The sequence below is a fragment of the Pezoporus flaviventris genome, unplaced genomic scaffold (assembly GCF_033815535.1).
Source record: "Pezoporus flaviventris isolate CSIRO_AGI_PZ_B2104156 unplaced genomic scaffold, CSIRO_AGI_Pfla_v1 ptg000021l, whole genome shotgun sequence".
In the NCBI taxonomy this organism is placed as follows: Eukaryota; Metazoa; Chordata; class Aves; order Psittaciformes; family Psittacidae; genus Pezoporus; species Pezoporus flaviventris.
The window spans coordinates 12,137,927-12,261,517 of record NW_026892569.1 but is presented as its reverse complement, the minus strand read 5'-3'; the positions used below and the strand labels follow the sequence as shown (position 1 = coordinate 12,261,517).

General features: G+C 44.8%; 5 protein-coding genes across 8 annotated transcripts in view; 3 read left to right on the top strand and 2 right to left on the bottom strand.

Moving 5' to 3' along the window:
- Positions 1–5,150: 5,150 nt before the first annotated feature.
- Positions 5,151–50,127, bottom strand: LOC133270649 (netrin-4-like). The gene is made up of 10 exons (XM_061456084.1): positions 48,654–50,127; positions 41,625–42,166; positions 30,188–30,451; positions 19,186–19,312; positions 18,483–18,671; positions 11,298–11,511; positions 10,579–10,715; positions 9,272–9,340; positions 8,027–8,197; positions 5,151–7,387 (listed from the first exon to the last, which is right to left on the bottom strand). The coding sequence occupies exons 1-10, from the start codon at positions 48,718–48,720 to the stop codon at positions 7,251–7,253; spliced, it is 1,917 nt and encodes a 638-aa protein (XP_061312068.1). The 5' UTR covers positions 48,721–50,127; the 3' UTR covers positions 5,151–7,250.
- Positions 50,128–51,893: 1,766 nt separating this feature from the next.
- On the top strand, positions 51,894–87,683 carry UROC1 (urocanate hydratase 1). Its single transcript, XM_061456082.1, has 20 exons — positions 51,894–52,178; positions 58,488–58,618; positions 61,042–61,135; positions 62,194–62,253; positions 64,503–64,631; positions 65,291–65,352; positions 66,360–66,426; positions 67,014–67,157; positions 70,396–70,484; positions 71,019–71,081; positions 71,709–71,888; positions 72,201–72,298; positions 73,082–73,154; positions 73,998–74,119; positions 76,330–76,400; positions 77,343–77,441; positions 78,587–78,686; positions 81,244–81,325; positions 86,112–86,211; positions 87,466–87,683. The coding sequence occupies exons 1-20, from the start codon at positions 52,053–52,055 to the stop codon at positions 87,604–87,606; spliced, it is 2,031 nt and encodes a 676-aa protein (XP_061312066.1). The 5' UTR covers positions 51,894–52,052; the 3' UTR covers positions 87,607–87,683.
- Positions 87,684–89,784: 2,101 nt separating this feature from the next.
- On the top strand, positions 89,785–99,182 carry ZXDC (ZXD family zinc finger C). 3 transcript variants are annotated; one of them, XM_061456079.1, is made up of 10 exons: positions 89,786–90,953; positions 91,688–91,840; positions 92,336–92,414; positions 92,528–92,658; positions 93,294–93,464; positions 94,313–94,998; positions 95,498–95,582; positions 97,179–97,348; positions 97,950–98,051; positions 99,066–99,182. In XM_061456079.1, the coding sequence occupies exons 1-10, from the start codon at positions 89,876–89,878 to the stop codon at positions 99,150–99,152; spliced, it is 2,742 nt and encodes a 913-aa protein (XP_061312063.1). In that variant the 5' UTR covers positions 89,786–89,875; the 3' UTR covers positions 99,153–99,182. The 3 variants fall into 3 exon arrangements, with proteins under 3 accessions (XP_061312064.1, XP_061312063.1, XP_061312062.1); XM_061456078.1 differs by having other exon boundaries at positions 89,787–90,953; positions 97,176–97,348; XM_061456080.1 differs by lacking the exon at positions 97,950–98,051 and having other exon boundaries at positions 89,785–90,953; positions 97,176–97,348.
- Positions 99,183–101,774: 2,592 nt separating this feature from the next.
- CFAP100 (cilia and flagella associated protein 100) lies at positions 101,775–112,851 on the bottom strand. The gene is made up of 15 exons (XM_061456211.1): positions 112,683–112,851; positions 112,205–112,296; positions 111,904–112,010; positions 110,405–110,597; positions 109,735–109,802; positions 108,871–109,034; positions 108,198–108,281; positions 107,504–107,679; positions 107,275–107,425; positions 106,378–106,426; positions 105,889–106,040; positions 104,942–105,077; positions 104,301–104,503; positions 102,776–102,869; positions 101,775–101,946 (listed from the first exon to the last, which is right to left on the bottom strand). Exons 1-15 carry the CDS (start codon positions 112,742–112,744, stop codon positions 101,833–101,835), a joined length of 1,845 nt encoding a protein of 614 aa, XP_061312195.1. The 5' UTR covers positions 112,745–112,851; the 3' UTR covers positions 101,775–101,832.
- An 8,739-nt stretch (positions 112,852–121,590) lies between these two features.
- The window catches only part of KLF15 (KLF transcription factor 15), a 24,621-nt gene continuing 22,620 nt past the window's right edge, over positions 121,591–123,591 (top strand). The window contains exons 1-2 of one of the 2 annotated variants that reach the window (XM_061456075.1): positions 121,591–121,710; positions 121,927–122,043. The gene's annotated coding sequence lies outside the window, so the exon portion shown is untranslated. Of the gene's footprint in view, positions 121,711–121,857; positions 122,044–123,591 lie in introns of those variants that run through there. The other variant, XM_061456077.1, reaches the window with a different exon arrangement.

Sequence of the window (123,591 nt, the reverse complement as noted above, 5' to 3'; positions counted from 1 at the left end):
ACTCTTCTGCATTGTAAGCAGGCTTTGAATCAGTTTGTGGGTTGTGAAACACGGTTGCTTCAGCTTGTCAGGTTTTCATTCTTGTTCCATTCTTTTCTCCCCAGCCTGGGTCAGGAAGGCATGAAAAATAGAATTTTCAGGACCTGTAGACTGGATCATGAACCAGCACTACAGAGGGCCTGAAAAGCAATTAAAATACTTGAAAATTACTTTAAAGGTGTAAATAACTGAATGATAATTCGCTATAGTTTAATACTTGTGGGTAAGGGAATGCTACCTTGTTCTTTCCTAATAAAATGTAGGCTGTGAGAATTGTATTACGGAACAAATCAGCTTCACTAACTTCACTGCATGCTGGCTGGTTGGTTTGGTTGTTTTTTTTCTCTTTCATGTGCTGCTTAACTTAACCAAAGCATAGAGTTGTAATGACAATAATGCAGGCCAATAAGTCTAGTAATGTTTGAACACTTGCCTGTCTCTGGGCAGCAGTCTTGGGTGCTCAGCAACATTGCTTCCATATAATATTTTGGTATCTTGCTTGCACAAGTTATTTCAGTGTTAGTGATGATGTTTCTGAATATTTGAGGGGAATTCCTGTTACAGTGTGTTTGAGCTGTTCATATCTCAGTGCAGCTGCTGGAGCCTCAAAAAAACCTGTAGGAAATTAAGTGGCTGACAGCTACTCAGATCCAAGTACATGGAGAACAGGTACTCTCAGCACCTCTATGCTTTTAAGAGAGAAAAGTGTGACAGAGCTTCTCAGTGTGACCCTTTCAGGTGTTGGAAGGCAAATGCCAAGTTAACCTGAGTAAATGAGCACAAAAGTAGCAGAGATAAGAGATAAACCTTGGCACTCAGGCAATTGGACCATGAAAACAGAATCTTAAGCAATCAGATAAACACTGGGCACCAAATAAAAACACATCACTTGCACCCAAGCTTTTGGCTGTTCAAATGGAAATGGTGTTTGTGAAGGGATGCTCTGTTCTAAGAACTGTTTGCCTCCTACTTTTTCCTGCTGTGCTTTTCTTTCCCACGTTGCCTCCTATGCTCTGCAGCTTTGGGATTTAGCCTCTATTTCTAGCATCTGTAGGAAACAAAATGCAAGAATCCTGGTCACCAGTAGCTCAGAACCTGACCCTAATACTGCCAGAGAGACCCTGGTGCATATAATGTAACATATTTGAAGGTGTGTTTAGGATGGAGTTGCTTCTTTCTGATTCTGCTGAAGGTCACCTGTTGGGTAAATAGGGAATATGTGTAAGGGCTTTACCTCAGAAATTGCAAACCAGTAAGTACCGTGTTTGAGGTGTTAGAAAGGAAGTCCCCTTTAGGCTCCTAAAACACTGCCTTGTTCAGTATTACTTGGAAAACCGAAGTATTGCAAGTTTTAATCAAGTCTTCAGTTGTTGGACTTGCTGCAACTCTGGAGTTGATGCAGCGGTGAAAGAAGCTCTGGTTTTGACAGCTGGGTAGGACTGTCCTCACCTGGCTAGAATCCCTGTGTGATGCAGGCCACAAATTCATCTGTGCTTCTAATAACTTCTTTGTTAGGATGGAGTTGCTCCTGCAGTCAACTCAAACTTGACTCTGCGGAGCATGTGTTGCGTCTTCTGATGCAGGTAAACATTGCCTATAAAACTTGTTTCTTTTAACGTAAAATATATGTGAAAATATAGTTAACTACTGAAAGTGGTTAAAATTAGATGAAGTTACATTTCAGAATGTGTTTAAAAGTTACTGATTTCTGCTTTTCTCTGCAGTACAGCCTACCTGCATTTCAAAGACCTAACCTGTGCTTAGTAACTTTCCTAGAGATAGGACCTTGCTTCAGGTGTGAGAATGACCTTTTATTTTTCCTTCTTCCCTGCAGCAGGAATGATGTACACAACAGTGTCTGGAGGGTGATGCTTATCTTGCAGTTCATTCTCAGGATCATTAGATCTGGGGATCTGGCAGGGCTATGTTGGAAACAAGATCTATATCCTCTGCAGTCCTCACTGAGCACTTCCTTGTTAAACCTCAGTGATGTTGCCAGTTCATCTGAGGCACTTATCTGATCACACGTCAATGAATCTCTTTGAGGAGAGTTGTTACCTCAATAGGTAGAGCCTATTTTCTTATTCCTAGGCAAGAGAAAAAAGGACATTATTTGCTTCTTGGACTCTTGTTTTACTTCTCATTAAAATTCTAGTTGGTGTGGGACAGTGTAGAGAAGCTACCAGCACTTTGTCATTTATTCTCAGCCAGCTCTAGTCACTGGACATGACTTCATTTGATTGCACAGCACCAGCCTGCAGTTGTTTTTCAACTCCTTTTAACCCCTCTAGAACTGATGTTCTGGTAGTGACGCTGAGAACTTGAGAGAGTGGTGACTGCATAGGGTAGGATGATGAGAACTCTAGTTCAGGACATAGGGGATCATTAGATGAGCATGGGAGAAGCAGCAGGATGCATCTCTCAAATACAGTGAATTCCATGTTCTTGGCATAAGCTATAGCCAGCAGCCAGGGCCTGACTGGAGGGGTGATCTCTAAACCAAGAGGAAATATTGTTGTTCTTGAGGGGCTTTTTCCAAATAGCTTATTACTCGTGGGTGTTGCCGTATGTGTGAGCAGAGAGCTCGTGAGCTGTCACAGCCAGAACAAAGAGCACAGGAAGCTCTGAGGTGATTGCACATTGCAGATTAACCCAGATGTGGCACAGTGCTGCGCAGGGTTCGTGGACACAGGGTTTGTTGTATGGGGTGTGATTTATTTGTTGATTGTTTCTGGATGTGGCAAGTTCCTCATCCCTCCTAAGGAGGTGAAAGCATCTCCTCCTAATGTGCTCGTTCCCTTTGTAGGGTGCTCTATGGGAGAGGAGCTGTATGATTTCTACATCTGTGGTTTCTAACCTTTTCCTTACTGTTACGAGAGTGTTGCTTCTTCTCTTTTGTTCCCTTCTCAGTTCTAGCCTTACTGCCTTTTCCCCTAGAGTCAGTCACATCAGAGTACGGAGACTGACATGAGCACACTTCTATCTACCTAAGTCCTGAGCATTTATACGTAGGGCATCTTCTGCCTGCTTGTCACACGTTCCTATTTTCATGACACAATTCTTGCATCACCTCTGTGTAAAGGAGTAGTTTTAGGACCTGTTAAGTGCTTTTTAGACCTCATTAGGTCTCAAATCAGTAAAACTTCAGGTTTATATTTCTTATGGGACTTAAGCACCTACATGTAAGACTGCAGGACTGGGTTTTGATCAGTTACTGAATTAACATGCCAGCTACATCAATTAAACATGTATCCTGGTTGCCTTATTAGCTAAATGCTTTTCTCCGTTTGCCTGACGGTGCTAACACCGTTGAAGCAAAAACCTGCTGTTTGGAATGTTGGTGGTTTAGTAACTTAAAAAGAATTAATGTGTATGTGATTTGAGTGGTTTAAAAGCTTAAAGATAGATCCCAAACATCACATCAGGATAAGTGTCTGAGTATTTTTAATGGAAGTTTCAAGTACAGAAAAAGTGCTACAACACATAACAACAGGGGCCTGGGGATGAGCATCTTGTGAGTTACCTCGATTAGAGAAAGCTTACATCAAGCAGCATGGAGAAACTGAGCCACATGGTAAATGCTGCAGAGAAAACTTCCTCTTCATATCAGGGAGCCACGCTCAGAAGAGCAGTGCACAAAGGTTGTGTGTAAGTATGTTTTCCTCCTTAGCTGCTTGCCAAGAGCAGAGCTGGAGAAGCATTCATGGATGCACGTGCTCCAGAGAGCTGCTTTGACCTCCAGCACTCCTGGATTTGCTGCTATCTGTGGAAAGTTACACATGCTTCTGCTTCAATCACCAGTGCTATTACAAATTATCCACAGCTTTTCAAACTCCTTTTTATTTGTGGATAAAGGCTTTTATTTCATCCTTATGCAGAATTGGCTACTGTTTGGTATGTGATTGCTACCGCTTGTGAGGCACCTTGTCTATTTGGATGCTATAGGCATGTTCATGTGTCCAATTTAAAGACAGGTCTCACTTTAGATGTACTCAAAGAAGAGGTTCAGCCACTTCTGTATTGGGCAGATACATCCTTCTCTCCATGTTAGTATTCTCTGCATTATTGTACCACCCAAGACACACGGTCACAATGGGGATCACAAGGTGTATGATGTTGTACTCAGGCCTACAAAACAATTTGGGGTTTGGTACAGGAATACTGTATTGTCTATGGCAGTTCTTTTAATTAGCTATGCATAGACTTGTTTGCTTGTCCTGAGGAATACATAACAGCTTCTACTAGGAAGACAGTTCTCACCTTGCACTGTCTCATGCTCATCTTTATTTCAGGTACCAGTACTCAAGATAATAACTTCTTTCCTTCCCAAAGTCTCATGGTGATGAATTTCAACTTTCCCATCTCTTCTTTAATCAATAGCTCTTGTAGCTTGATCTAGGCAGTTAATTTCTGTTCAGATACTTACTTTCAGCCAGGCTACCTGGATTATAGCACTGCAGAACAAACAGATTGCACATGGTGGCTGGAACTTTTATTCTTTCATTTGCCTTCTCTGTGAACTCAGAGAAGATGATGTGAACCTGATCAGCAGAAACAATGATATTGATAAACCAACTTGCTCTGTTGGCTTATCCAAATGTGCTTTCATTTCTCACTTTTGAATTAAATTCCATGTTTATGGAATACCCACGACTCTGTAGAGCAAAACCATTCAACACCAGCTAAGTAGCTGGAACAAGATGTGCTGTGTTTCTGACTAATGGAGTGAAGGTGACTGAGCTATACAGGTACCAGCAAGTAAATTAGAGATTCAAAATAATGGGAAATTAGGAGAAAAAATTAGCTGGATTTCTTATCTCTAAAGCATGTGTATGCATCACCTACTGCCATGATACCTGAAATGTGTGATATATTGGCAACTATCTTCTTTGCATCCAGCAGTGCTTGCAGTTGGTAGTCACTGATCACTGTGTTACAGAAGGCCCCAAAAGAACACACCAGGGTATCAATATCTTGTTCCCAACAGCATTTCCCCTAGCAGGAGCTAGAAATGCTTGTAAATTACCATGTAAAAAATAACTTTTCACCCACATTAAGGATCTGTGCAGATGTTTGCCCTCCCCACAAAATCACCAAGCTGGCACAAAGAGTGGAATATGGGAGTTTGCTTTAATGTGGTACTGACTATAAACCAAAATGGAATATGAGCATCATTAAATAAGATCCCCTGCAGATAGAATGGCCTCTGTTGAAAAGCGTGTTCCTTAGCTTCATTCTAAACCTACACTTAGTTTTTATTTATTCTTGGAGGCCCTTTAGAACAGACTGTAAATTCACGTACACATCTTTATTGAGATTTGAAAGAGAACTGCTCAGTCTTTGTGGCGAGATGATTTCTGGAGACATTAAAGGAAGCAGTTGCTACGCTCTTACCTTCTGTAAGCTGACACTGCAAATTAAACCAAATTCCTTGGTTAAAAAGTGGTTTATTGCATTAATTTAATGGCTTCTGGAGATGCCACAGTGTTGGATACCACTTGAGGTAACAACAAATAAATAATGAAGTGAAAGAGGGAAAGTCATGGCAATGGAGGAGGGGAGAAGTCGGAGGAAAGGGGGAGGCAGAAACACTGTTTATGCACTGCTGGGGAAAAAGTAGGGTGTTTATTCTGTAAGTATCTGCCTGTCATCCATTCCCAAATGAGCTGAGGGGTTTCTGCTGTTCAACCAGTCTGAAAACAGCAACAAATGGCAGGAAAGCAGCTGGTGATAAAGAGAACAAACCAATGGCCTATGCTGTCAACTGGGACCGCAATCATTCTGCATTAGTATTAGCTTTCTTTAGGTACTCCATGTGCCAGTCAGACAGTGCTGGATGAAGATAGCAGATACCTCCTGAGAGTGTTATAGACATGGAGTAGGAATAGCAGAAGTAGCTGGTGTACATGCTGCTTCTCTGGAACCCCCTTCAAAGAATAGACTGACTCACAGTTTCTGCTTTATTTGAAGAGGGAATGTGCTCCAATCAGCTTCATTTATCGTGAGTCCTTCAACAGGGAATGCAGGTCTTAAACTACACTTACCTCAAAACACTGTGTTAGGGAATGATTCAAGATGCTACCTCTTCGTGACTATAGGGTAAAATCGAGTTAGAAAGGATGCTCTTGCAGAACAGAACTATTTTTACCTAGAGTGCAGATGTTATCACTCCTGTGCTTCTGCAGAGGGAAAAATAATCCTCAGGTACAATGGGAAGCCAAGCTTCGGTATCTTAATCCGATATAAAGCAGAATGAAAGCACTAAGTGCAATCAAATGCCAGTGGTCTCGAGCACAGTTTGAACAGGCAGGATGCTCTCACAGAGCTCCCTCCTTTGATGCACAGTCCAGTTACCTCCTCCTGCTTCAGCCTTGCAGCTTTTGTAGTGTCACAATCCCAACATTAGAGCAGCTGCTATTTCCTCACGTGTTTTGGCTCTTTCCTAGTATTAAGGCTTTTCACTGTGAAACCTTAATGGTGTTACAAACTAAAGCACTACAGCAAAGAGCAAAATGACTTCGGAGAGTAAGGGTTGGATTTGGAATCAAGTTTGAGCCAAGTTTAGTTTCTGCAGCAGCCCTAAGCATTGATGATAGCAGTATACATCTATGCAGGCCCTTGTCCCAAGAGAAATCATGTGTTAGTGTGTTCCTGTTCAGCAATGGGATAATATTGCCTCCTGGGAAACAACCTGTTCTATTGGCATAATTGCAGTCTGGTGTTACAGCAATCTGAGCTCTCTATTATTTGATGTGCTGTTTAATATCATTCCACTGGTAAAGCTGAAAGAAACTGCTGCCTTGTAAGTGGTTACTTACAAGGAAAACTACACCCAAGAGCTGAACGCATTGTGTAAGCAGCTTATACACATTAACACCAGACTCTGACCTGAAGTATGGTAATACTAATCCATATCTTTAGTTTTGCCTTGTGAAATGATTCTCCAGATATGTGGAACCAGGCTTAAATTAGGAACTGACTTCTAGCCTATGTACGATGCTGTAGTTAATGTTGTATGATTAGGCTGTGCCTTTGTGGGAAAAGGAGTCACATCCCAAGTTTCCTATGTGTGTGAAAGGAGAAAAGATGGCAAGTCTGCTTCCATCACCTCAGCTAGGAGCATCCTGAATGGAAACGCATGAGCTAACTACACCTTTCACTGCAGTGTTACTAAGAGGCAAAGTTCAGCTCCGCAACTCCTGAAGCAGAAATTATTTGCATCCAGTTCGGAGAATATCTGATACTTGTTTTCCCAAATGTGCTTTCCAGGGTTTCACCAGGCTGTTCATGTTCACAAGGAGTTTGCTGGTCCTAGAGTCCTCCTGGCCTGCTATGAGATAGTCAGTACCTAGTTGAAAAAGATGAAAAGGGAGAAAAAACTTCAGTCAATACTAAATAGAAGAAAACAGAACTAAATACAGAATTACTCCATTTCATAAGGATCTGGCCTCTTTTTTGAGGCCCTACTACCTACATCTTACAGTTATAACCTAAGAAGTCTGGCTCACTGTTTTCACATATAATACAGAATATATAATACATCTGTTCAAATGGAATTTTGCTACTCATCATACCTGTACAAGCCAAGAGTAATACTACTGAAGCACATGGAGTTACAGTGGCTTAAAACAAAGGCCAGACAGATCAGACTCAAACCTGGGCATCTGTACATGGAGGTGTTGAATCTGTAAATGATACAGGCCACTGGAACTATGTCAATGTGTAGTTGTAACTCCTGAGCATAAATCATCTGACAACACTGAGCCTGTGTGGACAGGAGTCAGTACTGACAATATGCACATCAAAGTGTGCATGCACATGAGATGGCACATACATAACCTGGATGAAGCGGGCTAAGCTGTTATTGCAAGAAGGGCAGCAATAGGGAAGGTTGAATTGAGGAATGTAGCCATAGCTCATGCTCGCAATGAATTACCACCACAGTTTAGAAGGGATGGAAATTAGCTGGTAAGCATTTTGTCCTTACCAGGGTTGAGAATGGGACATGTACATCCCCTGTTGGTCCAGGATTCTGGGTAAATGCTTCTGTTGCTCCGAGCGATTTTCACTTTGCCTGATTTCAGGACCTTCTTCACCTTCACAACAACTTCTGCGTGGGTCCCTTTGTCATGAGCCGAAAGGATTCTTGCTTTTATCACTGCCAGAAAACATACCAAGATAGAGACCAACAATAAATTCTGGTTTATGCTGCTAAAAGGTGGAACATTAACACCTTGAAAGAAGACATGAAAAAATCACTGCAGCTGCATTGCAGTGCTTGTCCACTTCAGTCATGGTTCTTCTAAATAGAGTTGTAGCAGAAAAGCTAGATTTTTCTGTTGAAGTAGTTAACTGATCCTTTCAGTATGTTATTCAGCAACTACTTTTTAATGGGCTGATGTCAAACACTTGGAAATCATAGAAAAACCCTTGTATGTGCACATAGGAAGGGTGCAAAAAGCAGATCAGCAGGTAACAGCCTGCTTTTAAGTGCACTGATTCCAGGCTTTATATTTTGCAGTTAGGAACCTTCTGCTGGGCTTTAACACTGGCCTCTCAAAAACTTCATCCTGTGGGAAGGGACTGTCTGCTCTGCAGGAAGGAAGTCAGGAAGCTTCCCATCAGGCTGCTTGCATGTCACATGGCTGCAATTCCATACAACAAACCCGGAAAAGCATTCTTGTTTTGTGGCCCAGCATCTGGTTGCTGTGATAAATTTCTGTGCCTTTAATTTAAGAGGATCCCATAGCTTTTGGCAGGGTAATCTCATCTAGATTAACCCCACAAGTGGGCTGCACTGTGTCATGGCAAAAACACATCAAACCTTTGGATGCTAGAGCTTTCCTTTCTTGCTTCATGTGATGGCATGAACTAGGTGATCATAAAACACACTCTTAAATACATTCTTGGTAAACAAGCATGGCCATTTGAACCTGCATAACCAGTGCAAAACCAATGGTGGTTTAGATAGAAGGTTTTTATCATTCATTCTTGATGTCGAGTTCCAATTCTAGCACTGCTGCTGCTGTGGAGAGGGAAGGTGACTGGGTGGAAAGGAGCCTGGTTCAGTTCTGATCAGAAGTCGGACATGTCAAAAAAGGTAGAAGAAATCCTACCTCTTATTTCCTGCCTTAGCCCCTTCTCTCATTTTTCATAGCTATCAGCTAATAACATGCATAGGGAGAACACAGTGAAATTATCATGCCTTGAGGACATGTTACTACTCACTTACCATAAGCGTATTTCATTTGGCAGAAGTCAGAGACGCTTCCAAGCACCTTTTCTTTACAAACACACTTTTCTAGCAGTGGGACCATGGAATGCAGAGGGTTGAGGAAGAGCCAGGACATGAGAGAGAAAAGCAAATGGTACTCAGTTAGAAAGTTATATGGATATAGCTCCTATAGCCTGGATGGACATTAAAACTACTCTTGAGAGTGAGCTCAGTTGTTCGCAAGTTGGTTTCCTGTTAGATGATGCAATGATTGTTCTGGAATCTGATAGGTACTGTTGAGCAAAATGCGGCCCTCATGGGGTCTACTGTACAGTTAATAAACTGATACTAATAAAGAGATCTGTAAGAATCAGATCCAGTTGTAAAACAGAGGTATACCCCAAGGGTGGTGCATTTCAATGGTGGCTAGCATCATCTTTTTACAAATAGCATTTGAAGTTCAGCAGCAAAAAGAGAGTATTTTTCCACACAACCTTACTCGTGACTTACCAGTTTCCAAACCCAAAGCTGAATAGTAAAGTTGGGTTGGAAAATAGCAGTGTTGCAGCCCAGAAAGCCAACTGTATCCCGAGCTGCATCAAAAGGAGCGTGACCAGCAGGGCGAAGGAGGTGATCCTGCCCCTCTGCTCTTGTGAGACCTCACCTGGAGCATTGTGTGCAGTTCTGGTGTCCTCAACATAAAAAGGACATGGAACTGTTGGAACAAGTCCAGAGAAGGGCCACGAGGATGATCAGGGACTGGAGCACCTCCCGTATGAAGACAGGCTGAGAAAGTTGGGGCTGTTCAGCCTGGAGAAGAGAAGGCTGCGTGGAGACCTCAGAGCAGCCTTCCAGTATCTGAAGGGGGGCTATAGGGATGCTGGGGAGGGACTCTTCATTAGGGACTGTAGTGGTAGGACAAGGGGTAACGGGTTCAAACTTAAACAGGGGAAGTTTAGATTGGATATAAGGAAGAAGTTCTTTACTGTAAGGGTGGTGAGGCACTGGAATGGGTTGCCCAGGGAGGTTGTGAATTCTCCATCCCTGGCAGTGTTGAAGGCCAGGTTGGACAGAGCCTTGGGTGCCATGGTTTAGTGTGAGGTGTCCCTGCCCATGGCAAGGGGGGTGGAACTGGACGATCTTAAGGTCCTTTCCAACCCTAACTATTCTATGATTCTGTGATAACCTCCATAGTTCAGATTATCAAATGTTGTCAGATGGGGACAGACAAGCTAGAGGCGAGTGGAGGAATTTAAGTCAGGATGGAAAGGAGAAAGAACTAGCACTGAGTGAAGTTACTAAAGGTTCTGGACTCTGGGCTGTACCTGGATGCCTCAGCGCCGAAAACCCCTGCTCATGGTCATTCCATCTCCACTCCTCTTCGCTCTCATTGGCCGGTGTTTGCACCAGGTCAGGGATTCGGCCCCCGATGGGGATGTTAAAGAATGGCTCATTGTCATAGCTGGGGGGACACATAAACCAGAAGACATGATTAGGTCACAGGATGGATAAGAAGCCCCTGTTTGCTGCACGTGGCTGTATTCAAACAGATGAGCTTGCTTTCTTCATGTTGAGAGTGCAAATGAGAGCAAGACTTCATGCCATACAGAGATATCACAGATCTAGCAGGTTATTTAGGCCTTACCACTGCTGGCTGAGCGTTTTTAAAAGTATGTATTATGCCTGTTTAGCTTCTGTTTGCTTGTTTTTACTGAATTAAGTAACTCAATGTTAGTGACTTAGTCATTAGGAACTGAGGATACTTGCAGGGCCCATAAAACTGCAGTCAGTCTAAAACCATTATAGCTTAAAGCCATGTATTTCCGTGGAGCTGCCTGTTATTACTGCAAGAAGTCATCATTTCAAGATTGCTTTGGATAATATGAAGGACTTAAAAGTGCCAAATGGAATCTAAGAAACCTTTTGTGATTTACAGCCCTTTTCAAATGATTGTACCCCCTCCATTGCTGCGGTGTTTCAGCTAATCTTTGTTTCACTTCACAGAACCCCATCTCAACATGAACCCAAAGAAGGGCTTCTTTACCCATCGAAGCAGTTCCCGGTGTGCTGGTCGCAGTCTCTGGCGCAGTCACAAGGGCGGCAGCCGTGTTCTCCAAAGCCCCAGTAGCCCATGAGGCACCTATCGCACTTGGGACCCGCCACTCCTGGCTTGCAGTAGCAGAATCCTGTTTTGGGGTGGCATCGCCAGCTCCTGTTGAAGGTTGCGTTGGCTGAACCCATCGGCTGGCAAGCACAGGCTGTGGAGACAGGGTGAGAGTTGACTGAGATTGCATGCCATGGGGACATCTTTGCAAGGCTGATAAACTCATGCCTTCTTCCTTATCATAGATAGAGTTGGAAAGGACCTTAAAGTTCATCCAGTCCCAAACTCTTGCCACGGGCAGGGACCCCTTCCACTAGAGCAGCTTGCTCCAAGCCCCTGTGTCCAACCTGGCCTTGAACACTGCCAGGGATGGGGCAGCCACAGCTTCTCTGGGCACCCTGTGCCAGCGCCTCAGCACCCTCACAGGGAAGAGCTTCTGCCTAAGAGCTCATCTCAGTCTCCCCTCTGGCAGGTTAAAGCCATTCCCCTCATCCTGTCCCTACAGGCCTTTAGCAAAAGCCCTCCTCCAGCTTTGTTGTTGGCCCCCATTAGATATTGAAGACTGTTATAAGGTCTCCCCTGAGCCTTCTCCTCAGTCAGAACTGTAAACATTGCATTGTCAGCCTACATTTGCATTGTATTTTTCTTTCTAACTCATTAAGCACAGCAAAACAAGTACCACAGGGACCCATTTATGTGCAAAGATCACTTCTTCCCTACTGCACAAACCTTGACCATCCAGGGTTTTAAAGGAGGAGCAAGAAGCCTCCCCTGTGTGTTTGTTCTTAAAGGGGTTTGCAAGTGATTCACTTTCAGTGTTTTACAGAAAGATTCAGAAGCATGGATGAGGTAAAGAATGACAGCTGTTGCCTTTTCTGTGAACAGAGAGGTCACAAAACTGCTGTTTAGAGTATAACATTATCTATCCATACATACAGCCATCACCACTGGCTCCTAATTTAGGATTCATTTTTAATGAGGGAACCATAAATCCAAATACATGCATTTAAAATATATTTTCTAATACAGAAAAAAAGTTAATTTGATTAAAATAAGAACTGAGCTGAACTCCAGCCATTAGATTTCAGGTCCTTTCTGTATTAACAGAGCATCATGCCCTAGCTTTTGCACTGCTTCATCCATCTGGATGAGGGCAGAAAGAAAAATCTTGTGGCTAAGACCTGCTTTGACAGAGCTTTTCAGTTAAATGTTGGGCACCCAAAGTGTTTGAATAGCTTGAAACAGAGGCCAGCCTTTTGGATGCTTATCTGAACCAAACATGAGCTCCAAAGCTTTTCAAGTTTGACCATCATTGCTTCTAATCAAACTACTTTTCTTCATGAGCTCACAGATAAGAGACCAAATGAACACTGATTCCACACACATCATTTTCCAAAGGGAAGGGGCAAGTGTATGACTAATAAAAGCATTAAGTGTAGCAGGGACAGATTCATCTGCAAACTCACAGTTGATGCTCAGGAAAACACCCTTTGAAAATAGCACAAGAAAAAGGGTGAGCAGTTTTGTTTCAAGGGCATTTCTCTGATGATCTGCTTCCTACACAGGCATTTTTTCATCATGCCCTGTGCTCTTTATGCCAATATGTTTAATACTATTAGTACACTCTGCTGTAGACAGCTCTCAGCCCCTTGTTTTCAAGGGACACTGCCGCAATAGCCTAAGGGCAGAAAACAAGCGTGCTGTCATGGGCAATGTACTCTGCACAATGAGCTGCTTGGCGGATGGCAGTAGCTCGCCTGTTTGCCACAGAGCAGCCTTCACTTTGGGAGCAAACCCAGGCACTTTGCTCTCCCTTCTGGAGGGCAGGTGAGGGTAAAGTGCTCGCTAACACTGACAGTTTCAAAGGCAAGTTGCTGCTTAACTTGAACTCTTTTTTGCCCACGTTTTTGCAGGGCTGACTGTGTCACCCTAAAAGGCAAGACAGCAAGGCATCCAAAACCATGGATGTCATATATTTGGGAGTAAGGAGGGACAATGTTTCCTATACTGCGTATCAGTCTGAGCCACAAGAAGAGGTTGCCAACATCTGGGTTGGCTTGAATCCAGGTTTGTTTTCACTGTAATATCTCTATATGTAGGATTTGTCTGTGGAGTTTTCACCTTAAATGTCTTCTATTTCTGCATCTTCTGGGTCTGCCTTTATTCCCATCTTATTTCTGGTTTTCAGGTTTCATCAGTTAAGGGCACAGAACAGATAGGCAAATCAGCAGCATCATTGGGCTACCTATCACCAACGGAGACTACACCCTGATTCAGGAAGATGAGAACTTCTCCCATTCTATTCCTAAGGGAATAAAAAACACCTTGCAGGACAGTGACTGACAGCATTGGCAGAAGCTGAGGAGGAGGTAGGAATAAAAAAGCCTTTCTATTAATTATGGAGCTACAGTTCAAGAAAACTAATGCTCCTGAATGAACAATGGGGCATATTCCCCAGTTAGAAACTGGGACAGCCCCTGGTAGATCAGAGAGCAAGCTGAATCAATAAACGCACACCACTTCCAGATGAGTTATACAAGTGGCTTGCAAACGCTTTGCCCAGTCTGTGTTTGTTTAGCATTTCAGCTCGGGTGTGTACATTGTCTGGCTTCCAGAGCATTAGAGCCAAAATCCCAGTTGCGCAGCTAAGGTAACTCCCAAAATAAGAGCCCACATGTCACATGCTGAAGGGGCAGCTGCTGCTGACTGGGTTTTATCTGTTTAACAGTATCAGATTTGCAGATAAACCTCACAAAGAAGCACAAAAGGAAGTCTCCAAAACCTCACTCCTTTACATTTCCCAATATTTGACAATGCAGCATCTTTCCTTGCTGATTTTTGCTGCTTTACTCTTGGCAAACCCTAGGTTTTCTTTCCATCTGCCTCCCTAGCTAACAAAACACCAGCCAACACGACAATGGCCTTGTTTGTCAAAGGCATCATCAATTATGTTAGGGACGGTGTGCAGACAGTTCTGGCTCAGAGCTGGCTGGTTTATTTGGGTTCTTCCCTTGACAGCAGCGCAATGAACAATTTCATCATTGTACTTTAACGCTGGCCATCAGGCACGAAGCATCACAAAGCATCCTCTTGCCTTTTAGTCTCACTCCTACACTAATTTTGTTTGGTCAGAAACTACTGTAGAAAAGGAGACAAGGAATAACAAAAAATGAATAATTCATACAGCAGCTTCCACTCAAGTCCCCAGTAAAACTGTCTGCCCTCAGCACAGCTGTCTTCCCCCTGTCAGTAGACACAGATGTTAAATATAATATGGGTTAACACAGTATGGTTCAAACCTATAGGAAAATAGCAAGTGCTCCAAGTAATTCAATGGACTTCAAGGTTTCTGTCTGATAATACTGTAGAAGATATAGCTAGAAGTAGACTATTTTATGAGGAACAGGCAAAATGATAAACCAAGCCTTTTGAATGTGAAATATATACACATGCATCTTTGGAGCATATGACCAAACCCAGGCAGTCTGTAAAGCATGTCAGATGTGGGGATTGACTCAGCCAATGTTGTTTCTTAACTGAAGGAAATAAGATAGACAGCTGTGTGTGTGGCCAGGGCTGATTAAGGACGACTTTGAACCAAGACGTGATCAGGCCTTTGTGATACTACAATTAGAAGTTCAACCTCGCCTGCTCAGGAGTAAAAGGATGAGAAGCAGAGCTTTCCACAGGGGGTGTGTGCATCTGGGGGCATTTTAATTTGCAACCCTTGTGCTTAGAGTAAAGCTTGTTTTCCTGGAGACCCTTTTTAACGGCTCTACATGCCTGCATTGCTTTTTTAAGCTAAGCAAAGGGTGAGTACAAAAGATGGTGCCATTTCAGAAGGATCCTTTAAGCCTCCAAATAAGCCACAGGAAAGAGCCAAGGAAAGGCAGCTTTTCTAGCCATTGGTTAGGAAATGATTAGGCTTCAGAGTCAAAGCTCTCATACAAGTCTGTATCCAAACTACTTAATCCTGTGTTGTCACCCCCAATAACAGGCCTTGCTCTGGGGCTCTGATGCTCTCCTTTTAATACAGATCTAACCAGTGTCAAACCAAGGCTCTGCACACAACCGGGCTCATTCAGTCCCCTAGGACCAGGGGAAGCAAAGGACCAGAGGCAAGCTACCTCTGCAGACAAAAGTGAATAGCAGATTCACTCTTATGTCAAATTTCAACACGTGTATTTTCTTTCCCCCTCTCCCAAGGGAATGTCTTTGGAGAGTGAGCAAAGGGTGGTTTGGATAGAGCCAGGACATCCAATTGTTATACAACCCTCTTTTCCTAGCAGTGATTAAGAGAGAATGCTGTTCATTACGATGACTAATGCTTAAAGACTCTATCTGGGCCTGGGCAGTGCCCTGTTAACTTTCTGTGAGCCCGAGGGGGATGTCACAGCTGAACCTGGACTTCGCTCTGGATGGCAGAGCACTCTTCAAGCGTGCTTTCTCAAAGGGATTAGCACAGCATTTCATTCAGCTTTTCCATCACATTGCCTTTCTCAGCTCAGCATCTACTGTACACAAGGGTCAAGTTTTGATCTCCCATTGAGGGCTTTATTTCCCCCTCTGAGTTCAGAATAGGAAGCTGAGGACCAGGTTGCTCTCAACATAATCAGCCATTCAGTCTGCTGTTTGCAGTTTATTACTGCTTTTCACCACTTACCCAGTGGGTGGTTTTCATTTGGTGTTGTTAGCCTGGCACTGTTAGCGTGGTTTTCTCAAAGAGAGAGGATGCCTTGGAATTACTACATGTAAACCCTCACAAACACGCTAATCCACAAGTGGCAGCTCTTCTATGTGTGATCAGTTGGCTGAGGTATGAGAAAAATGAACCTGCAACCAAAAGGACGGAGAAGAGGGTCTCTATCTTGCATCCTGTGAGAGGCTTAATATCAGCTCTAAGCATAAGAAGCTGATGATGGACCTGGAGGCGAAATCTTCCCTCTATCAAGCCAAGTCTTCTAACCAAATCAATTCTGCCTGTCTCTGTTGGTGTTTCTGGTTTTGCTGACACTGATAACCAAAGCGGTGAAACAATCCCTCTAAACTCCCTGCAGCAGTGCATGATAATGTGAGGTGATTACTGCCTGCAAACTACATAGGGAAGTCTTTGGGGATCAGTTCTTTCATGATACAGAGCATTACCCTATTAATTTAATTAGTCAAACATTGTGGGAATTCTCCTTCTCACCTGAAATAAAACAGGAAAGGTACAGCCTAACCACCCACCTGTCCCAGGTTTCTCTGTACATATATCTGCAGTGTGCCTTCTATTTCCACACAGGTACAAGCATCTTTCACACATCAGTCTGCTGCAATAGCTGAGGCTTTCTAGAGTGAACTGCCAATACCCTTGTATTACAATACAGCAAGCATCCTCACATGCCATTACATGCTGAATCAAGCCCATTAGATTCATCTCAATCAACAGAAACTCTAGTGCAGGCTCATGGTCCAGAATGCTCTTAAATCGAGGAGGAGAAACAGGTATCCTCTAAAGGGCAATGCAGCTCATCTAAGGCATCTACCATAGACTGCTAAAGGTCCCACTGTTTCTCCACTGATTGTACAGCTAGAAAAGACCACCACTTTCAGGTGGCTAAAGCAGGATGGCAGCTATCTGGACCAGAGCATGCAAGTCAGAGTGGGAACAATTGCATTTGGGGAACTTCTTCTGGCAGCAGCATGTTCCCAGGTGACAAGAACATTATTGTGCTGGACTGGCGCAGCAGGAATAAAGCTCTTTCAACAAGGTACATCTCTGAACAGTTTCTTTTGCAGAGTATTGGCAGGGGGTACCGAGAAGCCTGTAACCAGAGCAGACAAAAGAGGCAGAGGTAGAGTCAAGGTCTGATTTCACCCAGGCAGGCTGTTCTAGGGTTTCCACACAGATAGCCTGGCTTCCAGACAGTGTTTTTCCTCTTTGATGCTCTCCAGCACTCCTTGACTTCAGTGTTAATCTAATATTACACAACATGTTGGTTACTACGCCATCACCTGCTGTTAAATACAAGACTGCAAACACAGATTCTTCCAGGTGCTGTGAGACTGAAAACTAGTCTTCTGGCACAATAATTTACACCCATTACAACATTTCCCTGTAGTGAATCTGCTCAGAGTAGAAACAGGATTAGAAATGGGCCACAGAACACAGTTGTAGGGAGAGGAGTGTTTGTATCCTGAGTGTTTAAGAGGTATCTTGATGAAGAGCAGAGGGTCAGGAAAGCTTCAAAAGCACATGATGCCAGTGGGTATGAGAATAGGTGATGGAGGATGAAGTTCTCTGTGCTGACAAATGATGTTTGAGCTGTAGGGAAGGAAAGCTACCCAAAGGGAGAAATTAAATGATTTGTATTGGAAATAGCAACCTCCCAAATAGATACCATATGGAATCAGATGTGTGAAGCCTGACGGGATACTCAGGAAATGTTTGCAGTAAGTAAGGGATATTTGGGTGGTGTTCCAGACTGCCTGGGTGCAAACTACCTTGATCCAGAGGTTGTACACCCTCTGTGTACAACCATTAGTGCCTCTCCACTTCAGTTACTTCCACAGACATCCTGCTGAGGTGTTAATGAGTTAATTCATTTGGGCAGAGCACCCCATAATACCCCAAATTACCTCTGTAGAATCCAGAGGTAAGTCTGGGTGAGCCCTCATCTGTTTGTTCCCAGGTGGATATGCATGGCCCCGTGTTTCTAACCCCTCCTGCAGCCAGTCTTATAGGTATTTGTGCACACAGATGTTGCACAATCAAATGGAATTTACCAGCAGCTTATACATAAGCACACAGTCTCAGGAGATGCAGAAAGAGCTAACCAACATGTGCATGTACCTTTCCCCAGGATGCAATGCGTCTGGATGTAGTTCTAATGTAATTGCATTGCAGTGTAGTTGCAGTACAACTGCAGCAGTTATCACAAAAGAAATACGTGATACCAGGGGGAGAAATAGACACAGAAACCCAAGAAGTTATCTTTTGATCAGAAAACTGGAATTTAGGTAAGGATTACAAAGCAAAGGCAGCAATACTCATAAGCTACTTCTATAGGAGTTACTGATTTCTTTCTTTTAATGTTTTTTCCACCATTCATGTGTCTTCACCACACATAACAAGTCACTTACGTTTGCAGACCTCTGCAGAGGACATGGGCTTCCCTCTGTCGCGGTAATAGCCCGGTTTGCACCTTTGGCACCGATGTCCCTCTGTGTTGTGCTTGCAGTTGTCACAGACCCCACCACTGCGCTTCCCCGAGGCCAGCCACACACTCAGGTCAAAGTGGCAGCTGTCAGCATGGTTGTGACAGCGACACTCTGGGGGGAAACAGGAGGATGTACTTCAGGCTGATGTGATAGACACAGCAATACCATTCAAACAGGAGCATTTTCCTATTGTGAATCATGGAGGAAATACTGGAATGTAACGTACTTCACCTGCCTGCAATCCTTGCTTTTCCTAAACACTAGGAAGTGGGATACAGAGCAACAGTCCCAGCAGGGTCTGAGAAGCTGGGTTGTTGTGAGCTGTGTGGTGTTCTTACAGTGAGACTAATCTGTGGTATTATAAGCCCTGCAAAAAACCCTGGAATGCTAAAACACGAACAGATGTAGCTGCATGAAGAACAGACTTCTGCCTTGTAAATTCCACTTCCCAATAGCCCCAGTGGGTCAGGTGCAGTAAAACAACATTCAGGCTGAAGTTTTCCATCAATGACCAGCACTTATACCATTTCTATAATAGCAACTTTAGTGTAAAAGGCAGAACTCTGTTAGGCAGCTTTGCCTGCTCATCCTGAAAACCTGGATCAGTAAACTCCTTCCCACTTACTTCTGCATTCATTCGGTGCCCCTGTTTTGCCATCTCCTGGCTTCCAAGGCTGATCGTTGTATAGTGGTGCACATTTCTCACAGTGGTCTCCTGCAGTGTTGTGTCTACACACACACTTCCCATGGACCTGGCAGGGGAAAGAGAGCACAGTCACAAAAACACCCGAGCAGAACAAACCCAGTAAAATTCTGGGCTGTGTAACCAAGAGCACAGTGATTCATAGAATAGTTAGGGTTAGAAAGGACCTTAAGATCATCCAGTTCCAACCCCCCTGCCATGGGCAGGGACACCTCACACTAAACCATGGCACCCAAGGCTCTGTCCAACCTGGCCTTCAACACCACCAGGGATGGAGCATTCACAACCCATTCCAGTGCCTCACCACCCTTACAGTAAAGAACTTCTTCCTTATATCCAATCTAAACTTCCCCTGTTTAAGTTTGAACCCATTACCCCTTGTCCTGTCACTCCAGTCCCTAATGAAGAGTCCTTCCCCAACACCCCTATAGCTCCCCTTCAGATACTGGAAGGCTGCTATGAGGTCTCCACGCAGCCTTCTCTTCTCCAGGCTGAACAGCCCCAACTTTCTCAGCCTGTCTTCATACAGGAGGTGCTCCAGGCCCCTGATCATCCTCGTGGCCTCCTCTGGACTTGTTCCAACAGTTCCATGTCCTTTTTATGTTGAGGACACCAGAACTGCACACAATACTCCAAGTGAGGTCTCATGAGAGCAGAGTAGAGGGGCAGGATCACCGCCTTCGCCCTGCTGGTCACGCTCCTTTTGATGCGGCCCAGGATACAGTTGGCTTTCTGGACTGCAAGCACACACTGCTGGCTCATGTTAAGTTTCTCATTGACCAACACCCCCAATACTGTAATACCAAGCCACATCCAATAAGTGCTTTACAGGAGGGTATTTATGTTGGGGGGTTGTATTTTATTTCTTTGATTAAGAGATAGGAGCTCAGTATCTGTTTGCAATGCCTCAGAGAAAGGGTTTCCTGGAGAAATTGAGGAAATATGCAGCATAAGGAGAGGAAAAAAAGGAAGGGTGGTACCATAGGCCATGTTCTGCGCTCATCACAAGAGAAGTTGCCAATCAGTGGTATTTCACCTGCAAGGAGGTACTTGTTCTACAGCAGGAACTTCATGGATCCCTCTGCCTCATGTGCTGCAGAGGATTCCAAGCTCAGCACCCTCTGCCCTAGCTCTGGCCTGCTGCACATTACACAGAAAGCAGAGGCTGAAATTTCATTTTGACTGAATGGAATCCTCTAATCTCACCATCAATGTGCATTGCATTTCTCCATAGCCTTTCCTGAAAGACAGACTCCCCATTTACAGTTTCCCCTCTCCCACTGTGGCAGGTAGCTTGGGATCAAGACACAGTCAAAAGAGCAGTTGCATGGATGCTCTCCCCTGCCCCCAGGCTCATCTCCCTGCAGCAGTTCCCTCTCCGCTCCCCTGGTTCCTAATCCTCCCAGACCAGATATGTCACACAGCTCGCACAGGGGCCAGCCTGCAGCTGAGGCCACCATCCCTCCACAGCCAGCTGGCAGCTCTCAGCTCTGCTGCAGCACAGAGCCGTTGGCTGCCTCCTCACGGAACACTGAGCACAGGCTTCAGGGTAGGCATTTGTCAGAGCTCAGCATTGCTGAGCCTCAGGAGGATACAGCGTGTAGCACGTTGTGTGGTGCCTCTCCAGGCCTTGGTACAAGAGGGTCATCCACATCCAAAGTGCTAAATAGGATGGCAAATTAGAGATAAACCCAAAAACACTAACAAGGAGAAGAATAAGTACTTCTCCCTGCTTGGTCTTCGCTCTTCAGGCTTTTAAGTTCCCTCCTGTAGACCCAGTGACTGCTTTTCAGAAGCCATAGAACAGAGAGAAGGGCCAGGAGTCGGAAGAGATAAAGTGAGCCTCACCCAGGTCCATAGCTTTCATGTCCCCAAACTTCAGACTCTACTTGAACTTTACAGCTCATTCCAAAATGGATCACAACCAAAGTCTCAGATCCTGTTGATTCTTAGGACTAAAGTGTACTTCAGTGGAAGATTTGCAAGTTGGTTCACTGGTCTTTTAGAGATAGACACCCAAACTGTGCATTCACCGTGTTAAGAACACATGAAAGAAATGGAATTGTACAGTTGGGAAACGGCAGCATTAAACCATGCAGTCTCAATTTAGCTTTCATGCCATGATCAAATATTCATTATTCCACAGGAGCCCGTGCTTACAGTGCAGAGCACAGATGGTGTGAATGCTCAGGATCAGTTATTCAGAAAGCAAACAGGAAAAGTCAGTGAGAAAAGAAGAGTCCAGCCAGTAAATGCCTTAGTTTGTTACCACTGGTTTCTTGCAAACTGTAGTTTGTGGAGGCTATCTAGTAATGGCATGTTGTGAGGCATAAAGGAGGCTTCCTGCCTGTGATCCCTGCTATTGAACAGTATCCCAGATACATGTGGAAGGATGACTGGCTTAGACAAAAGGATTGAAAAGCCAAGCAGCCAGCAGATAGGAGAGCTCTGAGCAGGCAGACATCAGTAGTGGAGCAGGAACTTTAGAAAGTGTTTGGTCTGAGGACTTACCTTTGCCTTATTCTTAAACCTGTGCAAAAGAAGGGAATTGGGTATTGGGGCAAAGGGAAAGGATAATGGAAGAGAAAGCACATCTGTAGATTGGTATCTCGGACAGCATTCATAGGTGAAGACAGCTAAGGAGAAGAGTGCAACATGATATGATAATAAAATACAGAACAGAGATGGGGATGAGAAGAGAGCAAGCAGTTCAAGTAGAACACACACAAGAAAGTGATTCATGGAGGTAAGCAGCCATTGCAGAAAGACTGGTTAATGCAACAGAAAGTGAGCTTTGGAAGAGACCTGTTACACTTGAGCATGAGGTGAAATAAGGATAGGTGAGGTGGCTGCAAGTTGTAAGACAAACTGTTCTGTTAGAGAGGAAGAGATAGGAGAGGCAGCCAGAGACTGAAGTTCAGGGAGGAACAAGAATGAAATATAGGAAGCTGTCAGATAAAGTAGGAAATGGGATATCTGCTTAGGGAAGGGAGAATGTGAGAGTCGTCCTGGACACCAACACAAAGACAGCAGGCATGTCCCTGACTTGCTATTAACTGCTGGAGTCCACATCTCTCACAAAAATGGGGCCAAATCCCAAGAGGATTATGCTCTCTACCAAATGTAAGACCTCAAGATGAGCTGGAGCTCATTGGAACACAAAGCCGATCTTTGATAGAGAAATAAAATACAGAAGTACAGATTCAGGGGAGTAACACTGATAGCTTTCTATGCCTTGGAAAGCAGAGGCAGCCCCAGAACAGCAAGGGATGTACCAGGGTAATTCAGGAGCAGCAAGAGACAGGCCCAGAAACAGACTCACAGCATGGTTTAAAAGTTCACCCAGGAAGCAGAACAAGAAACAAGCTACAACACATGCAAAGGGGTCCACCAGGAGCAAAGCTACCTACAGCATAGGCCCAAGGTCCATCCAGGAGGCAGAGGCAGGAATGCAGACCATCACATCTACAGCAGAGCTCAAACAGGGAGTGATAGCCCAGGGCTGAGCTTAAATAGAGCCCCTGGCCAATGGACAGAGAGGATGGGTAAGAGACCCAGGTGGGGCTGGTCAGGGCTGTTACAGTCCTTTTAGTGCCTTCAGGACCCTGATAATAGTACTTTGATTGCCACTGGATTAATGTCATTGGAAGCGTTAGGATGTCTGATTCCTAGGAGGCATCTGAGGGATAAACACTTCAGCTTTCTAGATTTGCAGCTAGCAATCCAGGTGAAGGAGCTTGAAAGCAAAGGGTGAGGAATAGAGGCTTGCATAAGATCCATGCCATCAGCTACAAAACCCAGTGTTCTGCTAAAGGCTGATTGGTTTATGACACTGATTTATATAAATACATGTATTGGTACAGCAGGAGATTGAGATGTGGGAGACTTCTGGTTTACATCTCCCATATTTCACTTTATCCTCAGTGTTCAATATGTGATGCTACATCACTCAACAGACACTGATCCTTAGCTACAAAGGTATTTAGGCCTATAGCAATATTTAGGTACAGCAACTATGTTCTCAGGCTGTAGTTTCATCATGTAAAGTCTTTGGGGCGATCTTGATTTGAGACATTTCTGCTTTTCTTAATATTTTCTATGCTATCACCTGCATCATGCCCTGAGTCATATGTGAGCTGGGCTGTGAAGCTAAACCATGTTAAAACAAAAGCTAAAACTGCTTTTTTTTATCCTTGGCAAGAGTATCTTTAATCTGGATTAGCTCCCTCATCTGCCTCACAGTACAGTCATGCTGTTACAAGTCGGGTATTGCTGCCAAAGGCTGTGATTTGTACATCTACCACCTGAGCAGCTTTGAATCGGGACATAAAAGAGGTTATAGGGATATTAATGCCAGGAGGATCAGTTCCAATGACATAGCTTGACCTGCTGTACTAAGCCATGAATTTCACCCAGTGGTTCCTTCATAGAGCTCAGTAACTTGTGGTTTATTTATGGCAAATAGCATAGAACCATATTCATGCTTTCATGCAGTGGGTCCAAGAAGTGACATGATACTTGTTCACCTTTGACTGCACAGAGTTGCTTCACCTGAATCCTGGTTTGAAGCTAAGAGAGGCAGTGGAAGCTTTTCCATCTGCTTGCCCTGCAATGTGGTTAGTGTTTTAAGCTTTATTCAGCTCTGTACAATACCTGACACCTCGTGCTTTCCCTCTGCCCAGGTAGTTTCTTTCACCTTTGGTCCTTTCAGTACATGTTGTGGTTGTTGCTCTTTCTCCTGGCTTATTCTCAGTCTGGTTTAGGGCTTTTTTTCCTAATGAATGAAGGGCACATTTGGAAGCCTTCCAGAGCAGAGCAACTGTTGCTGATTCAGAGAAAATGTTTGTCTTTGGGCTCTGGATTCACTTTGTGATATTGCCAGAGAAATTTGGGATACGGCAGTTGGCAGTGACATCAGAGGCTGGTCCCATACCTGCTTTTAGTAAAACCACTCTTTCTGGGTCATTTTGAGTGCTTAAATACAAAGCAGTGCCTGCTGGTTCTCTTAGGGTTCACATGGTCTCTCTGAATGCAGAGCTGTACCCATGCACATTTATAATCAATCCTTCCACATCAGGTTCTGAAGAGACCACATTTGACTTTGAAGAGGCCAAGTTCAATTTTTCCGTTAACTTTTCCATATTCACAAGGACCTAAAAGGATGGGAGGCTTGGGAGCAAGTCCCAGGTTACAGTGCCTGCTATGGGTAGATTAACAGTTGGAATTCCTGCTCTAATCAGGAGTAGAAAAGAAGCCATTCTTTTCCTATATAAGTTACTGGTTTCTGGGGTAAGGTCTAAGAAGTGAATGTGTCTAAAACCACGTACACATATGGGTGTTTTCTGAGGGACCTGAATTTCTGGCTCCTACTTGGTCACTTTGGTAAATGAAGTTTGAGGGAACTTGGCAAGGATGAGTGGAGCTGGGACACTTGTGGCAAGGCCACCTGAGCCCATACAGGTTTTGGTCTCCATAGCAGTGAGTGAATGGGCTGCTGCTGGTTCCAAAATCACTAAATAGGTGACAGTGAAGGAAAAGCAGTGATAGTGTTTAGCTGAACATTAACATTGGCACCACTAAAACCTTTTTGAACAGTAACAAAAGAACAGGATAAATAGACTGGAAGAGGTATAAAATCCGTGCTTCATGTGAGCGGCTGTAACTCAGCCTGTAACCGTGTCAAGGCACAGCGCCATCCTCGGTCTGAATTCACCTCCATCAGCCTTTACACACGTACCTGCCTATGCCTTAGCTCACATTTTTTCTGCTTCCTTGTTTTCTATCTGAACGCTAGCTTGATTTTTATCCACTTTTGGGCTAAGCTCTTATTTTTACCTACAGTGCCAATAACTCCATTATCAAACTGCATACAAGTAACTGCTGTCCCCCTTAAATACAGCCCCCGAGTTACAGCAGGAACTGACTCTTAGTGTCTTAAGAATGAAGGAAGCACAAAGGGGAGCGAGGGTCAATATTTAACAGGTAAATGCCTGAATCACAGCATAATGAGCAAATCTCACTTAAAATCTCCTTGGCACAAGTGAGTTTGGTCTTGTTCAAGGTTTTGTTCCTGATGCCACTGAACTACCTTTGCTGTAGAAAGACCCAGATTTAGTTTTCAGGGCAGAAACTCTAGGTTCTGATATAGAAACAAGGATCTGGGGGGTTACAGGGCAGGCATTATGGGTTACCACACTGTGGACATGACCTGTTCATTCAACAGGCAAATAATACTGTCGTTTACTTTGTAGTAAGTCTGGCTAACCCCAGCAACTGCCTCAGGTTCTACTGGTTAATCCACAGTGGCTCGCGGGGGGGGGGGATTGAAAATCCACTCCCAAAGTGGGCCTATGGGCTCTTCTCTGTTTTTTTGCCTCCATATGGATTGAGCTTGGCAGCGCTCATCGCTCCCATTCAAGTGAAATTATGTTGAGTAATGGAATAGATGAAGCCAAGGGAAAAATGGGGTTTTGCAACTTCTCTGCAGATGGCTGCAGCCTGGGGAGCGTGGAGGGGCAGAGCTGGAAAAGGGTCAGGACCAGCCAAATTTATAAGGAATTTATAAGGAATAAGGAAGGAAAAGGCAAGAAAGTCCATGATTTAGTAGAAAACTTGTGCACGGCAAGGGAAGGATTCTAAATGCCCGAAGGCTCCAAAGCCAATATGGAATTTCTTTATAATCCTGTGCAAAATTGCTTCGTATTTTGTATGTACCAAAGCATTAAAATGCAAACTCCAGGTGCCCACAAGGTACAACCCTGGAAAGACTTGCTTAAATTCCTGGAAGATTTATTGAGGATGCTTGAATTGGCTGAAAAGCCTTGAAAAGCCTTGGTAACAGACTGAAAGCTTTTGTTCTAGTAGCACATAGGTGAGCTGAGGACAGAAGCAACATAGCAATCTGTTCAGTCCCAAGGGAGCTTAAAGCAGAAGGACTTGATGTATGAGGCCAAACCCAGCATCCCCTATGACTATCACATCACAGCAACTTCCTAGTGTTGGTGGCTGTGTCAAATTCAACTCAGACACAGAACAGTATTCACTGCATGGAGCTTAAATGAAAGAACCTCAGAAACAGGCTGCGCTATGGGACATCAGAGAGGTATTGGTAGCAAGGGGTGCCTGATAGCTATGAGGTGAATCAATTACTTCTCTTAGACACACAGAGACTCTTGTAGCTTTCGTATGAAACACAGTCCTTAAAAGAACTAGAAGGCTTAATTTACCAACCCTAAAATATATTTACAAGTGTTTCCAATCAAATGTGTCTACTGGAAAGGTTATTATTGTTCTTTCACAGAGATGAAAGTAGCAAAGAACATTGCTTAAGTGATTAAACCAACAAAAACTGGTATTAAGGAGAGCCGTTAAGCAATAAAATCCAGATACATTGAAATAGCTCCCCCAGAGCCATTGCTTTTAAGAAAAGCTGTTTAAAGGTTAATAATGTCAGATAGGAAATTGTTTGCTACCACATCCCACGGAATAAGAGGCAGTTTCCTACAAGTAAGATGAGTCTCTGCATGGGTGGATCTACACCAAGCCCTGGTTCAGGAAAGCTTTTAGGCATGTGTTTAAATACCACTCCTCAATAGGCATGTTTTTCTGATTTGGACTTCAGTCGTAAAGCCAATTCCACAACAATACTAAAATGTAGGGAGAACTTGTTGCCTTTATAATTGCTGAATTCCTGCCGAGTGAACCACGACATGGATCGTACCATCAAAACTGTGGTTATGCGCTAAACCATAGAGACTCAAAGCATCACGTTGGTGGCATGAATGCCAGATGCTCTGGCTGCAAACCACAGGCTCCTGGTGGAGATATAGAGAACCTGCATAGATATCGAGCACACTGATGGATTTCAGAAGAGGGTAGGAGTGCAATGGAAAAGCAGGGGATGGGCACTACTAAATCACCCTGGAATGGTCCCTGGGACCACTTTAGACCTAACATTACCTGAACCTTACCTGAATGTCAATTCAGAGGTGGAGGAACTACTGCTTACAAGTGTCCTGCTGTTCCAGCTGGAATGGCTGGAATGCAAAGTGCTGATTCTGCAGGGAGGGGAGGACAATCCAGCTGACTTCACTGTCATTTTGAGTCACAGTTCTGAAGCACATCTCACCCTAGGAAACTAGGAACTCACTGCAACTGTCCATAAAAGTTAAAGAGAGCCATTTCATGATGTTCCCCATCAGCTTCTTTGTCATCTCTGAACACAAAGATCTGAAGCTTCCTCACTGACCTGCATGTTCCTGCAAGGATTCCTGTGACATACTTTGATCCACTATGGGTAGAAAAAGTGTCAGCAACACCACTGTCTTCATGTAGTTCATATAATTCTTGACTATTTTTGCTTCATAATTTGTATCATTTTATAGAATCATAGAACAATTAGGGTTGGAAAGGACCTTAAGATCATCAAGTTCCACCCCCCCTGCCATGAGCAGGGACACCTCACACTAAACCATGGCACCCAAGGCTCTGTCCAACCTGGCCTTGAACACTGCCAGGTATGGAGCATTCATAGCTTCCCTGGGCAACCCATTCCAGTGCCTCACCACCCTTACATAAAGAACTTCTTCCTTATATCCAATCTAAACTTCCCCTGTTTAAGTTTGAACCCATTACCCCTTGTCCTATCACTCCAGTCCCTAATGAAGGGTCCCTCCTCAGCATCCTTATAGCCCCCCTTCAGATACTGGAAGGCTGCTATGAGGTCTCCATGCAGCCTTCTCTTCTCCAGGCTGAACAGCCCCAACTTTCTCAGCCTCTCCCCATACAGGAGGTGCTCCAGTCCCCTGATCATCCTCGTGGCCTCCTCTTGTATGTTTTCAGATCATTATAGGAAGAGCTTGAAATCCTTATTGAGTTTTAATTCTGGGGGAAGTATCAGCACAGGGATCTGTTTCTAGAATTTACTCTGACATGATCTTTACGTATTTAACATTCATGGCACTACTGACATAGTTGATGCGCACAGAGTAATGTTTTCTTAAACAAAACCTCCTCTTTAAGTTGCCAGCTACAAGAGAGCAGCTCCTGCATCTCTGAGTGCCGGACATCACACAAACTGGCACAGCCTGGATCAGATAATGTGGAAACTGAGCTGGGAATTATCAGCAGAACTGCACAAGGTATCTGAAGAGGAGGTAACATTTGCGAGGGATACGACAGCCAAGTCACCTACAAAACTCCTGTGGAAAACCAAGCTTTACCTTATGTAATCTCCATTTTGCCAAACAAGGAATTGACTTAGGGCCAGATCCTGCGCCCTTTGAAGTAAGTGGAAAACTTTCCATTTGCTTCAGTGGGGAGGATCAGACCCACAGGGAGTCAAGTTTGTGCCTGTAAACAGGATAAAGAAGCAAAAGAAACATCCGAGGCCACTTGTAAGAGTTTCCTGGCAGGGTAGGTACCAATAACTACCAAGTAAAAAGCCCCTAATGCTTTACACAAACCCATTTTAATCCACATTTGCTTTCTTCTGTCATTACTTGCTTCTCATGGACCAGAAAGAGGATTGTGAAATGTCTGGCAAACAGCAAGGACTTTGGTCTGAATTTTGGGTTGTGTCCATGGGGTGCTTTCTGCTTTGTAACCTCTGCTCTGGAAGCACCCCTTGATGCACCTAAAAAGTGTCATCAAAGCAGATGGCAGACCTGAGAGCTCTTACTTCATTGGAGCTTAATAAAGAAATAACTCACTATAGAATAACACATAACAGGAAGGCTTTTCTCACTTTTCTCATTGCTGCACTGAATCTCTGCTTAGGCAAAGACTTGCTGATAGATGGGCCTTGCATACGATGTGATGCATCCACCCTCTTGCCTCCTGGGACATGAGTCACTCATGAAGTGCAATTCATCACAACTATTTCACCCTCTGCCCCATGAAGTCATTTGTGGCACAGAAGGATTCTATTCCCTTGTGACTGGTGGGGGGAAAAAAACAGTCATAGTTTACAATGGTTATGCCAGTAATATACACAATATTGTGTTTTCCTCCTCTGAGGGACAGTGTTTGTTCTTCTCCCAGCTGCATTCATTTAACATGTTATTCAGCTATTTGGTTTCACTATGTGTATATTTTACAGTTTGCAGCAGGGAGAATGAACTCTTTAAACAGCTTTTCTCCCCACAGTTATGTAATAAATGAGTCTGTATTTGTATGTATAGTTAACTGAATCTGATCATATCATCTAGTGCTAGAATGCTGTAGCTGAATCAGATTTATACCGCAGATGGAACTGATGCAGAAATGACCTTGCAAGCATTGTGAGACTCATACAGTCCTAATTATCTTCCAGTATCTACCTCTGAACCTAGAAAAGTTGAAAGGAAGACAACGAATACACATTCCAAAGGAGAATAAACCAAAATGTCAGGGGTACCATATATACAGAAATCAGCTGAGGTTGCATTTCTGGAGTCTATTGCATCACTGTGCACCAGCAACTAAAGTTCTAAGGGTTATTTTGGTTTTCAAAACCCATCACAGAGACAGACAGATTTATGGAACCAGTGGAGCTATTGACTAGTTTAAAGTGGCTGTCATGTATGTATGAAGATAGGCTGAGAAAGCTGGGGCTGTTCAGCCTGGGGAAGAAAAGGCTGCATGGAGACCTCGGAGCAGCCTTCCAGGATCTGAAGGGGGGCTATAGGGATACTGGGGAGGGACTCTTCATTAGGGACTGTAGTGATAGGACAAGGGGTAACGGGTTCAAACTTAAACAGGGGAAGTTTAGATTGGATATAAGGAAGAAGTTCTTTACTGTGAGGGTGGTGAGGCACCAGGGAGGTGTCCCAGGGAGGATTTAGACAGGCTTAGGAAGGCTTGGACAGCATCACACACAAATGTAGGCTGAGAGAGCACAAGCAGTGTTTGTGCTAACACTAGTAAGTGAATGTCTAGAACTCACCATGTTCTCCATGACCCCCGTCCTGTTGGCAAGCTCACATTCCTCTGCATGCCCATTGCAGAAGCAGCTTCCCCGGATGATCAGGTCATAAATAGCATAGTGGGCAAATCTCTGGGGTTTCTCCACCAATCCCAAGCTGTGGCAGGGACATTCCTGTCTTTTCAACAGAAGGAGGCGGAGGTTGGTGAGTTTCAGGAGATCTTGAGCCTCAGGACTGTAGGGGTCTTCAATCTTGTTAGCCGGACTTAAGGCACGATAGATCACCTGGAAGACAGAAGATACACATCCAAGAATAGATGTAGGACGCTGCATACGCAGCAAACATCCTAAGGTGATGCTCAGTAATAGTCCCTATTTAGAAGACTCTGCATAAGCCATTGGGGACTGTGACTGATCCCAGAACATCACAGCAAGTGATTGTCTACCTGCTTTCACTCCTGTGAGATAGGAAGTGCCTGTCTCACAGGAGTGAGATAACTAAGGAGTTTTATCTAAGTGAGATAAGGAGTTTAAGCATCTCTCCGTGGGTTACTGAGCCCAGTCACTTCTTGCTGTTCAGCGACTAGAGAGCTGGTTGCATTCATACACAGGATTAGATGTCCCCTATCGTGTCCATTCTGACTCCAAATTGAGAGCTATTTTCTCCTTTGGTTGAGTTTAAACACCACAGCAGAGGGGCTTGGCCTCAGGGTTCTTTGGCCTTGCTTTAGAAGTGGTGACAGTGCCTGTCTGACTGACTCCAGAAGTGGAGTGAAAGCTTTTTTGTTTCCATAGGGATTCCCTCTTTCTCTCCCTGTGTTTTCCTTTTCCTTTCTTTCTAGTGAACTGACCAGGATTCTTGCAGCATATAAAATACTTGTGCTCCTTTTTGCTTGCAGGAGCCAGAAAAGAGCTTGTGGGACATGTCTGGAAGAGTGTTCTGTTGTGTGTTGATGGCACATAGGGAGATAAACCCCCTTAAACGAACAGAATCAGCTGCCAGGCTTCACTCAGAACTATACCAGGCGTACACCAGGCAGTACCACAGCAAAGCAGTGGTACATATCCCACCTGCCCACTGCATTTTCTGCTTGGTTTCTTCTTTTTCCTTGTAACCCCCTTCTCTTACACTGTCAGCTACTTACAAAGCTGCAAACAGGCCTGTTGGTGAGACCAGAGGTGCCTGTGTTTCCCTGTTTGGCAGAGCTGTGGGCAGATTGCCCTGGCTGTGCAATGCAGGTGCCTACATTCCCCTGAGCAATGAAGCCGTGACAAAACAGCCCTGGCCTTTCCACCTCAATGTCTACATTCCCCCAGTCAATGGAACCATGAGCAAATGGCCCATTCTGCTTTGCCCAGGTGCCCAGCATTCCTTTTACTGATGGATTCACGGGACAAAGCCCCAGTCTCCCCTTCCCAGTTCTCCAGGTCTCATCTTTCTAGTGGAAACCAGTTTTATGAACCCTGTTTCCTTCTTCCCAGTCCTCTGTGGACCACACAGAGGTGGAGGGACTTCCCAGAGTCCTGAGGACCTGGTGTGTACAGACACACACATCTTCCTAATTGTGGTCCATTAATCAAAGACCAAGGCAGTGAACTGGATAGAATTGTTCTGCAGAGCTCAGACATCTCAAAGCAGGATTAAAAACTAACTACTGGGATTATAATGGTTAAAAAATCCTTGTGAAACTGTTTTAAATTAGTATAAAACAGAGAAACCAAGGGTAAAGCAGTCTGTTAGGTCACTGGGCTGTAGAAGTTTTATTGTCATACTTAGCTTTCTTGTCCATGGCTTCTCAATACATGTGCTTAGTAAAAATGGTATCTCCTTTCAGGATAGCTCCCTGGAGGATACCTACAGCCCACTGGCTCGAGAGCATAAATGCAAGAGGTACTTTGCTGCAGGACAAGACATCTGACCAAAGGCAATCAATATGTCCTTAGCTTCTGCAAGATCTGCACTGCTCCTGCAGTGACCTCCTCAAACAAGGCTGAGCAAGAGGCTTAATGTCTCTATGGATCTCCTCACAGGAGACAGGAAGGGTGAATGAGGTGAAGAGGCTGGGCCTGTCAGAAAGAAAGGACTAGATAATGGCCAAAGAGTTTCTTTTTACTCTTTCTGGCATTATACTTCTTGATTACAATAGTCTTCCATTGTGCTCTGTTAGCTGAGGAGGACATCTTGTGTATTGTATTGTACTACAAGAAACCTATTTAGTGCACAGTATGGTGAGTTAAAAGAGATAGATTCATGTTCTGGGATCTCCAGTCAATTATCCATCCTCCCCATGCTTTAATGGCATCTATATCGCACCAAGTTCTTTAGGCAGAAGAGCAGCTGTTGGGTGCTCTTCTCTCAGCAGAGAGCCATTTGCTTACATGAAGCTGGATCGGGTTTTGTTTCTTTGCTTGAAGGCTTGGAAGAAGGTCAGGTTCCCTGTGGGTTCATTGTCTTGCAAATATTTTCATTGCTGGCCTTGCATCTCTTGAGGAGAGTTGCTTTGGCATTTTCTATATCCCCTTAGAGCTCCAGATGTTATTTGTGAGTAGAGATGTTAATAACTCGGATGTCCCATAGGGAATGTGGCATCCTTTTAAGAATAAAACCAGTATTCTGTTCCAGTTGAGGTACAGGAGTTTGTATGATTAATTCATGACACATTTCCATCTGGAATAAGCTCAGTGGTGAGATTGGATTTGCTTGTCCTTCTCTCTCCCAAGGCAAGACTTGTTAAGTGTTACAGATCTGATTTGGGTGACATAACACCAGTGGAGTCTTTTGGGAGTGGCGTTTCTATGTTCTTGGATTCAACAGCCGCTAAGGAATTAACCTTCCTTAACTTTGTAATGATCAAAGATATTGAGGATTTACTTAAACAAAGACATTTTATATCAGCAGAGACAAAGCAGGTATGTTGTGCCAATACCAGTGGGTTTAGGTGAGCTGCATTTTGACCACAGGTATCACAGCTTTATTTCCTATCTAAATCAGTTTAGCATTATTTCGTATGGGCATAAAACTGGGAAATGGAATTTCCCTCTCTCTTTGTTTCTGGAGGACATGTTCTCCTTGAAATATTGGTGGTTAAAACCCTTGAGCACAAGGAAGAGTATAATGTAATCACCATCTCTTCGCTCAGTTTTAATACTGGTTTCTTCTCACATTAAAGTGCCAACCATCAGATCTTCCTTAATATATGTGTTCCCTACTGGCAGGAACAATATGTCACAATCCATAAGTTGTATTTATTAGTCTACTGTGTGAACTGATCCAAGTAATTGTAGAGTGGGAGGAATGTTTAAACCAAACCTGATATCTCATCTTACATGCCTTGAATTATTTTTCCATAAATGCATAATTTACCTAAAAAACCAACCCAAACCAAACCATGAAACTTCATTTCTGTACTAAAAAGCCATGATTCTATTTTAAATGAATGTATTTGGGGTTATGGTTCCCTAAGAATATGTGAATCCTAAATTAGGAGACAGATTGGTGGTGGTTGTATGGATGGGTTGATGATTTTGTATGGTACAGGGGAGAATTTCATTTCTGTAAAAGAGGAAGAGATGTCACTGGGAGCAAAACACTGAGTTGGGAATGCAACTATGTGGTCAAATCCAAATTGTTCCTTGTTGTTTATGTTTCTGAAGCCTATGGAGCAGATTCCTTCTGTACAGACTGATGTTTGACTTTTGCAGAAAGGCAGAAATAGGATTCATTTTTCATTTCCCAGACATAACCATCCAAATGTACAGTTTTCCATTATATTCATGTAAAAGACATGAAGAGACTGCAATGAATAAAAAAGTGCTTTCTCAATGAAGGTACAAGCTCTCAAAAGAGCTTCCCATGATGTTGACTGTAAAGCTATTTCTCATCTGATGAAATCTCCATCCGCTGTCAAGCTCTGTTCTTTCTTTGCTGTAACAGACTGCTCTGAATGTCCCAGTCCTTTCTCTAAACATCAGAGTGCAGCTTTCATACAAGTAGCACGTGCACAGAGCAGAGAAATGATGCTGACCAGGTCTTCTAAAGGACACCTTAGAAACCTTTCTGCTTCACTTGAATTGGGTGGAAGTGGAAAGTGTTCCGCACCTCTATAGTCTCACCCCTTTGTGGAAATACACCCTAGATCCTGAGTTCCCCTTATAATCAGGAGCTGCCACCGGAGCTAAACGCTGAGTAGGACATTCACGCTTATCTGCATATCTGCTATCAAGCGCATATTTGTCATTCTCATCTTCAAAAGTCAATCAGCTCGCCTCAAAAAGATGGGCACTGCCCTGTCCTCTCCTGACCTTTCTGAGAGCAAGGAAGTCTGGAGAACGCTGCCAGCGTGCAGAGCTGAAAAGGTTGCCAGTGTTAGAGGCCTGGTTTTGCTGTACACAACTTGGCACAGCTTCACATGGGGTGATGTTTTATCGCCAATCAAGAGAGCATCTTCATTCCGGAGACAAGGTCTCAGACTTTTGGTTTCTTGCCATCTGCTTTGCTTCACCGTTCCTGATGCAGATAATTCTGTTTTCTTAACCTGATCTTCCAGCCAGTATGAGTCAGAAAAGATGTGGACACAGCAAAGGTTCCCCCTTGCAAGCTCATAGCCTAAGGTCAAAGAATCTGAGTCATAACTGGCGGGCAGTGCCAATGTATGGCCTACTACAAAAGAAGATCCTGTGCAGAACAAGCATTTGATATTACAAACCATCCTTAAGCTATGCTGATCGTGTTGCACACAATCAGGTTAACGAGGTCAGAAATGTCTGTGTGCTTATTCTAGGCCCAACAGAAGGAAGCTGCAATAAAAACTCTCATCAGCCCTAAATCCGCTTCATTAAGAGATTTTCATGTGAGTTGATTTTGTTCTTCAAAGAATAGTCAACAATTGTCTCAGATTTTTTCCTGCCCAGTGGCAAATATCCTCTGGTTTATTTGATGGAGCCCCTTGGCTAAAACTAATTCTTCTATCTTGTGGTACAGTAGTCTTCACTAAGTAGTCTTCTTCCTGTTTGGAAATACTGTTGGAGCACAAAGAAAGTCTAGCTATTCCCTTAGCTATTAGAAGGCCCATTCTGATGGCTCATGGAATAGTGGTTTTTAGTCAGGATCCTCTGCTTTTCTGTCCTCCCAGAGAATAAAACTTAGAACCCAGTATAGAGTATGATCGCTTCTTAATGAAATATTTGTGCATTTGATTATTTAAATTGACCTGGGTAGACTCAGCTACTACCAAGACAGTGGCATCTTGAATTCATTCTTTTTCCCAAAACAGAGAGGGTCAATATCCCTTCAATTTGCATTTGCTTTGAGGTTATTCCAGTAATCCAGTCAGTGTGGCATTAATATTAGTATTTAGGCATTGCTACCGATATGATGATGGGGAAAGACAGGCAGACAAATCTGAAGAGCCATGCAGTCTTTTTCTCTTCCTCAAAGTGTATTCTCTAGGTTCAGCCTATCCATAGATGTAAATGTCTAGATCTATGTAAAAAGGCAAGGTTGCATGGAGAAGCAGTATCTTCTATCAAGTCAGGGAGTGTAATTGGAGTACTGACTATTGGGTACAAAACCCTTCAGCTTGTAGTCTGTGTATAGAGAATGGACAAAATTCCTTTCATTCTACATAGCTCCCACTCACAAAGTGCAGTGTCCTTTGTCACTATGAGGAATTATACTTGCTCTGTAATGGCAAAGGGTGGCACGAGGAGTTCTGTGATGCAGACAGCCCGGCTGGGAGCTGGACTGAGCACGAGGAGACTCATTTCACTCCATCTGCTGAATTGTCAGGGAAAGGTAAAACAACCCATCACTGTCAGTGTCAACCAATGTCAGCCAAGCTGTGTTCTCATGGGAAACCATCCGTTTCTTGTAAGTGGAGCCACTTGTCTCTCTAGGTCTTGTCTGAAATCTCACACATGAGCAGACTTCACTATGTGTATAGGCTCACCATGACAGTGATGTGTGGACAAGTGTGGAGCAAACAGTTCTGTATTCTTTTGCCCGGAGTTTGACAATTACAGCAATGAATCTCTAAGATTTATGGCATTTTAGACAAGAACTTTTTCACAGCTGGGACTTTGAATAAGTAATGGCTGCAGCTCCACTGAGGTTTGATATAACAGGGTGAGAAGAAACACTTGATATCTGCTGCCTTCTATGTTCAGGAAATACAGAAGCAATGCTCAAAATCCAAATGGCTCTGAAACGGCCCATCACAAACCAGGTCAAAGTAGGACACTTGGTGCCCCCTTGAAGTTCTTTTGCCAGGGATGGGAATGCTGCACTAGTGTCAGTTCACATTCCCTTCAGAGACAAATCCTTGAGCCTCTTAATTCTTCCTCCAGGGAAGCAGGGCCTGGCAGTGCTGTCTGCTTGTTTACACTGCTGGTGTTAACTGCTTCCTCTCAACTTGCCTCTGCATTCTGTCTCCTCTACAGTTCAAGTTAGAGCAAACGCTGAACAGACGGCCCTAGTCATAACATTCGGGCACTTACCTTCACTAGTGACTAATCCCTCCTGGAATCCCTCCCGTCTGGCACTCGGAATAACCCGAGTATCATACAACTTAGAGAAGCCAGTCCTGATGACTGTTGGACAAATCACTGCAGTGCAAGACCCTGCCCTTGCATTTTAGCTACTAGGAATTCACCCTTGTGATGTGCTGAGCATGTTCCTTTTCAGTGACCCCATTGCCGTATGAGATCAGACCTTGAAGAAGCCACTGAAGCCTAATGGTGACCTCTTGAATTATTGATGTTGCCACTTAATGAGGTATGTGTGTGTGTGTGCGGGGGATCCTCCTTTGTTTATCAGAAGGTTTGGCATGGATACAGGAAAAGAGGAGCCTGAGAAAAGAGCAAAAAATGTAGGTCCTTGGAACAGGATCACATACACTCCACAGAGCCCTGGCCCTGGCCTGGTTTGGTGTCTGTGTGCAGTGGCCCCTCGCTGCCAGAACTTGCTCAAGGAGTCCTTGTAGACAGAGAAAGGCAGCAGATGTCTTCAGGGCCAGTGCAGAGGAAGAGGCCTTCCATAGGGTTGACTGTGGCTTCTGTCTGAGCAACTTGGTGGCTCCTGAAGCAGACAGAAGTGCATCCATCCCATCACAACACTTCTTGATCTGGCATTCACAGAGAGTATTTCGAAGAGTGATTAAAAGTCTTTTAGCTACAAAGCGAGTCCACTCATCTCTGACAAAAGGCACTGCTGGGGACTTCTGTCCCTAAAGAGGTCACCACAGGATACAAAACGGAGGATGAGCAGGTCTTCTGTGCAAGGCACACTTAACATGTTACCATAGAAACCAGTTCCTTAATTCAGGCATACACAATTCTTCCAGCCCCCAGTGAATTCCAGTAATGGGTTTATTATATCACACTTCAATGGTGTCATCTGTCACGCAGACACTCACATAAATGAACCAGCCTTTGATTCAAAACTCCCTTCCAGTAGCCAGACCCAGTAGGGAAAGGGTCTCCTCTTGGGTCTGGTGGTTATAAGCAGGTCAGTGTGCTACCCTACTTTGCATGCTAATGTCTTCCTTCCATGCAAACATCTTCTTCAGTGGAGGAGAACATTTGTTTTCATTTCCTGATATTCCAGTTTATTAAACACATGCTCCTAATCTCTCAGATCCTTGCCTGCATGTGCTGTCAGGATGCAGGTTGAAACATTTTGCTCCCAGTTTCCCCCATATGATGCTTAAGCTGTAAGTCACACTAATGTCTGATGCAATGTTGTTGTCATTTCTCCTTTTGTTTGGGCCAGAGGCTTGATTTGCATTCGCTGATCTGAAGGCTCATTTTAGGCTCCTTAAGTATATAGCATAGTTGTTTTAGATCAGAAAGCCAGATGGACAAGTAGGTAAGAAAGTTCTGCGTTGATGCCTATAGATGCACTTACAGTAGATTAACAGATCTTAAAAAGGTGGGGTTGGTTTGAGTTCCTGATGTTATGTTGAAGGTTGGTGTACTGAAGATGATGAGCATAGGATCTCTCTCATGAAGACAGGTTGAGAGAGATGGGCTTGTTCAGCCTGGAGAAGAGAAGGCTCCAGGGGGGAATCTAGGATCTCAGAAAGATTTTAGCTGCAGAAGTACTCTGGATCTCAGCAGGAGTAAGGGATTTAGTAAGTGCTGGAGTAAAAGAAGACTGAAATAGAGACATGAGGAAGTTATCTCCTTGCATTTCTACAGGACTTGTTCCCCAATGCATGACACCTTCTGTCTTAACTGTACCTTATCTGGATGGAATGGAGATGTGTGACCCTGTCAGAGGTGAAAGAGAAGGGATAATCTACAAGGGATATATACCTTAACTTAGTGATACATTATGTTCTGTTGTGACGTTTTCACACCACTCACCCAGATGTCTTTTGCTTCCATTCTAGTCTCCTAAAAATTCCTTTTCTGCCAAGTTTTCCATCATGATCCCAGAAAAAGCCTCTTTCAGTGGTCTCGGAGGACCACCAGCATGTGCTGCCTCAGGAAGATGCATCTGAGTTTATAGCTGCATGTAAGCTGCTGCAACGCTATCACCTTCTCCTTTCACACCTACATTCTCACTTCTGGAAGCCAGTTCCCCTGAAATCTTGTTTCATGATGTGTCCAACATGGGTTTTAAACCAAAGTGTTCTTAGTAACCATCTCTTTTTTGATTCCTTTTGTGCCCTGTTAAAAGGAATTTGTGCCACTTCTCTAAATGAATAGGACAATGCTCAAGAAAAACCTGAGTGGCATTGAGTGGAAATTGCTCCAGCCCCCTCAGCAGAGAATACTGGCACTTATCTCAGGGCATTAATGACCATTTAATTTGGAATGGGTTTGGTCATTTCAGAAATGCTGTGAGCTTGTGATGTGACCTCCTCAGCAATCCAGGGCTCAGCCAGGATCAGTAATTGGGTAGGTTGGAGTGGAGATGGGAAAGAATCATAGAATAGTTAGGGTTGGAAAGGACCTTAAGATCATCCATTTCCAACCCCCCTGCTATGGGCAGGGACACCTCACACTAAACCATGGCACCCAAGGCTCTGTCCAACCTGGCCTTGAACACCACCACGGATGGAGCATTCACAGCTTCCCTGGGCAACCCAGAAGCAGAGAACACTGCAGAAAGTAATGGTGGAGATTCATTCAGCTTCCTTCCAAGTCAGTTGTTAGTCAGTGCTTGAAGGGATGCTCTGGGGCATTTGTGACATCTCCAAAATAAGGTGGAAAGTGACAGTTCTGAGATACATGAGCAAAGCTCCTGTGAGACTTGTAGTGACAGTAGCAGTGTCAGGCAAACCTGATCAGGTACCACTTTAAATAACTATGCTCTGCCTTCATTTATTTTCATTCACAAAAGGATCTGCTGTGTCCCATTGCTGACCTGAAAAGCCCAATGCCTTTGCACCCTTACCATAGTGGCATGTTATGGATTCATTAAGAGGCCTCTGTAAAGTCTATCCAGAACTTCAGAATGCTTTTGGGTTGATGTGCTGTGGAAACAATATTTGTCTTGTTCTCTGTTAAGCTGCTTCCTGTGTGCTCTCTCTGGAAGAAATGACCTCTATGTATTCAATTCATGTAACATTTGATGAAAGTATTTGGGATCTGCAAGGGTGACCTGTAAATATGTGACTGTTCTTACTAGTGTTTTCTAACATCTACTACCTCGGTGTTGATTGATTTAAGCATACACATATTCATTGCGCAGTAGCTGCTGCCCAAGTTGACAGAATCATTTTGACACTTGTTATCACAAAGGCTTGTGTTGAATGAATGTTTTATTATTTGATTTTCTGCCATGCACTTCTCAGATTTGTTGTAGCAGCAGCACATGGTCTTGATGATATTCCCCAAGGTAAAGTAAGCACAAAAGCCAACATAGCGCAGGGCAAAAGGGGATACTGTACTAGAGAAGAGAGAGTTGTTTTGTATGTAAGGCCAAGGCATTTGCCTCAGACTTCGTGTTCTGTTCCTTACTCAAGCAGAATTGTCCTGCTTCACCTTTCTGTGCTCTTCTTCCCTATCTGTGAAACAGCAACAGGACCCTGTGATGGTGCTGGAGATAGTTAAATGGATCTTGCAAAGTACTTCATGTTTTAGATTGGAAGGCACACAAGAGTGGGAATTGTATTAGTTCCCTCGATTCTGTATTGATGTGGCAAACTGTAATCTCTCTGCAGAAGACATTTGGATATATGTGGCTAAATGTATCATAACTGACCAGCAGAATTGCTACTCCAGGAACAAGGCAGTTCAGTAGTCTGATCTGCTCCAGATTTCTAGTACGTAGAGATGGTTCCTGGCCTGTTGCACAAAGAGGAGCTCACTCCTCAGTGCTGTTTCCCTGTGTCAGGTATAGTACACTAGTTTATTTCTCAAGTGCATTTGGAAGTGCGCTGCTGAAGCCCCTGTGGGTTTTGAAGTCCATCTGGATCATTCATCTCACACCTGAGCTTAGTGTGCAGCAAAGTATTACTGCCAAACCTGCATGATCACTTCCAGACAGGGAGACCAAGAGGGTTGGGACTTCTCTGAGGAAGAGAGAGGGAAGTGAAAGGACTTCAGCTTCTGTTGTGGTTATAGGAATCTCCCATAATCTCCTTTTGTGCCTTTATGTCTGCTCTTTTCCCACTGAAATAGTGAAACCTGGCTGCTCACTTCCACTTCCTGTTCCTGGATCCTTTGGCTTAATACAGAGTGGTCGCCCCCAGCAAGAAATTTGCACTAAATTTAGGGGAAGGATGCATTTAAAAGTCAGTCAATCATCCAGAACTTTTTAGATGGAGAAGAAAAGGAGTGACCATGTAGGTGTTAGTGAGTTTGTCCTATGATCTTCAAATATTTGCTACTGTACCTTCTTGAAAGTCTGTTTTATTTGTATTAAACATCCAAATGCCATAACTTTGTCTGTGGCCACACTCAGAGAGTTGTGGTCAATGGCTCAGTGTCCCAGTGGAAGCCCATGACAAGCCGTGCTCCTCAGGGGTTGGTATTGGAACCGGTGCTGTTCAGCTTGGTCTAGTTCAGGATGTCCCTGCTCATTGCAGGTGGGTTGGACTAGATGACCTTTGAAGGTCCCTTCCAGCCCAAACTATTCTATGATCCTATGATTCTATGACCATGCAGCTCATGTCATCCTAAAGCAGGAAAACAGTTTGGATAGATCAGACTCTATGTGTATTTCCCTACATCTATTTGGTTGGAATTCTAGCTCAGTTCCTGGCATCTGCAATGTAAAATTCGGCAGTGTGCAACTCCCATAAAAGAAATTCCTTATAGCGTTTCTATTAATTTTCATTGATATATAATTCTTCTTCTTACCCTTCATTTTCTAACACAAAGCTTTTGGGGATGGGTGACCTTTCTTCATTTATATGCATGGCATCTCTTTGAGTACATGCTCTCTGATTTTCAGCCAGTCATTAGCTGTTTGACATTAAACTCAGTCCAAACCTCAGTTACTACTTACCTCTCCTCTGGTGCAGGGCATTGCATCTGAATACCTGGATGTGCACATGGAGCCCTCCTCAATCAGATCATCCTGGAGTCCAAAAGTCGCTGTACAGTTGACAGAGAAATACTTGTAGGGCCTCCAAGTCTGCCCATAGTCCTGGGATCTTTCCAACACCATTGCAGCTGGGCGAGGTGACTTGAACACAGCAATGACATGGGTCAGGTAGAATTCTGTTTCAAAGTCCAGTCTGATTTCTTCCCTGTGTACCCCTTGGGCAGACTGCCACCAGGAGATGGGGTTTGCAAAGAAATCATCCGTCATGTCAGCAGGGAGATGGGAGTTATCAGGCTGGTTGGCATTGCACTTGGTGCAGCGAGGCTGCCCACAGCCATGGGTGACCTGATGGAGGAGATTCTGGTCTGGGTAGAAGCAGTAGAGCTCTGTGCTGTTCTGGCCACACGTGGTGAGGGTGACCGGTGTCCTCCCTGTTGCCAGGTTTCCCACTGGAGGGTTGCAGGACCGACCATTGCAGCGGAAGGCTCGGGGCCTGGTGGGGTCTGAAACACAAGGCAAAGAAACACAGCAAGGAGAGTTTCTCACACAGTTCTCAGGCTGTAACATAGGTGACCATACAAATGACTGGCATCTTCGTTTGGGGAGTGATGTACTTCTAAGGAGAGCTACTTCATCTTTTCACACAAAGTTGGGAGGGAATTTCTTAGTAAATCTAGTCCTTGGATTTGATCCTAACTCAGAAACTGAGGTCTTTAGAAAATTCATGCTCATGGTGCTTCGCTTTGATACGTCTGTTGAAAATGCAGTTGTGTCCATCTAAATTTGATGGCTAAACATGAATTTAATGTTTAACCACAGAAATCTTGTGTTTTCTTACTTTCACTCCTGTAAAGCTCTCTAACAAGTCTATATACAAGTCCAGAGGAGAGCCACGAGGATGATCAGGGGACTGGAGCACCTCCTGTATGAAGACAGGCTGAGAAAGTTGGGGCTGTTCAGCCTGGAGAAGAGAAGGCTGCGTAGAGACCTCAGAGCAGCCTTCCAGTATCTGAAGGGGGCCTATAGGGATGCTGAGGAGGGACTCTTCATTAGGGACTGGAGTGACAGGACAAGGGGTAATGGGTTAAAACTTAAACAGGGAAAGTTTAGATTGAATATAAGGAGGAAGTTCTTTACTGTAAGGGTGGTGAGGCACTGTATTGGGCTGCCCAGGGAAGCTGTGAATGCTCCATCCCTGGCGGTGTTGAAGGCCGGGTTGGACAGAGCCTTGGGTGCCATGGTTTAGTGTGAGGTGTTCCTGCCCATGGCAGGGGGTTGGAACTGGATGATCTTAAGGTCCTTTCCAACCCTAACTATTCTAGGATTCTATGATTCTAACTGAGGCTGAATCTATTCAATGCATTTATTTTCATTGTTACCAGAAAGCAAAGTCAAACTGTTCTACACATTGTAGATACATTAAAGAAAGAGACTATTGCTGGCCAGCTCATTATGGACACTAATTACACATACAAACACAGAAAGAATGCATGTATTTCTGTAGTGACTCATTACTGGCATAATTTTGAAAGGAAGTTGAGTTTCTGCTGCTCCTATTGAGATCAGCTGGAGTTGTTAATGCTTAGAAGAGTTTAAAACCAAGTCTCTTGTTCAAATACCTTGACATGGACAGAAAGTGACAATATTGTTTGTCAAATTTCCAAAGAGTGGCAAATTTGGGGGTATCTTCCATGTGTACAGCTGCTTCTGAATTAAAAAGGACAGGAATAACTACAAAGTCTTAATACTGTTTGGAAATCAATAGTGTCTTTAACTGGCATTAAAGAGCATTCCAAAACCTTACCATGCTGGTGAAAACTGCGTTTCTAATGACGTACGACGTCCTCTTTGCAACTTAAGAGTCTAGAAGGAGTTAAAGAGTGACCTTGCAAGGTCATAAATCTAATCCAAGGGGTCACAAGTCAGATGGCTGGATGGAAGTCCTACAGGAAATGACCCTTCCAATGAAACCTAGGATGACCGTAAACCCTGGGTAATCCAGGAGCAGTTCAGAGGTCGGCTATTAGTTCAACAGTCTAGGTCAACATTTCAGATCCCTCCTTGGTTTTTATTCAGCCTTTCCCCAAGCAAAATAGGTTTTAAGGTGAAGTTATGTCAAAGAAAAAAAAGACTCTAATTCAGCCCTATAAAAATACTCAAATTGTAAATGTAGTTGGTTGAAACTGATGTCCCTCTTTCCAAAGGGAATGTTTAAGGTGAAAACTAGTGTGTAACATGCAAGGTTTTGCCTCTGAGTTGTTTCTGTCCTTAGTTCCTTCATGGCATTTCTGCCCAGGCCATAAGAGAAAGGTCAGACATGGGTATTGGTTTGGAAAACACCTCGTGCATTTTGCTTCCCAGGATTAGGATGCAAAACAAAGTTGCTGTATGTCTATTGGATCCTATTGATCAAGGGAGTATACTGTCTTAGCTTACCTGGAGCATAAGGTAGTCTTAAGCCTCAGATAGCAAGAAATCAGATCATCCAAAAATGCCCTTGACTACTCTTAGGAGCAGGTGGAAGCCACCTTCAAAGGAACTTGGACTTAGTGTGTGTGCCTTGCAGACACTAAGCAGCAGCCGCAAGGAAAGAGAAGGTGTCTGGAGACACAGTAGTAGTGGTTTCCTGCTGGTGGAGGTTGTCTTCCACCAGTGGTTGGAATGGGCTGGCCAAGATGTTTTCTAGTATCCCAGTGAAGTCCTAGGTGACTGGAAGACTGCAGCAGTGCCTGAATTACATGTGCTCCTATAGTCCTCGCATCAGAGGAATGAAAGCTGCTCCTCCTCAGTCCCACCACTGCCTGTGCCAGCACAGTGATGGATTTTCATGACACAGGATTTGCTGCAGAAGTCAGCTGGAGAGGAAAGGAGATTGGGATGTTTGGCTCTATCAGTTCTGTTCTTGGCTCCCCAGCTTCAACTCAGCAGGTGGTAATGGAGATCCTCCAGCCAGCCCTCACACCATCCTCACTGCTTAATGACCATTTCAATGTATTATCTTTCTCATTATGAACTTCTTACTCCATCCGAGCCTGGTACAGGTACAGGGGAACACCAGGAGCTGCAGAGATTTTATCTGGGAGGTTCCTTGCAATTTCTCTGAGGCTTTTTGTCCTGAGAAAGGACTCAGGTTTTCAGGTCAGCAAAACCACAATGAGCCTTGAGAATGTCTTTGCAAGTGGCATTTAGGTTCGTGTTCATGTTCGTGTCCAAGCTGTTTGGTAAAAGTTACTGGAAATAAGGAAATCACAGAAATTTCTGTGTTTAAAGTAGATTGGATTTTAGCTGATATTGCTCAGTGCTGCAGAAAGATGTCATCTTTGCCTCCAGACAATTTAATGGGACTGATCTTATAACTGAACTTGGAACAAGCATTAGCTCAAAGAGTCAGGTTGCTTAGTTTTGATTAAGAATGCATTCATATTGCAAGTGCTATTGGATTATGGATAAATATAACATATAATTAAAAGGAAGTCCATCTCTGCTGATGCATCACACTACTGAAGCTTTTCTGAAGGAAATGGGATGCAGCAGTTCTGAATTCAAGGACTTACGTAGGGGAAGCTTTGCAGACAAGGATGTCAAAGTAAAAAAGGAAACTTATTAAAGGGAATGGCTGCTTTTGATATTTCTCATAAATGGGCTATTATTCTGGTATCGAGTTTTTCAGCTGGTTTGTCTGAACCTGGAAAGGGAGAAAACCATGGTTGTTCTCTTGCATAAGAGTCACAAGAAGGTTGATTTCCTCCGCCAGCTAATGCAGCAATATCAATAAACAGTTCCTGTCTGAACTGCTGTGTCATTAGCAAAATGGGAGAAGAACAAAGTGCAAATGAGCAGGAGGGAGTTGGAAGACAAAATCTGCAGTCGATTAAAAGCTTTGTGTTTAAAGAAATCAATTGGCAGGACATTGCTTGGCCACAGGGATGCTGCAGCCTGTCCATCACTCACCGATTCTGGGGAAACAACATGAAATGTGGAATCTGGACAGTGAGGAAAGACTGCTGCAGGACAGAAACAGCAGCAGGAGAACAAACAACTCACCCCAAGTGCCAGGAGGACTCACTGAATAATTCATAAAGAACTAAACACTTCGATTGTGCATGGGCACTACATGTTATTATGGAGTTGATGAGTTTTTACTCCATAGAGGATGGGTTTGCTCAATAGAGAATGGTTTTACTCCATAGAGTTTGGCTACGGTATGATTAATTTATTTGCCTGTTTTCTGGCTCCTCAGAGCTGTGCCATAAAGTGACAGGTCAATGGCACATGCCCAGCACGTGTTGTAACAACAGCATTACCCAATGGTTAGGGAATCCTACAGCTGAAGGGAGGTCACACTACTGATATTCCTGAGATGCCATCTCAAACAGACATCTCTTACTCACCTTGGAATGGAACGGAACATTGTAGACATGAATTAAAAACAGGTTCTGGGGGTTTTTAGGACTTTTTTTCACCCTCCATTGGACACTTGACATTAGAAAGGTCATATGGTCACTCAAAGCCTGCGGAGGTGACTGGAGAGCTGCCTTTTGTGAGTGATTTTAATTGGAATTTCTATTTCTTTTCGTATCAAATTTATGACTGTGTGTGTCCAAGTCTCCTATGGTGAGACAGGAGAGTGAATTTCACAGTTCTGTGCAACATGTGAACACTAAAACCTTTGTGTATCTTCTGCTATGGTTTTGATGGAGCACTTTGTGCATGTTATGTCCAACCTGGATTTCTCTTGTTCTGTATCAGTTTAGCTTTTTCCTTAATAACCAAAAACTTCAGATGTTCTTTTGAAGCCAAGCACCCTGGGGACAGGAGTGGCACGAGTTTTTATTAGTCAGACCTAGAACTTCACCCCTTAATGCTGTTACAACAGAAGTGCCATGCAGCCCTTTGTTATCTGGGGCCAACATGCAATAAGTTTGGCAAGTCTTCATCCATTTATGAGTAGCCTGATGTATTTCTGCACTAAAATAGCCGTAATAACTGGAGCTACAGAGCCAGCCTTCATAAATACCCCAGAGGTGAAGTTCTGAATATGCTACAAACCCAATCTGCTTCCATGGCCCAGGGCATGGACAGAATAAGACCCCAGGTCTGGGCTCTCATCCACTGTGTCCAGTTGCAGTTTGCCTGCCACATCCTTTCTGGAGTAACAATGGGCTTCAACACCTACAACTTCATTTACAGAGGAGCTGAATAACCTGAGCCCAGAGGAAACCTTTCTTAACAACTGTCCCAATATGCAAGAGACCACTGCAGAGGGAGGGGAGCAGCGCTAGGGAAAGATCACCCAAGTGTCACATCTCACAATATAAAACCTAAGTGACTCCTCCAGCCTAACCACTAAGGGGTTTTATTTTCCTTTGGCATTCCAGTTAAAGATGCAAGCAGCCAATCTTAACAATCCAGACTGACTTCTCTGCACAGAGACAGCAGAAGGCGAATATTGTGCTCCCCACAAATATTATACTTCATGTATTCCCCACACAGCTGCCCCATCAATATGTTTTGCTTTTGATCAGGAGGGATCAACTATAGGGCTGAAAAATGAGTTTACTGTATGGGCTAATAATATAGGTACGAAACACACCTCACTGTACATGTCTTTGCTCAGGAAAAGGCTGAGACTTCCAAATCGTTTTCCATAGATGGGCACTGTCCAGACTAACCATAGTCTGAGCAGTACTGACCCTGCCTGTAAGAGGACCTACAGAGGTTCAAGGTTAATTCAAGATTTTAATACTGCTTCAATAATAATAATAATAATAGTAATAATAATAATAGAATAGAATGAGCAGGTAACCCTTGTGTTTTCACAGGTTGACGGCTTGTAAAACCTTTTGACCCAGCAGCATATATTCATTTGAAGTGACATTGAATCCTTAACATCATCACCTTCAGTATCCAATTATGTTGCTGTTATTCCCTATGTCCCACACTGTTACACTCAGAGCATGTTTAGCTCCATGCAGAACTCCCACCCTCCCCTCAAATTCACTTCCCAAGCAGTCAGCTGCAGGCTGCATCTCCTTGCAGATTCATTTTCACCTTTGAATTGGCTGCAGAGCAGATTTAGGCTGGTTTGTAAGAGGCTGCCTTCTGCAACAGCATCAGCAGCTTCACCGCCAGCTCCCCAACCTTCCTGTGCTGTGTGTCAACAGATGTATCCTACAGGGAGAGTCCCAGACTGGGAAAACAGGGAATGCCCAAGATGAGACACTGAAAGGACTAAGGTACATGTCCTCCCTCCACTCATTCCCTGGCATGTTGTGATAGACAGGCTTTTTCCCAACTGAGTCATGGGATAATGTGACAGGATTATAAATGTATGAAAATACCTTAAATCCATCCCTTAAACAGCACAGGTAGTGTGGGGAATGGACTCAGTCCTAATCCGTTTTTAATCTAATGCTAATTTAATCTTGTCCACTGCATGTTAACTATGAAATCAGGGAATACACTGAATGAATGGGCTGGCTTGGATAAACAGTAATTCCTAAACAGTGTCTCTGACTTTTAATGATGCACAACGGAGTTAACAGAGAATAATTCCGATTCCTCCAGTGCTGCTGTCCAAGGATGTTGTTGGTTCACCCTTGTCCTGCCTAGGAAGGCAATGTTTCATCCTCAAAACATGTACCCAGCACATCTCAATCCATCTCCCTCTCTCTCTTTTTCTGTTACTTTCATTCACAAAAATAACACTTTTTTCTTGTAAGGATGTATGAAACTGTACATCCTAAGCCTTTGGGAAGAGACTGAGCTATAAAGCTGTGTATTGCAAGGGGTAAGAAGCATATATATATATATATATATATATATATACACATATATATATACTGACCAACCCAGATTCCTTGTAAAAATCCAACCTAAAGATGTTAACATCATTTCTTTTAGCCAACAGCTCTGATTTCTATTCCCCTTCCCTTCACTCAACTTAGGATAAATTGTTTCAGAATGGCAATATTGATGTATTTCACTTACCTGCTTCCCCATGGCCAGATATAACATATTCCAAGAACACAATCAGCATGATGCCTTGATGCTGCATGGCTGTCAGCAGAATAGCTGTCCTCAGTGAAGCAAAAGAGAGCTGCAATAACCTACAGGTTTGGTGCTTGCATGGCTTTTCTGTGCTTGCTTGCTTTCTCTCTGCTCACCTTCCCCTCAGTGCAGGGGTCAAGGCTGCTGCCTCATTCTTCTTGGTCTTGTTTGGGTCCAGAGCTGTTTGTTGTGTGTGTGTGTAGGGGGGGGGGGGGGTCCTCAGGACTCAGATGCCTTCTGGGTGTCACCCATTCATTGCTTCCAATAAATAAGGATTCTGGGTGTCTTCACCCCTCTCCATGCAGCGGGCTGGGGACGTTCACATCCCTGAGCGCCTCAGCGAGCTCCGTTCCGTCCGGTCCTTGGCGAGTGGATGGATGCTATTTGGAAACTTTCATTTCTGCTCCTTGCTTTCGGAGGAGCTTGGTTTTGGTTCTGGCTCTGGCTCTGCCTCGGCTCCCCTTGGCGACCTTCCCCAGCGGCTGATGGTGGCGCTGGGGTCCGGGCAGCGCGTCCTTAGCAGGGTATCCCCGGACCTTCTCTCCCTTTGCTCCCTGCAGCGGAGGATCATAGAAGAGAGGAGTTGGCTTTTCTCCCTGAGGGATGATGAGAAGCAAGTGCTTTCTTGGCTCTTCTCTCTCTTGTCTTGTGTTTTGGTTTGGTTTATCTTGTATCACTTCCCTCCTGCCTCCGCTGTCACGGAAGCCACTTCTCCCCCACCTCCAAGGGATTTGCTTCACACAGCGAGCGCCAGGGAGTCGAAAACGCAGCCAAGGGCAGCCCGCCGGGGCCGGGGCCAGTGCCCGGGAGGTCCCGGCTGCCGCTGCCGCCGGAGTGCGGCTCTCCCCAGCCTTGGGGGCTGCGGAGGGCACAAGGGCAGGGGAGGAGATGCGATGCCCAGCGCCAGGAGAGAGGGGAGAAAGGGAAGAGGGGGGACGCTGGGGAATCCTTCCTCCCTCCTGCTCCAGCAGCGCTTGGGCTGGGGGTCCTTCCTCCCGACGGTGCCTGGTTATCTTCAAGTTTTGGCCGTGCCTCCCTTCAGCTTTTAGCGCATCTCTCAGTCCTAACTGGGCAGCTCTCCTCTCTGGTCCTGTCTGGCTGCAGAGGGGATTATTCTAACATGTGATCTTCTTCCTGCTCTTTATATGTGCTTGGGGGGGGCGGGGGGGGGTATCGGGAGGAGGAGGAGGATGGGTCGGTTCCGCACCTCCTCGTCGGCTGCTCTGGTCCTTGCCGTGCTCAGATGCAGGCGTCGTGTTCCAGACGCATCTTCCTCTCCAGGAGCCGGTGTCTGTCCCTCTGCCTGTGCCTGTGTGTGCAGGGCGGGGGCACCGCGCTGCCCGCCCGGCCGGTGCCCGCTGTCCCTGCAGCACCCTCTGCCCGCCCGCCCGGAGCACGACACCCGCCCTGCTCCGGGCACTGCCCGGAGCATCCCCCTTCAGGTACCAAAAGGCAGCCCCGGTGCATGGGGAGAGCAGGGGGGATGTCTTTAGGGTTCATAGGTGCACAAAGGAGCACACGAGCAGGGTTTCTTTCCATCATCACAGACCTGAGCTGGGACAAATCTGGCAGTGAGGGGACCTGGGGCTTTCCAGAGAAGCCGGGGTGTCTGCTGGAGCATCATCACTGGCACACCAAACACCGGGCATGTCCCTGGAGTTGGATGTACTCGGGAGGCTCCAGCATGCAGCAAACGGGGTGAAAGTGCTCAGCCCCAGAAATCATTTATTTCAGTGAGCTCCTACACCCCCCTCCAGCTTCATTCTCTCTATCTTCACTTTTCACACCGTTCAATTCTGGGTGTCACAGAAGGAAGCAGGTCTGATGGGAGTGGAGAGGCAAACAAGGTTATTCTTGTGCTCGTGTGTGTGCAGGGATTTGGAGGACGTGGGTCATAAAGAATAATGACATTTATTTCCCTTTGGGGTGGAAATGTTCACATAAGGCAGGGTTATTTAGCTCAGTTTTGGGGCAGATTTTCTGACTTTACCTTCCTTTTGTATGTTTTTAATGCGAAAGCCCACCAGAAATTCTTTAAATATGAAGAATTCTTCTCCCTCTCCTTTTTGTCTTTGCCTTTTGTTTGAAAGCAGCTAAATCAGTGTATAAACACCAACCAAAACTCTCCTGCCATGAATGACAGGTAGCATCCTTCAGAGGTTTGCGTCTGCTGCACACTCAGCTCCCCTGGGATGCTCCTAGTTCTTTCAACCCCAGCATCTTCAGTGGGAGCTGGGGATGTGCAGCATGTCCCAGAGCTGAAGGCGATGTGACATTAATGAGATGCTGTCATTTAATAACTGAGCTTTGTTGTCACCGCTTGTTGATCGCTGCCTTTGTGGGGAAATGCAGTGGGGTTTTATTCCCAGGTTTTAGGCTCATTCCTAAGTGAAGTGTCTCTCCCAGTCAATTTCACCAGGCTTAAACTGTGGCACTTGAGAGAGTCGCCTGGCCAAGAGCTGTAGTTCCATGGATGTAATAAAGTTCAAGAAGCTCCTGTGTTATTAAACAGCTCAAGATGGACAGCAGAATTCACGTTGCACTGTAAGTGGGAAATCAAAGTGAAGGATATTCAGTTAGTTGTGATGTCTCAGTGGCAGTACCCTATGGCTTTCTAGTTGTTGTTGACTGTAGGATATAAAAGTAACTTAGACCTGAGAACCTGAATTTGTCCTCCCAATTATTGCCTGCATTGAGAAAACCACTAGTTCCAATGGGTGCATTTCCAGTTTAATAAAGTCCATTTGTGCCTAGAAGCTAAGAGGAGCTAACACCTAAGGGCTGTCAATGATAACTGCTGTTATTTAGAAGATGAGCTGGTGACATCTGAGGAACAGCCCATACCTAGAGGTGTCAAACATGGGATGCCCATCTCAGCTGAACAGTGTGCATGAACAGTGATGTGATCAATAGTTAGTTAGTTCCTAAAGCATGGAAATGTAAATGCCCGATCCTTGAGGTCTCAGGCAAGGTTCCTGCTCCAGACCAGGACTCTCACTAGGACACTGGGGCAATGAGACGATTTGGAAGGTGGCTGAGTTTGCTCTAGTGGCTTAGTGACAAAGCACCCAGGGACTCAGCAGCAAAACTGTGAATCATTCATTTTGGGGGAGGAGGGAAGAGCCAATGGCATGGAGCGGAGGGGAGAGGAGGGTCACCTCTGCCACCTGCCCCTGTGCTTCAAGAGCTGTTTGCAGAAGCCAAAGGACAGGCTGTCCTCTTCTGATCACCTGGAGTGGAGGGATCTGCATCCCTTAACATCCTGCTTGCCTGCACCTTCCTATTCCTTGCACCTCTTCTGTTTGCCTTGCCTTTCCTCCTTGTATTTCCTCAGCAGCCATGAGCAGCCTGAAGGAAATCTGTCGTGGCCTTCCTCTATACCCTTTGCCTGAAAACAGAGGTCGGAGGAAAGGAATACCCCATGCGCCTGTGAGAACCCCTAATCTCACTTCTCAGGAGAAAAAGGTAACATGGGCTTTCACTGGGCCTCACTTCAGATAAATGCAGCTCAGAGCAACGGATCTGATTGCCTCAAATGCTATTCTGAGCCTGGGCTTCGTGGGAAATATGTTTCCTTGGTATTATAATTCCAGTGGGTAATGGGATGAAGTACTGGAAGCTCTTCTGCTTGCTTGCTTTCTTCCTCCCCAAGAGATAACCAGGTTGGACGGGGCTTGGAGCAACTTGCTCTAGTGGAAGGTGTCCTTGCCCATGGCAGGGGGTTGGAACTGGATGAGCTTTAAGGTCCCTTCCAACCCAAACCATTCTATGTTTCCATGATTCTATGGTATGAGGGAGATTTGCTGCACAACAGCTTCCATGCCTTTAAATGGCTAAACAAGAGGCACTAGATTTCAACAATGTCAATCCAGCGTTGTTCTAGAAGATGAAATTATGAGTGCTGTTGCAAAACCACTTCATATGTATGGGAGTGAAAGTTATCTGAATAAAAGATCCAAAGATACTTTATTTTATCCAGTAGCCCGAGAATCCTGGAATTTAGGGAAGTTTGTAGGGAGCTGAGTTAATTATTTGTCCTTAGTTGTGTAATTCTTTTCCAGCCTCTTTTTGTTTGAATAGCCTACGCACACACTAAAGTAATCATTGCATTATTCCAGGCTAGAGATTTAGAACATAATCAGCAGCAGAACATAATGGTCAATGGGTGGAGATACATAGGAATCTGTGGGAGAGAGGATAAGGTGGGATCCTTAGTTTGAAAGTCTGTGCTTCATCACATGTAGCATCACTTGGAGTGTGACATTCTGGTCAGAGCAACAGAAGTTCCTTCCCCCTAACAAGCTGCACACAACTCCTTTGCCTTCGTGGGAGTTCCCCACTGGCATCAGCTGCCAAATTCCTTCAAAGTCCACTTCCACAAGCTGAGGAGAGCCTAGGAAAAGGGTGGAAAGAGGATCAGCTGGTTGATATCTAAAGAGGATTTACGTCAGTATCAGGAGCATTCATGGCTGAAGCATCCTGTCTGTGCCTGAGACAGCTCACACACATGGAACTGTGGCTACCAAGTGTGCAGAAGAAGGCTGTGGTGATGGCTCTGAAGATAAAGCAGCGGGGAGTGAGCTCCATGGCACGTCAGAACATTGCCAAACATCTCCATTTTATTCCTTGCCTTTGCTAAATCATTTTTCCCCTGCTGTAGCATGGAGGAGTCAGTGTTGCAGGACAGGGGATGATATCTCTCCAAAGGATGCCAAGCCTTACTCTTTACCTGGGGAGAGAAACGTAATGACAAAAGTCCTCAATCCTTGTACAGAAACTGGAATAGTTTTCTGCCTCCTTTAAGTGCTGCAGGACAGCAATAGGCTGATTTTCTGGCCCCAATCTACTGTCTAACATCCTATCCTCATCTCTCCCTATTACCTACCACATGTGATAAGAAGTTATGCTAGCTGGGTTTTTATTAGACTGTTAGAGATTTAAAAGCTTCCTTTCTGCTTTTACTCTGAATCCTCCACCTTAAACTCTTGACAGAGTCAGAGGCTCAGCTGGTATTTATTTGATATCTGAAAGGTCAAATCTCTCTTTTTAAGAGCTGTTCTGCGCTTAGAAAGCATGTAGACAGAAAGGTTGTCTGACTGTGAGCTGGTTTTTAAGTCTTGAGACAGGCTTCCAGATTTTGTTGACAGCGTGTAATGCTGAGCATATTGTGAGGCTTATCTGTATGTGTGACACTGTTTTCTGACTGAAGTACTCAGAACTCTGACAGAAATGAAGTTAATGATAATGAATCTACTGACTTCCTCAGGATTTGTCCCTCTTTTCACATGCCTTCAATCCAGTTTTACAATAACAACCCTTAGGACTGCCAATGCTTTATTTTCTTGGACCTCCTTTTGTGGTTATAATAGAAACCCTGGGAGATTTATAAAGCTCTGTGTGCTTTGGGGCTTGCTGAAGAAGTATATAATTCTTCCTATCATACCAACTTCAATCTTTTTGGATAAATCAAACCATTTCTCAGAACTGATTCTCTTTCTGTGTTTCCTGAGTTCTCTTCTTTGTCTATAGACTGGAACACCTGCATCCTCCCTCTTTCCCTCCACAGCTCTTCTGTTTCTCAGCATCTGTATCTTACTGTAAATACACTACAAAGAAACTGCCCTTAAAATCGTATGCATGGAGTGTCCTTTGCAGAACAAGGATGCTGCATCCTCAGTAATCAATGATATTCAATTGAACGTGCCCTTCTTAGTGTTGCTCAGCATCAGAAAACAGTGGCACACCTTCATCCACACAGTGATTCCCTTATGTATCTTAGAGCTACATTATGCTGCAGTCTTCCTGCTGCCCCAGCATCATCATCGTCACCTGTGTATGTCACAGGGCCCTAAGGTCAGTCATGGGCCTTGATGGCCTTGATGAGCCTCACCTGAAATCTCCACCCATGCCCTCTGTGAACAGGTTTAAGGGCTCTATTTAAGCTCAGGCCTGGGCTCTCACTCCTACTCGTGGTGGAAATGTGTCTGTCTGTAGTTCTGTCACTGGAGTATCTCTGTACCCAGCCATGGACCACATTGATCTGGTCTCTACCTGTGAGCTGTCCTGCCAGGCTTTGAGCACTGTCTCTCTGTGGTGACCATCACCAGACCTAGTCCCGACTTGCACTTCTACCTTGGCCGCCTACCCGCACATCACCATGATCTTGCCTGATGACTTGGACTCTTGGTGGCTGCCATCCCTGGGTTGCCCAGCTCATCTCTGCAGGTACTGTGAGGCTGGACCCTGGCTGGTGAGGTGTCTGTGCTGCTGGGTCTGTTATTCTGCTTGCTCCCTTTTTCCTTCAGGAACAACTGGACTTTGCTTCATGACATCCTAGTGCGAAGAGCTGCAACCAGAGCCTATGAAGTCACATAGCACCTGAAGTGCTTCAATGTTCTGGAAAAGCAGCCAGACACTTGACCTTAATGGTTGCTTTACACATCCCAAAATAAGGCTGCTTTTAAGTTTCTATGTGGATTGGGAAGGCCAATTTGTTGGCTCCTGTTTTGGAACATCTGGATGATAAAGAACTCGGGAAGCTTTTTCACAGCCCGCAAAGTATTTATAGTAATGGTCAGTCAGACATCGCTATGTTTACTTCCTGAGCTGACCTAAACTGGGACCTATCAGGAAGAATAATACATGAAACAACAATCTTGCTTTTACAGTTGCTGCTTACAGAATAGTGCCACCAAATACTCTGGGCCTGGATATCATCAGGCAGAAGATGATGGGTGGGAGACAAGCAACCTCCCCGGGGTAAGAGCGGCAGAACTAAGAATGAGGCTGTTGTAGAGTTCAGCTATTTGCTTTGTCTCCTCATGCTTACCTTTTCCCTTTGAGCCTGCAAATCTCAGTGTTTGAGTCTCTTGGGATTCTTCAGTTGGAAGTCCTGATGATGCTGTTATAAAATGGAAATGAATGGTATTCCTTCTGAAGAGGCCCTGGCTCCTCAGTGAACACCAATTAGGGAGGAGGCTGGTATGCTTGATTCCTCGAGAGACTCACCCAACAAAGATATTTACAGCTGATTGATTGGAGCAGGATTTCATGGGTTCTGTTGACATTGACAGGTCTGAATCTTGATTGAATAGCAGCAGGATCATGTTTTACTCTGTCAATGCTAGTGAGTACACAAAAAGACGCCCTAATAGTGACTAGAGCTTAAGCATGAGTCAAAGAGTAGATCCAGCTGGCACATCTAAGAAGAAGACTTTGCATGTAATGCTTGCACTGCACTGGATAGGTTAGAATACTGTTTTATATGGAGCTGTAATGAAATGTAAGAAATGATGACCTTGTATTGCCTGTCCACAAAAGCAGTGATCAGCCTGTTTGAATTTGCTCCTTGAGTGCCTTTCTTAGGTTATTCAGTTTGACTCCATAATGAATATGCAAGATTCTTCCTGATGCACATGGCAATTGCCCTTTCATAAAGCAGCCAGGCTCTATCTAAGCAATTTTCAGTGCCCAGCTCTCCTATTGAGAGGTTGTTTCAGAGCCTCTTATATTTAAATTAGTCTAATTTCAGGACTACATTTATAGGTAATTCACAGCTATTTATTCCTCTTCAGCATTTTCCTGATGCTCCTTCCTGCTTTGACACTTATCCTGCAGTGAGACAGCAATCAAATGTCACCTTTGTTCAGTTCAGCTAAACAAGCTGCAGTCTTGGTCCTCTTTTACAGGATCCCTATTGTCTGCCCAACCAAGGTGCCCTTCGCACCCTTCATGTCACATCCAAGTTCATGTTTCATTAATGTTTGCATCGTCAAAATTCAAGCTTCTGCTGGTGCGTAGCACTAATAGCATAGAGGCTCAGGCTGAGAAAATTCATTTGGAAACCCAAACAGATTTTACTTGCTTGTATTTTTAGGGCAAAGAAGAATATTTGCCCATTAGTTTCATTATAACTACAAATGTATCGATCAAAGCCTGCGTGATCTTTGCTGGGCTGGAAGCAAAACATTTATCCTGGTAGCTCTCATATGCAGCCAAAATGCCAAATTCAGCAATGTTTTCCCTCTTGGCTGTGTTGTTGTAAGGGGTGTGGGTGGTTTTATTCGTGCTTTAGGAACTCCTTAGATTGCGAACTCACTGTGGTTGTTTGCCTCTGAGATTGACTTTGAAAATCCCCATGTATTTTGTCATGATGTGGATATAGCTGGGAGTTTTGTGTTCATTAATAACATGCCCTTGAAAAGTGACTGCTTATCTAACTGGAGAAGAGTAAGGTGGTGGTTGAAATGGTGTTTGTATTTGATCAGCTGGTAAATAGGGTTTTCCCCCTTGTCATTCCCTGCATGGAAGGGCAAATGTAATTTGGAGGGGTTTTACAGGTCAGGTCTCAGCTGGTGCACATCAGTATAGCTTCACTGATGTGAAAGGGTCTGACCCAGACCTGTTCAGCAGCAAGTGTGCCAACAAAACCCTCTTTTAGTATGAGGCATTTTGAGACTTAAATATTGTTCTTTCAGTTGCTCTAAGGTGTGTGAGACCAGCATGCTCAAATGAAGGAGCTGGAGAGCTCTAACTGTATGAACCAGCCCATAGTCATGTTGAATTAGGAGTTGTATTACTGAGCTGAGGGCTTTAGAGAGCTTTTCAGAACTTCTTACCAAGATAAATGTTGATGATACCTGGACTGGATGGTTCTTGATGCCTTTGTTTAGATACCTGTGCTACAGCCAACCCCTTCACTTCATCCCAAAAGCACTTGTTCCATAACTCTTTGAAATGCCACCAAAATGTATCACAAACATGGGGTATCCTTGCTATAACAGCCCTCTCCAAAACTATGTTTTCCTGATGGTTTTATAGACTGTTATTGGATTTGAAAGCAAGCGTGATCCCTTTCTACCCTTTCTACAGCTATTAAATCAGCCTAATAAAGATGTGGAATTCCATATGACTTGTAGATCTCAACTAAAAGTCATTTGGATAGTATCACCACTTGTCAGGGAACTTATGAAGTCTTTTAGCATCTTTGCATGAAATTGGCTTTTCAAAGATTACAGGATCTTTATTCTCATTATGGTTTTAATCAAATGGGACATGGAATACAGATACATGACTGTTACTAAAGATAGTGATTTATTTATGGCTTCTTTCATCCAAAAGGACATACTGTACTTTGCAAACCATGGGTAATGTCTTTGAAGACAACAGAGTGTCAGCCACGTAGCATCATCTGCAGAATTTAATTCAGTGCCTATTAATCATGTAAGCTAATTTGGAAGTGATACATGTAGCATCAGTAACATAATGTATTGCAGAGGGTGGGGGTTTATGTAGTGAATCTTTAATAAGACTTAGCCCAAGAACATCTTCATCTGGGAGTATGTCACATAACTCAGGGCTGAGTTCCCTCTTTTGAAGGTCTTCAGTGTCTGTAGGAGTTCAGAGTCCCAGTCTAAGGAATTCTGAATGCTTTCCTTGGTAGTTCAGTGCCCCCTAGCACTGTGAGAGGGAAGACATCCATGTCTGACACTGGGATTGAGCACTATTGAGCAGATCAAGGTCTCTCCATGCAGATTTGGGATGGGGAGGGTTACATGTGTTCAGGAATTGAATCTACAAGGGAAGATGCAGGTAGAAAAACTTCAATAGGAAAGCAGGAATGGAGCTCCTCTGGTGTAAGCTTGGCCTTTAAAATCATCTCATCCTTGTGATAGCTTAGGCAAGCTTCCAGTTGAGTCTGGCTAAGGTTCAGGGCCACCTTCTTACCTCCATTTCTCTTTTCCCTCGTTTTTTGTCTCTGGGTGTTTTTGGCAGCTGGCTTTGCGCAATGCCTTGCGTTATTTCCCACCTGAAATACAAAAGAAGCTGGCCCTGGAATTTGCTGAGGAGCTCCGGCTGTATGGCCACATCTATATGTACAGGTTCTTCCCAGAGATCGAGATGAGGTAAGGACTGGATAACTCGCACTGTATTTGGCTGATAACCACCTTTCACCTGTGGAACTGCCCTTTAGATAGTGGCATTGCTGTGTCCTAACTTACCTCTTGTAGAACTCATGTCATAACATACCAATGAAGTGCTTCATCTGAATAAATCGGATGCTCCGTGTATCATTAGATACAGTGGTTTCATTTCCAGTGAGGGATACTGCATGTTTTGGGGTGCTCTTCTGTAAAGCTGTGTAACACTTATCCTTCATCCTCCCACTTTCATCCTCATGAATCCCATGGCACTAGTAGGTAGACAGTGTGCACCTTTCTGGATAGGCTGGGCCAGGACTAGGACAGTCTCACTGCTAGAAAGCTCAGCACCACTCAATGGAAAGGTTTGTGCAAGGTTGTGTGCTTGATAATGCTGGCTTTATCATACACAGAGATCCCAGATGCTCTGCCCCATGGCAGGTCTTAGTTTCTAAAGGCCAGTCATTATGCAGAGACCTCTGATTGCAACCTGGACAGAAAACTTGAGGTGCTGCAAGTCAAGTCTCAGCTGAACCAAGAGGTAAGACCAGATGAGTGAATGGGGTCGGGCCTGCTGTGAGTGGCTGGTTGTTTCCCAGTCTGACAAAGAAGGTTTTCTGGGCTTAATAGGAAGACAGTACATCTTTCCATCATTGGAACCTGTATCTGACCCTGGTTTGTAATGTGCTGTGCCTGTTGATCTTGGAGCATCACTTCATTCTGGGGCTGATGGGGCTAATGTTTGTGAAGCAGAACAGTTTCAGAGAGGGCTGCCAGGGGCTAGCTGCGTTTTTCAGACTGATGGATTCCTTTTTGCATCCAGCAGGCGCCTGGTTAATGTCTACACAGGAATCTGAATAAAGCAAGGGACCAGAAAGCACTCTGATTTCCACAGACATCTGTGCTGCCCATACTAGCCTGGGGTCAGCTGCTGTAGAATTCAGCTAAGGGGAAGACAACTGGAAGACTTTTTGAAAGATATTGCAGAGCTGGACTTCAGAGGACCCTAGTCCTGACCAGGGCACCTTCCAAGTAGGCTTCATGAGGCAGTCCACCAGCTGGTTTCCATCACTGGCATCAGTGACTATTTAATAGCTTCATTTCACTGATCACTCTATTAGATTCTTACAGTCTCAGATTAAGACAAAGTGTTTTGTTCTCTGTAGCCTAGTAGTTTTTGTTGTGTCCCAGGGAGCAGAGTCCAACTTGGTTCTGTTCCATTTAACAGCCATGTTCCCATACCAGCACACTCAACTGATATCTAAACTTTGGGCATCTTATGCTCTGAGCAACATTATGTGGAAATCCCTTCTCTTGATGCATTGGTATCATTCCATAGAAATCCTGTTGTTTTATCACATCAAGCTAAGAAAAGCAGCAAATGCTAATAAAGTACTATGGAAAAACTCCAATGCATTCCCTGCTGATTTGGCAAAGACTACAAGGCATTTGGTTTAGTATCCTGATGTACAAAGCAAGGATAAAGTGCATCCGATCATGGGGGGAGCCTGTTTACTAAATGTGTAGAATATATATTTCAGAACCTTTCTAGCATAGCTGTCTTCCCTGTACAAACCAAGTGTCCAGCTGCTGAAGATTGATGGCCCAATAAAAGGGAGATCATTTAGAAACCATGTTAAATGATCCTGTCTGCCTTTAGGAATTCCAGCATCTCTAATGGTGGTGCTGCTTACAGAAAGGAAAGAGCAAAACTCTTCAATGGTTATACTGCCTTTTAGTATTGTGCCTTAGGGGCTGCAGCATAGTTGTACTGGGACCTAGGCAAACACAGCAAAGGAATTGTCCCTGCCCTTAAGGGTGACAGTATAAATCTAGGATAGAGGTTTTAGAGCAGTTTGTTATGGCAGATGGTGCAGGAGAAGATAGCAGTGAGATGATTGCGGCAGTTGGCATTGAACCACGCTACTGGTAGGAAACCTGACTCAGGATACCTTTGTGAGGGTTTCCTCTATCTCACCTCTCCACTGCCTGCATGAAATACATCTTATTCAATAAAAAGGCCTGTTTTTCTCCAAACTGTTTCAGGTTTTGAGAGCTGCTTTGGGACTGAAATTCAAGCTGAGTGTCTTAGATAGGATCTTAAATAACAAGAGCTGCTGAGCCTGAAGGCAGCTTCCACTGATGCTGTTTTCCTTGGTGTGGCAGGATGTAGCTGCTTGGCCTGGTAACGGCATTAGAGAGGCCAGTTCCAGCCTCCCCAGAATAATCCAGTTTAAAGCAATGAGAGCTCTTGGCCACCATATGTGCCAGTTGTGATTAACTGATTCAGTAAATAAGCTGAATGCAGGTATTTTCTTTGCTTGTTTAACCTGACTCACTGTGGGGTCTGTGGTTGTGGTCGCCCTCATGAATCAGTGTCTCTCCTTAATTTTTGCCTCCTGTTTCAGAGCGTACCCCATAGGAGAATACCCTTGCAAGACCAAATCAGCTGCTGCCATTATGTTGATGATCATGAATAATCTGGATCCCTCAGTGGCTCAGGTAAGGTACAGTGAAAATAAACTGGATTCATAGGGCAGCAGATCTGCAAGTGACTGTTATGTGCTCTCATATAAAACCTGAACAATTTAGGCATATAGGATGCCATTAATCCTTGTGCAGGTGATTCTTCTTCCATGGACTGAATAGGATTTTAGTTGTTCCTGGGTGTTTTGTTAGTTCTGTGCCCCAAGGTCCATGCCAGCCCCTGTACATGGAGAGCTGGCTGCTGTGTGTTAACTAGGCACGTAAAGTGTGGTACCTAATGGGTGATGTGCTAGAACGTCCATTTCTGTGAGTCTGCAAGGGGCTAAAGCTGCTTCTATACTTGTGGTTGTGTGTTGATTCCTGGGCTTTGGAATCTTTTGTATTAAGTTCTTTAGTTTCCTGTTGTGTGCAGTTCTGAATCCTACACAGGGGGTCCTGGTCCTAACACAGACCTCTTGGGCATCCTACACCACCAGTAAGGCTCACTCCAGCTTCCACTATAGATGGGAGCTTCGTTGCTACCTGTAGCAAGTAGAGCTCAGCTCTTAGTACATTGCTGCTACTCCAAATTACATTGAAAAATCGGTGCTGATGCTCTCTGCTTTGAAAGCTCATCCCTCAAGCACAGATTGACTGGAGGATTACAGGACCAGAGGACATCTTTCCAAGCACTACCCAATGTAATGCACAGAGGCATGCAACTACGCCCCTCTGCCCTGCTGCTCATAGACTCTTCCAGCTGTAAATGCCAGTGGCAACCAATCTATAAGCTCACTCTGTCCCTCTAAAGGAGCATACTGGGATGTCTGATATGGAAATGGCAACCAAGGAACCACGTTGTAGCATTCCGCAGCCAAAATACCACCGTAACAATAACAAACGCCTCATTTTGAAAAGGAATTTTCTTTCTTTTCCTTAGATAATCACTTTAATAATAATATTTTCTGATTTCAGGAATTTAGAGTTGCTATAATAAGCCCTAGAAAAGATTTATTACTGAGATTAGAAAATCAGCTTGGAGACACAGCAAAATGCTCCAGAAAAGTGCTTGCCTTATAAATTGTCTTTTCCAGTTTCCTCAGGAGCTTGTCACTTACGGAGGGAACGGGCAGGTCTTCAGCAACTGGGCCCAGGTAGGACGTTGCTGCTTGTGCAGCTCATTTCATGAAGCCAGTTTCACCCTCCCCCATGCACATTCTGCTTAGGCAGTTCGTGATAATTCTTGGCAGTCGTTGTCTCAAAACACTCCAAAACATCCTGTCTGGATAGAGGAATGCTCCCTTATGAACTGCATAGACAGGGAGAGCTTTATTTAGTAAGGAGAGCACAGACAGCCCAACAGAAATACTAACCATACTACCATAAACAGACCAAGCTGTGTACAATGATGTAAAGACCAGCTCTTTCTCTGATGTATTTGTATGTGCCTGTGTATTTAACACAGATAAATTTGGAGTCAAAATGAATTCTGTGTAATAAAAAAGTGTATCTTTTGCTTATTTCTGGTGCTTTTGGGGTACTTCTCACAGCAAGTAATGGAATTAAAAGGCTTTGATTTAGGAAAATGCAACCCTGAGTCATGCTTCAGTTTCCTGACCTGATAAATGGGAGTTAAATGGAAGTCTTGGGCAGTTTTTGAGGCAAAACCATTCTGAGTTGTTAAAAGAATGGTACCATGGCAATACACATCATTTCTTCATCCTGTGTATTGATTAGTAAATGCCAGTTAACTGATGCCTGTTAACTACTTGAGTTTTACAGCATTTCTCGCCTGAGCAGTGCCAGCAGTTTATATAGCAGCCTTTATTGGACTGACATCCCCTATGCAGATGCTGGGCTACAAGGTGAAGTAGCAACACTGCCCAAGTCTGAAATACTCTTTTCCCTTGCTCTCATCCAAGCCAGAGCCATGACCTGCAGTTGTTTTGCAGCAGAACAAACAAAACCTTTTTGTTTTTGCTTACTTAGAGTAGCAATCACATGAATGATTCAGTTATGACAGAACATTTTGTTCTGTTTGTGGCTTGAAAACATCCTTTTTTTTGCAAATCATTGCAAAATTCCTAATGAAAAGGTTGAGATTGGTTTCTATCGCCTGTTTATATCCTCCAGGCCTCCCTTCTGAATAACTCTGAAGGAATGAACCAAGCCCAGAGTTAACTTTACAAGCCTGCAACAAGAACTGTTCTTTAAGCTAGGAAAGGCTTTTGCTTCCTCCTTACTTGTTGCGCCTTTCAATGCGAAATGATTGCTCTTATAGCTTCTAGTTGTATTACAGTGTGTTCCCAGCCTGCCAAAGAATGGGCAGTTCAGCTGGTTACCTGTCCTGCCATAGGACCAGACTTTGAGTATTCAATGTATTTCATGAAACAAAACCATCTATAAAGCAAGAGAGTAAATCTGGTAACTCCTTCCTGTTCACCTGAACTTGCTCTTTGGGGTTAGAAGGGACTGGCTTCAAATCTGTACTGATTTAAATTGGAGCAAAGGCACAACCACAGAGGTTAAGTGCCCATGACAAGTGGTTCTGTTTGTTTGTCACTGATACTGCTGTCTCTTTCATCAGCAGTTCCTTCATTAACTCAAAACTTTGTGTCCCCTCATAAGACTCTGGTTTCAAGCTGCCATTCCAGTATTACATGGGAAAGCTCCTCTCAGGCCAACCTGTCCCATCCTAAAAGTCCTGTGGAATATAATGGGCTCTGTGACCACAATGGATGTGAATTAATTCTATAGGCAGCTTAGATGATCAAACCCTACTTTTTGGCATACATCAAGAGTAACTATTGAATTATGCAGAGCTGAGATGCATTTATGTGTACACTCATGAGTGCCCCAAGGACTTTCTTTGCTCTCCATCATGAAAGCTGATTTGTTTTTCTTTAGAAGAAAAAATGATTTCTTGTTTTAGTACACATTGTAGTATCTATTTGTTGAAAACACGAGAAGCACTAGAAGGTGCTGAATTACCCATTTCAGGTTAGGCTTAACAATATGCATGGGTATTTTAATCACCTATAAGGAAAACGTTGCAGCTTGGCTTTGGAAAGATAGCCAGTAAAGTGCCAGATCCAAATGGTTAACCTCAGGATAAAATTAGAATAGCTTTAAAAATGAAGGATTTCTGGGGTTTATACAGGAGAAATGATTCTGGAGCTCATTCAGACTTCTGCTTGCTGGTGATTTATGTTTCCTGCTGAGTGGTATCTCTTAATGCAGTTCATTAAAAAGCAAGAATGTGTTGAGAGCTCTGGCTGTTATTCCATATGTGAATGCACCTCATTATCTCTATATCTGTCTTCATAATCAAAGTTTAGCAGCTTCACAAAGAAACATGAATGTAAGATGCAGATTCCCTCACTTTCCTCACCTTCCCTTCCAGTTCTGGTTGGTAATGCACTATTTGTCAGAGATGACTGAAGAGCAAACACTAGTGATGTACAGCGGGCATCCTTTGGGACTCTTTCCCAGCCATCGCTATGGTCCTCGATTAATCATTACTAATGGCATGGTAGGTATTAGCATCTTGTTTTCTCTTTGTCCTCCTCTTCTGTTGAGTTTAAGTGTTGGAATTAAAATGTTATTTATGCTACCTGAGCTTACACACAGGAGAATCTGGGGTCCAAATTCTGCAGCATTTATTCCAGTAGTTGTTCTCACCTCATGTGTGCTGATCTGCAGTGATGGAGGGAACAATTCTCTCCTTATTGGACAACTCCTGTTCTGACTGAGCCCAAACTATACATGTTCTTGACCAAAACACTTCAGCTAGGCTCAGTTTGGAAGATTTAAAAGCCTTCAGTAGGCAAACAGACGATTCTTAATCAGGTGCTCAGGTATCTGGACTGCTTTGCTTGAAAGCCAAGCTGGACAAGTGAATATGATGTTCTTTGCCAGTCTTCTGGGCTATTCAATATCTATCTCCCTGCAGGCTAGTTTTGTGGCTACAGAACGGCTTTGCTTGAATTTGCATGACAGTCACAGTGCCAGAAAGACCAGACATCTTGTTTTCTAGTAGTAGAATACATAGAATAACCCACCTGAATTACTTCTCCTGTTTTCAGTGTCTTTCTATGTGCGTGACCATAGCCAAAGAAATGTAAGCTGTTAAAAATACCTGCTTAAATCTCTAATTTGCTAATGTGGGTTTTCTTTTGACTGTTTTCTTAGGTCATTCCCAACTATTCCTCCAGAGATGAATATGAGAAGTTGTTTGCTTTGGGGGTAACAATGTAAGAAGATATCTCACTATTCAAATAGATCAAATCCTTAACTAAAATGTAATTCAGGCATCAAGCAGTGGCTGCTTAAAATTTCTAATGCAGTTGGATTTCAACAGGGCATAAAGCCCTGATGCTGCAAAGCATTAATGCTCTCTTAAGTGAAATTACATAGGAGTTCGAGTTATCTTCAGCCATGTTTATAAGGCTGTAATTGAGGTCTGCTGGAAATAAGCCTTAGCTTTATGTGTGAGACTTGGCTGAATTACAGCCTGAAGCCTTCATCATACCCTTCTTGTAGCACTGGCTAGTTCCACTTTGCAGTGGTTGTCTTGCAGTCTACAGAAGAGACAAGTTCTGAAACATTCCTTCACACTGAGAGAAAGCTTTGAAGTAGAAAGTTAGGTCTTATATATATATATATGCATATAATTATTATTACCCCCTTTTTTACTGCTGATCTAGCTGATGAGCACATGATTATTATTCTGTTGTGTACCATAGGGAGAATAAATTAAAACCACTAGAGAGCTGCATGTGTACAGATAAGGAAGCTGGAAGAAAACAAAGGATGCAAATAGAGAATATTCATTGCCACTTTCCTGAGAATTTCATAGCAATGTGGGCAATTGTTTTGGGCTAACGACCTCAAAAGTGGCTATGTGACTCGCTGAATGCCACTGAAAACCAGTGGCATAAAGATGCCAACAAGGTGAAAAGGAGTATCCTTGTCTTCTAGCCACTATGCTAAATGCCAAGTCAAGTTTACACACAGTTTTTTGATCCAGGAGTTTTGAACTCAATTTAAGGAGTTAAATGCTCCTCCAAAACCACATTAATGCTAATCAAGAAACTCAATTACATTGCAATTTGATACTGGCAGTTATTTAACAACAAATCAAGGCAGAGATGGGTTGTTTTGTTTTTTTTTTTGTTACAATGGAAAGATATGTAGGCATGTACAGAATTCATTCCAGCCTTAGTACATGTGGTGTGACTGTGTTCATTACTATTGCCAGGTACGGTCAGATGACTGCAGGGAGCTACTGCTACATTGGGCCTCAGGGAATAGTCCATGGCACTGTGGTAAGAAGCTGGGGAAAGGTCTATTTGTGAATCCTTTTTTGAGGAGGGTGCCTCCAGCAGTGGCTGCTGACTGGCGTGGGTTGGATTGGATTGCTGTAAGGCAATGTTCTGTCTGCCAAAGAAACTCTCATTGCCTGTTCCTTGAAAACTGAGTGTCCTATCACTCAGTCCATGGCATGTTATCCAGCATGCAGACGTGAAGGAATCAAGGTCTCAATCTGTGCTCATATCTAGCGACAGCAAGTGATGTATGAATTGACCAAACATGTTAGAGGAAAAACATTTCTTAGCTTATTTTCTTAGCTATTTTCCTTAGCTGTTTTCTGCAGTGGTCCTAAATATGTCTCTATTCCCCAGGAGCAGCATATTGGGAATCACTGGTTATCCTATTCTATTTCATCGTGAGGGAAATAAACATAATCAGGATAGACCATACCATCACTTTAACATGCTCCCTTCCAAAAAGATTAATAGTCCAAATGACCCCTGATTTTCAAACTGTATTTCCAAAAGGGACAGAAGATCCTTACATTTCAGGGACTGCAGGAAAATAGCTCCTGGTAATGGCTGTGTTGTGTTGTGTGCAGCTCACAGTGCTCAACGCCGGCCGTCGCTACTTGAAGGCAGAAGACCTGTCTGGAAAAGTGTTTGTTACTTCGGGTCTCGGAGGGATGAGTGGGGCACAAGCAAAGGCTGCCGTCATTGCTGGGTGTGTGGGGATCATTGCAGAGGTGAGAGTGATGCTTCCTTCATTCTGTCTTCTCTACATGTGCTGAATCAGAACCCTCATACTCCTGATCTGTCACATTCCTGAAGTAATCCTGACAGCCAAACTCGATGAAATTTACTCTTTTCATAGATCTGTCTCTCCTTTGCAGAGCATTTTTTGCTCTATATTTGTTCACAGACTGCAGGGATATGGACTATAACTTCTTGTGATTGCTTCACGAATAATGCAGGATGAGGTTGTCATTCTCAGTGCTTGAGCTACCTTCATTTCATGTCATTTCCACAGGCAGTTCCCAGTCTCTGTTAAAAGGTGTTAGTTACATTGCAATTAACCTTTAATGCCTCCTGCACCATTATCAGGTGCAATGGGGAGTACCTGTTAAAAGTGTTGGTATGATTCACTCATCAAGGCTGGGACAATGAAGTTCTTGGTGTTGCGATTCTTTGAAGGCAATGGGATTTTGTAAAACTGAGAATTTTAAGGCTGGCTTCAGTATGAAGATGGTGAGGTTTAATTACAAGCACTTATGAGAATCACAGTTTGTAGACAGTGAAGGTAAGTGCTGCTAAAGGGAAGTGGTGATGGGAAGTTCTGCAAGTACCATGTTCCCTAAAGCTCACCTACAATATATGTTCTTTTTAGAGTCTTTTGTCCTAATGTAATGTTTCTCTGTTCCAAATATATTAAATATGAGTTATTTCCTCATATAAATAAAGGGAATCTAGTCATGATCTGTAATTCAGACTGCTCGTGTCCAAGCAATTGGAATAGTGTATGATAGGATCCACTGGATTCACAGATATCTTTAAGTATCATATATAATGCAGAACATGAGCCTATAAGCTTTGAGTGAAATACATTTTTGTATTAAAAAGTAACATTAGGTTCTAATAACCGGCATTTTTCAGCTATTCTGCTGATCACAGGGCTCTGTTCTCACATATCAGATGGAGGGATGGACTACAGAAACACTGCAACAATCTGTAACAGGCTATAAGTAACCTGGAGAGGGGCTTTGGACAAAGGCCTGTAGGGTCAAGGGGACGGCTTTAACCTGTCAGAAGGTAGACTGAGATTAGGTTTCATCTGTTTTGCAATGATGGTGTAAGTGTTGTTAGCACAGGAGCTTGGTGGGTATTTGAGATCTCATCAGGTGCTCTCTGCAGATTAAATCCAATGAATTTATTATTGGGCAAATGATTATTGAATAAATTATCTTTATTCAGATTTCCACTCTGTCATCATGAGCTTTCAAATGCTGGAATACAAAGGGAAGATTCCAGTGAATGCTATTCTCAGCAGCCCTTTGTCCTTTTCATCTCTGTGGCTGCAGATGATTTTGTTCAGGAGGCTGAATATTGCCTGGTTTTTATCTCCTGTGAGATGATCCTTGTCGGAAATGAGCCTCAGGAGCACATCTGGATAGCTACATACATGTACATATTATTTATTTAAGGAACTATTTATGCAAATGGCATTGCTGAATTGTGCAAGAGATGTCATTTTTGTCAGCCAGGGCTTCCGAAGCTCAGACAGAAGGGATTAATGGGGCAAGTCTTTTACCTCTCCTGTTTGACATGAAGCAGATTGTTATTTATGAAATAATTGTGTAGAGGGCTAGCCATCTCCTCTGAGCTGCACGGAGCTCTTTAGTCTCACACTGGAGGTGGCATCAGCTCATCATCTTTGTGCAGTCTTTAAACATGCTGAGGTTTAAAGACTGATCAAAAATGAGCAGGTTTTGCAAGTGTGGTTTAATGCAAGCTAGTTTTCTCGAGTCTGTGAAAGGCTTAGGCTGTCAGGACTGGAGTAAAGCATGTAGGATGTGCTAACAGATTTAAATAGATCTGCTCTGTTATACTGAGATTTAAATGAACCCCATTCCTGTAATTCATACAGACCATTTAATATCTTTCCTCTTGTGCTGATTTAAATAACTCCCAAAGGAGCTGTCCCCCACAGCACCTGACTTCAGTGAGTAATTCCATTGGCAGTGACACTGATATTATCATAATTGGGCTTTTGGAAGGAGTCTTTATTGCTGATGTGGGAAATGCTGGAAGGTTTCTCATGCTAAGAATAATTAGGAAAGAAAAGGTTTCCTGGTGTTCAGGCGCCTCCTGAATACAGAACTTAATTAATTTACATCTAAATACTTTGTTAATGAGAAATAATAGAATGAAAACGACTGGGGTGGATTATAGAGAAGTAAAAATGCTTTAGTGAAATACTAGAAGATACTCAGGTTATATGCCTTATGCACACAGACTTCTGGGGTGTTCAAATCCATTGCTACCATAGGAAATCAGCTTCAATTCATTTTTCTACTTGGTTTATGCCGCTGAGACCTCGTGATATATGTATTAATGATGTGCAAGCTTGTACACTGAACCATTAATATGGAATCTGTGCCAAAGCCTCCCCAGCTTGTCTATCCATTTATATTTTTATCCAGCTGTCTCTTATGCATATACACACTGACACACAGAAGCTGAGCTCAGAAGAGAGCACAGGTTTGGGACTGAGCTTGTTTGGAGCTTCCAAGTTCAAGGGAATTAAAGATGTAGTTTTGTTTCGATCCATTCCATGTTTTCAGAGGCATTAGCCAGCTGGGCCAAGAAAACACTTTCCTCTTTCCCATATTTGGTGGAGATTTTCAACCAGCAGTCAAAGAACAAAAGTGAGGGTCGATTTTATTCAGCAAAGCATCGCTTCATGCCAAGCAGTCAGGCAGAAACGTCTGTCTCTGAGCTGATCAAAGGAAATATTTCCTCATTTAAACAGAAATTTTACTTTCATAGAAAATAGCCAGATTTGAAAAATAAATTGGAAACATTTTGGCTTTTGGTTTATTTGATTGTTTGGTTTTTGTTTGTTTGTTTTTCCAGTATAATAATGAAAAGACAGAATAAGAAGAATTAAAATTAGTGGGAAAATGCTACTTCTTATACAATTTTAATGATAATTTTTGGTTCGTGGAATACTTTAGGAAGTGATGTATTGAAGTTTGTTGGGGTTTTTTCTCGCTTCAAGCCTGGAGTAAAACATAAGGAGTAAAAAAGGAAAACCCTGAGGTAAAAAATAAGTGTTTGACCAATGACTCTGTATTCTTAAGGCCAAGGCAGGGCAATTCCGTTTACCCATTTGCTGCTCTTTGTTGCAGACTGGTTGAAAAACTAAAGGTAAAAGTGTCTGGATGGTGCAAGCAGGAGCTTTAAGATCTCTGCTGTTTCCCTTAGGTTGATGAAGCTGCGCTTTTGAAGCGTCACAAGCAGGGATGGCTGATGGAAATCTCTAACAACCTGGACCACTGCATCGCTCGCCTTAGGTATGACTTGTACCTTAAGTCAGTGCGTTCATCTCTGTTTCCTAATCCTCACTTGACATGCTTCTGCATTGTGCTATTTTAGTGTGTATATAAAGGGGATGAGGGACACCAGGTCTGTTTGTGAATGTGAATCCTTCCTTCCAGATAGCAGCAATCATTAGTGACTACTGATGCTTACTGCAAGCTACTACTGATGCTTCATATCATTTTTATATGTTAAATGTGTCATTTGGTTTCATGTCACTTATATATGTTTAATGTGTCTTTGTTCAGCTTCATATAACTTATTTATGTTAAATAACATCAGTTTCATGAATATGCATAGAGCAATTACAAATCATGCTACACTTGAAGCATCACTTCAGCTTTCTGAAATCAGTGATTAACAATTACATAAGGGTAGAAAGATCTCTTGCTTAGATGGGTGTTGAAAACTACGTACAGACTTCTTTGCTAGGTTTGACTGTGATTTGTACATTGCAAGATGGAATTATGAAGTCATTTTCTTCAATCAATCTTTTAAATCTATTCTAGAGATGCAAGAAAGAATAAAACTGCCCTTAGTTTGGGTTACCATGGGAACGTGGTAGATCTATGGTAAGTAGTATATATGGCTAATAGATATATTAATGCTCTGGTTTGTTAGTCAACCTGGAATTAATTCCCAAATTTGGATGAGGCATTAAGCTTGGTGCTGAGTTCATTACTCTAGATGCTCATGAAGAACTATATTGCCAAAAGAGGGGTCTTCACACTTGTGTTTCAATTTCCAGTTGCTTCCCATGCTCCTTTCCTTATGGAACAATGAATTTCTTAAGGGAAGAAATCCCTAAGATATTTCCTTGGATGAAGAAAGAATTTATCCCTTTCCTTCTAACATTTTGCTGGCTGGATAACAAGAAAATGGCTTTAACTTCAGTGAAGAATAGAAATGCTGAGGTATTGAGTGACTAAAAATAATCAGATGATGGGTGGAAATTCCTTGTCCAATGGTAAATCTTGCTCTCATACCGTATACCAAGGATTGAGACTGGTTTGTCATACTGGTATCTGACTCATCTGCCAGCATTCCTGATGTGCATCATCATTTCCCAGCTCCTTACTGCTAAAACAAAGACTTAACCTGCCAAGGGCATACCTTTATAAACAACCTCTTGGGATGGAAGAAGTTCACCTGAATGAGGAGCTAGAATGTGAACACTGTTTGAACACTCTCTTCCCCAGGGAGAGGCTGGTGCATGAGTTGGACACAACAGGAGAGCTGCTGGTTGATCTGGGATCTGACCAGACTTCATGTCATAACCCATTCAATGGGGGGTACTATCCAGTACAGCTTGGCTTTGAGGAAGCAAAGCAGCTCCTGTCCACCAACCCAGGGAAGTTCCGGACCCTGGTACAAGAGAGGTAAATCCTTTGGTCATACCTGGTTTTAACTTTTAAGTTCAGCTGCTCTACAAGTGAGCACATCTTTGTCTTAACAAGGAGTTTCTGTTCTTTGATATTTCAGTAGAAATCTGGGGTAGAGCTACAGTACTGATACAGCTCAACTGTGTTCATACACAGCTATCACTCAGTCTGGCAGGCATCCCTTACCCACCATTTATGAAGTAGTTTTAATGTGTAAGAGCTACCCCTGATTTAGAAGTTTGCAGGTGAAATACATATTCTTTTTTGATATATTAACAATATCAAGAATAAATGTCTTCTTTATTTCAGTCTGAAGAGACAAGTGGCTGCTATTAACAGACTAGCTGATAAGGGCATGTTTTTTTGGGATTATGGCAATGCTTTTCTCTTGGAAGCTCAAAGAGCTGGTGAGTAGATCTGGAGTTGGTAGGTGGAAATAAGGACAATCCTGCATGCATCTTCCCAGCTATAGATAGGGTTGGCCACTGCATTATGCAAACTCTTTAGAATCCTAGAATAGTTAGGGTTGGAAAGGACCTTAAGATCATCCAGTTTCAACCCCCCTGCCATGGGCAGGGACACCTCACACTAAACCATGGCACCCAAGTCTCTGTCCAGCCTGGCCTTCAACACCGCCAGGGATGGAGCATTCACAACTTCCCTGGGCAACCCATTCCAGTGCCTCACCACCCTTACAGTAAAGAACTTCCTCCTTATATCCAATCTAAACTTCCACTGTTTAAGTTTGAGCCCATTACCCCTTGTCCTGCCACTACAGTCCCTAATGAAGAGTCCCTCCCCAGCATCCTCATAGCAGCCTTCCAGTATCTGAAGGGGGCCTGTGAGGTCTCCACGCAGCTTTCTCTTCTCCAAGCTGAACAGCCCCAACTTCCTCAGCCTATCTTTATACGGGAGGTGCTCCAGTCCCCTGATCATCCTCATGGCCTCCTCTGGACTTGTTCCAACAGTTCCATGTCCTTTTTATGTTGAGAACACCAGAACTGCACACAATACTCCAAGTAAGGTCTCACAAGAGCAGAGTAGTATCTCTTTAGTATCTTTCTCTCATTCTGAGATGTATGACCACCTCTGTGGATGAGATAAAGCCTTCACAGGAACCCAGGTGCAGTCTGCTTTTACATCTTGTAGTTTTTCTTCCCCAAATCACTGACTATTAAATTCTTTCATAGGTGCTGATGTTGAGAAAAGAGGAGCCAATAAAACAGAATTCCGCTACCCTTCCTACGTCCAGCACATCATGGGGTATGTTGGGGAGAACTTGGAATGAAGCACTCGAGTCCTTTGTGACCTCCCCTGTGTAGGGGAGAGTATTAGAGATAGCACTTAGTGCAGGTCTTACAATGTACTATAAATGATGAGAAGGAGTCAGTAGGAGGAAATTCATCTCACAGGTATTATGTCGGGGTTAGTCCTATTTTTCTCCACTCTGGAGTAATGCCCAGCATGGTTTAGGAAGCTGTCCTCTTGGCTGTAAGCATCATACTTGCATCATACTTGCATCATACTTACATCATGCTCATGTTTTCTATCGCCTTCCTTAGAGTTACACTTTGGCCTCCGACTCACGCTTAACTTGCCTGTACCATGTGAATCAGAGCTTGAACACAGAGTAAAGCAGCAATCAGATCTCTCCTGGAACTGAACTGAAGCGTGTCTTACTGTTGTGTGTAAACAATGTGGACAGCAAATGAGTCTGGACTCAGGCACTTGTTCAGAACCTGCACTTGTCTGAGAGTGAAGATGCACTCAGCCTGGGTTTAGCACAAAAAGACCAGGCAGCAGGGAGAGTATGTCTGATGAAACAGAAGAAAACTTGCACTTCATCTGATGATGCACTAGTTTGACTGAACTGCCCAATATTCCTATCAAAAACCTGGTGTATTTGATACCCCAGTCGATGGCTGTGTGGAACAGCACTGCTTAATTTCTCAATTAATGGTCCTTGATGCTTCTGTTTAGATTAGTTCATTGAAAATGTTTCAAATTCTTCCGTCTCTAGCTAATGAAAGAAAAGCACTGCTAGCAGCCAGCATAAATAAGGAAAGAATTTCAGCTATCTCTTAATGAAGCGTGTTCTCTTCCCAGGGACATTTTTTCCCTGGGATTTGGGCCATTCCGCTGGGTTTGTACCTCAGGTGACCCACAGGATCTTGCTACCACTGACTCCATCGCCATGTCTGTGCTGGAGGAGTCTATACGTCAGGGAGGTAAGATTCCATCCCATGCCTCAACACTGGGGGCTCTTCTGGAGTGAAAAGGAAACTGAGAGTTGTGAAATGTGTGTGTGCTTTTGGCTAAAACCATAAAGAGGGGTCTCTTGCCTGTTCCACATGGGCAGCAAATCTTGCTGTTCTCTTAACTCCCGTAAGGAGTGTAACCTTACACTCCTCAACACTAAGTAGAGAGGTTATTGATCCCAAAGCTATAGTTGCAATTTGGGCTAAGAGCCTGTCTTCTCCTTTCTTAAGGGTCTTCCTGCACTTTGTCACCTTGAAACTTCAAGGCAAACAGCATCTTTCATCAACAGGTCTCCAAGGGGTTTTTCTAAAGGAGTCAAATTTCTTTGCCCTGTCTCACAGGTGAATGAGGTGTGGGAATCCAGGGAGGGATTTAAGATGCTGGTGAACAGATGAGTGGCAGGAGACCAGGTTTCCTGGGTGTGGTGCTCCATCCAGTGTCACTTATCTGTGATTACAATTTTGAGGGCTTTCTTTTGTCAGTTGCTAATAACGTGACAGCCATTTCTACGCACTGGTGGAACCAATCTGGAGTATCTGCATGGCTCTGTGTGTTACTGTAGTATCTAGGGATAACATTTTCTCACTCTTCCATACGCCTGAAAGTGGGCTGTTACTGCTATCCCCTGCTTTTGAACGGAAACTGAGACAAAGCTCATTTTGTGTCAGCAAACATGAATCCTGCTGTGTTGAGACATGTCCTTGTAGCCAGTGGCTTCTTCCTGGATGCGTTCTCTAGAAGTAACAGACAGAAAGATCTGTTCTCTAAGTCTGTGCACTGTGAAGTATAAAACATGATATAGCTCTCTGAGATAGCTTATAAAAGTGAAAAAGGAACTCGTTATTTGTTCCTCTAGAGTAACTCCTGTAAACTCTCATTAAATAGCTATAATAACCCAAGTGAATCTTACCCATTGCCTTCTAGAAGATGCTTCCTTAAAGCTCATGAATGGCAGCACAATCCCACTAAAACAGCACTAACAGATGTTTCATCTCACTTCCTCCAAAGCTATGAGCTGACATGTTAATTCTTATTGCAGAGTTTAGCAGCTATCACTTGGAAACAAGCCCTAAAGCACTGACAGGGCTTTTTAGGGTCATTAAAACTCTGTATGGAGGCCTGCCTCTGCAGGAATGAGCATATTTTACATCTCCCTTTTAACAGTGTGTTTAGCTCAAATTAAATATGAGCATCTTGCCTTTCCTCTTCCGTGTTTCTAGTTTTACTACATACCTAGTGACATATTGCCTAGTGGGAAGATAGTCTAAACATCCTTCTCAGTTACCAGGGACAACTTCAAGATGGGATGGCACAGATGTAAATGAGGAGAAGGTGGAGTATATAAAATCATTATATATAATTCTCTTTGAAAACGTATATCATAGAAACCCAGACTGGTTTGGGTTGGAAGGGACCTTAAAGCTCATCCAGTTCCAGCCCCTTGTCATGGGCAGGGACGCCTTCTACTAGACCAGGTTCCTCTGAGCCCCATCCAACCTGGCCTATATATATCTAAACAAGTTATAGGGTGGATTTACATGTAAAGTAGCTACTCCATAATAAGTCTTTCTGTGCAGTTTGTGCTCCATAATAATGAGAGTCAACATACCTCAGTTTGTAGCATAAAAGACCTTGGATTTATCTTGGGATAAAAGCATTCACGTGGGTCACTTAGTACAGAGCAAGTGCTGTGCTATAAATCTCTATCCCAGCACTGGTATAACTTATCCTCAAGCATGTATTGCCAGCTGCTGCTGGGAATTTCTGCTGGCTGACTCAAAGGAGTTATTTACTACCTGATGCCTGTAGTACCCAATGTCATGGAGTTTGCTAAAGCTTCTAATTTAGCAAAGGCTCAGAAACGGATTGGCATTTAGTAGGCAGCAGGCCAGGTGAACAGGAATGAACATGTAACCCATATTCCAAGGTTTAGTTTGCTAAAGATCTGAATGGGGTTTATTGTTCCAGCTGTCTCCTGGCTGACATCTCGTACCTATCTCCAAATGTATGGTACCAGTTACTGCATCAAGTGCACAGAAGATTTTATGCAGCACTTCCTATATGCGTGCTTGTATATGAGAGTAGAATGTGACTTCCTAGTGCTGTCAGATGAGTTAAATTAAACTTACAGCATATTGCATTTGTTTTTAAAACCTCTTTTCTTGCTTTCCCTGGCAAGTGAGCACATCTGTGAAGCAGCAGTACCATGACAACATCCGCTGGATTCGGGAAGCTGGCAGGCACAATTTGGTAAGTGCACAACTTCCTTCACTGCATGTGTCCTGGTCCAGAATGCTGGAGTGAAAAGCAGGAATGGGCATGAATGAAATTCCTGCCTGTATCTCCCAGAGCTGATAACTGAAACCTCTTTCCAAAGTAGGGGTTTTAGGGTGAGCTGAAGCAGTTCTTTCCCTTCACTTCCTCATCTGGAAATGTTCCAAAAGCTCAGCAATATCTAGTCTTATGTCTGGAGTGAAACACATCAATGATTCACTCTCCATCTCATTTGTAACTAACTTTCTTTCAGAGAGCTATTCACAGTGTCCCTCTTGGCATTGCTTTGGCTTTTCTTCTTCATGCCTGTAATTCTAGGTACGCTTTACAAAACAGGTGATGAGGCCAAAGATCTGCCATGCTTTTGTATAGTGGGAAGCAGGATGCCAGTGAAGCATCCTGTGTTTTTCTTTTAGGACAGGTTCTCACTGTGAAGCTAACAGATAACACTGTAGGGCTCATGTGCTCTCCTTATCTGGAAGCCAGATTGGTCCGTGGGGTAAAAGCTGGAGAGAGGAGCATAGTTGTGCAGGGCAGATGTTCTTTGCTATTCTTTGTTTCCAGATTTCTCTTCCCTTCAGCCCACCACTGCCAATTCACCTCTGCTTCTCAGCTGTTGATAAGGGATGTGCTGATAGGGGGATTATAGCTGAGCAATCAGGTTAATTTAAAAGGTGGGATTGATTGGACAGTAGCAGCTGAATACAGAAATACATCTCATTGTGTGAGTGGAGATAAAACTGAGTGCAAAGAGGGATTTTAGTTTCTTTTCTATGGAAGCTGGATGTTGATGAAGAATTAATCTGCACTTTCTCCTGCAGAAGGGAAGGGGTCATTCCTGTGACTCTATTCATCTGGGGCCTAAAGATAAGCCACTTGCACAGAGAACCTTATCACTTTGGCCTTTTTGTTTTACAGGTTGTTGGCTCTCAAGCTAGAATCTTATATTCTGATCAGAGGGGTCGTGTGTCTATAGCTGTGGCTATTAATCGAGCCATTTCTGAAGGGAGGATTAAGGTTTGTCATTTTCTTTGTTATTTGGTAAATGTGTTTGATATCTAAGACTGAGCTAGCAGGTGGAAAAGAAAGCAGTGAGAGCAGAAGTGCCTGCTGGTTACATGGAACCAGTACCCCATATCCTGAAGGCACCACTCCATAGTTATTCCCATTATGTACATCAGCATCACACTAAGGCATTGTCACTCATTCATCTCCATCTTTGTACAGCTGACTTACCCTTTTTAAAGGGGTAAACTCAAATAGGACTTAGACCTTTCCAAGCTGGAATGCATTCTGCTTTTCGTACTCAGAGAATGTTTGTTCAAGTATTCCAAGTGCTGTTGACCTTCTCAGGACTCAAAATGAACGTCATTGCAAGCTAGGCTCAAAAAATAAACCTGACCAGACCGAGCACCCCTTGGGGCTTTGACTGACCAGGTCAGACTCCCAGGCCCTTTGGATTTAGTTGTGTCCATTCTGTGTTTCTGCAAATCTCCATTCCTCCTCTTGCAAGCTGGGTGCTCTTGTCTGTTTTCAATGATGTCCTAATTCACTGCCAGCATAAACCAGAGCCAGCTAATTCCAGACCACGCTGTGCCAAGAGTGAATTATTCCTGTATAAACCCTGTGCATGGCAAATGATGACCTGGAAGCTGACCTAGATTCATACTGTCAGTTAGGTTCCAGATCGAGAATGGACTTGTTTGAGCTGTATGAAATCACTGATTTTCATTCTTAACTTCTTTAGTCTTGAAGTTTCCCAAAAGCATAAATAAGTGTAAAACTCTGCTGTTTGCTGATGAAAATGGAAACTAAGAACTATTTTTTAATGAAGACTTTTGCATACTGAAATGCCTTTGATATTTTGGCCGAGACGAAATAACCTTATGGCTGTCCCTCTTCTCCCATCCCTCCTTTTGAGGATGCCACTGGCATAACACCAGGCTCTTAGTTATGAAATGAAAGTGGCTTTCATGAACAGCATGTGAACATCTGTTTTATAGCAAATAACAGGCAGAGAAAGTGTTTCAGGCTCTTAGGAGAGGGGGCAAAGCTGAGGTTTGAGATGCCTGAAGACAGAAGTAAATTCAGCAAACGACCATCCCTTGGTAGCATTTGCAGTCCATGAAGGATTCCATTCTCTTGTCCTTGGCTTTTTGCAGGCTCCAGTGGTCCTCAGCCGAGATCACCACGATGTGAGTGGGACTGACAGTCCTTACAGAGAAACCTCAAACATCTACGATGGATCAGCCTTTTGTGCAGGTCAGCAGAGCAGCTGAGGCTTGTCTGGGTGAACAAGGGAGTTGCTTTACAAGAGAAACTGGGATTTTATGCAACACTTTTAAAATGCTTTTATTTAACCCTTTAATTCTGATTAATCAGATTTCCTAAGAAGGCTTGTGGGATTTAACAGTGGTAAGGATGTATGTAGAGCTACTTAAATAGGAAAGGTCCAGAAGAGTGCTGAACATTCAATGATGATGCACTAGATTTACCCAGATGTTAATGGAGAGCAGTGTCTGAGCACTCTATCTTCTGTCTGATTTTCACTTTGCACCTCACTGTTTCAAAGAGGGGATCTGAGCAGAATTACAGCTCTGTTTCCTTGGGATCCACAAGATCAGAAATCAGGTCTACAATGTATTATGTTTAAAGCAAAAAAGATTCACAGATATGTTCATTTCATTGCCTGAGGACTTTGAAAACAGGCTGGAGTTTCTGAAAGGAACTTTCCTTATCATAAGAGAACATACGTTGATAGCGAAAGCATAAGAAAGGAAGCCAGGCATTCTGAATTCAACTCCAAGCCTTGCTGCTCACTTACAGTGTGACTATGGGCAAATCATGTACATTTGCTATACAAAAGGAGCCTTTATTTCTGCACTCCTGCCCTGAGCTAACCAGGCCCTGCTTTTAAATTGATGAAATGATGCTTTAGAGAAATTAACCCAAGAAATATCTTGATTGAAAAAAAACAAGTGAAGTACTAAGCAATTTCTAACCTAAATCTCCCTCAATTTTCCATCCATAAAGTGGAAATGATGATAATGGCTTTAGCCCAGTAGCGTTCCTGCATGTCATGAACTAACAATCACAAAGTGGTGCGAGACAGGAGGCTACAAGCTGCTGTTGAAGGAGAAATTATGATAGAGGTAGATGAGTATATTGAATGACTTCCATTATGGCAATTCATAATAGAACCAAATTATGGCTCAATTTGAAGAAGAAAAGTTCCCTGCTATCATAACTGGATTTCCTGATGAAATGAGGCTTTTAGCTCTGTCTGTCAGTCCTACTTCAACCCTTCTTGAGCATGTTGGCTAATTCTAATAGGCCAGATAGATGCCTTGAATAATGCTGTGAGAAAATGGTGCAGCTGCACAGAGAGCAGCAAACCAAAGTCAGGCCTCCACCTTAGGGCAATAGAAATGAGGCTTGCTTAAAGCCCATTGCTCAGGTGTTTTTCTTTGCATTTTGTGATTTACGTGAACCATTTGCCTTCTCCAAAGGCTTATCTAAAGCCTCTTGACCACTGATTTCACTGGTCTTTAAAGCCAGGCCTATTTAACCAGGTGAACCTCTGGAGGTAATAACATCAAATCATTTAGGTTAAGGGAGAAAGCCCTTAAGATCATCAAGTCCAACCATCTTAGGTGTTCCTGTCTCCCTTCTTTCCTGTTTTAATACTGTATTTGAGCTGGTTCAGGTGAAATTGGCTCTTCTGTAGCACGCAGGAATTTTCCAGGGTGCTTGCTTGTCTCATTGTATTTTACAGTAAGTTCCCTAGCCTGATCTTTGGCAAACATGAGTCATTGCTGCTCTGTGAAGTGTATATCAGCACAGACATTTGCAGTGAGTGACCTTTACCAAAGCCCAGGAGCAGCACGTTACTGCATCGTTAGTTCACTTGCCATCTCCTTGTCGAACCTGGGCTCCTGCCACACTAGTGGCTGAGGAAGAAATCTGTACATTCTAGTATATGGGGATTTTGATTTCTCCCACTCCCTCTTGACAGCACTGTAATTATGATAATGGGGTTATTAAAGTGACATAATGCCAGATAAAAGATGCCATAATGGGGCTTTTGACAGGGTTTAACATAGATTAGTGCTCAAGTAAACTCATTTTTCCATCAGAGACATAACTGTGGGTCTGTGAATGTGGCTGCTGCAGCTATTGCTGTTTGTAGCTTATTTTTTGCTGTTAAAAGCACAGCAAATTATCTATTAAGCCCATCCTGAATTAAATCTAGACAAACGTTTTCAGTTTTACTGTTATCTTCTGTGTTGTATCTCCTTCCACCCATCTGGGTTTATGCTTTAGCACAAATTGCAGTCAATATACAAAATCCTAGTGAATTTCAGTGGAAATCATGCATTTGTCATTAGCCAAATTATATTTGTCTGTTAAATTCTTTTCCTTCATTTCGTTAAACAAATGACTCCTCCTGTGCTATTGTAGCAGTTCATGTTCAGATGAAAAATCCCCCAGGTCCAGAGAATTGAGGCCAGTATGTCTTTCATCCCAGCTTTGTCCCCAAAACACAGCTCCTGAGCTTTAAACTAGCTTTCTGTACAGGGCTGAATTAACTCTGCAGCATGGTCTGAAAATACTTCAGGCTTCTGAGAGCTGCATGGGGTTTGGAACAACCTGCTCTAGTGGAAGGTGCTCCTGCCTGTGGCAGGGGTTGGAACTGGATGAGCTTTAAGGTCCCAAACCATTCTGTGATAATCAAGGTGTCAGTGGAAGGAGTGAGCAGCACAACAACAACCCGAATGCAGTACATCAGATCTGTAACACCTTTCCTCTCCTCTCCTAGACATGGCAGTACAGAACTTTGTAGGAGATGCATTCAGAGGAGCAACCTGGGTCGCGTTGCACAATGGTGGTGGAGTTGGCTGGTAAGAACTTATCCATGTTTCTAAAGCTGGACTCTGAATCCTGTTACCACTGGTCTGGGGAAGAGAAGCAGGAGGGGAATTGCAGAGAAGATGTATTACTGGAGCGATTGTGATCATGGGAAGGATGGGTTTGGAAACAAGGGCTGAAAAGATGTGTCATAAGGCAAAGTGTGGTGGTGTGTCAGGCTTTTTAAATCAATGCCCATATGTCTCCAGAAAGTGTTTTGGACATTGGCCACAGCTCAGTTTGAAGAACTTCATTTGCCAAACAAGGACGGTCTGCCGTGGTCTTTTTGAACAGATCCTGCTTCCAAAGTTGTCTTCACACATGCACAGCCAGAGTGCTGGTGGATGGATTGTGGTTAGCTTTTCTCTTAAGCTGTATTTAAATCTGTGACCTTAAGACCCCAATACAAACGCTCATGTGCTAAAGTATAATGAGGGGTTATTGATACAAACCAGCTCAGGTGCCAGCAAACCCCTAGTCTTTCTCCTTTCTTGTGCCCGGGAGGATAAAAGACAAGACTGGATTAAATACCTCCTTCACATCAGACGCAGAACTAAGAGAAATGCCTAGGCTGAGAAGCAAATGAAAGAAATAGTATTATATTATTATTTTATTATTATTATTATAGAATTGTATTATTATATGGAGAGGGAAGCTCATCTCCTTCATATGCCACTAAAAGGCAGAGACTTTAGTTCTGGTTTGTTCTCTTCTGCATAGCTCAGCAAAGCCTTTCCCATTTAGAATCACAGAATGGTTAGTTAGGGTTGGAAACTCAAGTCTTCATTTGGCAGTGTCACCAGTCAAAAGGGGCACAACCCTCTGTTAAATACTATAGTGAACCCTCCCACTTCCCTGTTCCATCCAGCTCTGGAATATGCCAACAGCAAGCCAAAGAACTTGTAGCAGGTATTATTCAAGGAGACATTTGATGATACTTAATTGTTACCCACCTGGATGAGCTGAATCTAGGAAATACCCCTTCAAGTCAGATGAAGAATTCCCTCAGCTGTACTCTGATTCCTTTGATTTCAGTGAAGTAGCTGTTGAATAGCAGGTACATGAGAGCAGACTTGAATGATGGAATAAGAAAACTGAGAGCTTAGATGCACGGATTTGCCTTTACTGATTTCAGTGCTAACACTCACCATGGCCAGGATTTTATGCACAACTTCCATAACTCTGAATGGAAAACACATATTGACTAGTTCTGTCCGAATTGCCTTAGCTGAGTTTAACCTTTTAAAATATCAGCTTATGAAATATAAGCAAAGAAAATACCTTTCTGCTACATGTTGTGCGAAATGTTGGGAATATTTTAATGGTAATTATAATGATTAGAATTGCTTATGCCATGAATGTTTTGTGCATTGATGATGCTTAGTTCAAAGATATGAATGATCGTATTCCCTATCTCTGTGGTCTCTGTAAGGCAAATTCTTCCTGCATGTTTCTAGCCCTCTAAGCAATTCAAAGAGGGACTGGCTGAATGCGAGACTGCCCTTTCCACCTGGAAAACGGGCACTGACCATGCTGCAATCCCAGTTCCATTGTTTTAGTTGTTTCTTAACAGCGGAGTTACATCATTAGAAGGAAGTTCTTCCCAAAGCATAACAGAGGTGCTGTCATTTATGTGGTAACATCAGAAAATTAGCATGTGGCTATTCTCTGCAACAGAAATATCAAATGGAAAAGCAGGATTTGGTTATCCTTTCTGACATTTCCTATGGCTGCTTAGCAGCTTGTCACTGCTGAATGGTATCTGCTCACCTTGTTCTTGGGAACAATCATAGCCCCCAATTAAATCACTGTGCTTCAGTGAAGAAATCGGAGCCTGAAAATTGAGCCTGTCTCTGCATGAGCCTCACTAAGCCAGCATGCTGTGACTCAGAGGTGGTGACCATGTCATGTCATTAGATGCTGGGGTCTGGAGAGCTGTGGCACAATAGGGGCCTCTGCTTGGCTTAACTCATCATGGTACCACTCTGGCTAGTTAAAGGCTGCATCCCTTTGCCTTCTACAGAGTAAAAGAGGAATAATTTCAAGGTGGTGAAAGCAGCAAAACAAACCTCCAAGCATAATGAATTGCTCTCTTCTGCCGTGTTTTTCCTGTGAGAATAGAGATGTGCCTTTTACCTCCTTTGCTTTTTCTGTGTTATAGCCTTATGGGACAAACAGAAAGAGCAGGATTAATATTTATTTAGCTGGAATCTGCATCACATGTGCTGTTTGAGAGATTTAAGATTAACAATCTTGGCTCTAATTACAGCAAATGAATGCTATTCATTTCTTGCTGCCTGTGTATTTGCAGAGGGTTTTACGTTAGCATGGAGCCTGAGTAACCTGTAGTAAGAAGGCAGAAGCAATCTCAGAATCAAACTGCACTGCTGCCAGTGTGACATCTTGATTGTGAGAGAGGCCTTGTTTTCTTTGATCACCTTAGAAGGAGACATCTGGAAATTATAGGAGGTAGCTTAGGTCAAAATGCCACATGTTTCTTTAATTACCTGAAAATGTGACCCAGTGGTAATGAAGACCTAGAGCTTGCCTTTAAAAGTGAGAGGTTTTGCTGGAAAATCCATCCTAACAAACATTGGCACTTGAGTGATTTTTAGATAGGAGGACAGATTCTGATGAGTGATTTTGATTTACACTGGAGTAACTCCACAGAAATCAATGGAGAGGCTCTAAATTTATGGAGTGAGATCCAGTGCTCACTGTTTCTGCTTTAGCTTCAAAGGATGCTCTTTGGGATGCTGTGCGCAGAGGGTATCTTTGCCACCAAAAGAGCATCATCTTCCTGTATGGAATAGCTTTACAAAGCACTGTTCGAGAGGTCTGATTTTCTTATTGTCTGATATTGCCAACAGGCTGTCTTGATGTGTGATCACCCTATGATCCCAATTACATTGCAGTGGCATCAGTGATGTTCGTAAGTGTACCCCAGCTTGGTACTTTGACAGCAAAGGATTGTGCTATTTTAATCTCTGCACTGAAGCAACAGAGTATGGTGAGGTAACTGGCCCTGCTCCTCATATAATTACATTTGTAATGGTGTCATCCAGTCTGGTCCCCTCTTTTGGAGGAGATAACATCAACATGAGCTATTCATAAAGCAGCATTTGCAAGAAACGCCGATGTTTAGATGGTTTTCATCCCGAAATGAGACTCGGAGCAGAACTAATAAAAGATTTCACACACTAACAAGATCCTGGGAATTAAATTGGAGGTTGAAAAGCGTTGACAGTATTTTAAAGAGTCAGAGCTTAAAATATTTAAACATCTCAATTGAAAACATGACTTTGTTTCAAATATTTCTGTTAAAGATAAGAAACTGCTTCAGTCGGTGACATTCTGCTGTGAGAACTGTCAGCTTCAAGAAAACTGGGCCTTTCAAGAGAAATATGTTTGTAATATCTCTAATAATGGTAAAGTGGGGGGAATTCACGGAATGGCACCACGATGGGGAGAACTAGAGCAGTAAGTTCCTTGCTAAGCTATGTGATAGGGTTGTACTTAGCACACAGGTAGTGTATGTAACTAGTAAAAGGCAGTTAACATCACATAAATTACTTTACATTGAAAATGAGCAAATGTGAGTTCTGGATTGAGGGAGCAGATCCCAGGTCTGTGATGCTCCAATGTAGCCTCATTTCCAGAGGAGCTACTGCTGGAAAATACACAGTAAGAAACGATTCCTTCCTGGACCGGAAGGCACCTAACCCCTGTCTGATCCATGGATCTGTCTGATGTTGTTCTCTGTACATTTTGGAAGCTTATTCATTATATTAACTATAAAACACAGACGACAACATCCTGCCTCCAGGGATCTCCATTGGTAGATTCTCATACCATGTGGTGTTGTTTGATGTGCCCCATCCCTCAAGTATTGCTGATGCTCAGTTCTAACACCAGAACCCTCATAGATTTACGGTAATGGATAACTATCCTACTGCATTCTCCACTATTCCCCATATGCAGTGAAACAGGAACTTGAGCAGGCTCTGAAGTCAGACAAGATGTTCTGCTCTACGTGTTTTCCCCATCCTTTTCAAACCAGACTGGTTATTTCTCCCAAGTATAATCTGTTAGTTTTAACATATTCCTGTTCTTCTTCTGCCAATAAGTCTGCTTCCTGTAAAGTTGGCACTGGTGTCTTTAAACATCTATGTATCTCATTCAAAGTGAAGGCTGTTTTAGAAGGGATCAAGGCAGATGTGCATTAAGTGGTGGTTAACACTCTTTTAATAAGATACTTCTGCTCTTTCATTTGTCTCAGGAGAATATAAATAGATCCATCTGTCTGCTTCAGTAAGTACAGGTCCTCCTCCTGATCCTATCTATATGGCAGGCTCTAGTGTAGCAAATGAACAGCTAATGTTGATAATACCCTGAGGCAGGTAAGTGTCCCATCAGCAGGGTTAACCTTTCCTTACTTGTTTCTACACCCAGTCCAGTCCTCAGGAGGTGCAGCACAAGCCTGGCTTGGTCCCCCTGCTTGGAGCAGATGCTGGCTGATAGCTGGGCATTACAAGACAGGTGGAATAGGTTTGATTGTGGAATAGGTCATGAAATGAGGCCTTTGCTCTGCTAAATCCTGCTTTTTTTGCATGTGTGTGTGTGTAAGTAAAACAAGTCACTGACAGCGTCTCTTATTCAGCACCATTTCTATTTTCTCATCCTTGCACTGCAACTGAACAAGTCACCTCCTGTGAGTTTTGTGGGATTGGTTTGAATGATTTTGATTTAATTGTATTAAATCCATACTTTTTTTTTTAGGGGTGAAGTGATCAATGGGGGGTTTGGCCTGGTTTTGGATGGGTCTAAGGAGGCTGAAGAACGGGCAAAGATGATGCTCAGCTGGGATGTTTCCAATGGAGTAAGCAAAACTCATTACATATGTCCGCTTTAAGATCTTCCTGTCTTCAGGACTATGCTTGTTTAGGTACTTGGGTCCCAGTGCTCCTATCTTTTCTATCTGAATGGGGAGTATGAGCACTCAAGCAGCAGTTTTTAGCATCTGGCTTTCTGTACCCCAGGAATAGTCCTAATAGGCCAAGAGACTCATTCTCTTCCTGCTTCTAATATGGGAGGTTATGAGCCTCATTCTAGTGGAATCAATGAGTTGTTTTGTTTGGTTGGGTTTCTTTTTCTCCAACCAACTTCAAAGGACTTTAAGTGCTAAAAGAGGCTGAATAATTCCTGGGTAAGGAACTCATTGTAAGGCGTTGGGACCACCCCTTCTGACTTTACAATGTACTGGAGCCCAATAATTCCCACATATCAGTGTGTGTTTTGTTCTTTAAGCAGAAAGGGAAGCATGCTTACTATAACTTTGTTATAGTGTAGTTATAGACACGTTGGCATTGTTATTTGCCTACATAATACAATTGACAACTGTATGAACTTCAGTCTTGTCTATTCCCAGCTTTCCAGATCTAGGGATCTCGGAAGGCCTGTCATTTAAATGCCAGCTCATCGCTGCTACCATTAGAGTTTTTGCATTCCATTAGTGTCCAGATAGATCCTGCCTGGGTTTAAGACTAGGATCCCATCTCTGAAATGGCAGAGAGGTTTTGATTCAATATTTGCAGAGAACTAAATCAACCTGGCAGTGTAAGTAAAGGATAAGACCTGTTGTATTTCAGTTATGTAACCTCTCAAGGACCTGATGTATTGAGAATTCCTTGCCAGTACTGATATGATCTGTTCTGTTTCACTTCTCAAGAGAATTGCAGGATTCCTTCTTGCCTTATCCCACTACAAAAGCATCAATTGCTTAAAAGACGCTGTTGTCTAAAGCAAGGGCTAGTTTTACAGAGCTGGGATTGAGTGCACAATGACTTTTAAAGGGAGACTTTTGTGAAGTTTTTAAGGTGCCTGGCTCTACCAGTGTTATCTGTCCAATGGTATGTTTCTGCAGGAAGATGTACCAAGTGTACCCAAATACCACTCCCGAAAATGAAGTAGATATCACAAAAATCACTTCCCAAATCAGTAAGGAAACTAGAAACTGGCTGAAGGATTTATTGTTACGAAATTGGGCACCGGTGTTTGCACAGATGCTGTGCAATGATGGATGTGGCAGGAGAAATGCAGGATTTTTACACCCATTGATTTTCCGGTCTGACAGGTTGCCAGGCGCTGCTGGTCGGGTAATGACTATGCTTATGAAACGATCTGCCAAGCAATGAAGGAGAATGCCACGCTGAAGGTGACTCTCCCTCACAAGGTGGTGGATGAGAGCATCCTGGAGCAAGCTGTGAAACACTAGCGGTATTCCAAGTGCAATTTTGTCCATGCAGATACATTTGAAGTTGCTTCCTCAATACCTGTTTTGTCTGGCCAGATGATAAAAGCTTTACAAATGTCTATGTGAGCTCCTCTTCTTTCCCTTTAACTTGTTACCGGGGTAAACCTCTGTCTGTGACAGCTCCACTGATGTTGGGAATAATCTTTTCACTAATGTATTTGGAACAGTGTTTGCAATTCATTGCAAGTAAAGGAACTAGAATTGGAAGGGAAAGGGCTTACACAGGTAAAACTGCATTGCCTGCTGCAGGTGAGGTGTGATGAGCTTCTGTCCACAGGACTGTGGGCTCTCCAAGCTATATAACTGTTGGTACATGCCAGGTGAGCACACTCTGCAGCTCTGTATTGCCTCTGGTGCCAGGTAAAGGGGAAAGCATTTGTTTGGACTCACAAATCATTTCTTTACTCTGTTCATGTACTGTGTATGTCTCCAGATGAACAGCGAGAGTGGCATCTGCTTGTAACTGAGCCTTCTGTGAGGTGCAATCTGCAGTTGATGGGAATTGCTTTATATTATGGAAAAAACACCCACATTGCCAAGTTATACGCTTGAGATGTGAGTAGTTGCCAGCCAGATTTGACAGCCCTTGCTTTGACATATGTTATACATTACCTATTAGTAACAACCACACTGGACTGGGTCCAAAATTAGTATCTTGGTGGTGTATAAAACCACTTCAGTCTTCATAGTCCAAAAGCACTAGGGTACTGTTGTGTCAAGAGGAACAACCAGAAAATACCTGGCTTGTCTGGACTAAGGATTCTAGAGTTGTTCCATCGATCTGTCTTAATTCTGAGTTAAAAATCCACCAAAGAGAAGTTGTTGATGAAATATTTATGATGATTTCTTTACCTTCTGTATTGTTTAGTACTGGGGTACTTACCAGCAAACTCACCTTCACATCCCAGACCAAAAAGGAACCTTATTTTCATCCTTGTAGCTTTATTGACCAGAGGACATAAATTTGCAAGTATGCTTGGGTTACAGAAAGGCATCAGAAATGATGAGCAGTTGCTCCCATTTATGACCATTCAGTTGTTTAACTATGTAGTATATAATAGTAATGTGTATATGTTTAAATCTGCTTTGGTCTTTAAACTGCACATTTCAACTCGTAACAAATGTGAACGGACTGACTTCTACAGGACCTTTGGGAGGGCCTAGGGAAGCAGTAGCCTGTTCCTGCCTGGGATGAAATGGGTGACATCCACCATCCATCAGCTCCATGTGAAGATTCCCTTTCTGAGCTCTGCTGAGCCTTCTTTTATCTGTTCTCGACTTGTTTGCAGAGCAGCTGGGACTGTGAATGGGCTGTTGTCCTGTGGGGATGCTGATGTTGGTTTCGGGTAGCTGAGCTCACTGCTGGACAAACCCAACTCAGGGAGAGCAGCCTTCAAGCTGTCCATCTCTGTAGGTACTGCGTTAGATCCCATCCACTGGATGTAGAGGCAGTGGATTTTTGTAGTGAGCTAACGCATACATAGAGCCTACAGCTCTATGGCAAGAAGCGCCAGCCGTGGCCTTGGCCAGCAGCCTCGCAGCCTTGCTCCTGAAGATTTGATGCTGAATCGCTCAGCGGAAGGAAGGATCACAGCACCATCTGCTGGAACTGCTCCTCGCTGCCACAGCAGGAGGGGCCTGGTGTGATTTCCACTGCAAATACGGGATGTTTTTACCTTTTCCTTCAATATTGGAGAGCCAGGTGGCAGCTGGACATGAGAGAAAAATAGGTTTTATGGGTTAGGCGAATCCTTAGGATTTTTTTTTTTCATAGGTTCAACTGATTTGAGTAACAATATGTTATTATAGAGCCTCTTGCCTACCCCTAGGCTATTTTGCTGATGTATTTACCTATTCTAACTCTCCAACTGTGGTTTGCAAGCTTGGAAGTGCTCCTCTTTAGCACAACCTCTTCCTCGCCATTAATAGGAATGGACAAATCCCGGAACAATCCCCAGATCCTGAAATAATTCCAATTGTGCCACTGTTAGAGGTGCAAATCGCTGTGCAGCGCCTCGCTGGGGTCCGGTAGCCCGCGGACATCCTCCCTTGGGGCAAGGGGACCCCGACCGTGGCGAGCAGCCCAGGCTCCGCTCCGTGTCTCCGCGCTCCGGGTTTCCCCGGCGCCTCCCGCTCCGCTCCGTAACTCCGCGCTCCGGGATTCCCCGCTGCCCCGCGCCGGCCCCGCCCCGCGGCTCCGGTTTCAGGCGCTGCTACAGGGACCCCCAAGATGGAAACGCAGGGGCTGCCCGCCGCGGAGGCGGCCCGGGCCCGGCCCGGCGCGCAACATGGCGGCCCCGCTGCGCCGCCCGCCGCCCCGCGCCGCCCGCAGCCCGACTGGGACCCCTCGCCCGCCGCCGCCGCCTCCTCCTCCTCCGCCGCGGCGTCGGGCCTCTACGTGAGCTTCCCGGTGCTGCTGGTGGAGGAGAAGCCGGAGGCCAGCCCGGCGCCCAGCCCCTGCGCGCCGCCGGCGGGGCCCGCGCCCGACAACGACGGGCTCCTGCTCGTCCTCAACGTGGTGCGCGGCGCGGCCGAGGCCGGCCCGGGAAGCGGCGAAGCGGGACGCGCCCAGCCCGGCCCGCCGCCAGCGGAGCCGCCGCCGCCGGAGGAGGAGGCCTCTGGAGCGGTGCCTCCTCCGCCGCCGCCTCCCCCGCCGCTGCCCCCCGCCGGCGGCGATGGCGGCGGGGCGGAGGACGGCTCGTTCTCGGGGACCATCACCATCAACAACCAGAGCCTGGTGGTGCGCATCGAGAACGGCGTCCTCACGCTGGGCCCCGGCGCCGAGCAGGCCGCGGGCACCGCGGCGCCGCCGCCTCCCCGCGCCACCGCCGCCGCCAGCCCTGCCGAGCCGCCGGGCGGGCCGCGGCCGCGCTCTCCGCCGGCCTTCCCGTGCCCGGAGCCGCGCTGCGGTGAGGCCTTTCCCCGCAAGCAGCAGCTACGGCTGCACCGCCTCTCGGCGCACGGCGGTGGCGGTGGTGGTGGCGGCGGGGAGGAGGACCGCGGTGCGGCGGCACGGCCCTTCTGCTGCCCGGTGCCGGGCTGCGCCTGGTCGTTCGCCACGGCCTACAAGCTGCGGCGGCACCTGCACTCGCACGACAAGCTGCGGCCCTTCGCCTGCGCGGCGCCCGGCTGCTCTAAGCGCTTCACCACCGTCTACAACCTGCGGGCCCACAGCCGCGCCCACGAGCAGGAGGCGGCGCACAAGTGCGAGCTGTGCGGGCAGCGCTTCCCCAGCGCCGCCCGCCTCGCCGCGCACCGCCGCCGCAGCCACCTGGAGCCCGAGCGGCCCTACCGCTGCGACTTCCCCGGTAAGCCAGAGCCGCCGGGCCCGCGGCCCCTCCCGTCCCCAAAGCTCGCTTCTCCTCCTTGCTGGCCCTCATTCCCCTCCTGAGTCGTGAGGAAGAGCCAGCTCCAGGTCACTTGGGTTATTGAGGGTGCTTTGAGCGACCTGGTCTCATGGAAGGTGGCCCGGCCCTTGGCAGGAGGCTTACATTGGCAAAGGGGAGATTGAAATGAGCTCTTAGGCACAAGTTCTTCTCTGTGAGGCTGCCCAGAGAAGCTGTGGCTGCCCCATCCCTGGCCGTGTTCAAGGCCGGGTTGATCACAGGGGCTTGGAGCAGGCTGCTCTAGAGGAAGGTGTCCCTGCCCGTGGCAGGGGGCTGGAACTGAATGAGCTTTAAGGTCTTTTGCACCACAAACCATTCCATGATTCTATGACAGTCTGGGAGCTGGAGAGTGCTGCGCTTTCACTGGTCAGTTTACCACGTGGCTTTGTGCTGTTGTGAAGCGCAGTATGAGTATTTAGTGATGTGCCTTACACCAGGCTGTATGTGTTCTGATTGCCCACCTAGGCTAAATGATCATAGTCCTTGGGAGTAGCGTAGTTTAGGATTGCACTGTTTGGTTTTTCTATGTACTAGGATGGACTATCCTAGAAGAAGGATCATGAAGGTCCCTCACTAAAAGTTTGGAGGGAGATACTGCAGTTTCCTGATTCAGTTTTGCATCAAGCCCATGCGCTGTTTTCCTTCTCTGTCCCCAGGTTGTGAAAGGACGTTTATCACAGTGAGTGCGTTATTCTCCCACAATCGAGCCCACTTCCGAGAGCAGGAGCAGTTCTGCTGCTCGTTCCCTGGCTGTAACAAGCAGTATGACAAAGCCTGCCGACTGAAAATCCACATGAGGAGCCACACAGGTATCTGTGAGGGTGACTTGGACCTGGGAAAGCATGGGAGATAATACATTGGCTTCAGTGTGCTGGGAAAACTGTTTTCTAAGTGTTGTTTTGTTGAGTGAAGATTCTTAGATGGGTTAGAAACCAACTTCAGACTGTTGTAGTCAACATACAGTCACAGGTCATGAAAACAGAACCCATTTCAGTTGTGTTTCTAGTTTGAATAACACTGTTCTTGGCTATTGAAGCATCTTCATGGTGGCTCAGATTAAAAAGACATGGATCAGTCATTAATTATTTGTGCTTCCTGATGTATATGGAAAGATGCAGTAGCCTGGAGTTAAAGAAGGCTCAGACTGTCTAAGAGGGAAGGGGCATCACAGTACTCTGCAGTGACTGGCAGGAGAGGGTGGTTGAGTTGTCTTAAATGGATTCAGTTGAAACAGCTTCTGAGATCTTCTAGTAGCAGTGTGCTTGTCCCTGTTAGATTCTTAACATAACCTTTCTTTGCTTAAGGTGAAAGGCCTTTTATCTGTGACTTCGAAGGTTGTGGCTGGTCTTTCACCAGCATGTCCAAGCTGCTGAGACATAAAAGGTAACCTTTTCTGGTTATACTGCCCTAAATCACTTGCTGCTTGTTTGGTTTTCTTCCATTATTTAAGCAGCAGTGGATTTAATCATGCCAATGGTAATTGCCTTCCCTTGCAGGAAGCATGAAGATGACAGGAGATTTATGTGCCCAATAGAAGGCTGTGGGAAGTCCTTCACAAGAGCAGAACACTTGAAAGGCCACAGTATAACTCACCTTGGTACAAAACCATTTGAATGTCCAGTAGAAGGTATTGGTCCATTCTAATGTGTTAACTGGTAGTTGTGCGTATGTTGCCTAAAGATTGTGTGTGTTTTCCCAAAGCACAAGTTTTGTTGTGGGGTTGGGACAGTTTAGAGTGGAGTCGTCTAACAGAGTTTGAAGAGGTAAAACTAAGTAGGTTGGGTGGAGCTTGGGCAAGCTGCTCTAGTGGAAGGTGTCCCTGCGTGTGGCGGGAGGTTGGGACTGGATGAGCTTTAAGGTCTCTTCCAACCCAAACCAGTCTGGGATTCTATAATATCTTGCTTCATAAAGAAAAGCAGCTCTGCTTGGTGATCGTTTCTCTTTTTAATGGTTTTGCCAGCAGTCATCATGAAGAGGTAACATTTAATATGCTGTAGCAGGGAGAGGTTTTGCATTGTACTGCCTGACTTAAAGAGTTTCTTGTTGTCAGAAACAGGTTGTTGCACTGCCCTACCCACTGAGATGTCCTTGATGTAAACCAATGCAATATGTGTTTGGTTTTCTTCTGATTCCTCTGAATGCATACATGGGCACTGCAAATAGAGTTCGCAAAGCTACTCTCATTTATTCTGTTGAGACACTAAACAGCAACATCAGATTGAAATCAGATGACACTTTAAAGCCTTGTATATCTCCCTACAGGCTGTTGTGCAAAGTTTTCAGCACGAAGTAGCCTGTATATTCACTCCAAAAAACATCTTCAGGATGTGGACTCCTTAAAGACTCGTTGCCCTGTACCCAGCTGTAATAAGTTTTTCACTTCCAAACACAGTATGAAGACGCACATGGTCAAACAGCATAACTTCAGCCCAGGTAAAGTAGTCGTTTCAAACTATGGGATGGTGCAGTGGAAAACCTGGATGTCTTCTTAAGGAAAATGTGTATTTACTGTTGTTGAAATCTGAGCCAAATGGCAGAATCTTCACCCAGACTGGAATTGGTTTTCCCTCCCTAAAATTTTTAGTGGCACCTGTAACTGAGTATCAGGAAGTGAGATTTGAGCTTGACCTGTGTTATAGGGGCCTATAAGGATGCTGGGGAGGGACTCTTCATTAGGGACTGTAGTGGTAGGACAAGGGGTAATGGGTTAAAACCTAAATGGGGGAAGTTTAGATTGGATATAAGAAGTTCTTTACTGTGAGGGTGGTGAGGCACTGGAATGGGTTGCCCAGGGAAGCTGTGAATGCTCCATCCCTGATGGTGTTGAAGGCCAGGTTGGACAGAGCCTTGGGTGAGATGGTTTAGTGTGAGGTGTCCCTGCCCATGGCAGGGGGGTTGGAACTTCATGATCTTAAGGTCCTTTCCAACCCTAGCTGTTCTGTGATTCTATGAAATTGCAGCTTTTTGAATGAAGTAGAGCTTCTCCTTCTCCATGCCATCTGTAAAACATGAGCGAGGACCAAAAGCTCTTTGTTTTGCACTCCCACTCCTCTGCAACCTAACTTGGTCTGGTCTGCCTTGGTGGTACTTTTGGCAAGTGCTCTTGTAACTGAAATTTATCATTAAAGGAGTGAATTTCAGTAAGCTTCGTGTCCTTAGATCTGCTTTCAGGGCAGTTGGGAAGTGTTTCAGTTTGAAGCTTCCTCCTTTGATCATTCATGTTTTTCCTCCTCATTTTCTGATGAAAGGTTTATCTTAAAGCCATACCTCTTCTCTTCCAGACCTCCTCACTCAGCTCGAAGCAACCAGCTCCCTCACACCCAGTAGTGAGCTCACTAGTCCAGGACAGAGCGATCTCAGCAACATAGACCTCATATCCCTCTTCTCCAACGTGTCTAGTAACAATTCTGGAACTGCAACAGACATGGCACTGGTGAACTCTGGAATTGTCACCATTGATGTTGCATCGGTGGGCTCAACACTGGGAGGAAACCTCCCTGTCAGCACCAGTTCTTTGAGCCAGGCAGTCGACCCCTTGATACTGGTGACGAGCAGCGATATGCCACAGAGCCTGGACAGTTCTCTCTTGCTGGGAACCAGTGCAACAGTTCTACAGCAAAGCACTTTAAATTTGGATGATGTACAGACTGTCAATGCAGAAGCCTTGGGTTCCCTAGCATCCCTATCGGTGAGGAATTCCAGCCAAGATGTGCACGGTTTGACATCCAGCAATAATCTAACCATCGACACAGCCGCTTTGACTCCTTCTAGTAGCCTCGGCGGTACCAATGTGCCTGAGTTACTAACACCAACTAAAGCTGAACGCAATCTGCTTCCGAGCTCGGATGTTGTTGGTCAACAAGAGGGCAGCAAAGTAGTGACACAGTTTGTCTTCTCCAACCCTCCAGGGAGCTACAGTGCGCAGAAAGAAATGGACCTTGGCACCGTAACTGGCAGCTCATTTTTGGTATGCAGTGACTGCTTTACCCGTGGATAACTGAGATACCTCTTAGGGAGACCTCTCAGGTTTTGGCTTTTTTTGTTGAAGGGCGTGGAATGTTATGTTGAATAGGTTTTGTCGTGGGTTAATCAGAAGTAGATTGGGTGTGGTAATAAATCCTCTTGAGAAATACTGGAATTCTGGTGGGGAAAGTTAAGGGATTAGAAAATGAACATCCGTCTATCTGAGAAAGAAATGGGATTTACAAGAACACCCAAGAGTATGTGGTATGTCTTGTGCATTTCATCCCAGGGAAAGATTTGAGCTGGGAGAGTAACCGAAACATCTTCATCTCGGTCCTCATTCCCATTTTGAGTACTCTTCTCTTTCTGTTTTACTGTGTTACTGCAGACTTAACTTTTAGTTTATGTTACAAAGTGAATGTGGAGCTAACTTCTTTTTGTGTTCAACTCCAGATAGGAAGTAAGAAAACTTTGCATCTCTTGGCTTTATTTTCTTTCACCAGGAGAGCAGTGGATCTGCAAGAACAGACTACAGAGCCATTCAGCTGGCCAAGAAAAGGAAACAAAAAGGGAATGGGAGCAGCACAGGTGAGAAGCCATTCGTTTTGTTCAGTTTCCTATATACAATTCAGGGATTTGGCACTGAAATGAGAACAGGAATCTGAGAACATCCTAAAGCACCCCATCCTGTTCATTGCTAGTTAAAGTACTTATGCATGTGGTGTGCCATCTGTTGCTCAGAATAATTGCATTCTGTGCAATATCAAATTCACAGTAAGCTTATAAGGAGATCTGCACCACATGTTTGGTGAGTGTTAACAAGACACTATCTCTCCATCTCTTAATCTGCTTTTTGATTTCTTCTTAAAATACATAATTGAGATCACTTTGCTTTCTGTTGTCTGTGCTTTTGGTCTTACCTTATTGGGTTTTCTTTTACTCAGTACAGACATTGAAAAGATCAGCTGAGTTTGTTTCACTTCTCTGTTTCACTTTGTCACTGTATATGCAGCGTTAAGGAATTCATTTCTTGGTTATCTAGAACCACTCGAACCCCGTTCTTTGATTTTAGCCTAGTAGGGAGCTCTTGTGCAGGGTGAGGTTTAGGTCTTGATTTCAAATGCATCCTCTTTTGAACTCATTTGACTCAGAGCTGTCTGATGTGGATTATAAACTGTTACTTTGTCAGATCAGATGTGGTCTATGTGAGCTCAGGTGTTTTGAGTTGTGTCTATCCTTGGGGCTGGGGTGGAATATCACATATATATAGCTTAGTTCTTCCTTGCTGTCTCTCAGACCTTCCACCTCTGACAATCAAGGTGATAATTTCTAAGGTGAGTTAAGAGACTAGGTTTGAATTAAGCACTGTCATGTTTCTGTATCTGTGAAAGTCTTACTTGTATAAGTTCTGGTTCAGTGCATCATCACACAGAGGGATAACTAGGTTTAACTAGGTTGAATGTACACTACAGAGGGAAATTCAGTGTTTAAAAGGAAGTTTTCCAAGCCTTTTATTTACTATAGGTTTAAAACCCAAAACATGGAGCAGCTGGCAGGATTGTATCCTGACATTTATTTTGACTAGGTTTTTGGTTTTCAGCATGTGATACAAGCAACTGGTTCATCAGATTTTAAACTGGAAAATGCTTAAGGTTGTGGTAGTTGTGCTTCTGCAGCCTGTTCTACCTAACAGTCCTTGGAATCTTACTGTCAATAGATGAGCTTCACTGTGCTTCTGTTACAGTTTGGGAGTATGATGAACATGACTTTTCAGGAGATGAGTTGCTAATTAAAAATAGAAAAAGCAGTTCTACTTCCTAATTCCTTTGTAGAACTCCACAGGCATGCTGAGGCTTCTGGGCTACCGCAGGGGTGAGCAATAAATCACAGCACTTTGTGATGTGGTTTTAATGGCATCCCTAGATTTAATAGGTGGACTCAATGATCTTAAAGGTCTTTTCCAACCTAAAAGATTCTGTGTCAAAAGGTGCTCGGTCAGCAGTTGGAGTTCATCAGCTGGTTCTTGTCTGGCCTTGTGGCAATTATCAGATGGTGCTTAATAATACAGTACTGTTGGCAGACATCTGTGTAGCATAAATAACTGCATCAAATTGAAAACTGCTAGCAGGAAACTGGCAAGTTGCTTCTGACCATCTCAATCCTAAACCTTCTCTCTTTTAGCAGCATCTGGCTCTGGTCAGAGGAAAAGCAAGGGTGGTAAAGTGAGCCCTACCAACTTCTCATCATCCGCTCCTGGCAGTCGACTGGGTGGCAACATAGTTCTGCCAAATGGAGGGCTGACAATAAGGGACCCTGCCACTGGAGCCCAGTATGTGCAAATTCAGCTTCTTCAGGTAAGAGCTGAGGAGGAAAAGCTTGTACATCTTCTGTTAGCCAAACTGGCACATTTATGGAAGGACCTGACTACCTGCCAACTCGGGTACTACTGCCCCAAGATGGGGTTTTGAGATCTCTGGTATGTACCATGTCCCTTAGGGCGTTTGCCTGCAAGAAACACTTGCCTTGGAAGTTTGTATGAAAGTGGCTTTAGAGAGATCTAGAAATGCCAGGAAACAGAGCTGGTTCAATAGTACAACTGCTGGAGGCTCAAACAGTTATGTTGTGGAAACGGGTAAGATGTTTTTATTTGGTTCAGTAGTAGTACTCAGTCCAGCCTGGAATATATGGACACTGTAGCTGTAGGGAGCATCCTTTTCAGCTTCTGAGACTGGATACACTTGATGGAGGGAACACTGTGATGAGTTTTAGCCAACTTCCATTTTGCATGGTGATCTTTCAAGGGCTGATTTAAGTGGCAGTTACCTTTCCAGATACCTGTGTGGCTCTAGGCCTTATGAGTAGAGTGGCTTTATCAGGTGAGGCTGAGTGAAATTTGCCACATTGTGCTGAGATGCTTGGAGGTCATGTAAGTGCGTCATGTTTCTGTATTCACAGGAGGATTCCGCAGGAGAGGGGGATTTGCCCTTTCAACTGAGTTCTCAGTCTTCCTCGTCGCATTCTCAGCTTACAGTGGATTTACCTGTTCACATACTTCAGGTACAACATGTCAGAGCCCTTGGGCTTTATTACCTAGTGTGAAAGTGAAGGCAATTTAGTGTGAACACTCTGGTGTTCAGCCTAATGCAAATACTGTGTTTTTCATTGGGAGTTTAATTTCACTTACAAGAAGCAGTAAGCAGAGAGCTGGCACTGCAAGATTGATCTTGTGTATGTTACCAACCTTTGACATATCACAGGTGGTTGTTTTTCTTCCTCTGTTTCTGAATAATGAATAACTGAATCTATTCATTTACTACTGAAGTACTCCATCCTTGTTTTCTTGATCCCATCTTGCAGATATGAAGTGGGTCAAGAAAGAGGATCAGGCTGCAGCAGAGGTGGGAAGTGGGAAATGAGATCTTGAGCCTAGATTTCAGACTGGTGTCTAAATGGGAGTGCAGTTAGGTTAAAAAGCCTGCTCACTTCTCCAGTCTTTGGTTTCACTGCTTGCCCGTGGTCACTGCTGAGTATCAGTGGTGTTTGAATGCAGAAAGCTTCATGGAGCATCTTGTGTAAATGCTTTGGTAGCTGCTGTTCTGGTAAACTGGAGCAGCTGAGAACTGAGCAGTGAAGGATTGGCAGGTACATAAATCACATTTTCTACTTGACCCTGTGGGGCTTTGGTTTTGATAGACTGTGAGTGTAGTTATTCTTAACCAAGCTTCTCCTGGATGGAAAATAAAAGCTTTACTATTTGAGAGGAGCACTTTACTGTGATAAACCTAGAAATACAAGAAGAGTTCTAGGATTGTTGGCCATGGTAGAGAGTTAATACGGGAAAAACAAATAGTGATTTTAAATTTATCCCCATTAGTAATGCTTATCTGAAGTGTTCCAAAGAAAAACCTTTTGAGGGGGTTCTCCAAAGTAGGAGAGTTTTAGGTTTCCTCTAAACCATTCAAAGCATTTTTCTGGTGTTGGCTAAATGTCAAGGTGATCTTACTGATAAGCATTCAAAGCATCGAGAGATGAAGGCACTGACCCCTTTGTGCTGTCTCTTTGCTTTAACAGGAGCCACACAATTCCACTGAAGATGATGCAGGTTCTGATAACTCTCAGTTCACTGGAAGCACAATAAACTTACAGGATCTGGAATGACCGTTATTAAGAAGAGTTACTTGAAAACAAGTTGGGCAATCACGTCTTGACAGAGTGAGATGACCGTGGTGGGTCTTTTTCCAAGGAAAATAGGAAAACCAGGAATGCTGGATGATGGTTGCACTCTTTGCAATGTGCTAGGGACAGTTGCAGCTGAAAGATGTTCTTACAAGATGTAAATCCCACTTGATGTGCCTGTGTAAGATACCCTGTCTGCCTGGAGGCTGGCGAGGCTGAGGCAGACTGCTGTACAGTGTTGTTTCAGGGAGAAGTGCTGTATTAAACTTCAAACTGAGGTAATATTTACTGTTTTCACAGGAAAGCAAGTATTCTACAGCTAACACGAACAAATTCATCCTGCCTACAACAGTTCAAACCTTCCTTCTGCTGGTCTCTGGAGCCAGTGGCCTTGAGGAATTAAGAGCTAACCTTTGCAAGTGTTCTTCCATACACACACACACACACACACACACACACAAGTAGTTGTTTTGGCCCCTGTGTTTTGGCAGAAAAGCGGACTAAAAGTGTCACACGTAACAAAATGAATGTCCCACACCATGAAAACGAGATGCCCTCAACTCTTTGTTTTAGGAAGTTAGATTCTAACCGTTACCTTAGCTGTGAATCAGTTTGTAGCTCATGTTGAGTTTCTCCCTTTCCTCGCTCCTGCATCCCAAATACTTTGCTGAATTCTTCCAGCACAACTTGAAAACTGCAATAGAACTGTACTCACTGCAAGTGAGGAGTGAGGAGTCCAACAGCATCTGAGAGGTTCGTTTCAGCTTTGTGTTCCCTTTCCGGGGAAGAATGTTGACTGTCACGTAAATTGAAGCACCTTGATTTTATCTCATCTATAAACTGCTGCCAAGTTACCTGTGAACTGGCCACTACCTTTTTACTTTGGGTTGGGTTGTTTTGTTGGGGATTTTTGTATGGAACACTGTTTTAACACTTGTTCTTTCTTGCTGTCCCATACACGTCGAGCTTCCAACTGGTTTACAGACTATGCCGTGGTCAAGAGTATTTTATGGGGGGAGACAATTGTTACGTAGGAAGATATGCCCCACTGAAAGCCTGCAGTTTCTCTTGGGGGGGGGGAGGTTGTATGTACTGTACTTACCTGGATTGCAGACACCTAAATAACTATAGGGTTGTATAGGAAACAAGAAAACCACCTTTGGTTACATTTTAAGGTAGTAATTTAAATGTTTCTCATGGTGATGTACTGAATGCCTATCAAAAGATGTATAGGAGTTTGCTAAGGGGGTGTATGTGCTGGTTTTTATTCTCAATGAGGTGTGTGTATGCACGCATGTGTATTTTTGTACACAATAGGATATGGCACGCAGGAGAAGGTTGTGATCTTTCTAACCTTGCACATACTTATTTATTTTACAGTCAGACTGGTGTTGAACTCACACGAGGTCATTCAGAAATGCTTTTACTTCCTGTGCCTTTTGAGCGATATATGTGTCCAGATCAAGGCTTTTTCCTGGTTGAGCACTAGGGAAGAGAGGAAAGAAAGCATACAGGTTACCTTCACCTTCACATCCTGGTTTGTAGGCAGTGTTATATCCTTTGGTTCAACCAGTTTTATTTTCCTGTCTTTAGTGTTGAGGTCTCTCTGTTCCTCTCAGCCTGAGTTTACAGCTTATGTCCAGAACTCTCTTAACCCTCTCAGGTTGGGTTTCCAAACCAAGCTCATTTGGTAGATGAGATCTTCTACATGGTGGCTGTAGCTGCAGCATGGAGTTCACTCCTGAGAGGTTGAAAGGTTGAGGAGGAATCATCTGGAGGACTGCTGGGTCTTGCTCTAGTGGTCACCGTGCTCTCCCTGGAAGCTGAGATGCCTCTAGCTCCCGGTGCCTGCATTAGCATTGTGCTGTTCTCAAGGACCATACCAGTTCTGAATCTATTACAATGGCCAAGGAACACTCCATCTTTTTATGGGACTTCCAACCAAATCTTTCTACTTCTGAAAATGTACCTCACTCAGCTTTGTAAGTGAATGTAAAGTGCTAACCTCTTGGGGCCGAAAATGGGATCACTTGGCTTGGACTCCATTGCTGGCAATGGATACCTGACGAACTGCTGGTGCAAAAGGGTTAATAAAGCTTTTTTTTTTATGGTCAGTTTGTCACTGGGTGGTGTTCTTTGGATGGATGCAGCTGGCCTAAAGCTAGCTGTTAGCAGCTTGATTTCTGCAGAGCTGTTGGTTTTCCTTTGCTTGTGTCTTGTGCGCAGTAGTGAGGTGGTCTGTAATGAAACCCATCCCTTGGATTAAAGGCTATGCTTAGCCGTGGGTTTTTATAGTCCTCCAGCAGATCTGTGGTTATAATAAATGTCTTGTGGGTGCCTGACTTAGTTGTGCCTTAACAAAGATTGTTGCCAGGACTGTGATAGATCTCACTAGTCAGGTTGGGAGGGATAGTGCTATTTGCATCAAAACCTGCATGAGGAAAGCATCGTTGCTTTGAAGGAACCCGAGAAGCAAAATGTGACAATTTAAATTCATTTATTTAGGCAAAAGATGAGTAGAGGGAGAAAAGGGGCTGTGGCACAGCATCTTCCCCTGGGATTTTGGGGTAGAAGAAGGAGTGAAGTTGATCAACCAAGCAAGAATGTAGACCTATGAAAAAGAGCAGCATCAGCCCTGCATGCTGTGGGTGAGGCTGTGCTGTCAGGTGAAGTAATAGAGTTGTTCCTCCTTCTCTTTATCTGTTTCTTCTTGTTTGGGCTTTCTTTTCGGCTTCTTGGGAGGTAGGACAGAGCGAAATATCAGCCTCCTGCTGGTCTGCAGAGGAAGAAGAGTTGCCTGTGTCAGTGCTGCGCTGGGGCAGTGTGCCTGAACCACACACCTAAGGCTGATTCACCTTGCCATGCTCCTGCTTGAGCGGCCGTGGCCCCCTGCTCTCTTCTGGGCAGGTTTAAGTGTGTTTTATTCCATTAGAAAATAAGTGTCAAGCACTTCAAGGCCATGCATGTGCTTGTGCATCAGCTTCTACAGCCTGCTATTGCATCAGCTTCTACAGCCTGCTATTGCATCAGCTTCTACAGCCTGCTATTGCATCAGCTTCTACAGCTTGCTATTGTATCAGCTTCTACAGCCTGCTATTGTATCAGCTTCTACAGCCTGCTGTTGTATCAGCTTCTACAGCCTGCTATTGTATCAGCTTCTACAGCCTGCTATTGTGTCAGCTTCTACAGCTTGCTATTGTATCAGCTTCTACAGCCTGCTATTGCACCTGCAACTGGTTTCTGACTAAAGTCTTATTTGTACTGTTGAGGAAGGCAAGTCCAAAGAAATAGCTGATGGACACTGCAGAACCGTATTGCTTTAACTTGAGTAAATGGGCCTGTTCTCAATAGCCCATGTCTTCACTGTCGTGTTGACCCATGAAGTGTGCACCAGGAGCTGTGGCCTAAAGCACTGTGCTGGAATAACCAGTGTTACTCCAGCAGTTGCTTAAGTTACATCAGTCCTGTAAACTGAGGTACACATGAGTGTGGGTGCCACCCCCGAACTGTACCACTCTTCCCTTAAGTCCTTGATATTCAGGTACCCCCAGCTTCCCTGCAGTGGGGCTGTTTGGTGAGGGACTGCCATGGATTCCTGCACTTACCTTCATTTCCCCAGTTGCTTTCGACCTTTCCAGGGCCTTTTTCAGTCTTTCCTCCTTCTGCTTCTCCTGTTGTCTCAGCTTTTCCTCTCTGAGCCTTTTGAATGAAGGATGAATTAAATGCATCAAATACACTTTTGACACATAACATCAACATCTAACATTTCCTCTTGCATCTAATAGCGTAAGGCCACTGGAGCAGAGGGGTTGGGTATAGCTGATGCTGGAGTCCTGTTGCTGGGAAGGTGGTGAGAGGGAAACACTTGCTGTAGCTGATCCTGTCCTTTCTGGAGTGACGGGTGAAAGAAGCACGTCAAGCTTTGCAAATGGAGAGGTTGGATGGTTGCTCTCCATTACAAACATGCTCTGTACCGCTTTCAGCAGGTGACTTACACTCTACAGTTGACAGGGATGCTCACCAGCTTTGGAGGTGAATGATGTTCATTGTGTCTGAAGCTCTCACCAGTGTAACCATGGAGCTACTTTGACTAAATGGGCACAGTGGAGGCTGATGTTGTTAACCAGCTTCAATTCCCTATGGAAATGAAGCACTGGAACAGATCTGGGCTCATAGAACACTTTGGTGGAGGGGAAATGAATTCTAAACCTGATCTTCAGGAGAGGTTTAAATGTTCTTTGAGGGTCTCTTTTTTTTGTTGGTGGTGAGATTTGCTTTTTATCCGGGGGGTCAGACTCCTTCCTGAGTTACCCTCCTTCCTCCCCAGAGTAGCAGTAGTGTGTCCTATTTCTTTTGTAAGTTAAGAATGCAAAACCCTTTACGGAACACCAGGAGGAAGCATCACACCGTTTCCACTACAAAGGTGAAGAAAGATGCAGAGAAAAAGAGTAAGTAGGAGGACAATGTCACTGTTCTGGCTTTAAATCCTCGTACTGTTTGATTTTTCTCTGCTGGATCTGATTCACTTGAGGATGGGCAGACACAATCAACTCTCCAGCAGCATCTTTGCTATTTCATGTGTGTAAGCCGAAAGGAATGTGTCTCATGTCAACCTCCATGGATGGTGTTAATTTGCTCCTATTTAACTTAAGAGTTTTGTGGAAGAGCCATTTGAGGGCTGGCATTGCTGACAAATGCCCTTATGTACCTGCTGAAGCCTGACCAAGTATCAGGACACGTCAGACCTTGAGTGTGCTAAATCACCACAGAGCAGTGGTTTCCCTATTTAATCAGTTTAAATATTGTTACTGCAAACTGACTTCTCTCGGTGATCATTCTCATCCTTGAATCTGGTTTTAATAATTTACTTTTTTTTTAATTATTATTATTACTTGGTTTTAATTATTCCAGATTTGGCCTTTTTCTAATGTAGTTTCCATGTTTTTCCTAATGCAGCTGTAAGCTACTGGTTGGGACATGCAAGGACTATGACTGTGAAGCCCTTACAGAAGTAAAATGGGATGGATTGGTCACACAGGCTTTCAGTTTCCCAGGTTGATCCTTGGCTTTGCTTTTGGCTGTCAGCATTAAAAAGAAAGGCCCCATTCCCAGAAGAGTGTCCTGTCTTACTTTATCTTCCGTTCCTTTTCCTTGAGTTTCAAAGCATGTTCTAGCTTTTCTGGTGGGATTCCCTCTGCGCTGTCCAGTAAATCGTTGAGCCTTTTCTCCAACACCATTAGCATCTGCACTGTCTGCAGGTTTCCCTCGCTCTCCCCAGTGCATTGGCAATAGACTTCCTTCACCTTCTCGCTCAGGCTCGCGAGAATTTTGTCCTAGAGATGAGAGGGGATGTGGTAAGAGGCTCTGCCCAGTAGAACCCCAGCATCCCTCCAAAAGCAGAGGAAATCAGCGCGCTTTAATTCCCTCAACGAAGCTCAGTTGCTCATTTCCCTCTTTCCCTAGCACCAGTGTCTGGCATAGATGGATAGATGAGGAGCCATTCTCCTGTTGGTCTCATCTCCCCAGCGTCGCTGTGGCCTGGGGTGGGTTGCAGCCCACTTGCCTCTGTGAGCCCAACTCCCGCCTCACGGCCCTGCATGCAGCAGACACATCACTTTGCTCCTCAGTAATGCCCCAAACCTGCTCCGTTGCTGAGAAACAGCACCCATCCCTCCCCAGTGCAGCCACTGCTTTCTTCCCAGGATGGGTATGGCTGGTGGAGAGGAACCATTTATGCACTAACCCCCCCTTGCCTTCATCTCGGCACGTACCTCGTCATCAGCTTTGCCTTCTCCAGAGGAAAAGAGCTGAGCTTTGAGCTTCAGATCTGCTGCTCTCTCTTCTTCCTCGGCGATGGAGGACTTGAGAGTGGCCACCTGCTCTTTCAGCTCTGCTATCTCCGTCTCCCTAGGCCACAAGAGAAAGGAGGGATAGCGAAAGGGCATCTCTGAAACACGCGACTCCTGTGCTGCTGCTGCTGGTGCCTTCCAGCCTGGGACCATCCCTCCTGCTGCCGGCAGATGGAGGTAACACCTCGTGCCATTCCTGGGGAGCTTGCCCCCGCAGCCCTGAGGCAGAGGGAACCAGGGATTTCTTGGAATAACAGCAATAACACCAAATGCTGGGGCTGGGGAGGGACCAGCGGCATGGCTGAATAGTCGAGATTTTATAATAACTAATAAGGGAAGTAGATTACCTTTATAAACTTTTCCAAGGGGATAAATTGCACTTTAAATGGGAACATGGGTGCCTACCTGTCACTGAAACACTATACTACAAATATGCTTGGGTTCCTTGCTGGCTTCTTCTACGAAGGGTTTGCACTGAGTTGGAATAGGTGCTTGTCTGGATCGCTCCAGGACATGCCTGGTGTCTTCCTTGGATCTTTCTGGGTGAGAATTACATGGTACTTCTGGCTGTTGTTTGCTCTGGGATGTGAATGAATCAGTTCCCCAGCCTGTGCCTTGAGGACTAAGGAACTACTCTCAAGCTCGAGTCCCATCTCCTGAATTACATGGAGGAGACACTTTGCTATGGGCTCACGAGATGATGAGTTGGATGGGCTGCAGCTTGGGCTCTATGGGGTGAGAAAGAGTCTTTGTTGTGTGCTGCATGAGCAGCATTGCCTGTGGTCTGCAACGTGCAGCCCAACGGTGAAGTGCTAGTGGGGAGAAGAGGGGGTCACTTATGTTTAAAGCTGGGGCAGGATCACACTTACATGCTTTCATGTGTGGTGATAAAAGTCTGTAGGACCTTGTTCAGACTTTCCTCTGCCTCCTGGGATTTCTGGAGGACGGAGAACTTCTCATCCTCCATCTCCATGAAAATAGACAGCAGTTGTTGGGGATCAGTAAAGTACAGCTCGGGCTCCTGGAGTGGAAAACACATGCTGGGAATCTCTGCCTTCCTCATTTTGGTTTTCCATTGAAAACCCAATAACTTCCCTCATTCCCCAATCTCCCACTGTATAACGTGATATAGGATCATAGAATCATTAGGGTCAGAAGGGACCTCTGGAGATCATCTAGTGCCACCCCCCTCACTGGGGGAGGGCAAGCTTTGGGGTAATGGTAGGTTTTTGTCAGGTGATGGCTGCAGGAAGTCCTCAATAGCATAATGAATACTTAGAGGGTGAAAGAAATCAGTAACATCAGTAAATGACACAGGACAAACAGAAACTGTGAATATTCAACATGAAACTCCTGACCTCATCTTCATCCGAGCTCGTTTTGGTTTCTGCATCCTCCAGTAAGGTCCTGAAAAAGCATTTTGTGTGTCAGCCCCTTGGAGAAATGCCAGCTCAAAGGAGACCTTGTTAGTGAATGAGGGGCACTGTTGGTGTTTGCTGCTGCTGTTTACTCCTGTTGGTAGCAGAGCCTGCTCAACACCTTCACTTGGACCTGATCCCCTGTGCCACAGAGAGGTGAAAACTCCACGTGCATAGTGTCAATATCAGCCCACTTGTGTCTGCATCATTCCTGCCATGTGGCAGCAGCCCAGTGAGTGCAATGACTTGGGAGAACCTGGAATCTGCAATGCTCTGAGTGGAGGCAGAGGAAATGGCCCTGCAGCAATGACTTACTTCAAACTCTATTGGTAGCCTGTTTTTTGGGGCTTGGGAAGTTCACCAGCCACTCCTGCTTTGCTTTTCCAAGCAATTGCTCTATTTGCCTCAAGAAGCTGGATCTGGACATACTTATCCCATAGTCCCACCTGCCCTTCCTCTTCTTGGGCTGGCCCTGCCTGTGTTACAGCAGTGATTCTCTGCCTGCAGCCCAGCAGGTACTGCCTGAAGGCTCTTAGTGAGAGCATTCAATGCAATGTGGGTCTACAGTGGCCTCAGGCCTTCATTAATGGCAAAACACTCAAGGCCACCCCAAATCCTTCTGGCAAGGCTCTGAGCAGAGGATTTGAGGATGGAGCAGGTACCTAGGTGCTGACTTGTGCACCTGATAGATTTCTACTGCTGGTTTGACTTGCTCCAATCAGACCCAGATCTCCGTATGCCCCCAAAGCTGAGGAGTGGGTTTCCTCTATGCTGACTCCCTCAGCTGAGGGCTCCCTATAGTACTTCAGTCTGTTGTGTGCATTGTCTTGTACTTACGTTTGCCTTGGTGACAGAGGCTTCAGGAGCTCTATGCTGTCCCGCAAAGACTCGACAGTCAAAGGCTTTGAAGAGAGCAGGAAACTTGGCACATCCATATTATTGGTACTGCTGGGACTGGCAGCATCTGTCCCTGCTGCCCCACCTTGGCCTGGAGACAAGGAGGGATGGACCCTTAGAGGATGGGGCTGTCCCAGTGAGGGGTGGGCAGCTCGCCCCTGGCACTCACCCTGCTCTGCAGTGATGGGAGGTGAGGCATCTCCTTCTGTAGCACTGGGTGCTGTTTTCACATCCCTTGTGCTTGTGTTCCTTTTGCTATGTTTCCCCTGCCACTCTGAGAGTTGACGGAGGAATTTCCCGTACATCCTGTACTCCTTCAGATTGACCGTCAATTCGGATACGCCTCTGGGTTGAGAGAAGGGGACAGAGTTTGTTAGCAGGGAGGAAGAGCCCCTGTTTGAACAGGTTCTTTCCAACTCCTGATATTTAGCATCAGCCAGAGAAGCGACAACAGGGCACATATCTCCATGGACATGCAGAGACAAAGGGGAACCTGCCCTGCGTGCTTTCTGTGGTTCCTCATGTGGCTGCTGCCTGGTCACATCCCTATGGCTCTCAGCTTGCTAGTTTGGGAATTCTTCCTGGAAAATGAATCCCTGGCAGTGTTCAAGGCCAGGTTGGACACAGGGGCTTGGAGCGAGCTGCTCTAGTGGAAGGGGTCCCTGCCCATGGCTGGGGGTTGGGACTGGATGAGCTTTAAGGTCCCTTCCAACGCTAAACCGTTCCAGGATTCTCACTCTTAAAACTTAATACTTTTAGAAATCTTCTTCCCCAATTCCCTGTTCCCCAAGGGTGGGAGGGTGAAGCACTGCAGGAGCTGTTAAAGGCTGGGCAGGAAAAGTGGAATAGTGTGCAACCGTTACCGTTGGAGTTTCTTGATTTCGGAATTGACCTCCTGGATCTCCTCCTCTATTTTCTTTGTCTCCTCTTCAACTTCTTTTTCATCACTGGGGAAGAAGGAATGAACATCAGCTGGGAAATGGTTCATCAGGAAGTGAGGAGGGATTTGAGATGCATATGAAACAGAGAAATAGATGTGAGGGGAGTGCTAGAAATCCCTGCTATCCATGCATCCCAAGGGATGCTTGGCTCCTGCCTGTATTGGCAAAGACAGCATGGGGGGGCCAGTGATGCTTCCAGGTTAAAGTCTTTTAATTTGGCTGCTGATGAGCATCAATTGCTGTTCTGCTCTTGTGATACCCACGTGCTCAGCTGGCTCCTCTTAGGGGACTGCTCTTGCTGTGAGCATTCAGTCAGAGGCATCTCCCTCTCGTAAGGATGATGTGAGAAGGAGAAAAGTGGTGGGGTCAGCAGTAGGTTCCTTTACTGTAGCCTCATTAAAGGGTTTTGTAGTGAGGGGATCCCCCAGCTATTGTTCTTCCTCTCTTTCCTTGAATGTGCAGGGAGAAAGGGCTGTAACTCTGGACAAGCTCAGACACAGAGGATTTCCCAGCCAAAACCCTGCAGGAGGTAAAGCAAAAGACCTCCTGTGTCCAGTGTAAAGGGCACAGGGGTGGTTCCCTCAACATCCATTACATTTTCAGGGCTTGAACAAAGTTTTTCTGGCTCTCCTTCAGGAACTCTTCAAAACGGGCAGCTTCCTTCTTCAGGCAGTATGCAGCCTTTTCCACCTTCCTCTCCTCATTCCTTGCTATCTCCTCCAGCCTCTGAATTTCCTCTCTCTGTACTGTTATGCCAAACTGAAATGAACCCAAAAGGCAGCACAGTCACATTGGTTGGTTGGTGTTAAAGGTATGTTGCTTTAGCTTTGTGCTTGGTTACCTTATAGTTGGTGGTAGAGAGGGTAAGGTTTTCAAACCACGGTATGTGTCTTAACACAAACTAGGTGCATAGGGGCCAGGAGATATTTCAGAAGTAATATAGCAAATAAAAGGTGAAATTAAGGACAGAAACCAGAAATCTCAGCACTGCATTAGCCGCTGGCTGACAAAGTTTAATTCAGTCTGTTACAGAACAACAATAGAGGTGAATAATGGGGATATTCCAGCATGGGTCCCTTATTCTGAGTTCAGAACAGCTCCCAGCTATAACTTACGTATAGGACAGCAGGAGCCAAAAGGTCAGTGTATATATATGATATATATCACATATACTAAATATATATTTTTATATCTACTATATATATTATACAATGAAATAGTTGCTACCGGATGGTGCCAATGACCTATGTTCTTTTCTTGGTTTGGAATTGCTAGGCTATTGACTATGAGTGTCTTTAACACAGGACTTGGACAGCCAGTTCATGAGGTCTGATGTACTCCTCCTTGGTAGAATCTCTAGGAGATGGATCTCAGGGGAGGAAAACCCCAAAACCAAACGAAAGCAATACCAGGAACAGTAATGGAATTAATAGAAAGTAATATTCTTAAAGCCAAGTACCTCAAGTAAAGATATCTCTCTTATGTCATTTATGTAGTCACGGAAGGTCTGCTTGTTTGCTGGGTAATCTGCAATGAGAAGATAAAGCTGATCAGACTAGAGAAGGAAATATAGCCGAGGCAAAACACAGTGGACATGTAGGCTGTCATGAACATGGATGTGGCTGGCACTGGAGCCAGCAATACCAGTTACTTTATTGTAGTTTTGACTTTGTTTAGGATCAGTTTCATGTGGGCTTTTGTGGGGTAAAACCAGGTAGAATGGAGTGGGGAATCTGGTCCTTACAAAGGTTAATGTCCTGTAAACATTAATAGCAAAGCTGCTCCTCATATCAGAGGCCCACATCCACTAAAATCCAACTTTAAGTCAGCTTAGTATTAACATCTCCATGACACAAGGTCCTACATGGCCCCAGCTGATTCTGAATGATCCCAGCTACTGTGAAGGCCACAGGGGATGGTGTAACCCAGGCCATGGAAGTGGAGGTGACACGAGGCATGAGATGGAGATGGGGCAGAGGCTGGCACCATGCAGTGTGTAAGTGCTATGTCTACAAGAGCTCACCAGAGTCAGCTAGAACTAACTGCTGCTCCCATCCCCTCTCTGAGTTTTGCTTTAGGCTGTCACCCAGCTGAGCAGCACCATTACAAAGATACCAACTGTTCCCTACCTCTTTTACAGGCTGTCTCCCGTAAAAGACTCTTCTGATGAGCTTTCAGTCTCTCTTCATTTGTTGCCTGTTTTCTGGCCTCCTCCTTTTCTTCCTGTTGCAGAGCTTGCCTTAACTCTTTTTGCTTTGCTTTTACTTTAGTAGAATAAGTGGTTTTCTCATGGATTTTCATGGTCTTCATCCTTTCACGTTCCTATGAAAAAGCAGTTATGTGGACGATGTGATTATGTGCTGTGTTTGCTGTGGGTTTAAAGGCACGAGGGATTATTCACAGTCTAGAAGGTGGCTGATTCCCTGCTGCAGCACGTTTGCCTGGTTCATCTAACTAATACCCATGGTACTTGCGAAACGCTTCCTTTCTTAGCATTTGTTCCCATTAGGTTGTTGATTTGTATTCTGCATCCAGCCACCAGCTGTGCCGGTTTGTACCTACTCACTGTCCTCATTTTGCCTTCCTGGGTTATTCCTGGGAGAGAATGGAAATTTGCAGAGATTCATCCTTCAAGTCCCCTATTAAAAGGGAACAAGAGGACAGCCCACACTCAATACTGACTATTCCAGCTATCACAAAGGCATGTAAACCTTCAAGTTCATGTTGAGATCGTCTGTTTAAACCCACCCCAGAGCTTTCTGGAAGGTAAAAGGTTGTTCATACTCAGTGCTTTCACATGGGATGAAGTGCAATTCATTGCTGTCTGCACAGTTTGGGCATGGGTAAGGCTGAGGATGTCACTCAGCAGACATCCTAAGCCCTTCCCTGAACTAATGAAGTGACTTTCAACCCAAGAGAACACCAGACTGAATCAGTCATCAGTGTGAAGTGAGGAGGCTCCCTTTGTGATTTAGAAACAAAGGCCTCTTGCTTCCATACCACTGCCTGGCTTCTGCAACTGTGTGCAGCAATCAGAGCTCTCAGAGGTGCAGTAGGCTGTTCCTTTGGATGGCATGCCCTAAGGGAAGTCCACTGTAGAAATAAGAAAGAGACATTCCTGGGACCCAGCTCTCTGGTCTGGTTGCAATTCCCTGTCTTATGGAGAGAAACCTAAGGCATGAAATCCATGTTATGCTTCTTCCCAGCCATTTTGTTTGCTGGCAGTTCAGAAGGTCACATCCAACATTGGAATACAGCTTTCCAAGCAGAAAGCCAAGCCTTTTGAAGTGGAAAGCAAGAGATCTTGCATCAAAGCTTTATACAGAAACATACAAAGTGCTGTTAGCGCTGATTTCTTCTCCAGGAACACGAATGAGTGGTAAATCTTGAAGCAGGCAGACAATGTGACAACATCCACCTTTTGCACCAGCAACCAGCAAGGCTGTGCTCAGATCTGCTCTTGGTAAACTTAATCTCTCATCATGGACTTAAAGCTGATCTGGGGGAATCTTAGCTAAATCTGGCAGCTATTATTTCTCTCATGCACTAGATTTCGATGTTATATTCCTTGGTTGCCTGCCCCAGTGAACTGCTTGTGTATACATTGACCTAAAGCACATATACGTACCTCCTGAGCCTTTTGTCTTTCCTTTTCCCTTATTGAGAAGATATCGAAATCTGGAGGAACTGCAGATGGGTTTTTCTTTGCTTTTTCTTCATCCTTTCCTGGGATTTCTGAAAAAAAAAAAAAGGATGTAGAAGACACGAGGCAGAATATCAGGACTGGTGCAAAGAGGCTCTGATCTGCTGCATCCCACCTGAGCAGTGCTCAATCATGAGCAGGAAGTTGGGCACAGCTTATAAGAAGCCAGTGATCGGCCTCTCCTTTTACCTAACAACCAAAAGCTGCTGGAGCATCATGGTCTTACCTGGCAGCACAAGCTGGGATTCCCTTCCGGTTTTGGAAAAGAGACTTTCAGATGTTGACATTGTATGTGCAGATGACAGTCTTGACCCTGGCCCAAGGAAAACCATAAACACATCAGTCAGCTGGGACCTGCCAGTAGCTGATGCAGTAGGTTTTACAGACTGATGGACTCTGGGGTCTTCTGGATCTGAACCACTGAGCCTTTTGTGTCTGTAGGAATTAACAACAAGCTCCAGTCAACTGGAAAATATTTGTGTTCTGACCCCCAAAGGGAGATGTTCATCCCTGGCTAATGTAAAACACAGTCCTCCTTACGCACACACTGATGGGACAGCAAAGACAATCCAATTTGGAGACAACAAGCAACCCTTGCCTGTTCTTCCACCCGCATCTCCAGATCTAATCCACACCCATACTTTTTCATCCTCCTATTGCTGCTTCACAAGCAACATTTGTAGTCCCTAAAGGTCTTATCAGGAGCTGCTTCATTACTGTGGGTTTCTTGCAATAAGGCTGACTGGCTGTTGCACTGCACAGACATGCTGCAGGGAACTCTGTCGTGTTTAATGTTAGGCTGGCAAACTGTTGAAGGTTAGGATTTGCTTTCCCTGAATCCTGTCTCTTTTTGTAGCCTTTGCTGTGGTTCCTAGGGGAAAAGGTGTAATTGTAATGTGCTCACTTACAAAGAACAGATATACCATTGTTAAAGTTACCCTTTCATCAACAGAAGTGGCAATCTGGGTCCAAGGAGGTATTAGTGAATTGATGCAGTTCTGCTGCTGGGACCGTTCCTGATCCTCACTGGCTTAAGACATGGAAGAAAATCTCCTCTTCTACTCGCACTGGTTTTAGGGCTATTTTAGAGCATCATTTCTTGCTCTGAACAGCCTCCAGGTTGTAAGCATTTTGAGCTAAACTCATCTGGCCTAATTTCCATGTACATGTCCTCGGTGCTTTGTGGTTCCTATTGGCTGTGTTTGTGCAGCTGCCCAATTAGTATCTTATTCTTTAGAGGTGCCAAACCTTCCCTGTCGATGAGATGCAGAGGCCGAGGTGGAATTTAGGCTGTTCCAATGCATCCCAAATGTTTTCCCTCTCTTCCTCAGCTCTTGTAGAGCCTTTTCCCAAAGCCCTGTTGGTGTGTTGGTTTGATTTCATGTTTGCATAACTCAGTGGGGTATTTTTCCCTAGGGGTCCCTCATCTGCATCCTGGAACAACATAACCCCTGCTGCTGATGTGAGCTTTGGAGGAAACCGCATCAGGGCAGGGGCAGGAAGGCAAATGCCTGCAGCATTCCATTGAACACACTTTGTGGCCAGCAAACACTGGGATGTTCAGCCCTCTTAGTGCTCTTCTTGGTTCTATCATCTAAACCCCTTCTCATAAACATCCTCATGTGGTTGATTTAAATTCCCGCTGCAGGGAACGGGACTGAAAAGCAGGACTAGGCAGAGGATACTGGTATATGGAAAATAATTATCAGTGCAACCCTTTGAGATTAAAAGTGCTTTATAATAGTGTTTTAGACAAGTATAGGAATCTGTTTCTAAGATTAACTTATAAATACACACTTTATCAAGGTATTTTGGGGGCTTTTTTTATAGGTTGTTTGCACATCACATTGGAAACAATGCCAAAAGCTACAGAAGTGCTGGTTGGGGGAATTATAATTATTAAGCTAAATAATGCAAATACAAAAGTAGCTTTGTTGCCAGAATCCTTTGGCATATATTTCACTGCCTCTGACACTTTAATGTTTCAGTAGCTACATACCAATAGCCAATAGATAAGGCATCCATGGTTTTAATTTACTGAAATACATATTCAGCCCTTTTCCTTAGCATCAAGCTGCAGAAAAGAAGCTGCCAAAGTAAACAGGCAAACAGCTCTCAAACCCAGCACAGATCCATCCACTGGGTTCCCGGGGCACTGGATGAGCCTTTGTTTTGTACACTCAAATGATTTCAATGATCCCATCGCTTGCAGGGAAGGCTCATTGTGCTCGCAGGGAAACCACTCCAAGATGATGCAGAGCAGCTCTTCCAGGGACAGATGTGCCCTGTTTCCCAATACATCCCCTCCCGTTCTCCCATGGGGAAGGAAGGGTTTGTGAATGGTGACACACACCAGCACCTTCACTTGTCTGAGTGAGACTCAATCTGATGTCAAAACAGAAAGGAAACTGCTGTGCTTGCCCTCACCCCTTTATTCTCTGGTTTCTCACCTAAAGGAGAGCTCCTCGCGGCTCCTCTCCGAGGGGTGCCGTGGTCATGGATGTGGATGTGGTCATGGATGCGACGTGGCAGCAGCTCAGCTCAGCTCTGGGCTCTCTCCTGTCTCCTGTTCTCTTGTTTGCAGTGCTATGGAAACCCCTGCTCCTGTTGCCATGCAGCAGCTGACCCGTGCATGGGAGGGATGCATTCCTCCCTCCTGGCACTAGGCCTGGGTTCCCTATGCCCAGGATAAGTGTCCCTGCCCTGATGGAGTGGGGCAGAGCCAGGGTAGGTCCTCCCAGACCTGGCCACCATGGGAGGCTTCACAGTATCACCTGCCTGGCTTCAATGTGGGTTCATGGGTAGGGGTTCTGAGCAGGCAGCTCGCTGAAGGTCAGGCCTTGGCATGGAAAAGGAACAAAACCTCTGTGCTGTAAGAGGTCTTGCAGGATTCTTTATTCATTATTTCACACTGGGAATTGGGTTTTTAACCCCCTCTCTGCAAGCAAAGGGGAGCTGGAGGCCCTGATTGTAGAATTAACTGTGATTCATCATTCCATAGCCTCTGCCTCAGCCTTTCTGTTTGTAAATCTGAACAGTCAGAGTCTGGGGCCTGTGTGTGGTACAGGTGAATGAACTGTCATTTACTGGAGGTTAATGGTGCTATAGCCAGTGGTGCTATAGAAGCCTATATATCACCTTCCAAAATACTACATTAAAGACGATTTGGTAAAACATCATTCAAAAAGTAACACATTTTAGTGCAGGAAAAGCTCCTTAAATCCCATATTTACTCCTTCCTGTTTCTGAGCAAACCAAATCAGTTCCAAATGGATTGTGTTCTTCTCTAGGCTCTTTAGACTCTCTATTAATACCATTTCAGCTTTCTGAAATAGCTTTCTTTTTTCATTTACCAGTAGGATTCCAAACAGCTTTCTCCATCTGAATAACTGACGCAATAAATAGCATGGTTCTCTGCAAGTGCAAACTGCCATCTGATTGTTACAGCTCTTCCCTGTAATTGCTGATTATCAAGAGCCTGGATTCAGGCAACAGAAGGAAAATGCTTATGCAGAAAGAAATTGCTCTTTATTCTGCACATGAATGCTTTGATTCTTAGCAGTGATGCAGAACCCCACAGTGCTATCTTCAGTGTGTTTTGGGACATTTCCCAAATGTATTGGGGACTGTGGATATAAAATGGCACTATACAATAATTCCTGTTCCCCCCAGAATAACGCAGTGGTAAATTGCACTTAAGATGCAGTTTTCTAAAGGCATCCCATCAAATGGTCTTTGTTCAGAAATAGCAGATGGTTACAGGATTGTGCATTTGTCACAGTGATAAATAGGCAGAAATAGGTAACAGAAAACAGACATCTGAACAGCTCTGGCTCTGTCTGGTATAATCTCTATACCAATGAAGGATTCATTTATAGGAATCCTTTATAGATCCTTTATAGATCCATTGCTCTGTTCTGTGCTATCCTTGCTAAACACTTATTGCCCCGAACTGGAACAGAGATTATGTAAAAGCAGTGATTTTTGGTGGATTCTTTGATATGTGCAAGCTTTCAATAGCTCTGGCTCATTGTTCATGTCCCACACATGCCACAGACCACTCGGGCTTTGCATTTCCTTGAGGGCAGGAAGATTTTCAGGCCAGGAGGGCATCTGGGCTCTATTCTTAGCCACCATTAACTTGGCTAGTGAATGGAGTACATAGCATGGGAAAATGGGCTGCATGCTGACCATTTGGAGGCTTGTGGGGATGGTTTTGCTAGGACATGGGATGGGGAACTGGGGATATCATCATTTCTTTGCTCCTTCCTTCCTTCTTTGACGGAGTTACTTGTCTCCTCCATCCAGTCACCCTGTTTGGGGTGTGTGGCTGCTGAGCCCTATACCACAGAGGTGTTGCAGGGGTTAAGTACTGCTGGCAAAACGTTTTGAAATGACTGATTGAGAAACGCTGCCGGAGATGAAAGCTGAGTCAGTGTCTAGAGAAATAAACCTTCCTTTGTGGTCTTATCACTACGGGAAGCTCCCTGTGTCCCCAGGATGCTGCACAGGTCACTGAGCATCCCTGGAGCCTTCTTAAGGGGACTCATTCATTTCACTTTAGTCTCTGTGACGTGAGCCACGAGCTGCACCACGCACAGAGAAACAGCAAACAGCAACCCCCATGGAAGTCCCAAGTGGACTGGGAGGTTTTTCTTTCTCTGGAACTCCGGTTCCTGGTTCCTGGTCAGTTGGGTGGCTGCAGAACCTGGGGCATCCCAGGGGCAGAAGGGAGCTAGGAAGGATTTTTATCTCAAAATGCGGACTTTTCCAGCTGGGAAAACGTGTCCTGTGACATTTTGCATGGCCAAAGCCAGCCGGGAGATGGCAGCAAGCTTGCATTGCCAGGGCTGGCCGTTTGGCTGCTCTCGCCCTGTTACCTACAGATGAAGTTCCAGGCTTGAGGAGCACCAGGAAACTGCGGCCCGTCCTCTGGGATGAAGAAATGACCCCAGAGCGGGGCTCTGCAAGAAGAGCTGTGAGCTCAACGCTCATCTTTGCAAACGGGCTGATGGCTCAGGACTCGCTCTGAGTCCCCTGCCACTGATTCCCAGCCCCTGGTGTGTCCCTAGGCTGTCTCATCCAAAAGGAATTTGTGGTGTGTTTTCACCTGGTCTGATTTCAATCTAGGGGATGAAAGCTGCTAAAATCCCTGAAGGGCCACATGGAAATGACAAGATAGCCCCTGTCATCCATCCTTTACTGTAGGTACCCATGGGTGCTCTGTAACGACCTGGACAAACAGCAGCAAGTGCTCAGTGATTTGTATTTCACACTCATTCTTGCTGGGAATGCAGACTCCTTCCTGCTGAGGAGAAATGTTCTGCAGTCTTCATCTTGGGATCCTTGCCAGTTCTGGGCCAGTTTCTTTGCAAAGCAAAGCTTATTCTGGTGCATGCTGCGGTGGCAAAGGGCCTTGCTTGTGACTGTCCGCTCCTTGAACAACTGCGCACAGGTACACTCTGTGCTTTGCTCTGCCTCCTGAGCAAAAGCAGCCAGTGCCAGGTAGAGATGATGGACTTGGGCTCCCTGACCTGTGGGTCAGTCAGGGAGGGCTGTGTGTTGGTCAGGCCAGTGGTGATGGTGTAGCAGAGCCTGATGCACATGAAGCGGGAGAAGGCAGAATCAGATAACACCATTGGGATCTCTGGAGGTCTCTACTCCAACCTCCTGCGCATGCTTCAGAGTCAAGGCTGCTTCAGGTCTTGCCTGGCTGTTTTGAAAGCCTCTAAGGATGGGGATCTCAAACTCTCCATACAGTGGAAGGTGAGATCCGGGAGGCTGAGCTTGGGCTTGGTGTGGATATAAATAAATCATAGGAAAATCAAATGGTTTGCATTGGAAGGGACCTTAAAGCTCCTCCAGCTCCAACCCCTGCCACGGGCAGGAACCCCTTCCACTAGAGCAGCTTGCTCCAAGCCCCTGTGTCCAACCTGGCCTTGAACACTGCCAGGGATGGGGCAGCCACAGCTTCTCTGGGCACCCTGTGCCAGCGCCTCAGCACCCTCACAGGGAAGAGCTTCTGCCTAAGAGCTCATCTCAGTCTCCCCTCTGGCAGGTTCAAGCCATTCCCCTTGGCCTGTGATGCTATGGTTGCAGTTTCAAGGCCCATTGTGAATAACCACTTAGACCTGATCCCGAACTGACAACTTTAACTACTTCCAGAGTTCCCTCGGAGCTCAGTACTTTTGGGACCCAGGAGTGTGCATTTGGCCCATTTTAAAGAGAGCCACAGAGCTGCAGCCAAGGAGACTTTCCTAACCAGGGCTATAAATCCAGGCTCTGTGCAGGGACAAATGACCCAGGAACCTGAGGCTGCAACTTCATCATTCTGCATTAAGCTCTAAAGGCACAATTCCAGCCTTTTCCTGGCCTTTGCTTTGTGGCAAAACTACAGCTCCTGTGACTGCATGGGAACTGATCCAGCTGAAAAATACCCTGCCTGGGGAAGAGATCCTTTCTTTTCTGATCACTGTGATGGCTTGAGGAAGAGGGATGCAGGGGCTGGGAGAAGGTGGAGTTGCCCCTTTCAGTGCTTTGGTTGTCTTAGGGAGATACTGAAACTGCAGCTTTGTGCTGGTAAAACAGGCTGATCCTGAGAGCCCTGCACGCAAATTCCCTTCCACAGGGGTGTACGGAGCAGACCAAGAGGGATTCATGAAGTAAAGCTATAGGTCATGCTGATTTCCGAGAGCTGCAGTGGGAAGCAAACGCTTCATGGTTCCAAAGGGCTTCTGCTCATGTGGAATGGATTAAAGATAAAACCAACCCTGTCACTCACTTTGCTCCTGGGCTGTTTCAGCCCTGTCTGTCTCATTCTCCAGAGATGCTTGTGCAGGAACTGCTATTTGTGATCCAGAACTGTGGCTCATACCCCCAGGGTAGCTCATGGGATCCACGCTCCCTTGCCAGGGAATGAGGCGCCGCTGGGTACCAGCAGCAGTGGTTTGGTGCCAGCCTGGCTGTTTGCTTGCAGGATGCACCTATTTGTATCTCTGATTTAATGTGGAGTTCTGGGGCACAGAGAAGCAGTGATTCCACTGATGCTGTGCTTTTGGTGGGACAAACCCCAAATCCACCTCTTGTATCTCTTTAGCTGGAATGACGGACAGCACAAACATGCTCCTGATGCAATGGCAGCTTCATTACTTGGAAATGCTAGGAAGTTTCCACATCCTGTTCCCGTTCCTTTGTCTGCACCTGAGTGAATGCCCGCTGTTCTCCCCACCAGGATGTCATCAGATCCCCTGGCTTGTTTTCCACTGAAATGTCTCCTCTTAGGTAAATATTACATCTGGGGTTGCTTTGCCAGTGGTTTTCCTACCTGGATTTGTACAACGGGTCAGTGCCCTGCTCAGAGATAAGAGGAATACCTGCTGTGAGTGCGGTTTGCTGCTGTGATTTGCCACCCTGCTCTTCCTCATCAGCTTCTCCTTTAAAGGCTCTTGAATGCTGCTGTTGTGGAGGCTTTAGCAAAGTGAGGGATATCTAAGAGAAGCCATGGAGTGCTCGGCCGGAGCAGGACTTGTCCATTGCAACAGCCATGACTTGTGAATTATTCATCTCTGTGTAACTGAAACACACAGATCCCCAAAGGTCTTGTTACAAAGAGGGGAGGGATCAGCGAGCATTGAGCAAAGCAGGAAGGGGAACAGGTCCAGGGGCACCCTTCTCCATCCACCTGCATCTGCTCGGCGATGATGCTTTTTAATGCAGAAGAAAGCCGACAAGTGAAGCAATGCGCAGATCTGTAAACCAGCTTCTTGTGTCAGTTTTCCCTCCCGTGGGAACCCAAGGTTTGAAGCAGTGAAACCCATACACAGCCTGTGGGCATGACCCAAGCATCTATGCACAATAGGCTCTGTGAAATGAAGACATTTCCAAAGACCAAGAGAGATCGGAATAGCCGGCTAAGCGGAAAAGAAGCCAGCATGGGTCTGCTCAGTACTGCTGCCTCCAGACAAAACCAGACTTCAGCTGATTAAAGAGAGCAGATGCAAGCTGGAACATCAATTGGAGCTAATTAATCTGTGCTTCAATCTGTATTCTAGCTCTCCCATAGCAGGTTTGGAGAAAGAAAGAGTTAACCCTTCAGCTGGCACAGCATGGCCTTAGAAGAGAGCACAATGAAACATCCATGAATACCTTTGGATCCTTATCTTTTCAGAAGCAAAGAGTTCTCTGTCTAATCATGCATCATCACCACCAGCATTCTCACCCCTTCCTTCTCACTGTGCTGTCAGTAACGTGATCTTGCTCTGCTTGCAGAGCCCTTGTAAGCAGTGCTGGGGACAGGGCCATACATATTGTGCTAAGAAGACACCTCTTCTTTAACTCATTTGCTTCCCTTGGCCTATGTTCCCTCTCATTAGACTAGATGTATGATCTATAGAAAGTGCAAAGAGCTCAGCTGACATCTGATATGCTTATAAATAGCTTGTCTGCCCTGCCACGGTTCTGTAGCCATCCCACCATGAGCAATACTCTTGATGTATTGCACTCTTCCTGGAATTGGGATGCTATCGAAGATTTTCCTCTAAAGCATCCAGATTTTGCCTCTGCTGGAAGCCGGGCGCTTGACTGCAGGCACCACTGGTCTGTTCCGGATGGGCAATTCCTTGGTCTTGTCCTCTACTCCAGTTCCTCCCTAAGAGACCAGGCAAAGGCATTGTTTATTGAGGCTCTACCAGTGTTCCCTGCCCTCCCTGCTCCAGTCCCCTGCAGAGGCTCCGTCAGCACATCTACAAGCCCTGGTCCTTTCCTCTTCACTCACATGCCATCCCCATGCTCCTGTTCCTTCCTTCCTTCCCATACCCCGGGTTTCCTCCTTCTCCATCAAGGGCCAGATCTCATTTCCTGGATGGAATCACCAGGTCCATCACGAATCTGGCAGTCCTTGCTGAGATCTCAGAGAATCCTGGAATCCCACCCTGGTTTGTGTTGGAAGGACCTTAAAGCTCCTCCAGCTCCAACCCCTGCCATGGGCAGGGACCCCTTCCACTAGAGCAGCTTGCTCCAAGCCCCTGTGTCCAACCTGGCCTTGAACACTGCCAGGGATGGGGCAGCCACAGCTTCTCTGGGCACCCTGTGCCAGCGCCTCAGCACCCTCACAGGGAAGAGCTTCTGCCTAAGAGCTCATCTCAGTTTCCCCTCTTTCTTTTGTCCAGTGATGCTGTCCTGAGCACCAGTGCTCCCATCTAACCACAACACACTCTGGCTTCCGTGGACCAAGCATAGGTAAGGCAGCAGCCCCCAGTGCAAACTCCTCCCTGTTATATACCTTCCTCGGTACATATCCCTTAATGCCTTTTCCTTTTGCCTCCCCCCACCCTGAGTGATAACTATTGCCATTTCCCACCTCTTACTTGCACTGAATGAGCCTCAGATTCATCTCCCAGAGAGATTGCCAGAGAGAGATGAATTTAGGCAAGAGATCTATGGAGGCTTGGGGGGCTGATTGGGATATTTAAGTTTATCCCTGACTCACTGTCTTGCAAGTCTGATGCAAGAAGTGAGTCAGATCCCTCCAACACTGTTTGACCCGACCGCAGCAGTGTGCAGAGCTCATGTTGTTTTGCAAATGGAATAAAGTTCATTTAGCACAGCAGGCAGCTGCCTGTATTTGCTGTTAGCTGAAAGGCCTCTCACCTCAAAACAGCTTGCAGATCACTTGCCCCATCACTGCTCGCAGGTGGAATTAGCTCCTGAGAGCCACCAACGCTGGTGGAGGAGGTGGGTATTTGAGGAGGGACTCTTTTTCCCAAGGCAGGGTAAAGGTCCCTTCCCTGCCATGTTGAGTTCGTTGTGCTTGAGATGCTCTTGGCCCCTTTTAGGTACCCAGGATCCTGCCTGAAAGTGATCTCCTGCCTCTGGGCCTTCTCTCTTAGCAGTGATGCCAATATTGGTGTTAATGTAACTGTGCTTTTTTAGGCTGCTTTCTCTTCCTAGCTGTGACTGCTGTCATCACTGACACCCGCTTCCCATGGGTACCTTCAGCCTGTAGGATAATCCTCCTTTCCCCCCAGCTCAGCTGCAGGCAGGCATCTCCTGAGGCTGGTGGCTTAGGTAAGTCGCTACCCCTGACTCAGTTCTTGTCATGCTGAGCTCTCAATGTGTGTCTTCCTTGTGGATGTGCCTTGTTGACAACTGACAGTCATGGATGAACGGCTCACGCACTGATGGATGTCTGGTTTTTAGACATTTGGAGGTTAGGAGATGAAGTTGATGGAAATGCGTTTCCTAATACATACCTCCCACATTCTGCCACCATCTCCCCCTGTTGGCACCCTCTCCAGTCTCTGGTGGTCTGCTGTTTGCCCTCTCAGCCAGGTTCTGGTTCAGACTCTGCCCGTTGTCTTCCAACAGGAGACAAACTTCTACTACAGGTTGTATTTGCAGCTGAGCTCTATGGGGAGAGCATCAGCATTGCTGCACCTGGGCTGGGGGAAGGATTTGCCTGATTTACCTTCCCTTCCCCACGCACTGTGCTAAACCCAGGCCTTTGTGCTATGCTCATCCTGGGTCACAGCTCAGTCTCCTTCAGGTGGCAAACCCTGCAGCACCATTAATGTATGGCTGCTCAAGACAGCCCCTTGAAGCAGCCCATGTGGCTCCTCAGCCCTTACGTGGGCTTGGAGGCAGGCAAAGGAAGCTCCTGGCAGGTTTTCCTCCCAAACGTGGGGATGAGGGAGGAGGCGGCTGCAGTGATTGAGCTGACAAAAACTCTCGGCTCCTCTCTGGGTCTCAGCAGGCTCCAGAAGAGGGTTGGGAAGTGCCAAGTCCTTGGGCTGGCCCTGTCCCATGTGGAAGCTGCCTTCCAGTGTGGCTCAGGAGCCGCTGCTCGAGGTGATGTCTTTGTCATCGTGCTTATTCCTTCCTGCACCTCTCGCTCTGGGTGGATGGAGCTTTTCTGCTGGCTCATGCTTTTACAAGCATCCATCTCGCCCACTGGGACACCTTCCCATCCCCTGGTTCTAGAACAGCCATGCTGCAGCCAGGCCTCCCCAGGGATGCCTGGACACAGCCCTGGGAGGCTCAGCTCTGCCCTTGCTGGGAAACAGAATGCCTGAGCCCATTGGGACCAGGCAGGGCCTAAACAAGATGAAAACCCTCTCCTTCACCCAATGCAAACGGGTCTTTTGTCCATCATTTTTCTGCTGCACAGTGATGTTCCCTTTGCTTTAAAATGTGTTTGCCTGAAGGCAAATTATTAAACAGCATTTTGTGCAGATTTGCACCAATTTCAGTGCCAAACTCTTGCTGTTTCTATGCACTGAAGGCCTGATCCTGCTGGTGCTGAGCCATGGTTATGCCAAATTCCTCAGTAAAGCCTTTCAGCATTGCACAACACGCCTGTTCTATCGGTGGGGGGGAATGGGACATGCACAATCTCTTCTCGGGACAGACGTCTGAGCTGGATCCCGCTGGAATGACGTCAAAGGATGCAATGTTGAACCTCTTCCTGGCACAGGCAGAGCCCTGCCTGGCCATGTGCTGCTGCAGTGGCTGCTGCTGGTTTGACACGTGCAGCACGATTAATCAGTTACTGAATGGCAGCAGAGATGTGCTTCCATGCCCGGCTCTTCCCTGCAAATCCCTGCTGCTCCAGAAACC

Bases quoted from the DNA above. Each gene is read 5' to 3' on its own strand.
- CFAP100 (XM_061456211.1), bottom strand. From the start codon at position 112,744: ATGTCTGTGCAGTGCAACAGCCAGTCAGCCTTATTGCAAGAAACCCAC. The intron at 106,427-107,274 runs GTAAGTACAAGA...ATGCTTTTTCAG, and splicing joins CCTCTGTCACCAAGGCAAAC to GACCTTACTGGAGGATGCAG. The intron at 102,870-104,300 runs GTAAGACAGGAC...TTCATTCAAAAG, and splicing joins GAAAAGGAACGGAAGATAAA to GCTCAGAGAGGAAAAGCTGA.
- LOC133270649 (XM_061456084.1), bottom strand. From the start codon at position 48,720: ATGCAGCATCAAGGCATCATGCTGATTGTGTTCTTGGAATATGTTATA. The intron at 10,716-11,297 runs GTAAAGAAGCCC...GTGTCCCCCCAG, and splicing joins ACCGGGAACTGCTTCGATGG to CTATGACAATGAGCCATTCT. The intron at 9,341-10,578 runs GTACAGCCCAGA...TCCCACTGCTAG, and splicing joins TTCGGCGCTGAGGCATCCAG to AAAAGTGTGTTTGTAAAGAA.
- ZXDC (XM_061456078.1), top strand. From the start codon at position 89,876: ATGGAAACGCAGGGGCTGCCCGCCGCGGAGGCGGCCCGGGCCCGGCCC. The intron at 90,954-91,687 runs GTAAGCCAGAGC...CTCTGTCCCCAG, and splicing joins CTACCGCTGCGACTTCCCCG to GTTGTGAAAGGACGTTTATC. The intron at 93,465-94,312 runs GTAAAGTAGTCG...CTTCTCTTCCAG, and splicing joins ACAGCATAACTTCAGCCCAG to ACCTCCTCACTCAGCTCGAA.
- UROC1 (XM_061456082.1), top strand. From the start codon at position 52,053: ATGAGCAGCCTGAAGGAAATCTGTCGTGGCCTTCCTCTATACCCTTTG. The intron at 52,179-58,487 runs GTAACATGGGCT...TGTTTTTGGCAG, and splicing joins TCACTTCTCAGGAGAAAAAG to CTGGCTTTGCGCAATGCCTT. The intron at 73,155-73,997 runs GTATGTTGGGGA...TTCTCTTCCCAG, and splicing joins TACGTCCAGCACATCATGGG to GGACATTTTTTCCCTGGGAT.